Raw genomic sequence first — 133,913 nt, forward strand, 5'->3', positions numbered from 1 at the left:
ACTAGGTTTCGTAAACAAGCCTTACAATCTTTAATTAATATTATCAATTTTATTCGGATTACAATGTCAACAAGCGGGCAGATAAGTAATCAACTAAATTCTATTTCAAGAACTAGGATGAGAGACTATAGCCCGACTGACATACTCGTATCACGTATAGGCAGATTTTTAAATTACGGTGTTATGTAATAAGAAAAGCTTACTGTTTGCATTAACCATAATTTAACATTCTTAAAAGTAAAATCATCATCCTGTCAATAAGTAGATCGAGAATCAATCGACTGGTTCTGTTATTAATGAATGTCTTACGAGCGGCCGGTAATAGTGGTGGGCAATTGTGTAATTTTATTTTTATTATTCGGATTAAAATTGGTGGTGTATTTTTGACCGCAATGATAACTCACAGCCAGTAATAACAAAGAAGTAATCATATACTCGTACGCTATGTCAGACTATCCTGATTTTTACGTATCTGAGTTTTTCGGAAAAGCTATCGAAAGTTAGCTCTATTGTAACATTTATTAATTAGGGAAAAGATCGAATGTACAGTGGAACTTGAACTTCAACAACTATCATTTTTTTATAAAAAGTTAATTGAATGAGTTGATTAAATCATCCCTTTTATACAGTTACTGTATGTTATCACTTAACTATTCTAGCTAGTGCTTGAGTAAATGTAGAATCGCTTATGATCTGGAGGATACTAGCTAACTTGTTACGGTATGTAATTATAGTAACGACTAAATTGGATATTAATTAATTACCAAATTTGGTTCTTACTCATTATTATTAATCATAATTATCAATATGTTAATCGAAACAAGGGATCTTAAAGGATGAAACATTAAAACACCCATTATTCTGCTATATTACTATACCAAATCTTCTGATGTTTCTTTAAGGTAAATAATAAGTAAAGAATAACAACTACAGATTACAGACAGGCAATCAATGTACGAACGTATTAACAACCATCTAAAATTTATAGTACCGCATATTGGCTTCCAATTTAATGCAAGCATATAACATACGCAATGCACTTGCTTATTTCGCCCTGGTCAATAATTCATATGGAAATAAAATAGTTACGAATTCAAGTTGCCTCTGATATTCTTTGATCAGTACGTAACATCTATAATTGTACGTCTAACTGTCTATCCCAATAAATCATAATTTATGATTAAGCGTATAATTAATTAATACTGAATAATGATAAACCCGTTAACATTTTTGATATCTTTCTTGATTTTGTATTTGAAATCATTGATAATGGCATACGACGGATCGAAATAATTTGATAAAATGAATTTTTTTTACAATTTTGATACTACCTGTAGCATTTAGAATGTATTATTACTCACTAAAAGTCATAACTTGTATGACAACCATAAAGTTTTCACTTAGTTATTTTCTACTGGACATAAGCCTTCACATCGTGGATCCAAGATATAAAGAATCATGGTAATAAGTATTCAGTAACCTAATGATGGCTTGTAATATAGTTACTTATTACTGTACTAAGTTGTAGATTAATCAATCGCGACATAATAAATTGATTTCGACTCACATTGAAGCACGGAGTTGTCCTATGTAACGACATAAAATCGATATTTTTTCCGGGAATTGGGTAAATGCATTACAGCATAATGTATCTTAGATTCTTACATTTGATTGGTAAAAAACATTATGAAATATGTTAATTTCCAAGATTGGTCAGAATACTACTTTATCGCATGTCAAAAATATGATGACTAAATAACTTTAAACTTTTCACTTAGCCATTTTGTTTAGACTACTCGAATTCTGTGTCCCTCGTGATAAAGACTTATCCCAATTGGCGATAATAATAATTATTCACCCATATTCGATAATAACGACGAAAGGATGGGTTTAAATAACTGATTACTGTTGTTAATCGCATCATTATGCTTTCAAATTAGTTACGATTTATGTACTGGTAATCTTATCCAAACACAATTAAATTATACTTGTCTATCTATCTTATGGTCTCGTCATCATCATATAGACTGAAAATTGTCTTGATGATTCTAAAATAAAATGTTTGTGATTTAATTTAATTTATGATATGAAGATGACGTAACATCATTTTAACTATCATCATGCAACATGTAGATAGGTACAGTATTAGATATTTTGAATCAGTCCTTTTTCAATTACTTTAATTAATCTCTCATCACAATAACGTATTAGCCTCCAACCGTAGTATATCAGACCATCGAATGGTCTACTGACGTCAATGCATTTAATGCAAATTGCCAATAATTACCCAGGAAAAATTTTTAAAAGTAACGAATTTTCTTGAGAATTAACCTTAGCATTACGTATGTTTCTTAACCAAGTCTTAACTGAACCGAATATCATTAATAGCTTCAGGGATGAGGCAGTAAATAAAAGGTTGAAAGGATGAAAATACAGTTATTAGATAGATAGTTAATTTGGTAGAGCCTTGCCACCATTTTTATAAATTCATTGTTTTCATCGATGTAAAGGTCTAAGTCATAACAATTTGTGATAAATGAATATTGTTATTTCTTTTTGTCCCTGATGATATTATACCATCCTTCTACAGTAGTTCAATTGGACTGTGTTAGTGATTGGCTAATTATTGGCAAATGATTAAAACGCCACATTCTATAACAAATACTATATTCATATGACTACGCCTTCTTCATAAGTACGAGTAATACTGTAACTGTTGTATTTTTTGTCTACGTATATTGTTAGCGCAGTTCATACGTCTTACAGTATTTGAAAACTGGATAAAGATAGTGGAAATAATGGACTACCTGGAAATAGAATTACTGTACTCTGGGATGAAAGACTCTTGACTAATGTTCAAAAAATCCCAATTTAAGAGCAACTGATAAATGACCAGGAAGCAGTCATCATTACAACTTTCCTTTGGGAAAGAAAACTCTTTCTTGATTTACAGATCAACATCGTCAAACATAGAGTTACCGTTTCTATTACGATAGGCAATTTAAAAGTTAATTTATGTCCGGTCAAACAAAAATAATACGATAATAAGTTAATTCTTTAGCATTCATTGATGGATGATGTACAGAGTTTATAGATTATGCTATGTTGCACAGCAGTCTAACCGATGTTGAACCTACTCCTTAGTAATCCATTATTATCCTATTGTCCAGTATTCGTCTACTCTATTTAAGACTACAAAAAAAGATACTATTGGTAACAATTTAATACAAGTTAAGAATGAGATGATCACAACTGGAGAAGGTGGAAAAGTTGTTTCTATTGACTGTAGCTTTTGCCATTAGACAAACGATCATTTTAAATACACAAGGGGAGTCTCTCTTATTCTACCACGTTTGTTAATTTCTTCTTCATTTCAAAATAGACGATGAAATCATCATAAACATGATTTCTATCCCTGGCGCCATTATTCATAGACAAACAGTCGATCATCGCAACTGTTAAATGGTTAATAACAAAAAAATAATTCTTTTTTTGCCCCTTTTCTCTCTTATTTCTACATCATATTAAGTGTGTGAGTTAGGCTCTATAGTAATTTCCAATGTTAACCATAGGTTGTAATTAAGTTTTGTCAATTTCTATGCCATGGTAAAACAAATTAGTTGATCGCTCAGTAGCTGATATACTAGTAGGGTTATAAAAAATGCTCTCTATAATTTCGGTAGAGCCGATTGGAAATTGGTAATTAGTGATTATGTTATTTCCCTGCTGACTTCTAGCATAGTTAATTTAACGTGGAAAATTGGTTGTGATTATGCACATTAATTAATTATACAAGATCAATAAGAAGATGGATGATCCATTACTATAATTGACTATCAATTTTGATTATAATCATACACCTTTTTGAATCAATACTGGAAGTTACTAATCGTAACAGATCAAATAGTCATCTATTTTAAACTTTATATATAAATTTTCCTATTCCATTTGGGTTAATCAAGATTACGCGCGTTAGAAAATAACAAACCTGTGTCGGAATAGATGATGATAATCCTTGAACCGTTACGTGCTTAAAAAATTCGATTAATTACGATCTTTGCTGTTTTTTTTTAATGTCGTATTGCAAGCCCCAAGGTATCTTGTTTATTGATTAAACTATCAATGTTATAGCCACGATAACCACAAGATTAAGGAATAAAAGAATGAATTATTGTAGGTTCATGTTGATTTCCAACTTTTGATCGGCGTACCAATAAATACTGTATAATAATAAAAATATAGAAGAATCGATCAATTTACACCCTGTGATACAGGCTGTTTATAGCCAGCTTCAATAGTCTATTTTCCTGATCTAATCTAGTAAAAAGAGCCATTTCTTAATGAATTCATATCATTTTTTACGTCTAAGTAAATGGATGATCCAATTAGAAGTAGGCACTAAAATGATACGCTATCATGACTCAAGGTAGCTGTACTTGTTGTGTGGTCTATGCTAAGATCATGTTATCCTGACAATTTTACACGTACATAGTAAAACAAGAAGTCAATGGCGTTGTTGTATTCTAGTGTAAGGTAAAAAGTCACATCTTTATGAAGGGAATGCTAGCAAAGTTTAAAACTGACCAGAATTGAAATAAAAATCAACGGAGTTGAGTCGTTTCCCTGCTGAGTTAACAAGTCCTTCTTTACTCTTTAGACCCAAGTTCCTTGTCAAGTTGTAGACTATTATTTTACTATTGACTATGATCTTTTCTACTTTTTACGTGGATCATTATAATAGGTACTATGGGGATGATCAATATTATGGCTGTAAGTATTTGTAGTCATGTTCACGTTATAAATAGTCTACGTCTACATACAAGAGAGAAAATAAAAAAAAAAATAGGGTAAATCCTATTCTAAGTCGACTACGACTGAGTGTCATAGGACAGCGAAGATGGAGAAAGGCAGCGGTAGTACAATCATGATTCTATACCCCTAGAGTAAATTACTTGATGACGCAGATTATTTAACGTTGCTACTCATCCATGTCATCACAACTTACCTGCAATACCGAATCTATCGTTATGGAAAGAAAATCAAGCTAAGAGGAAGGGGAAAAAAAATAAGCAGCGCTAACCTAATAGGCCAAGTCAAGGTGACTGGATTTCAAGACTTTCCTTTGCAAATGGCTGTAAGTCAATGTTAGACTGTGAAAAAAAATATCTTGCCAAAGAAAAGTTGGAATAGGTCCAGTGAAAATTTGCTTGTTAATAGCTTTCCTTGTCGAATTATCAGTAGTACCGACTTTGGTAGTCTTTACGCGATGCTATCCACGGCCAAAATGTGTGAAAAAATTGCAAGTCGGCAAGCAACGCAAGACCCCTGTAATAAGACGACGAGCTAATGGTCAATTGCTAGCATCACAAGGCAATTTGGCTGGGTGGACGGTAAAACAGCTTACCAGTATGGTATGACGTAGGCGGTAGGTTGGAGTTTTGACGCCTGCAGGAGCGTAATGTCGATTTGCAGACGATCAAGGCAGCGCCCAATGTTGATATATTACATGCAATTAAATCCCTTCAATAGCTCTCACTTGCCAATAGAATAGCTTTTAGCTAATATAATATCACCAAGGGGAAAGATTACCGAAAAAAATTGGGTCTGAGTTGAATGGAAAGAATAGAAAAAAACTACTTGTATTGGGAGGCTGTTGTTACCATTGATTTTTTATTCTTTCCTTATTGCATTGGAAGACATGGGAATAAAAGGTGGATGAAACCTTTTATATCCTTGAACGGCACGGATAATAATCTTTCAATATCCTACTAGTATTGAATGATTGTATCCAACCTAATTTTCAATGGAAAGTAAGAATAATAATCAACGCAATTAACGATTATTATTCTTGATACATTTGTATGACTCAATTTTGAATAGGAGAAAAGAAAATAATAATTGACCGAGTCAAGATGAAGTCATCTTATGCGCTCTTGCCTATAACAACCATATCGTTATGAGTTTAATCAATTCTACGCTTTGATTAATAATATAATTTATCCTTTACAATATACCAGTTGGGCATGTATTATCATGGCTATGATTGCTCCATCATCAATTAGATCAACCTTTGAACTATTTTATAATTCGCTATTTCCCATTCCTCTCACCCCCTGCTGCAATCAACTTTCAATGAAATAATATTATGACGATTGCATCTTTTGCAAAAGTAGTCAACCAATAGAAGATATGGCCAGGCTATCATGTCCACAGGTTATATTGCCTTCAGCATGTTGCTCGACGGTTGAGCAATATCAGCTAAAAATGTTGTAAAATTGCTTTTAATTCATTCCATGATTGAATTCTGGGTATAGAATAGAATCATCCTTTCCAGTAATCCATGTTCTATTGAGACTAATGGAATCAATGGAGAGATGAAATAAATTCAATTTAATTTCATCATGAGTACTATTGTAGGCCAAATAAGTTATCCGATTCTCCACGCCATTTGTTAATTTAATTTAACTGCTTAACTATTGCCGCGTGTATCTTATCCATTTATTTACAGTGCATACGAAAGCACCGTCAAATGGAGGGGCGTTTATATAGGCAGTATTTGCAGAAATCCTTATGGCGTAAACCGTACCCGTACATACAGTATAGTAGATCAGCTTTTTATTCTATTTCCAGTTAATATCTTATAGAAAATAAAATCCTCTTTCCTTTACGATGAAGAAGAATGCGTTCGGGAATAATGACAATATGATATATTACATAAAATAAAATCATCTTTCATTTACTATGGAGAAGAACGCATCAACAGCCAAAAAGCTGAGCAATTTCCAATGGTAGTGAATGCAAATAGTGTCATATATCTGAATCTTAAACTTGGTTAATGTTAGTAGAGTTACATCGTTCATAAGCCGCTAAAATCAATTAGCGCGTTTATTAGAATTATTATTTAAATTTTAGAAAAGCAAAATAAGCAAGCAATGGCATCGGATGATTTAATTTTCATAGAAAAAACGTCTTTTTCGCATATACATACGCTACAGTAGTTGGAAGAAAGATAATTGATTGATTTAATTACTCATGTATGCATAATTTAAAGCTATGCTTCTCTATTTTGATATCCTATATTAAAAAGGCTCGAAAATTACTGGGAATGAAATTATGTAGATTAGAAGTAAACGTTTGCAATACTCCTGATAGGCCATAATCAGAGTGGAATATGCTAGGTTCAAGTTGATTAAATTATGCGCGTATGCTGTAGCTATCAGAATCCCGTAAGAAGAAACGCTAACATGAACAACAACTGCGGCAATCTCTTTATTTTATATGCCATGCTGGTATAGCTTAGGAATAAATAGAAAAATGTTAATGATGAAGTAACTTCATTTTCGAGAATCACTAAGGACTATGCATGTGCATTGCTCAATATCACTCAAAAGAAATCAAAATGATCTACACGTCTTTCCACTGAAGTCTATGAGATTCTAAAATTGATGCTATTCCGAGGCTACAAAAGTCTTTAAATCTATCGCGTAAATTGATCCAATCTTAGAACTTTATAAAGAAGATTCATTAATTGGCTACGCATATATGGTTCAAAGAAAAATTTAATATATTGCTCGTATTCCTTTAAAATTAATGTTGTTCAAAGGTTGCAAAAGTTTACAGGCCTAGAGGAGTCATTGCCTGCTTAAGGATATATCATTCAAAGAAAAATATAAGTTTATTTCTAGTGTTACTTTAAATTAATGTTGTTTTAAGGTTATAAAAGCCAACAAATCTATCGCGTGAAGCGATATTAATGATAAAACTTTAGAAAGAAGGGTCATTGCTTGCTTACGCGTATATCATCCGAAGGAAAACCTAATTTGTTTCTAGTGTTGCTTTAACATCTAATATTAAAAATCCCCAAAACTGTATATAAGAAAAAATATCTGTAAGAAGTAAATTTTACAAAACTAGGTCAGGGGATTCTCACTTAATTAATCTGAGGGGACACAAGCATAAAAAGAAAGCAGTAGACAAAAACGTCTTCTTCAGAGGATTCTACAGCGAAAGCTTTTGCAATCAATATAGGTATCAGATAGACCCTATGCTCGTAATTAGGAATTTTATAAAACAGAGTAATATCAGAAGGCAGAATTCCTACTGATAGTTGTTTTTGCGCGTTTAAATTAAAAAAAATAATGAAATAATTTCCATATTTACTGAAACTGTGCTGCAAAATAGATTTTTATTAAATAGAGGGAGCTCAGGACTTGAAATTAGCAGAAACTATTAACAGTACAATGTCAAATCATTAGCGATCTATAAAGCTTCTAAAAGTATGACTGAATAAAACCTAAAGTTGCAAGACTTTGGGAAATTCTGCACATTATGTACGCGAATTTTATCTACATAACAAGAGAACTGCCTTCAGTTTATTCTGGCCGCGGAATAGTCTACACTATACACCATACTGTAAAGATACAGGAATGTAGCACCTATGTACCCCAATAAATTGTTTTCATCCATTAAAAGACAAGCAAAACAGTTAATTTTAATTTGTATTTTTCACCGCCTTGATTGAGACGAATAACGAAATCAATTTGAATAAAGACCATCACGAATTAGATGAATTCTACTGGATTTTTATTGTGATGAAAAAATAAATTATTATGATGTACGTCATTTCCTCCTTGCAGGTGGTTGGCCAAATGATAGATCAACAATAAGCGTGCCTTTTCTCTTATTCATTTTTCTCCTTTACTGCCATTCAATATCCTATTTCAAAAGGCGATTTTTAATGCTATATAAGCGTAAGCTTTACACTCAATTGAATTGTATGTAGCATAATGAATTGGATTGAATAGCACGCTAGGATAGCTACATCTGGAGGCGACTGTCATCATAAGTAATAAAACGAATTGTGTTTATTCTACAGGCTTAAATTAAGTCTAGGTTAAGACGAATTATTCTATGGACAACCTTTTATAGGATGGCTATACGCCATTATACACCTGTAGATCGAGTAGACAAACAGTCAATAAACTTTAAATTGAGGACGTAGATTTATTGTTATACCCGGTGGTAGTTGAATGTACGAATGAACTATCAAACTTCTTCTACAATTCGTATAACCTACACGATATTTTTCCAAGCCCAGTCCCATCCCTGATGGGTATTAATGTTCTTATCTAAAATCCTCTATATTTGCCAAGATAGTCACTGCTTTAGTAGAGACATTGTAGACAGCAGTAGAACATAAATAAAAAAGTGAACTTGAATCTATTTTATTTTAATACCCAAGAAGAAAATACCTAGTAGAATGGACAGTTATAAGCAGGCATACAGCCAAGGATAACTAACGGTATCTGACAATTTAGTATCACTAGATTGTGAAGATCATTAATGTCGTGAATGACCTATGATAGCAATTAAATAATACTAAATAAAACTTGGCCCAAGATCAGCATGACTAATTTCGATTATCCGTGATAGTAGAACTTGAAAGCTTCTACGCTACCTGATCTTTTTTTCAAACTTCTTCTTCATGCTGGGACTCTTATAATATTATACCAATGTTGTAGATTACAAATTTACAGTATGATAACGACAATCTGAAAAAAGGAATTCGTGGGCGCTAAAAAATGAGTCTTAAGAGGTTTCTTTTCGATATCTTTTTGACTAATTTCGTCGACATGGTGGCTGCACATGACTTAGCTAGCCTACTCCAGTCTTAATCTTTAAAACTTGCATTCACAACTTCGAGCCAATAGCCTACATAATTCAATTGAATAGAACTTGATTGAAAAATACAAAATATGATATTTTAGAAGAAATTGGAAATATAATCGTAGCACTTTCCCCTTTAGAAAGAGTAAAATAACAGTGTTTTTAATCTGCTACCAATATCAATCACTAGCAGAGTATAATTTCTATTATATCTTGTTAATCCTCTTAGAGTTTGACGTAAAATAAAAAATTTTCCTATGGATTAATTTAAACATCACAGTATAGCTATGATCTAAGTAAGCAAATGGCATACACATATGCATGTATATACCCCATGCATGCGAAAAATAGTTCATTGGATGATTTTAAAATAACAAAATTTCTTTCTAAGGGTAAAATGTTATTGTATAAAGCAATATTGATTTTAATGAAAAAAATAAGTTTTAACTTTTAAAATTAATGATCTCATCAATTGTTATAATGAAAATTAATTACCCAAGTACCAACTATAGATAGTAATATTAACCTTTTCCAGAAGCACAGTAGTTGAAATAATAGATCATTTATTAATATATAAATGATAACTTAAAATCTTTTTCATAATCTTAGGCAGAGAATACACGATTGCCTCAAGTATGAATATATCCAAATTTTTAATAATTACAAGTATTACAGTATTAGTAACTGTAATCTAATGATCGTCAGTGTCACTAATCAACGGGGGAAAATTTTTTAGCGTAATTAATCCCTACGTCAATATTTCATGCAAATGATTATTTTTCTGCGATCATTTTAAATAAAAAAGTTATAAGCATAACTGATCATATCGTTAAGTGACTTTCATTAATCACGTAAGATATTCAGAGAATTTGCTACTGCTACTGCTGCTGGTAATACCTAAATAGAGACAAAGATGCATTTGCATATCTACTATTTATTTTAAAAATATGGAAGAGTGATTGATAGATCTCATAATATTTATCCAATCGTTATCATAAATGTCTTTGATATTACGTTAGAATTCATACGAATTTTCTCTAATTACAGTCATAGTTTATCCATTTAGTCCAATTTTGTAGTATCATTTTCTGCATGACTATTACATACGATTAGATATAAAAAATCGACATGTAGATACATGTGTTAAAATTGTACTCGCATAGTACTAATATGGTACGAGAGTTAATCCTTCGTATACTTCTGCATTTTGTGTACATATAGGATAATTAACAACGTTGAATTAGTACGCTAGCTCTTGACGTAGGATATTTGATGCTTCAAAAACCAAGATTGTCAATAATCCTTTGATTCATACCTTCGCCAATTATAAATTAAAGGTTTTCGCAATTCTAATGTTAAATAAAATTCTCCTCTTTAAAAATTATTATAACTCACGGTATTTAGATTGTTTAATTTTTCCTCGACTATGAAATTTTATCTATATCCATAGAATTTCTAATTATGTTTTCATAATGACTATCATCACCGAAAAGTTGGTCGGTGTTGATATAATTTCGTAAGTCAGCAATTATTTTATAGTTTACGACTGATTCAAATTGATAGAAAATTGGGCTAATATAGTATATTCAATTTGCTTGAAATTTGATATTTTCTCTCGTGGCAACTATCGTATGATATTCACGATTGTTATCAGTATTGTAGATATACAGGTAAATTCTAGTAATCAAAACCCTCAAAATCTAGATGGACTTTGTTCATTTTGCCCCTTGTCTATAGGGTTACTAATCCATAACACTCGTTGTAATAATTTTATAATACAGTAACTATGCAAAAATATTCTACTTCTTTTCGGCTGTTAATCGATTGAACTAAAGTATTCCATATATAATTCTTATGTAATTGAAATTTTTAAGCACTAATAATTTTTTGGTATTATTTTTTGTCGATAACTATTACTAGGCGATATACGAAATTTTTTCAAATCAATTTTTTATAATAATTGAACAGAAAATTCTATCCCTCTTCTGCTTTTAATTGACCAAAATCGGGATATTTTGTACAGGCTTTCATTAAAATAAGATATATTTTAATTATTACATTTGCTGTAAATACTTAGCTGTCCTTTAAATGTTATTCTAAAGCTTACCTGAATATTTCGTGAGATATATTAATTCTATTAGTATATTGATGTACGATCACTTCGTTAATGTAATGCTTCTATCAAGTGAAAGAGTAGCTACTAAATCTATGGATTTGAGTTTTCTTCCGTTAGGAATACAAATAGAAGAAGTTGACCAATGTATTATAGATATTAGTATCCGAAATTTTGAAATTATATTTATTTAACTCATACTTTCTTACTTTCCTCTTTAAAGGTATCATGTGATATTGTTATGCAATTAAAACCCGTTTAGATAATTAATTAAAGATTGACAGGAAAGTATACTTGTCCTTTATTCGAAGTAACGTTATGATGATTCGATTATCTATCAATTGAAAAATTTAGTTATAGATTGCATTTATAATTGCTATTTGCTAAAGATCAGCAGTAGCCCATTAATTTCATGATAGGAGTCTTAAAACAGTTTTTGGAGTCCTTGTGCTGTAAAACGGTGTCTTTAATTAATTTTTATATTATGAATGCGTACTGACACGCAATAATCAGTCCCCAAATTTATCCCTGATATCATTCAAGCTAGAGAAATTCGAACTGCATATACAAATTATAAATATTGCTGCATATGTATCAAGAGGTGATCAAATTTTTTATAATTATCCGCGAGTTAATGGACGTTCAATATTGTAAGTCTGCTCGATTCTTGTTCTATTTCCGACGCAAACAAGAAAACTGACTTTAAGATTTATATTATATATTACTATCGTCATTATATTTACTACACGGCAGCCTCCATTATTCCATTATTCATCCAACTAATCAACAATGATGTAATATTTGAAAGATATAGAACTGTATGATACTGTACTTCATATATTATTTATATTTGATACTTAGTAGTAATTTGGTCGTTATGAATAATTAAGAATAGAACTTATCGTTGTTCTGTCTACTAGTTGATAACAAAGTTTTGATGTGTTGCCGTCTGTATTATCTTCCTTGACATAACAATATGGAGCAAATATAAATCTTGTTACTGTAAATGACGATATTATATAAACCGATAGCATACAATCAGTACTTTCAGTAAGATGTTTTGTTAAATACATAATGATCAGGAACGATGTTTGCTCAGTTGTTTGGTCAGCATCTGTTCGAAAATTGTGGAGCCCAATACTATTCGATCATCAGGTAACTAACATCTTCAGCCATGCCCAACACTTTTATTATTCGGTTCTCATTTATTAAACTTGTCCTAAATATCGAAGTGTTTAATTCAAATTTTATTTCTAGTATCAATATAACAAATTTATACTGTATTGATGCTATTTAGATTAAATGTATCTTACATAGTAACTTGGTATATTTCATAAAGGGCTATAATCAACGTTTTATGACGCTGTAATAACTTTAGATTACCAGTAAGTACGAGTAGAATGTTATATTTAACGGAATAAAGTAACATTTTTTAAATAAAAATACAATTAAATTAGTTTTCGATTGATAATTATATTAATAATACAGAAGACCTAATTACAATTTTACTTGTCCTCGAACTTATTTGAAAAAGTCCTTAAGAGAAATTTTTTTCTTGAAAGAATGTATAAATTTAATTAATAAATTTAATTAATGTCTGTAATTATAATTAGAATAAACATACCACTTTACAGGCCTTTCAGTAAGTTACACTTTCCAGGAAATACAAATACAGTTTAGAGTTATATTTAAATTAGGCTATTGTCATCCAAATGCATTCCTTTTATCTAAAAATAAGACACCAATAAATCTATATAAAACTATTTCGTTGGCTTTGAGCCTAATTGTTCATTTCCAGTTCTTGCAACGTGAGTCACTTCTATTTCTAAGTAAGTATGCTTTAGTATCTGCATTCTGCTAACTCATCAATTATTTACTAAGTAATTAATTAATCGAAATTATAACTCTGTACGATATAAGTTACTAATAAGAAATTAGTAAAGAACAACTATGTGACGTAATATTTGTGTAACACGGACATAAAGTTTAAATATAGTTCGGAAATATTGGTCATATCAACAAGAAGAATTAATTACTGATTCTTGTTCTCAACAGAATACGATTAGGCGTAACAAGTCTCTATTAACAGAAGCAAGTTTAAACTTTTATAAACTTCTGACAAGAGATTTCATTCATCACTAAACAAATAGTCGTTCTTACTGAGATCAAATTTGTAGCCACTTGTTCACGGAATTTCCTATCACATAATTTCCACATAGTCGAGCTGTAATTATTTACTATCTGTAATTCATTTGGTTCAAAAGATTTATAATTATTCGATGAAAAATATAGTATACTCGCTTAGAAATGAAAGCATTAAAAACATTGATAAAAGCATATAAATGCCTCTTCAGCCCTACAAATTTAGCTTACCGTTATACGAACAAAAGTATTAGCTACATAAATTAAAATGAAAGTTTACAGCTGCAGGTAGTTTTGGATTTATGTTAAAATAATTCAATTAATCACAAATTTCAGCCATGGAATAATAAATAGAATCTCTGCCATCCTTTCAATTTGTGTTCAGAACGCACAATTTTTGCAAAAACTTCAAATTCATCGAATCTATTTATAAACTTAATTTCGGGAGTACTCAAAACTTGAAGCTAGTTTCTGTTTATTAATGTAAGCAATACTTAAATGTAGCGATGCTACAACGGTCCAGCTTAAAGATCCTTCTTAAGAACCAATCTTTAAAGCCAGTATTCTTTACTTTCCAAGTAACTAAGTTGCACAATTATACATTATATTACGCGCATGACAGATACGCTGACTGATATGTTTTAATATTGTAGAGAAAGAGCAAACTAATTTGTACACTCTGTTCAAATCCTGTAGTCTATACAATATCAACTAGAGTTAATTCTACTTTACTGCTTTAAGGATTATAAAATATTAATTGCTGAAATAACTGAAGGTGCCACATATTTATTGTAGCTATTTCTTTCAGAATAGAATTTCGGCTTATCTAAATAAAACGTGAAATACTTTTATAAAATGACCGCAATAATATTAATGTGTTACATGTTTCAAAATAGTAATGAGTAAAATGAGCGTTATTCTATCAGCTGGCGATAAAACTCATGTTAATTTTATTATTCGTTCGATTACAAGTACTGTAATAGTTTTCCGATGAAAATTGCGACTAATTTTTAACATTATGACTTGAAACGAACGCTGAGTTAATAATATAGTACGTTTTTACCAACATGATCAGATCCGTTCAATTACAAACAAACACAACATTACAAACAAGAGTGTTAAAATAGCCATAATAGGAGCAATTATAATTATAAGATAAAAAAATTCAAGTTAGTATAATATTAGAAACAACACATCTCTAAATAGATAGACATCATTAAGAAAAATTGTGATGATACCTCTTCAAAATAACTATATAAAGCTGATGCTGTCTATCACTGTACCAATAAAGTATTAGATGAATATTTAATATTTAATATCCCTTGGGAAAAAATTTAATGTGATTACGTACTTGCTTATTTAAGTAGGTTGAGAATATCATTCCTAAACAACACATACACTAAAAAATATTGCCTTTTTATGGCATTAGCAGAAGAAATGGCGAAGGTATCTATACCAGTTAAATATCTCTCCTATACTGATGGCCTCTTAACTCTATCATGTACTGTTGGTATTACGATTCTTAGACAAATAGTAATCAAGGTCTTATAGATATATCGCAACATTAGCAACATCATCAGTATTAATATAAAAAAACATGAAGATTAAAATAAATCTAAGTCTTAGAAACCAAAATCTAGAACAATTATCATTATGTATTCACTACATAAACTACTACTTTAAATTTCGTTAACCGTCATACATTAAAATACTGTGTTAACTAATAACATATTACCAGTTATGCTGTGTAATGACAAATAGATCATGTTATTGAGGCTAAATTTCTAATTTCCGCCGTAGCCACTTTTAGCTGACTGTTGGCGAGCATAACCGTCGTATTTTCTTCGTTCAACGTCAGTTCTAATTTCATCTACCAAATCTATGTCTACGTCCTCATGCTGAAATTCAATTTCTTCAGATAAAATTTCGCCCGCTGCACTATTTCGTAATTCTTGCTCATCCAGATCCATTTGTTGCCGTAACTTGGCTAACATTTGATCTCTATCACTACTGCTGCCTGTGATGACAGTTTGCTTTGTTTGTACGATGTGACCTTCAGCCGTTACTACAGTATCTTTACTTCTTTTCAGTTTTTCAATTTCTTCCAGAGGTAATCTTCGCGAGATTTTCTTCTTAATAACAATTTGACCGCCAGGTAATTGAGTCTTTTCGTATGTAACTCCACTTGCTACTTCTGATTCAAAATGCTCGATGACGTCTTCTCTTCCAATTCCAACCAGTGCAGATTCTAGTTTAACACCAGTGGCATCTCTACCTGATCTAACAGCCCATGTATGTAAAATATTCTGTGCAGCAGCTGTACTATTTGGTGAGCATTCTGCATCAATTGCTTTTATGTCTGATTCTTTTAACTGCAATTCCCTAGCTAACTGAGGCCAATCGTTACCGATCACTGCAGCCACGCTAGCAATATTACTCTGATCATCGTTTGACTCGCTATTACCGATACCATGCTCAGTAATTTCTTTAATAGCGACATCCATAGTTTCAGCAAAGACTCGATATTCATGGCTGATAGTTACATTACCTTCGGGTCCTTCTCCTTGTGGCAATACAACACCCAAAGTGCACAACATCTGCGATACTGTTCTCCCGTCAACTTTAGCATCACGCACAAAGGACATTAACCCTTTTGGTGGATCGCTGGGTGTAGTTACACGAACGCTACCATCTAATACGTTCTCGCGATAAGGTTTGAAATCCATTTGCCATGAAGCAGATTTGGCTTTGATAGGTAATAAATTTCCACTACATTGTATACTAACTCGGCTTCCATCAATGATTGGAACATTTTCCTTACTTGCAATTTGGACCATCCCTTCGTGAAAATCTAAACTATCATATAGACCATCATTGGTCATGCAGGCAATACGCATGCTAGCTTCTCCAGGCTGATAGGAGTTAGCAAAAATTGCTACATTAGCTAAGTAAGGGACGGCAGTTATCTTGCGGTATAATGTTGATCCTTTATCTTTCGCAGTCAAAGCTTGTCGGACTTGGATAATCCAATATCTGTTTTAATCAGGAAGATTAATTTCACAAGAGTTATTATTATTGAAATTTAGCATATACTAATCGTTAAATTTTGTTACAATAGAACATTTACAAATATAAAATATACAATAATATACATGCCAAAATAAATTTCAAATTTTTTACCAACTAATTCGTATTAATTATACCTACCGTGCAAATTGATTGGTACTAAAAGAAAGTATGCCATTTCCTTCATCAATAATTTCTGTTGAGTCAGTGATATCTTCCCATTGTGGTTGCTTATCGTAAGGGGTTATGCTTCTCAGTAAGCGGATAGGACTATTAGGATCTGCCTTAGGATGTAATACCAGATCGGGAAGAGTTATCGTTACAGCTTGCTTCAATCGAATTCGAGGCTCCAATGTCACCACTGGTGTTGCACCAGACACACTAGTTACTGATAAATCATCAGGATAAACCGGTAAGACCTGGATATAAGAATCACTTTCTTTATGAAAGCATCCTGGAGGAACATCAACTCTTACGAAGGGAACAAATGAAGAGAAAATTGCACCGCCATCGTTACTTATGTCAGCATCTTCACGACAAATGCGACTAATTACGGCAAAGTAAGAGGGGAGACTTTGTGTACTGATGGCAACGTAGTATTCATCGTCGTCGCTGTTTTCATCAATTGGCAACACTCTACAGGACTTACAATCACTCCAGCCGTCACCTCTTTCACTACTCATAACACAAATTTCTCGACTATAGCCTTCAATAGCGATATAATAAGGTATTTCGATGCTGACAGGCTTCGAAAAGTATGTACCTGCTGGACTAATTTCTAACACACGATTTGCCAAAGCTTCAGCGTCTTTTAAATTGGGTTGTATAGTTCGTCCACTATTACCCTTTTTCTCTAATAATCTGCATTCAATTTTAACCGGCGACTGAACTGAGTTTGGTGGTATTATAATTCTTATGCCAAAACGTGAGCTAATTAATGTACCCCCTTCAGGACCAACAACCGTACCTTGGTGAGGATTACTAACTTCATCAAATTCCACGTCAATACCTTCAGGTGGTGGTAAATTAGATACACTTTTATGTGAAGCAGTTTTCTGTGAAGCTTCCGCTTTCGCTTTTTCCGCAGCTAGCATTGCCGCTCTAGCAGCTGCTTCTTCCATATCTTGGTCTTCATCATCGATCAATCGATAATCATGAACAACATTTGTAGTAACGGTATTATAAGTTGTAACGCGACTAGCAGGTTTGAGTGCAGGTGTATCTTGACGTCGCCACATTTTACTATTTTCCGGAGTAGGGACAACAAAAGCTCGACCGGTTTCACCTGGTCCTGCGATCGAATCTCGTATCTTATTTTCAAACATCGAACGACGAGCCGAGAAATCTTGCTTTTCAGGAGATTCAGGAGTTTCATTAGTATAATTTTCCTCAGGTGGTGGTACTCGTCTTAAAGCAGCCATATCCATAACAATTTCATCTTCTTCAGGAGGAGGAGGCGGAGGAATAGGTGGTGCATCCTGCTCTTCCGGTAATTCCACTTCACTTATAACATCAACAGGTGGTGGTGGTATAGGAGGAGGAGATGCGTCATCACTAGGTCGAGGTGGTACCCGAGGTGGCGATTGATCCTTTCTACCTTTCTTTCTAAAGGAGAAAGTTTTCTTTAGACGTTTCCCGAAACTTGGCTTCTTAGTAATCTTAGTACCAGATGGATCCTCGGGAGGTTCTTCAGCTATTGCTCCTAACCTGCTTTCCATGACAGGTTTACTAGTCGAAGGTTGTATTGTATTTGTAGTAGGACGACTTGACGGCATAGATGTAGATTCAATGATATACACTATGGTGCCATCAGCTCTTTTCATCATTTTATACGGACCTGAGGTAGGCATTTTGGTCGTTTCTGTAATGTAGACCGTAGTTCCATCTTCTCTTTTTACTTCAGTAATACGATCTTCAGCTGCTGACTGAGGACGATATTGTTGCTCAGTTATATACACAATTGTACCATCTTCTCGTCTCATTGCACGGAATTTACCAACAGCAGGCATATACGTACTTTCAGTAATATATGCGACCGTACCGTCAGCCCTAGTAACCTTCTTGACTGGTGCAGGCATGTATGATTGTTCCCCGTAATATTCAACTGTACCATCTGAGCGTTTCATAGCTTTAAATGGACCTGACGGTGGTAGATACGTAAACTTCGATATATAAACTACTGAACCATCCGCACGTCTAACAGGTGCCATTCCTTTCGATGCTGGGTCCTGATTTGATGGTGGAAGATTCTCATCCAAGAAGACAATAACTCCATCATCTCGTCTCATAGCACGATACTTATCATCACTAGGGATATATGTAGTTTCACGAATATAGTATACACTGTTATCATCGCGAGTTACTGCTATTATTCGCGGTTCTGGAAGACGTTCATCAAGTTGTTGGCGGTAAATTACAGAACCATCCTCTAACTGAATGGTTTCATGAGGACCTTGAGGTTGATAATAGGTTTCTGAATATAGCATATTCTGACCACTGGGTAATTGAACTTCACGCACAACTTCTTCACCAAGATCATTAACCGGTACATAATTGACTTCAATAATATAAATAATTGTGCCATCTGGTCGTTTTGATTTACGATAGTTACCTTCAGGTGGTTTAAATGTTGTTTCGGTAATGAGTGTTAAACTACCATCACTATGGCGTACTTCGCGAGTTACAGCTTCACCAGCTACTTGATCTTCAGGTAAGTAAGTTACCTCGGTAATATAAACTACACTACCATCAGGTCTAGTTTCAGTTTTATATTCACCTTCTGGTGGCGGTGCAGTCGATTCGGTAATATAAGTAACACTACCGTCAGCATTAAGAACTTCACGGGTATAAACTGTTTCATAGCCATCATCATCGGGAGGCATATAAGTTGTTTCAACAATATAAACAACGGTACCATCAGCTCTTGTTAATACCTTATATTCACCAGATTCCGGTGGCTGACTCATCTCCGTTACTAGAGTTATGCTACCATCAGCATTTTTGACTTCTCGTGTATCACCACTAACAAAATCCATGGGCAGGTATAAAGTTTCAATGACATAAAGAACGGTACCATCCTCTAAGCGGACGGTACGATAATCGCCATGACTCGGTTTGATTGTCGTTTCCGTAATATACATTATACTACCATCAGCACGAACAAATTCTCTAGCATGCATTATTTCATTTTTGTCACGTCTCTGTCTCATGGATACATAGCGTTCACTCAAGCTAGTGTAGTATCTTTCCAGATTCGTTCGATGTAAATCACGCCAATCATTATCTTCTTCTGGATAATAAACGGATACATTGTCAGAAGCATTATCTTCATCATCTACCTTCAACACTTCCGGTCTTAAATTCATTTCCATAACAGCAGCACTACGCATTTGTGCCATTTGTTCATCGCTCATATATTCTTCCTCTGTATATTGTTGTAATATCCTAATACATTCTTCCTGGTTAGCAAAGTATGCAAGTTGTAAGGCCGTCAAATTACTAGCTGTTCGTAATTGACAATTTGCACTATATTCTCGTGCTAAAGCATCCACGATATTTGCGTGTCCTTGCTGAGCTGCCATATGAAGCGGTGTTAGACCGTCTTTAGTTTGATCATTAATGCCAGCACCACGGCAGATTAATAATATTGCAGTGGCAATATTACCGTAGTAACATGCAACATGTAGTGAAGTATATCCTGCTAATGTTACTGCATTGATTGGTGCTCCATAATCGAGTAATCTAGCTGCCATATTGACAAAGTCTTCTTGTGCTGCAAGATGAAGTGGAGTCATGCCATTCTTAGCTGGTATGCCAGTCTCTGCATCGTATTCAATCAATACTTTAACTATATTATCGTAGCCATATTGGGCTGCTAAATGGATAGGGGCAATTCCATTCTAAATCAAGATGTAATTAAGATTTGTATTACTTTCTGTAATCGTTATAAAATTTTGAATAAAATCATAGAAAAGAAAATATCAATTGTATAGAGAGCATCCTCTATCGTAATATTTTAGTATTTTATGGTATTAATATTTTTACCCTTGTTTGTTCATTCGGTAATGCCTTATGTTCTAAGAGTATCTTAACAATCTTCAAGTGTCCTCGTTTACAAGCAATATGCAAAGGTGTAAATCCATTCTAATTATAAGACAAGATATTCAAATGCTATAAGTACTGGTAATATATAAGAATAAAATTTTATATATTAATATTTTCAATCATTTGATTACTTTCACTCTGAGATAAGGGCTTGCGCCATGTCCTAAAAGCAACAACGCTATCTCGACACGATCATAATGTGCAGCGACATGTAGAGGAGTGATCCCGTTCTAAAAGATAAAATTTTTAAGATAAATTATACACCACTCTAGTAAACTATGACCAAAACTACTTTGACTGTTTAAAATTTAGAAAAGAATATCCAAGAAATTATAATTAATATAGATATAAAATGGTGTATAAAGACATAATGTATTTATCGTACTTTTCCTTCGGCATCTGGTGAAGCAAATTTTTTCAACAGCAGAGATACAATTTTTGTTCTACCATGTTTCGTAGCTGTGTGTAATGGCGTATAACCAACCTAAATATAATCATTTCATTGATAAAGAAGATTAACCTATTATATTACGTAGCAGATACAATCAAGATTATTGTATTCTTACTTTAATAAATATTTATTATGTGTGTGTTTATAGGTAATTGCAAACCTTTGTCGTTAAGCTAAGTGATGCACCATTTTGGAGTAGAACATCTACGACATGAATATGGCCTTCCTTACAGGCAATTTGAAGTGGTGTTTGGCATGACTATTTAAAATTTAATAATATAAAAAATATAAGAAATAAAATCGTATCCTATTTTGATACACTAACAAGTTTGTATAACAAAGGACTGTATCTTTTTACAATTACGGAAAATTCTATCAAAAAAAAATTCTTATACCTTTGTCATTGCATCTGCTTGCGCTCCAAAATCGATCAAGGTTTGAACCATTTCACCATGACCTAAATAGCTGATAATATGCAAGGGTGTAATTCCTTGCTAAATGATAAATAAACGAATAAGAAGTTAGTTTAATTGGTTATTATTGTCATTAATTAAAAAAAAAAGAAGGTGTTTCAATCGGAAATGTAATCAACATATTCGATTTTAATTAGTAATACAATTATTGTTTACGAATTGTAGATACGGTGTATATTTTAACCGACTGTAAAAATCTTACCCGAGCCTTTGCGTCGGCATTTGCCCCCATCTTGAGTAGATACTGAGCAATATCTTCGTGGCGAATACGTCCGGCAACATGCAATGCCGTTTCACCTTTCTAATATTGTTAAATACATATATAACAATAATTGGTCAGTTTAACATGTTAAAAAGTACGATAATAAACTTATCTCAATTCAAAAAATGACGAATTTCATTCATTATTTCTCACCCTGTCAACAGTATCAATTGATGCTCCTTTACGAACTAATAATTCAACTATATCATAATTGCTGAAAAAAGTTGCAACATGTAATGGGCTTAAACCAGCCTATGATAAAAATTTAATTATAAAAGCAAACCATTTAAATATTTATAAATTAAAAAAAAAAAATACTTTGTCTAGTAAAATTGATCTACGTATCAATTTAATAAGGGTATACCTGAGTTTGAGATTGTATTGATGAACCTCGATCTAATAATAGTTCTACAACTTCATATCGATTTTTCTTGCAAGCAACATGTAATGGAGTAAAACCATTCTATAATAAACAAACACAAATTATGTCTTCATATTGAATTTTGTATTAGGCACAGGGCAAGGTACACAATATCTTTTCTATAAATGCGATGGACAAATTGTATTTTTGAATTAATTACCAGAGATTTAGCATTTGCGTCGGCACTGCTGTCAAGGAGATAACGTGCAGCATCAACGTGACCATAATGAGCAGAAATATGTAACGCTGTAATATTATCCTATTCAATATATTAATAATAAAAAAAATAAGTTGAGTATCATATACGTATACTTACTTTACCCCTAATATACGTATATTATATTAAAGTACGTTAACTAGCGTAACATATCCTACTACTAATTCATTGTTCATATAGGCAAAACATTAGCAGTGATCAAAAATGAAATTACTACATACATTTGTTAATGTGTCAACATATGCGTTGAAAGCCAATAAAAGCTTAATAACACGGACATGATTATCTTGTGTTGCCATATGTAGAGGAGTCAATCCACTCTGAGAAAAAAAAAATTGAAAAAATATTTGATGTATTAGTTGTCAAAAGCATGTCTTGATACTAAAGTTTGACATTTATGTAAAGTAATGCATAGTATGTATAGTATAGTTGATGTTAAAGCCATCATATGCGATCACTTTGCTTACTTTGGATTTGTGCTCAACTAAGTCATTACGATCATGAAGTAGTTCACCCACAACTTCATCTTTACCAAATCTTGAAGCGGTGTGCAAAGGGATTAAGCCATCCTTAGTATGAGCTTCTTGATCAGCTTGATGATAGAGCAGGAGACGGACTAATTCGACAAAACCTTTATTGGCAGATACGTGCAACGGTGTGATATTATTCTATAAAAGTACAGTTGTGGCGTTAGTCATAGGCCTTTTATACCAGGTACAACTAATAGCAATGTATCTATCGCTACATCACTTTTAATTTCATTTTATTGAATGGTTACAAGTAGATTCAAGGTTATTTTTACTTACTGATGCAAAGATATTAACTCTAGCACCATATTCAATTAAAATTCTAGCTACGTCTGCACTACCATAATGGCAAGCAACGTGCAATGGGGTAAATTTATGCTAAAATTATGAAAAGAGAAATGTTCAAAAAAAGATATTTGCTTACAAAATTGGATATAAACTTGTATAATATAAATAAAATGAAGATGAAATAGGTGTAAGCGAGTCTATTACCTTGGCCATTCCTTCTATTTCAATATTTTCTTTCTGTAACAGAAACATGGCAGATTTTCCATCATTTCTGCGTGATATATCATGCAATAAGGAAAATCCTTCTTTAGTATCGTGTTCACGAAGAACTGCAACAACATCTTCATGGCCTTGTTGTAAAGCTACAGCAAGTGGAGTAAAGCCGTCCTAAATAATGAAATGATAAATTTTTAAAATTAATTTTCAGTGACTAAATAATAAATCAATTCATCCATTGGAAAGGTAAGCTAAACCTCGGTCGCTTTTCTCTGATTGGCACCATTTTCTAAAAGGAGTCTTACAACATCAAGATGGTTCTCTTGAGAGGCCATGTAAAGCGGAGTAAAGCCACTCTATAACCGGTAAAAAAAAAAAAAATATCATCAGAAATACTCCATCTGGTCGAATTTCGTATTTTCCTTTCGATTATCTACCGTAAATAAATTACATAAAACTAACTCGAGAGCTTGAATTGACTTCTGCACCCCTTTCCAATAACAATGTTGTCGTTTCATATTGGCCGGCTAGGGAAGCAATATGCAACGCCGTATTTCCTTTCTAAATTGCAAGTTGTAATAATATATGTCATTCAATAAGATTAATCGCTACAATGTGGTCATTTTAATGGTTACATTGGAAAAAGTATGAATGCCGCATGATGGCCAAAAGTATTACTTTAGTTTCAGCTTCAATATCTGCACCACGAAGCAATAACGTTTTGACAATTTCAGTATGACCTTCTTTCGCCGCTAAGTGTAAAGCATTCAATCCATTCTAGATAGTATAAAGTAAGGTTCATATTAGCCAATGTTCAAACTTGAATACTTTTCTAACATTTCTAGTCGATGTTGTTACTTACACTATTACATGTGTTAATAGGTATTCCATTGCTTAAGGCTTGAAGAACTTTGTCCTCTTCACCTGAGCGTGCAGCTCTAAGAAATGCTGCGCTGTTTTCCGACTACAAGTGATTGAACAACAGCTATTATTAGTACATTTTCGTTTCGCATGAGGTAAAATAAACAAAGATTAAACATCCTCAATATCCATCTCTATCATAGCTAATACAAGCATACATTACAATAAACTATGAATTAACTTTATCGATTGCGTCTTAATATCAGCTGTGTACTTCTACTCTACAGTATCATATTGTGGCATTATGTGGTCGGTCGTTGAGAAATGAGGATATGATTCTGAATCATGGTTTCTCTTGAACCAACGATTGTCAAGACAACATGGGTGTGTGTTGACTACTAAGCCTACGAGTTACGGCCTGCCTGATGCTGCTACATTAATAACGTGATTTATTCTTCGCTCAAGGTGTCCCCACCGACTCTTTCTGGAAAGAGCTTTCGTAAGCATTACCGAGATAGGAGTCCCAGGGACTCGTACTCTGCTATTGTTGAGGTCACGTGCACTATACCATGTCCACAATCAGCGTAACGCGCAAGCGTGACAGGATAGCGGAGTGGTCGCACTTACTGTACTGTACAAACACTAACAGTAGACTCAGAGTGTAGCGACTGGTGACAAGGAACGCTCTTCACTATCTACACTCTATAACACTCGCTCTTTTTTTGGGGGGGGGGGGGAACTCAGTCACAGTGTACAGTACGTTACGATAGCGTACTCAGATGTATAGCAATACTGTACAGTACAGCAGTAGCACCCATCAGCGTCTGCAGTGGCTGTAGTAACGCGAATGAAAAAATTCTTGGTGTTGCGACTGTTGCAACATTTCATAAAAATGATGATTGTAGAATAGTAGAATTCCAATTACTGGAGTACCCCCCCAACTGGCAATACAATCTGACAAATGATCTAAACCCAATTTATCCACGATATTTGCATAGCACAAACAAGATTGCAATTTACAACCAGAATTAAACCGATGCATTACAGTAAAGTAGTTCGCTACTGTACCAGGGTTCGATGCCATTTCATTTCATCATTGTTGTTGTGCTGCCGCAGTTTTACGCTCATGGTATGTGGTCGTACTGGAGTAGTAAAGTTGATGGAACTGCCAGATACCAGTATTAGCAAAACGAATTTAGCCATGTCTGTGGATATCATCATCATTTATTAAATATAGTACGTGTTTTAGACCTCCCTGAACCACTGCACTCATTTAGTCAAACTATAATAGTAAGCAGTCAATAGCATTTTTTCTTTCTATATTCAAGATCAAAGTTAAAACTGCGCTTTTTTACAGAAGTAAAGTGAATTGTAATCATTCGTCATAAATGCCCGAAAACGAAGAGGTATACGTCTATACTGTACGATAACATGGCATACACTATATCATATAACTAGTCGTAACTAGTAATAGTTCTACAATTTCAATTTTTCAAAAGTACTCGCCATCACCAAGATCAATTTTGGCTACCGCAGCTAAAACTTAATACTGTATGTTACCAATGTTAAGCCATAATTTTAGTTCCGGCTCCATGCAAAGTGCGATGTTATATCAACATACGTAGTTGGATCATTCATAAACAGTAAACAAAAACTCCCAAAGTACTGTTGCGGAATATAATGTGGACTGCAATTAAATTGTAACAATTACTGAATTGCTAACGTTTACGCTTAAGTAGCTCGCAATTTCTTACAAGCGCTGTTGTAAACTACCGTACTGTACTGTACAAATTTAAAATACGAACAGCGAATATGTTTGATTGCAAACAAGTATGACTGCATTCCTTACACCGACTGTTATTGCTTTTTCAGTTATCATTTAATTTACATACAGCACCGAGAATTGATTTCCGTGCTTTTGACATAAGATTGGATGGGGCCCCATCAACAGCTAACATTAGGAAGAGTACTAACAGCTTTCAAAAATATCAAGGTGTGTCTACATCAATAATATTTATTTACGATATGTGAATTTCAACAAAGTGAAATATGGGCATTTATCACAATGCAGTATTATCGATCTAAGCTGTGGCTGCTGTGTTCGATATTCCGTTTCATCGATCGAATCGGTTGGATTGTCACTCCTATAAATTGTTGGCAATTACAGTAAATCATAACCATGGACTACTTTTTCCAGTAGTCCACGAATAACTTTAGCATTAGTTAAATGATTCACAAGGAGATTTCTAAACTAATGGAGAAAATTGAAGGACGCTGCCTTAGTGGTGTCCGATGACTCAGGTGCTTAGGCGTGTCAACGGTGAGTCACGGTGCTATGTTGATGAGTCAAGTTCCGGTCATTTTTATGTAGGCCTTGGTCGTATCCATTTAAAGCTAGTTTGACGTATAGCCTAAAACCATATAGAACTTGGGCATAAAATTCCCATGGAAGATAGTAATAGGCATGGAGTAAAAGCGTACGGCGGTCAAACATAAAATATGTGAGTGTAAGTTCTCAAGCGTATTCGCTGTTAACACGAGCAGGTGGTGACTTGAAATATTCACATTGCCGTATGCACGGGATCGCTTTCCTATCAACTCCTCGCTACAGAGTTTAATTTTCAACAAATCAACATTAAATTATGACTTCAACTATCAATTCTAATCATTATAGCACTAAAAATGGGGAAAAATTGAAGTAATCAAAACGAATAAACAGCATGTTATCTTGACTCTTTACACCTTTCGGCGTCAGGGCGTTAGAGGAAATGCAAACTGTTGAAAAAATGAAAAGGAGTTAATCAAAGTCGGTAATGGTATTGGCCCTGGTACAGTAGTCTGGGTACTGGATGTAGTACAGTACTGAATTACTGAGTAGGCAATGGTATTGGCGTTCTTGCCTAACGCTGACAAGGCCCAGGAGAGCAGTGCAATTTTGCTTTCCATGACGCCTCCCATTAATTGCTGTTGAATTCTCTCCATCAGCTTATGGCGTGGCTGATCAATTACTTTTGCATAATTATGAAACGATTACGCGTCTCAGCTAGTCAGGGTACTGTACACGATTCTTATCATCTCCATGTCCAAATTAACGTTTGCGTGCACTTTATCGATGGCCATAAAAAAAAGTGACATCCCGATAGGTAGTACAGTAGACTCCGACTGTGATATGAAGTAAAATGCGATACGGTACCATCGATCACCAGTTTTAACTACTCTCGTCAGAAGCATTTTCCTTTTAAGCCATTTTAGCTTCACGTGGTATAGGATTGTCATTACTGTGATATTTGGCGCATAACAAGTAGCAGTATGATCCGATAGGAGATAAAAAATGACTCCAGCCAGATACGAGCGTCGAGTAAGATAGAGATAGAGTATTCTGGTAATCTTCAAGTTGTACTTTCCCCCCCAAAAAGTTGGTAGCAATTTTGTAATCTTGAACAGTGATGCAGTTGATTTAGCGCTAAAATTTCTCTATCTCAGTCAGGGGAATTGAACAGCTAGAAACCGCGTTTTACTCTTCTACAATAATGTGTTGTGTAAAATACAGTAGTTGGTATACCTTTTTAAAATACTTTCAAAAGAGAAATACGCTATATCGAATTGGGATCATTTTCATTGTGAACAAGAGGTTACAAGTCATCATTGAACATGTAGTCTGCATTGCATTTTCGGAATGCTACGCTATAATACAGCGTTGTGATATCGCATCCAATCACGTATGCAGTAGGAAAGCATCGAAGATCGTATGGATATTTTTTTATTTCTTTCATTTCCATGAAAACTATTGCGTGTCGCGTTCAAGCAGAATTGCATCTTGTTGTAAAACGGCATAAGCAATTGATATTGCTAACTCATCATTTTACTCGTATGCGAAAGAAGAATGTGATGTCCAGTCTGTGTGTCTGTGGTTGGGGTTTTGCCTCTTTCCAGAATTCATGGTGTCGTTTTCTGCACTGGTTGGAGACTGTACACCGCAGGCAGATATCTGCCTGTGGTGAATAAATACTACGTTACCGTTATATTATCATCATTTGTTGAATTGATGGCACTAAACTATTGCATAAGTATAACTTGAACGGTGATGATCTCAATCATCATCAGTAGTCAGGCAATTAGTAAGAGTTGAATTGCCATCCAGATTGGATAGGTTATGATTGGATTTTTGATCAGCGGAAAAAAAAAAAAATGAATTAACGTCCATCTACTAGACGGAACCATCAGACGATCGTTTTCCATTTTAATCTACAATTTAGATACGCTTCGATACGAATTACCTGTGTGGACATGATGCCGCCGATAAGTAGGCCAACGTCACAGAGTCGTTTGAAGTAGTCTTTGGCTAATCAAAGTGAATTTACAGGAGTCTTCTTTCAATGACTGCAAAGGAGTAAAAGCAATGAGTATTTTCAATTGAGATATACCGTAGTTTTAAATACTAATCGCTGGTGACTACCGTCACTACCTTGAGATCAAAATTGGGTGCTGCGCCGCCGCCAGCGAGGGAGTGTGTAGCGTTTAGCGTAGATTGACTGGCGTCTGCTTTTATTTTACAATTCAAATTGGATTTACAGTTCAACGCTTAAATCAATAATGCCGTGTTGGGGTTTTTTTTCCCCTAGTCAAGTCAGCGCTAGCGTTGGATACAGTAGCTTGTAGACTATTGTGCAGTATAGCGTAGGTGGAAAATGAGTGTATTTTCGACCTACACCCAGTTTACGGTGTTGAGTGCAGACTGGAGTCTGCGTCTGAATCAGTTTGTACTGTGCACTGTGCAGTACGGTACTGTACACGGACGACCATGATACAGTGTATAGTACTGTAGACTACAGTACACAAGGAAAAAGAAATCAAGCAGCAAGGTACCGCTTACTGTACACGACACGAGTACACCTGTGGAGCCAGCCTACTGTAGTGGACGCTATGCTACACACTCCGTTGTCGGACCGACAGTATGGCCAAGGTGGAAAATGACTTCTTTTTGACCTCGCCATGCTACACACTCCGTTTTGGACCGACAGTATAGCCAAGGTGGAAAATGACTTCTTTTTGACCACGCCATGCTACACACTCCGTGTTAAACCGGCGTATAGTACTGTACTGTACAGTACGGTAGAAAAAACCGTCTTTGGCGGTAAACAAGGCAAAAGACTGGACATTGTACTGTACACTGTACAGACCACGGTCTGAGCATACAGTACAGTACTGTACTGTACAACTGTACAGTACAATGCATCGTCTAGTACTGTAGAAATATCCGAACTCCGAATTTTACCCAATCCGAATCCGATTCATCAAATCTGTTTTGGATGGTTGGGAGAGAAATTTTGACATCATATTTGCAATTGGAAAATGGTGTTTCACCCAACTCGACAGTGTAAAAAATATCAGCGGCAGTACACTGTCAAGTTAACTTCATCCTTCGTCATACTGTACTATTGAGGAGACAACAGACTACCGACTCGGTGTAGTAAACGTCTAGATCCCCAAGGATTTTTTTTTTGGCGGGGGGGGAGAAAAATCATGACCACTTTCACCCGTAACCAGACATCCCTCTACAGTACTGTGGCTAAGAATAGCATGACTATATTTATCACCACTGGTGGTCTTGATAGTCTCATGGCAGAGTTGATCATGCAATCCATCTTGGTGATTGGATGTACTCTATCCATTCAGTAACAATGTATAAAAACGATTGGTTTACACAAGCGACTTGCGCCAGCGTCCAATATTCCTAATGATGGCATAGGCTTGGTCAACATTTCTTTTCTCACTCACCAATGACAAAAGCAATGTCATTATCCAACTGCTAATCCATGCACATACACGTCATTTGGACTAGAGAAAAATGAGGATAATTTCAAAAATTCATCATTTACAATCCTAGAAAAAAATTCCCATTGCTCCACCAACAATACTGAATAACGGCAAAAAAATGCCATTTTGCAAAGCAGCCATGTTTATCACTCAATGAATAATTGCATTGTTTCTATGTTCAACCTCTATTGTCCATTTCATTCTTGTCTTTCAAACGATATTATTGTAACAATGATAATGACTCATTACTAATGACTAATGAATGACGCATGAGGAATATCTAATAACCAACAAGCAATGAGGTTGGAAGGTGATAAAATGATCGGTTAAGTCATGGTGATAATGACCTTGCTTTTTATTGATTCAATATCGTTAAAACAACAACATACTATTATCAAATATTGCACATGGAAAATACTCTGATCATCTAAATATGAGCGTTGATCAGTATACAGTGATAGGTTAGAGTATATTTAAATAGCCCAATTTCCATCAATCAATAACAAAGCGGTGATGATGCAATGATTGACAGTCCACTATTTAATTACCGTATTTCCACTTTATTATACGAAAGTTCCTAGCCTTTGTACTACCATACTTTAAAGTAGACAACGATGCCCTTGAGCATCACCTAGTTCTTGTATCCTACTTTTCCCTTTGACGCGACGAAATCAATCGCTCTCTGATTATATTTCGCATCGTCACATACCTATCATATATTGTAATACTGATTATCTTGTAGAGTAGTCCATGAAGTTGGCTAAAATAAGTACCATTGAATACTGTATATATCGTAATCCCTTCATAATCCTTTTACAAATAGAATAAACTGGATAAGTTTGCCGCTAGTGAACATGCTTGTAGGATTAGTTAATTTACTTGACGGTCATATAAGGAATTAGTAATCTCTCCAAAATGATCTATCTATCTACAGATTGTTTCTATTTGCTAATCGTAATGACGACAATCTATCTTTATACATGTAATATCACAGCTATGCTAAGTAACTGAATAATCACCAGTAAAAGATGTAGATGAACACGCTGATAATAGAATGGGATTCATTAAATGCATTGCCAATAAAATGAGACAATATCTTTTATTTCATACAATTATCTTCAATGTCATTATCTTATTTTCAATATTTAAATATAGCTAAAGCTTGAAATTCATTCAGTAAGTATGGGCTTCTTCATCTAGCATATAGAAAAATACAAAAGTATCCCTATTTAAACAAATGGTAACAATCAAGAGTAGTTTTACTGAGATACACGTATAGTACTTTTAATGAATTATCTAGTAAAATTGTATTAAACTGACATTAACTTTTAATTGCTACCAATTTTACAATCGAAAGTACAAATTATATATCAAGATATTTACTACTTGCTGTATAGTGTGTTGGCGGGTTTAGTGCGACACAAAGCAAAAATCGAATATAGTCCTATTTACGAGGTAGTACACTCAAGGATACATAATTCTATTTTGGAATAGAAGCGATCAAAATTTAGATGACACGAAAGAACTCTGGGGCATGATACAAGTGCAACATAATATGCTATTAATTAATTACTAAAATAGATCGTTTCACTATCAATCGTCTTGACATCGTAAAGTGCATAATAGTATAACCACGTACAGTATTACGTATTCAATTCGTTGCAATAGAATCAGCAAAATTGTATGGTTAAGCTTTAATTTTCACCTTACTCTTAACTAATAACTGTTTAGCTATTTTGGCATGCCAATTTCGGTAGGTATAAAGATGTTAATCATTGGAAAATTGACAACGGAAATGACGTTAACATTAAGCATGAGAGCAGTTCATTCCTGAAATTGTGAAATATAAACAGTGGAATACTTTGACAATATTTAGATAGACAACTATTAATAGCATTTAAAGTAAGTGGCTGGCCTATTTTAATCCTCAAAAAGTTCATACATTAGTCGATCGAGCTTATACTTACTATAACTTTATATTACTAAATTAATTGGAATATCAAAATAATAGCATACTACAATAATAGCTGTAATCTGGTGAGAGAAACAAAATTAAAATTATTAAAATGCTAAGGTCTAAATTTATTTTGGAAAAAAATTGATAGCTTTGTTTGCCAGGCTACATATATCGGTGTTTGTCTTTAAAATTTCTCTTAACATTATATGCATTAAAGTTCCTTCGGAATAATAATGTAACTAAGTATAATATTTCTCTTTCTTTTATATTATTAGAAAACGTGGAAAGAGCTCATCTATGAATTATGTACATGTTATAAATTATTCAGTAACTCTAATATTGCGGAAGTTGTAGGCAAACTTCATTTTTTTTTAAAATTTAATCTGCCAATTTTATAATTAATGAATTCCACTAATACAGTCACAGCGAATTGATGATATTTTTCTCGTAATTTAGTTGGCTTCCGATAAAATTCGAACAACATTTTCATGACCTTGCTTTTGGGCAACATGTAGAGGAATAAATCTTCCAACCTAAAAGAAGTATGTTCGAAAGAGATCAATTTTTTAATATGCATACATAGTTATCAGCATCAATTTAATTTGCCATGGTTAAGTTAAAAATTAAGTGATTAAGCTTTTTGAGCACCGTTTTCGTGCGAATCAGTTAGTAACTATTGCGCTACTGGACTTGTTATAATTATATGCTCAAAGCGCAAATTATTTAAAACATTTAATAATGGGCTTTATTTTTACATTGTTATGAAACTAGTTTGTGTAACAAGGCCATTTCATCATCTTATGTAAGCAAATTATAGCTACACGCGTATTTACTAGCAATAAAATTTAGATTATTGGACGAAAATTTGTATGTACCCGTAAAGGTCTGCGATGATCGGCTCCGTGCTTTAACAATAACTTCACTATATCGACAAAATTTCCTTGAGCTGCTACATAAAGCGGAGTAAATCCTATCTATAACATGCAGTGGTAAGATAATACTAGATTATTACAAACAAATTTATCATCTGTTGTTATACAGATAGTTTACAAACATTTTTAAGACAGTAGTCAAATTAATAATTTTTATAGCTAACTGTAAAGCGTCTACTAGTTAGAAACTCTAATATCATTAACATGTTAAGGCAATACATCAGTAAGATGGGAACAAATTAGATGACGACTTACTGATGACATTGCATTAACATCTGCTCCTTTTTCAATTAAAGTCTTGGCACATTGAAATTGACCTTCTTTGCATGCATAATGTAAAGGAGTAAACCCTAACTGAAAATAAGAAATTTACCAAATAGAAGCACTTAATAAATAAAACGAATGGAATATGTTTATTTCTATTGATTTTGAGTTATAGCTAACCTTAGAGTTGATATTTAAGTTAGCACCACGATCGGCCAGGATTACAACGATATTATTGTATCCCATTGCAGCGGCTAAGTGTAGAGCACTTTGGTATTCCTAAAGAATTTATTCTAACTTTTAGTTTATTCTAATTAATATTAAAGTTAGATATGCATATCTTATAGAAGCAGTCATTTTAACATCCTAAATTAATTACAACTGCTACAAGCTAGACGTACATAGATCAAAATTTATTCACTGTATGATACATGCATTTATACTTTCGGAAATTGAGAATTTGGTAGTTAATATCTGAGTATCAGATATTATATTAACTAATTACTGTATTTTTTATCAATATGTGGCACAATAGATAAATTGTTAATATAATACTTCCAGTATATCTTAATTAACATTAATATATAGCTCACATGATTTTGAAAATCTATTAATTGACCACCATTTAGGTACTGTTGGATTTTTTCCTCGTTACCTATTCCGGCAGCATATAAAAATTCTAAACCTTGTAAATTCTGACAAATTAGAGAGATAAATGATTAATGTGCTAAAGATTAAAGAAATTATGTTTATTTGAATAAGAAGAATCGACTGTAAGCATATAATTAAACGAAAATCTATGATATAATTTAAATGACTTATTTCATATACTATTGCAAAAGTACTCAGGGAAAGTTGGAGTAAAAGTAAAATTTCAGGTGTACAAATAACATTCTTGTTCAGGTTTATTTTGAAACCTTAAATTGTTAATGTTGCAACTGAAAATTAGTCAATGCAACAAAATTAATAGTCAGTGATTACGATAATAAACTACTCATAGAGATTGATGTAGGAGTGCCATGTCATTAGTTGGTGGGTTATCGGTAATCGATCTCATTGGCAATCTTTCGATATCGGATTGCTACTGATTTATTTAATATGAAAATCAAAGCTCATAATTTGCATGGCTATCATAAAACTATAATCTCTTGTTATTCAAATTAACAAGAGATAAGGTTTAAATAAGTAAAGATGCTATTCGTATTCATAGCTTTTAAATGAAAAAAAGGACTTTGAACTTGGCGCTACGACCTATAGTAGTAACTGGTTGGGTTTTGTGTGACTGTTTAATAGTAAAAAGATTATCTAGTTCGAATTTCGACAATGTGTACTAGACTTATCCTATCTTATCTCTGATGTGATCTTTTAAGATAAATGATTTAAATACATTGAATAACTTGATATACTTGATTAAGAATAAAAAAGATCGATAATTAATTAACTGGTCATCATTATTACATGTCTTATTGCCTTACCGGTTGCATCATTATTTTTTGTTTTACGAGTATTTATTTAAATTCTTGACGATTGGAGAAAACTAGACTTTCACTTATCGCGTCTTCAGTAACGTTAATTCGAACCGTAACATTAATTAAATAACTTGAACGGTTACGAGTAAAACGGCATCAAAGTTTGAAGTGTTATACAGTATGTATTGCATTAGTAGTCTTTGACCGTCAAGTAACGGTTTATAAATTATTTCTAAGATTTAAAGTTATAGTAGATAAAGGCAAAAATGAATTAACATAAGAACAATAGGTAAATTACAGTAAAAGTGTTATCTTTACTATCCTAGTTGTTGATTTTGCTATTATTGCTATTAATTTTTTTAAAACAATGTCATTACAATTGATGAATATGCAAGCATATCGATGATGAATAACAGGTATGCATATTTCCTTGATATTCATGATATCAAGGATCAATAAGAACGGTTTATAGCTATCACGGTATGAATAAACTTAAATTTTTCCTTGATTAGCATCTATTCTTTATTTTTTTAAATACAGGCAAATGATGATGATCTGTATTTACTTTATTCATTGCTTAGCTGAGAAGATAAAATAGATATTAGCTTTAGCTGAAAGAGAATACGTGACTAGTATATTGACACTACGAAGGGCATTTTAACGACTGCTTCTATAATTCTTTTATATGACAAATTGAACTAAGCATTGAAAAGAGATGATTTGATGCATTGGCAGGATGCAAAAAGTGCCTTACTTTTTGTGTAGAATAGCTTAGAATATTGTATAAGCTACAAAGTCTGTTTCTAGTTTATTTGTAATGAAGCATGCTGTGTTAAAGGGCTCTGTAAATTGTTAGAAGTCGATTTATTATCCTTCTACAAATTAATACAAATGCGCTTCGTAAGAAAATAACCTTTTAACTGTACGGAACGTTGCCAATTATGTAAAATTCAAGTGATTAGCGAGATCAGCATATAAATTATTATGAGATGATATGGGTATTAGCAACTATATAACTACAATAATCGAGATATAAGTAGAAATCAACGGCATATTTACATCTTTTTGGAATAGGAAATATGCAAAGAGCAATGTTTAGACAATATCTTTTAAAACTTAGTTACAGTGCTACGCGTTATACTTTACAGCAACTTATATTTCGCTAAAGCAAACATGTATAGAATTGCGTGTTGGACTAGAAGGAAAAATTATTCATCGAATTGCCAATACGGTACCTACTGTATACCATAATGACCCAGATAACAAGGTCAACGTTATTTACTGTTGCCAGTAACAACAGCAAGACAGAATAAATTTCTTGGTTGTTTACAGTAAACCCAATTAGAGAAATAATATACGAATACTGTGATTTTATTTCCTTAGTCGTGTCATGTACTAAAAATCTTTAAAGATAGGCAATATAATAAAACACCCTATAACAATTCATTTAAGTACTTTTTCATCAGGTAATCAGTTCGATTTACCGTTACTCACTATAATACGATCAATCTGATTTACCATTATTCATTAATACATTATATGGTATCAACACAATTAGTATATTTCCGATTATAAATAATGCATTCTGTTTGTAATATAACAGTAGTAAAATTGGTATGGTCACATATCCATTTAAACAATAATACCTAAATTTTCGCAATTCAATGCAATGGAACTAAAAACAGCTGTTATACTCAGTATTATAAAGACAAAATTTCTCGATATTGATAGCTGCTTCGGTAAAAAAAGTGAAGGTATTGTGAACATTTAGAAATCATAAAATGGTTACCGCATTTAGTATTTAATGTTATAGCCTGATACTGTTAATTTTTATATTCTCCTTCTGCCTAGAATGATATATGTTACCTACGAAAGACAGATTTTATAACATTTTTCTTATATCCAGTCCAATTGTTTGACTTTTAAGGTACAATCATATACACCTTATTAATATTCAAAATTGTCCTATACCTGTTTTATAGTTAAATTGACTATATATACAGTACAGTACATGCATTAATAAATTTATTTAGAAAGTTCAACGGGTTGTTTTTTTTCTTTCGCAGTAGAAGGTAAATCTAATTAATGTAATAGGGGAATACTTTTAATTTTTAAGATGCGTTTAAAGTGTAGTCGGGTAACATTCTAAAACAATTAACAAACCGATTTCTAAAACTACTATACTTTGGCTAAGGGTTGTACCCTTTGAATCGCTTGTACGATATTCTCTATCCATAAATCATTTAAATTTATAACAATGTGCACCGTTAATGATATAGTATTGATTTGTACGAGATAGTTATAGCTCGGTAGTGTTAATATTTTCGGTTGCTAAATCCACCGATTCTTGTTCCGCTGACTCCGTTTTTGACACTTTTCCAATATCGTATAATGGATCGTAATGTGAAGTATGATCTACAGTCCAGTCAATCCATACTTTTCTCTTTTGCATCTCCTTAATCTTACTGCTAACTACATCCAAAGTCTGAGGGTAGGTGCCATTAATTTGTACGGAACCTTTTTATAGCAAATAAAGATCATGATAATTAACTTTTAACCTTGAGTTGATTTCGAATTCATTATACTACTATTGATTTCTGAAGCTCAATATATAAATAAGGCAAAATAGGCAATTGACAGTTATAAGAAGGTAATTGATAGTAGATAAGGATATCTCACACTATTTTTAGAGTTACTGTAGACCTGAGATTTTATTTTTATGAGATTTTAACCATCCTAATGATTTTTCTATCATAGTTGCTGCTTCTTCTTCTGATATACTGCCATCAATACGTCTAATCATAACAAGATCAACATTACTGATAGTACAAGCATGGAAGATACCTAACAAGTACCGACAGCTCAATGCAATTCGATGCAATCTGCTTATATGAGTTAATTTGAATCTTACAAGATGTCATTAGTGCTTCGAAATTCCAAGTATAAAACGATAGGGTGAATAGAGACGTTTATTAATCTATCCAGTGTAGCTTCATCAAATACGAATATAGCATGGACCTAAATAAGCACATTCGATGATAAACAAGGATTAATTCATCTAAATCTAGCTATTTTAAAAGCCTGATTAATGACTCGTAATTTGAAATAGTATCCTAGACCATACCTTGCTAGCTAATTTCATTAGGTTTTTAATGCTAGTACACCGAAAGAAATTTGGACGATCTTCATTATACTCAGCAATCATATTATTACGAAGAAGTTTGTTCATCTTATCTTGAGTGGCAAACAGTGTAACTAAAGTAGAATACAAGGATAGAATAATTTCTGGTAAGATTAACTAAGTACAAATAGTCTGTCTATCTTGAAAAGAGTATCTTAAATCAATGTATTAAATATGCTATAAGGAAATCAGTTACTTGCCTTGAGTACATCTTTGAAAACTGTCTCCATGTACCTTTAATAAACCATCTGAAAACATGTGGGCTAGTGGACCTAACAGCATCACCGGCCTTTGATAACAACCTGTAAATTATTTTACGGAATAAAGCAGCAAAATTTTAATATTTTAGTCAGAATCAAAGCAGAATCTTTCTACAATTAAAATATTATATTTCAGTACGCTCTGATAGTTTCAGTTTACGACTTACATTGTTGGCGAACTAGTCGAGTATAACATATTTTACTGGGTGGGGATAGGACTGATATTAAAAGAGAATTTAAAATGTTGTTCTTTACCTTTAATCCAATTTGTCAAATGCAAAACTTCATTTCGATGCTATTACTAATTGCTACTGTATCTACCTGAGTCTTTAACGGGTAATATTTCTTCGATTTTTAAATCATCTATTGTAGTCGATTTCTCGGGTGCTGAATTGCTTGACGATAGCAATTTTTTAGGTTTTAATGTTTTCTTCATTTTCCCCCAAATTTTGCTCTTGTTCTTGGCACTACCTCGAACTATTTTACTACTTTCAGTTGTTATAGACAAATCATCACCTTCTTCAATAGAGAAGCTAGACTGAATACTATCATCAGAGTTTTTTCTATTGGATCCATTAAGATCATTTGACTCGTGGGCATCAATCACAATTTCAATTTTCCCTACTTCAGTGCTTTGGAATATCAAAGGAAACTTGATCAGTTAATTACATGATATAATACATTTATGCAGCATAACTTGCTCCAATTTTCAGTGACTTATTTAGATTTTTTACTGTCTTATGAATTATTACCGTTGCATAGACAAATCTGTGCTACTTGGCACTAATGCAGGTTTACCATCGCCATTATCTATCTCAACAATGGATGCTTTCCAATATCCAAGTCTATTGCCAACAAATGTATCGATAATATGCAGTATTTGTTCTGCTTGAAAGCTTAGTTCCTTTGCTGTCTTAGCGGTGTAGCCTGATAGAGCTCTGTAAGGAATAAAAAGGCAGGGACTATGTAATCTTTGCTAGCGTATTGATTAAGCATCTTAATATAGTCTCTGGATACTCTTTTTACGAAAAAATTAAAGATGCCGGACTGTAACTACCTGACATATACGTCATCCCATGGCTTGTTTATTAACATGTTGCTGTAATCTAAAATAGATTTAAGAAAAATACACTTAGAACCTTTGATTGCATTATTGAGATATATTCTTTAAAATATCAGTGTTATGACCAACATTACTTTACTAACTAGTAGTTTTTGTAAACAGTTTTAAGTGTCTACGTAGTATCAACTAAGCATAAAAAAAAGAAGTGGATTCTAACTTGAATAATTTTGCACGACGGTAGCTAAAGGTGAATTTTCTCTCGAATTAAAAATAATTTCCATTTCTTCCCTTGTCGCACCCCTAGTGTTAATGCCTGCACACTAGAAATTAGCGGTAGAATAGTTCATGACATTAACTCAATCAGTACCAATTTGAGATCATCATCAATCTGCTTGTAGCTATAAATGATAATAAAAGAGTGCTTACTTCAATGATACGATCTCCTACAGCTATTCCAGCTAAGCTAGCTGATTTATCTACTTCTGTTACGAATAATCCAACTTTATTTCCACCATTAATGGTTATCTTAAAATGTTTTTCAATGACTACAAATCGACATTTACTATAGGAAAAAGAATTTGCATCAATAGGAGGAAGAGCTTATGATAAATGCTTATATGATGAAAACGATATTCAGATATTACCTACTGCAGAGACGATCTCCTGTTTGTTGGCGGACTATAGATTTAATTTTTATTTTGGGAGTTGAAATGAGACACAGTTTGTTAGTAAGTAGAAATGAAAATAATTACAACCAATATCTGGCAATTGCCAGATTAAAAAAAATACCTGTAATTTTAAGAAGGGAGGTAGTGTTGAGTAATGTGAATAAATCTTGGCGGGTGTATTTAATAATAGGAACTCCATTAATCTGTAATATAAATCATATTAATATTATTGAACTTCAACTTGTAATAGAAAGAATAATGAAAAGGTCTTATTTGAAATAGAATTCTGCTTGATATCTATCATTACTTACCATGAGCAATTTATCTCCACATAGAATACCTTGCTGCCAAGCTGCTGAACCAGCAGAAACACTTGATATGTAAACTAATCCATTATTTTGTGGCATTACTTGAAAGCCTGGAAAAATACTATTTGATTCCTTATCGATGTTATAAGTTCTTAGGTCCCCGTCACCGTAAATACTTGTAGAAAGGATAAATTTAAATGGACATTATTTTCGAGTATAGGCTACGGTAACTAAAGTATAGACGTGCATGTGTTTATTTATCTATATGCGGAAGCTTTAAAATAGGACTAGAAACGTAATTATTACACTGTATTAAATACAGATATATTAGAGAAATATTACTACTACAGGACTTACCCACTAAGAATACCAGCCTTAACACTATTTTCGAATCCAAGCATCGAAAGATTATTAGTATCGAATGCGTCAAAGAGATACTTTTGAAATTTACTTTTATCTTCCAGTTTTGCTATAAGTTGATTTGATATTTTTGATCTCTTAAATGTCGTACCATCTGATGTATGCGCTCTTTGGAGAGAACTGAAGTCATCATTAGATAGATTTTTCTGCAAATTGCCAGTTTCTGAAAGTTTAAATAATAACGTTTACTATTTTAAAGACTTCTTCTGGTACTAATACACTTATCTTGTAAACTTGCCTATAAAAGATAGTTGATATAGGAAAGGGAAATTATTCATTTTATAGCTATACCTGATAGCGATCGATGAACTTGTATAGATTCTACACGGATTTCTTCAGTAGATGTTGCAAATTCTGTCAAATATTGCTCGTCTGTAATTAAGCTACCATTGTTAGATAAATTTCCAGTACTGTTTGACCTTTGTGTGGTACCATCGATCTGTACAAGATTGGATTCAGATACGGCTCGATGTCGTCGATATTTACTCAATCTAATGCGACCAGACGCCGTTAATGAATTCGATTTTTTTCGATTCAATTTTGAGTTATCTGGAGCTAAATTTGTTTCTCCATTTTGGGCTGATAACTGGCTGGCCGAGACGATAGAATTTAGGGAATCTAATGATAAGTTTGACCCATAAATACCATGCGATACTGAATCTCCGCTATCGCTGTAAGATGAATATTGATCCACTAGTACGGTAATATTGTTTACAGCATAATTTTGTGTGTTGGTTGGCTATTAATTTAAGAAAGAAACCTCATTTTATGTTTCGTCATGATTATAGAGCATATAGTAATATTCAAACAGAACAATATAAGTCTAACCTTGGATTGATTTAGTTGAGTAATTTTTTTAGTTAAAGCCAGAGTTAAATGTTTTCTATTTTTTTTCAATAGTTTTTCAACTGATGATATGGACATATTATGTATTTTTTGCCCATTTATAGCTTTTAATTTATCTCCGACACTGAGGCCAAAGTTTTCTGCTTCGCTGTCTTTCTCAACTGATTTAATGATGTATTCACCTTCGACTGTAAAGCCTAAATCTGTAAATGGATATCCAATGGATTAATTGCAAAAATTTGCTTTGGGTTGGAAATAGTAATGGTATTTGATATTCAATTATGCAGTATAATATAAGTGCTACTATTTTAAGGCAATAAACAATGTTTCTCTATCTTATTTACTCGTATTTATGAAGGAATACTTTTCTTAATTTTTAATAGTAAAGATTTACGTTTAGCTGAGGGGCTATTCTATTAAAAGATCTTTATATTATAATTCAACTGACCTTTGGGAGCAATGAAAGAGATTTCTTCTTCGTAGTTAGTGACTTCCCACTTTTCATCAGGAACATCGGATGACTGTAATACACAATACAAGATTTAGCTATCATAACTGTAATCTTTAAAGATGTAAAATGATGAAATGTTAGCGGCGATTTTAAAGGCTGCTTAGCGACAATGATATTCTAGGTTTCAGTATTGAAATAGATATTTAAGGTTAATGCATTATTATTTTTACCTGCATACTATCACGACGATCATTATCATTGGAAGAAATCGATTCTTGTTTTATTATTTTCCTTTTGCCTTGATATCCTGAAGCTTCCATCGTTAACTGTTCTTTATCCGTCATATCGTAGATCGAGACTTGAATCGAAGCATCGCGTTTGCTAATGGAACAAAATTATGAAATTAATTTAACAATGATTAAAGATTATTTTTATTATTTAGATATCCAGTCATGACATTGAGTCATGTTTAAAATGTAACTATTAAAAGGAAATACTATAACTGTTGAGGGAATTAGTAGGTGGATTTATATTCTTATGATCAGAGTATTACTTTTAGTTTTAAAGTACATTTACGTGGAATTAGATCTAGGCAATCTAAAAACTGTCTAAATAAAAAGTATTAGAAAATATTAATTCAAATTTTATTGGATGTCAGCAGTTGGTTACCTTGGACTATGAACAGAATTTCTTTTCTCGCTTAACGATTTTAAAGTTTCATTTTGTGACTTTAGTATCGCATATTCTGATTGTATATTGAGTAAACGTGTAGTAGTCGTTTCCAACTCCCTTCGTAACATGGCGATTTCTTCTATACGATCATGATTGACTTTGTCCGTTGTGTGCATAGTATAATCGTTTCTTTGATTAAAGCTTGCAATATTATCGTCAAGGGTACGATTGCGATCATGGCTGTTGCTAAAATCTTCATTCCCTTGCTCTTCTTCTTGTCTTAAAGTGAAGATAGCATGTTTATAAATTCTATCATCCTGGTTAAATCTGCGGTTAAGATAATCTTCCTTGAAGTTGATGTTGTTAGTAGCACTAGACTGGAATTCTGGAAGTGAATGCCTTCTTCTGGTGTTGTTATATAGATGTTCTTCGTGCTCTTTTCCGTCATGTATGTCATGGTCATATGGAGTAGGTTGATTTGTTGAATTTAACCGGCGTGGTTTAACAATTCGGTAAATGCCATCAATGCGCTTTTCTGAAGTTCTACCCTGAGTGGATCTTTCACTATGCTGTTGTTGGCTACTATTGACGGCGTAGGGTAACTGATTTGATCCTCTTTTATATTCGTCTTGGCATAATTGTAAGCAATTTCTTAATTCAGAGATCATTGCATCCATGACTTGTGTGAAAGTAATGGAATTAAATCCATTTTGAATTTCGTCATTGAGTTCATTTAACATAGAGCGCACTTCTTCTAATGCTTGCTGAGAATGTGTACGTAATTTATGATGAGTTGTTGATGGTTTCATTTTATGACTTCCATACCATGATTGTGACCGTTGAACTTGATTATCGTATCTTCTCCCTCTTTTCTTGTTGCCACTATCATGATTATTACTATGACTGTGTTGATTGTCATCTTTGAGAGTAGAAGCCTGACTGGAGTTGCTAATATTTATTTTGCTATTTTTACTGCCATAGGGATATAAGTTTTTCGATATATTGGATAGATACCGATCAGGAATGTTTGCTAAGCTATCGCTATGGGCTTGTTTTATATCCTTAGGGTCGCTATTTGATCTTCGATGAGATTGTGTAGTTTCTTTGTCACCTTTATTTACTAGCCTATCAGGAGACTCTCTTAATGCCGCTGCCATAATTGAATCTTGGATGGGATAATCCTTGCTATCATGAATTGATAATTTTCGAATCTTTACTGATTAATACTAAAATATAAAGTAAAAATAAAATAGATCATAATGATATTGTTTTAATGCCGTTATCCTAATGGTTGTATACTTATCCATTATTTATTATTGTTTAACGGAAGTAGATAGATAGGCGCGTATTAATTTGTAAGAATTTATAACGAGCTAAAGTAGACATTGGTTTCCTGAATTTTTTATTAGAGTTTAGCAGACGTCATTTTGATTGTTTGATTAAATATGTATGTTCTAGATACTAGTCAAATTAGAATAAAATGTGTATTAGCGTGCACTTCTGTGAAACAATATTATGTTAAAACTTTTTATAAACGTGATGTCGTTATTGTCAAAGGATTAGAACATTTGTTGTGTTGATGACAAGTGTTATTGTATCGATTTCTACACTTATGGGCTAAAGCTTTATTTATCCCTTTCAGTCGTCCTGTCCTTTTATTGATTGCTACTTGTGATACATTGAGGAAAATGTTTGTTGTCCAACTTTTATTTAATTAATTGTGTGTAGTAAGGGATATATTATAACCAAGTTTCTTTCCTCCAATTCTTAATAGTACGTGTAATTGGAATTGATACGAATTATCCTAGTACGAAGTAAGTTATGAGTTTGATTTGAAAGGTATTTGTCAATAATATTAAGTGTAGCATTCATTCAAGGATGAATGGTATTAAGGAGTATATGCCACCTCTGCACCGCTAACGTTTAATGATTACTCTATACAAATAAGAATAGTAATGGTGCTCGCATCGATGTTACTGTTCTTGAAATCTCCTACAGTCTAGCCTGGACAAAATAATTAAAAGTAATTAATACACTGATATACGTGCATTGACCTTACTGTCAAAATTCTTCTCCTAGAAAGTGATTAGCATCAGTTTTTATTTGAAACAACAACATCGATAGCTAATATTAGATGGTGACATGTCAACGTGTAATACACGAGAGCGAGGTATGGTAGGCACCGTGTATACTTCGTCGAGTGATTTCCTGGCGATTACTCAATCTACATATTGCGAAGACAAAACTGTATTTGATTATATAATATCTGCTGATAGTACAATATAATAAATGAGTTAAACTTCGTTTACTGTAAATTATTATTGATTACATTTGCTATGATGATTTATACATGTAAAGTTATAATTAATAAATGATTTCGTTCTCTGCAAGACGATCGTATCGTGGTCATAAAAAGTAAAAAGTATTTTCTGATGGTTCCTTAGGATTGCGGATAACAAATTTGGTGATTTTTTTGTTGCATTAAAATCTTTTTATTGTAGATTATCATCATCATTTCAAGTTGAGCTCCAATTGCAGTCTATTCATTACTCAGAATTTATTTTGAATTTGTTGAGCTTGTGGCGTTCGTTGTATATTATTTTAATAGCGATTAATTAGAACAATATATTTTACAAATAATTAAAACGACTACTAATCTAATTTTAGGATGGGCACGGTATAAGATAAAAACTATGTGTGTAATATCTGTAACGGCAGTTAAACACAACATAAAATTGGGTGTGTAAGGAATAAGATGATAGTGATAAGATTTTTTCTACGTTAGAACCATGACTTAAGGTTAACTCAACAGGAAATGAAGTGAATGATTTTAACAATAAGGAATAAGTTTATTTTTTGTCCATAATTTGGGTACATTGAAGTTGTTATTTAAAATTAATTATACACTATGACAGTTGAACCAGGAATGGAGCATCTATGGGTCGTTCTATTATCAGTGGGGTGATAGGTAAAGTTTAAGGTTATACACTAGGTGTTATTACTCCATTATCCTCGTTGTTAGAGATTTGATGGCGGTGTTTTCCAAATAATTAAGCTATGGTTCGATCCGAATTTTATGGAATATTTACTGGTGAGTCAAAGGTAGACAGATATAACATGAACTTAACCGCATCCGATGAAAGGTAAAAAAAAAATGAATTAAAAGAACACAATATGTAGACCTACCGGATCTGGTGATAATACCTTGGATTAAAAATCTGTTTTATTGGCGTTGGAGGACACTTGCTTCAAAGCGAGAGGAATGATTTAACGCAGACAAAATGTTTCGTTCGATTGAACCTATTGAATTGTTGTAATGATCGAGTAAGAGGGGGAAAAATCACTACGGTGGTTACTGATTACAGTATTGTAGATAGACCATTTTAAAGTGAATCATTCCAGAGTGTACAAAATATCTAGTACTATTTACAGCTGGAAGCGATGGTGCTCAACGCGATTGGACGGAACAATTTAACTATGGTTGGTAAGATTTTAGCGATTTCAGATTACTCATGACATAATATTGTTGCATATTCTATTCTAGCAATGGCATGCTTTGTTATGCATTTAGTAGCATAAATTTACTACTAGACAATACAATCCTGCATGAAAAATGAGTCTCAGTATAATAGGTACCACTAAGGTAGACGACTTACCTTTGACCAAGGGACTCGGTTACTGTCGGTTAGAAAATTGATACTGTTTACTTGAACTGATCTAATTTTGTGCTTGATTACATTGAAGATGGAGGGATACTAAACCTTATTGTCCAGTTAAAACAATTCATTAAAGCAACAATAGCAATTCTTTCTATTAGCATGTGACTAAAGTCACTAAGTGTACATTTTATTCTTATAGCATTGAATATAATTCAAGCGACAAATAAATTGCGTAAACAGTCCAAGTGTAAAAATGCCTTATCATATTCACTGGACAATAACGGTTAGGATTAATTAATAATAACATTAGCGAAGTGAAAACATGCAGTAACGTGAAAGATAAAGGAGAGAGAGAATAATATCTTAGTTTAATGATATATAATAGAGTTAGAATTGAGTTTTGCTGACGATGAGAGAGGAAAAGCACCTTAAGTTTGAAAAGTGTGAAATTGAGAGAAAAGGTTTATTTATGATCCGTAATAGTGGATCGTACATCCGTCATCTTGATACACGCAAATTAGAGTCGAGGCTGACTGTTGCAGGTAGAAATGATGGTGAATCGTTGTAATAAAGAGGGAGGGATTATCCCATTTTTCTTCCATTTGTGTTTTAAATCATTTTATTATGATGACGATTGTTTTGCTACAATAATAAAATATTGGTATGACTAAATTATGCTCTCTGTATAGCATACACAGAAGAAGCCTTTTAAGTTGAGATTGTGTCAATAGGTTACAAATGTGTGTCACAATAGTAATGCCTAATAGCAGTCAGTTGTATTTTAAGCTTTCATTTTTTGATCGGCGAATTAACTCTCTTCTCTCGTCGTAGATGGTGATGATGTCGTCATCATGTGTAAGTCTATCATAAATTCATGAATGACTGCAATACACAGACGTCAAAGTCAAGAATCTTCTCGGACTAGATTGCTCATCTTTAATGGCAAAATAGTTGTTGCCGTTACAGCATTATTCGAGCATGACCTGATATGTCTTGATCATGGTACTATGTACAGTGCAATCGTTCGTTAATTTGTCTTATTTTTGTTGACTGTAAACATCATTATAAGAGTTTACCCATGCACGTAGTGTCCTTACTATACTATTATTATTCGATGGCATTCATAAGGCACACACACACTTCTGCAATTTGCAAAGAGCAAGACTGCCAATAATTATCTATACTAGGAATAGTCATGATTTGGTTTCAAAATGAAATTATGTTTGTAACTAATTCATTAATCCAAGATGAAATCTATGTGTGCATTGAAGACGCCTCTACTACTGTAATAGTTTATGATGAAAATGATCAAGCTTCCATTTCATCAGAAATGCCCTCATCCACTCTATCAACTATTCATTCCAGCATTGGCAATGTTAATACAGCAATGCGTGTTGCATTGATAGACATTGCTTTCCTGTTGAAAGAAGAACTTTTATTTATTATTTACTAGCAGGTCCTTTTTTCCACCTATATCCATACTTGAAAAAGTTGGACTGCTTTGCATAGCATTAGAAATAAACAGAATGCAATCCATAAATAGCGCATATACAATGTTGTAGAACAGGAGATCCAATATTCTCTCAGGTATGATTGGTTTCGGAAAATGGAATAGACTACGCGTACTGTATGTACAGTACATTGGACAGTAGGTCTCCAGTACCGTCGGGACTACCACGCTTTTGGATGTACAGTACTGTACTGTAGTGTACGCACAGTACTGTACAGTATACTGTAGTACAGTACTGTAAAGTAATGTCCAATTGTCCATTGCAATGTACAGTACATTGTACTGTCGACCAGATGAGATCAGAGGACGTTCAGTCAACAAGTCTCAAAGAAAGAAAAGATATGGGACCGAACTGGTTCGGTCCCATATGGTCCGTGTGTACGGTGGCCCACGGCCGGCCACACGTCAATCCATCATACCGTGCCGTACTAGAATCACGTGAGTGCAGTACAGTGTACAGTACTTTACACTACAGTATAAACACTGTACTGTACTGCTATACAGTACTACTCGATCAACTACAGTATGCTATACTGTATGGGACTACTGGATTTTAATGACTTGACTATAAAATACGGTACTGTACATACTGTACTGTATGGAGCAATCATAGCAAGGTTTTCAAGTCAAAATACTGAAGTCCTCTGTGGTCAGAGGAGTGCAGAAAATAAAATAGAGCCAAGAATTGTTTGGATATTTCAGCAGATTAGCAGGATCGCTTAAAGGTGAAAAAAGAATCAAGTAGCCAGAAATTTGACCTACATTAGACTATAATGGAGGCGAAGCAAGACCCGACTGCTCCTGATGAGACAAATAACAATTTAGAGGCTCTGTGTACTGATATGTTCACTAAAAGTACAAAGTATCTTCAAGGTGAACTAAATGGTAAGCGCAAAGTGTGATGTAGGATTACGTTGTAAAGTAATATGGGATAGGCATACAGGACAAGTACGCACGCAGAAATTTATAACGCCAATAAGTAATAAAAAGTCCAACAGAGTTGCTTTCCTTTTATGAATGGAGGATAAGGCGACCATTGCTATGGTATCAATCATGGACTTTGTGCCGACAGTATGAAGTACAAGCGTCTGATCGTATTTACAATTATCCACAGTTATGTACAGTGCTGTACAGTTGATCATTTCCGCGATGATTGTTGAACCAAAAGTATAAATGTTGTGGTATTATGTAAAATAGACTAAATATACAGTATTCGAAAGCATACATTACTCTCTTGTTGATTATTCCAAGCGATATATTAGCATACTGTTAACACTAGCGGATGTATTCGCTCTGTCTTGTTTACTCCTGCTATGTAGTCTCTTCCGATATCGTATACACGTGCAATTGTGCATGTATTCTAATTTTCTTATGATTGTTTATTTTTAGCTACTGTTGGCGAATACGAGTTGTTACACGATCTCAACGATGCTGCTGTCGTCAAATATAGTGATATGGCCACGCTGGTGGGCTCATTGAAAGATACAATGCAAGATGTGAATGAAAAATGTAAGTAGAATTGATGTAATAAAGTAACTGTCGTAAATATACATGATTATCTGAAGTAATACGTTGTTCATGATAGTTTATTTACCTACTGTAAGTCTACTTGCTGCAATTATTGTTGAAATATTGTATATAGCAGTATAGTATTACCTAATACTGAAATGAACTGTAGAGAAAAGATCATCAGTCTTATCCTGCAGGAGAGATTTGTATAAAAATAGGATCGTTTGGCTTGTAATTATGACGCTAAAATTTCATAAAAGAAGACTGGATTAAGTAACAGTGATATCAAGGAGAGCTAACTCTTTGCATATACCTATTGTAGATGTTAAACTGCTACCCTATCTGAAAAAGATCGACGAACTTGAGAAAAGTATTCAAAAATTAGAAACTGTGGCTAAGGATCTTGATAGTTATTCTAAAAGACTTGGTATGATGTCTATGAAACATTTGTAGTCTTACTCTCTGGTTATATATCAGTGCGTCTGCTTGACGCTAATCTAATACAATTATGATGTAATAAAACAATTGTAATATTATCATACAGTTATATCATGGGTGTAACTACTTCGTGTATATCTAATAGTACTAATTCTATTAATTTTTTGTGCAGAGATGAAATACAAGAAGTTGGTCAGAACGTAGCTGTAAAATGCAATAATATACTAAACTGTCTATCCTGTGTAGATCTTGAAAATTTATTTCTACATTTGAATTATTATCTCGGCGTACTCAAGAGATTTCTAGCAGTACAATTTATTCTAGTAATTGAATTGTAGGTACTACGTAAATGTATATACTAATACTCTTATATAGTAGTATTATGGTAATAGCATATAATTTTCGAATAATTTAGTTATGATTGAACTCCAAGCGAAGAATATATGTACGTTCTATTATTAAACAATAGCAGTTGTTGTAAATACGGTGTAATAGTATTAAATTCATTAATAAGTTATATCCATAATCGAAGGATGATATTGTATTCTATGGCTCAGACTTTGCCATTTATAAGAATTCATCGATTCTGCCATCAGAATTGGTCAATTAGTACTTATATTTTAGTATGATGTAAACATACAGCATTAATGATACTAATAGCAGCTTTTGTTCTTGGTGATTGCATTGCTTTTCCATTTGTATTTTTCCAATTCTAAGTTCAAGCGAACCTAATTCTCTGATAATTTCTCATTCGATTTACGAGTACCTTCCATATTTGCAGCAATGTTATGACTTACGCACATATCTCGTGTTTTATTAAAGAGCAGTATCTGAAAATGCAATGTATGAGTACTAATAAAAATGATTACTTAGCAATTGACCGTCTTTGCTTGTCTAGATTAATATATATGAATATACCCGACTGCGTTTCTGTTCAGTAGTTGGATTTGTAAAGCGTAGTCATCATTCGTGAAGTCCCTACAACTGTTTTACCTACGAGATGTACGGTATAGCATTGCAATGCATTGCTGGGAGGTATCTGTATGCCGTGTACACAAAAAAATGTCATTTTATCTCAGGCGTCCTCTCTCTATACAGGGATGAGGGATATGTGTAAGGACAACGCAAGTTAATAAAGAAATTTAAATTCAGAATATTACCGATTTGGGCATAGCGCAAGGCCCAGCTCCTAGTTAAAATCTAAATTTTTTGTCATGATTAAAGTTCATAGGATCGCTTTTACTCAACATTTATTTAGGCACTAACTAACTAATACAATTATATATTATTTCCCAAGCCTCCGTATAATCAATCTACAATACTGTATAAAATTGTAAAATTTCAAGACATAACCTTTCTTGAAACCCTGTAAACATCGATAATTAATTACCTTTTTGTATTGTTAGTGTAATTAATAACTGCATGTATAATGGGCATACACCTATCTCATTTTTATATTTGAACTGCAATTTGATGTCGTCATTATCATTCAAAGTTGCGTATTCCAATTTTGAACTTCGTATACAGTATCTAAGCATAAACTGTGCAAACTGGGCTTCATTATCGGTATACCGTACTATAAGTACCCTATCGATGATGAGTACTGCGTAGTCGATCTCTGCAAGATATTAAGAATTGTTCATCAAGATTAATTAATGTAGACTACGCGCCCATTGTATATCATGAAATGTTTAGCAGCTGGGGGCTGGACACTAGTTCATTATTATGCTAGTAGAACTTACGCTTGGTTTACTTGGTGTACTGTATGCGATCTGTATGTGCTCGTACTTGTCCTTTTTTAGTTGAACATACAGTCTACTATACGGTAGTGCACATTGTATACAATACAGCATAAGAGCCATTCCCTTACGAGGTTGGAGAGCAAGTTAACTAGGGGACTGCTGGCCTGGTTAGTAACACCCAGTTGTCTGTTTATAAAACTGATCAAAGTAAGCAGGAAGACTTCCGAAGATTGTCAAGGTATGTGTGAATGGAGGAAACTATGTCTTATTCAGCTCGTGTGTATTGCGTAGATATCCATATACAGTAATTTACTACAGTATTAGCTAGATTAAAGTTGCCTGCTGGCTGTGACTTTACTTGTTACCTTACTTTAAAAAGTTTAAAAAGTGTTTGTGTATATATATATTTTATTGTGTTGTCTATTGTACATACTAGACGATCAATTATATTATAATTTATATAAAACTTATGAGCTAGCGATTGAGTCAAAGCTTAGATTATTATTTTTTAGCGTACGCTCTTTACGCTGAGGTTTTGCTTTATGTGCTATTGCATGCAGTGATTGTGTCGATCGATCATTGCAAGTGCATCATACTATAAACATGCTTTCCTGTCAACGAGGATTATCATAGAAGGTTTAGCAATGAGCGCGCCATTTTTTTATCATCGAAATGGATGACATCATAATGACTTACTCGTACAAGAGCGTTTATTAACTTTATTCAGCCAGTCGGTTGATATCTTTTATAAGCTTTATTATTCCATTTCTTCGACGCTTTGAATTTCAGATTAATTTTAATTTCAGTGTACTTGTAAATTGTAATAAGGGCGTAAATAGTATACGTATACACGTATATATATATATGTTATATGTATATATCATATATACATACGACTATACAATATTTATATACAGCATAACATATATATAAGTACGTGGCATTACCTTATCATTCATGATGAAGGAGACATAAGGTGTGAATTGTAATTATTGCAGTCAATACATTCAATGTTAATATGCTCTATGTAGGTAGCATGTTTTGCAGTTATTTTTACTGTTTATAATTTAGAATGAGAATTAGTCTTGTTCAGTTATCTTATGCAAGTATGCATTGACCCTTTGGAGGGGAAAAAATTAAAAACTTTTCTCTTATTGATTCGCTACGGCTGTCAAGTTTGCCATACTGTACCATAGTCAGGAGTCACACTGCCGTGCAGCAGTGAGAATGGGACAAGACAAGTTTACTAGTTAGTTTATAGTAGGGAGTCTATAGAATAGACTCCATTATTAATGATCTGTCTAGGCTGCCAAAATGGAGAGTGAAAATTGTCATCAGGCTTCAGATCGGATAGCTCGCGCAATTTATCACGTATTGAAGTGATATCACTGAGACTAAGAGCTATGGGCAGAAGGCGTGCCTTTCTGACATTGAGCATCTTATGATTGTTGATTGTGTTTGATTTACCGTAGGTGGTAATATTGACCAGTCACACAAATTAGGCTATAACTGTTGGCTAGTAAAAGTGAGACTTGCTATAGAGATTAAAAGGAATGAAAGTGCTCTCATTTTAGTAGTCTATGGTATTAGTGTTACATTAAGAATGGTGTTTTTACTGTTATGATATACTATAGGGGATGATAAAGGAAGTTTTATATCATACGATTTTGTTTACTAATTAATTATCATAGTATGAGCGGGAGGATTTAGTATTTAATGTTACTATGATCCTAGTCAAGGCTTCGACAATCCTAGATATGAATTTAATGAATGCATGCCAAATGGATACATGGTAGTGATACGCTATTAATATGCAGAAGCATAAATGATCTACATTGTAACTGTAATAAATATAGTACGTACTGACTATTAATGAGTTGCAAAAATACCAAAAAAGTCGCGTAATGATAAAAATTAAATTGTATTAATTATAATAACAGAGACTTCTAAGCTTTTCTCTTAGAAGTCCTTAATTATGACGTATAAGAAAGCTTGTAGAAGGTAACTTTTCCTTGCTAAGTATGTGCAGTATCTACCAGCAAGTCATAATTAAACATGAATATTACTGTTAGCTTGAAAAATGGATTATAATTATACGGGTGACTAATTGACTCAATGAAACAGAAGTTATATCTTATTTCACAAATATTAATCAATTCACATGTCAACACGACTATCACATTTATATGGTAATCTTGCTATGCTTATACGTCGAAATACAGTATGACTGGAAATTGCTCTTAACTTTTAATAATTGCTATAGAACTTATTATACGATATATTAATTTGTAACTTATCATACCATCTTTCATAAATTTTTTTAACTATTGCTACGTTATTACCTCGACTCATGCATAAATCCAGACAAGTTACTCTTTGTATTCATATTTTATTCTAATGAACGTCATCAATAACATAGATCTCCAGTCAAAGAGTATTAATCTTTAGAATCGTAACGCCATAACTAGGACGTAATTGACTAAATTTTTGAGTCTGTAAGTGGATAGTCATTTCTGTAATTGAAAACCTATTCACCCATCTAAATAATCTTTAGGACGGTACAGTTACAATACTTATTTTATAGAATCTAGTTTTATGAGAAAATGGAGGATTCGTTGGATATACCTCTAACATTTTCTGCACTTTGCAACAACATATTTTTAAGCTATAATGGAATATGTAGGGCTAACGACACTAGCTTGCATGGAACCTGCGATTCTGGTATGAGTTATATGTCATTAAATTGCATGTACAGTATTGCAATACAGATACGAGATGATGACTGTGATCTTTCGGCAGATTATGTTCATCACAATTGAAAGAAATGACAAGAAAATAACTTAGTCAAAAAGTAGTCTCTATTGCAGTACGTGTGAGGAGAAAACTATGTAAGGTTATAGGGCGTATAACGACATAAAGTAGTCGAATAACTATAGTAAAGTAGAGTAGGTAAAGGATGTAAGCTTAAGGTGTAATTTGTAGAATTAACGGACGTGATAGATATATGAAGATAGCTTTTATAATGCAAGAAAGACAACAGGAGGGAATTATTTATAAAATATGAATGACTGATAAGAATATCTTCTCTATGTTAAGGTAGCTCTACCATATAATTCAACTAGAATATAAAGAGATTTCCACTGTATAAATTGTTAAATATAAATTGTACATATATGAAGTTATACTTCCATGTCGTGGACAACAACTTTTGCTAAGAATAAACTATATCGTATTTAGAAGCATACGTTACAATGACAAAACACGATCATAAAATCTTAGTAAGCATAGCATTGATACTTTTCCTTTAGCAAGATGTCTGGACGTGGTGGTAAAGCACGCAAGAAGCCTAGTTCTCGATCAGCTCGAGCTGGTTTACAATTTCCTGTGGGTAGAATGCATAGGCGATTGAAATCTTCTACGCATCATTTAAGAATTGGTTCTGGCGCACCTGTTTACTTGGCTGCTTGTATCGAATATTTAACTGCCGAAATTTTGGAACTAGCTGGCAATGCTGCTCGTGATAATAAGAAGTTACGTATTATTCCCAGGCATATCCAATTGGCTATAGGTAATGATGAAGAACTTCACAAGGTAAGAAAATTATGATTATATCATAATGGAGTGGTTGCTTTCCTGAAATGATGACCTATATAGAATTAGTAAATCAGTTACTATGATATACAAGATTAGAGACAGTATATATCACTGTGTAAGTCTTTGCCGTAAGTAGTATTGAAATGCCCGTATTATAAAGGAGTTTATTGCTTGATAAAGAACGTAACATCTTCCTTGATCGGACATAAACTCTGATGGAACATAGAAAAATTCTCTTGAATGCGCGAAGTTTAAGCTTACAACTATGCTTGTACGTGAAGTAGTTTTTTCTATAATTTCGCTTTACTTGTAATAAGACTTTACTTTGGAGACAATGAATCGGAACCAGACAAGATATTTTAGACTATAGTACTAGACAAATATCATTAATAACGGTACAATTTTTACCTACGGCATGGTACTATGTTCGAAAAGTTTCCGTGTAAACATTATTATACGATTTTATGGACATAAGTTGTTTATACACACTACTATAGACCATGGTACGTGCTTTCAATCCTTAATTGTTAGCTTAACTATGATCGTAGACAAATCTGCGAGATTAATGCTGAAACTTAAATGATGGTTTCAAATTGTCTTTTTTAATTTGCCCTTAACAGCTACTGAGCGACGTTACAATTGCATCCGGAGGTGTGTTACCTCACGTCCATACTGAACTTTTATCAAAAAAGGCGAAAGGAGGCGGCGCGTCTGTAGCAGCTGCTGCAGCTCCAAAAAAGAGCAAAGTCAGGGTATCAAGAGTTGGTAAAAGTACTCCTGCCAAATCGAACTTTTCTAAAAAGAGCGGTAGTTCTACAAAAGCGGTGAGATACTCTTATTTAACCTGTGTGTATACACATTATTTCCAAAGTTGTACATATTTTTTATATTATTGCCGACGATTGCTTCTTTTGTTTCGTCTATCAGTTATTTATTCTCCATTTTATGGATATCTATGTAGAGTAAAAATTCTGAGGTTACTATCCTATCAGAGAAACAACTCTTTCTTGGCCAGAAGGTGAGTTTAATGATTCTATGGCTATTCAGGTTAACACTATTGATAGCTACTGAAATAGTTATTAGTACGGTTTCAGCACAATACCTTATAATGTTATCGTAAGCTTTAAAATCTGGGCATATTTTAATTCTATAGTTTATTTAGATTGTCTGGCTAGTAACTTGACGATTATGTTTGATGCAATGTTTGTTTTCTCCATTTGTTTCGTTATATTATATCAGCTAATTGTTACGAAAGGTGATATTACGAAGATTTCTACTGATGGTATTGTCCATCCAACATCTTCTAACTTTAGCCATGCTGGAATGATAGGTAGAGAATGTTAGAGCTTGATACACGATTATGACTAGTTGCTACTAAATGAATCGAAGTCGATTGGGCTCTTGATGAGTTAACTCTGGACATTTAAACTGTAATAGGAGGAGCATTGAGTTCAGCTGGAGGGAAACAATATATGGATGGTGTTGCGAAAGTGGAGCAAGAGACAGGGAGTTTGCCTGTTGCTGGGGGTATATTAGCATGTATTTTAATTTACTTTAAAATGCTATTACTGTACATTAAACCTGAATTGCAATTTAGAATTTTTGAAATTATAGCACCAATTTATATATCTTTCGTATAATTTTTTAACTCTATTGTAGTTACTGGATCGCCTGCTGCCAACTTATCGGCACAGGAAGTGATACATGTCCATAGTCCTTCTTGGGGATCTACTGACTGTCAAGGTAACTTAGAAAAAGCTGTTCGTAATATCTTGGATTATGCAGATAAAAAAGGGATGAAATCAGTTGCTATTCCTTCTATCGGAAGCGGAAGGTGAGTAGATTCGACAATATAAATTTATAAATGAATCGCTTGCTTCATGAAGCTGAATGATTTATAACGTTTCTATGCATTTTAGTAACAATTTCCCGAAATTGACGGCAGCTCAAATCATCTTGAGATCCATTGCTAAATATTTCGTTGGTGTAATGTCTTCATCACTCAAAGAGGTCTATTTCGTTTTATGGGATGAAGAGAGTATTAATATTTACACCAGCGAGCTGAATAAACTAGATGTATCTGGCTAGATTTTTATCGCTTACGAAAGTAGCTACGCTACATTGGGTTGCATATTATCCTCAGCCATTAGCGTAGTTTCTGACTACTCTATACAGGAGCTCTAGTATTACGCTCATTAACGAGTTAGGGTTTGTTTTGACAATTGTTTGCCTGATTAAACTTAGCCTACATTTTCGTTTTTAAGGTTAAAGGGTCAGTATTAGTCGCTAAGATATGCTAGTGGCTTTTATAACGATAGTTGACTGATCAACAACATTTTAATATTTAGAGTGATAAAATCAATTATTAGAATTGTATATGGCTACAGCATTCAATAAATTTAATATTTAAACGATAAATCTTGATTCTATAAATTGAAATTGTACTCGAAAAGCATTATTATATAGTGAAATTATGGATAAATATCATTAAGATCATCATCAAAGTCGTATTTTGATCGAATATTTTAATTTAGATTGCTAGCAAGAACATTAAAGATTAGGAAGGTTGCTTCAACACCTTGCAGTATCAATATTGGATTTCGATCGTTCTCTTATTGAGATACTTGCATTGCTATTGGGGTTGGCAGTAATTTTGGCGATTTCTTTTGTGATTAGCATTCGATTGGAATTACTGGTATGAACGAAGAGATTAATACAGTACAACAAATGTAGATTTTGAGCTTCTATCTCAAGTCTGGAGGGATAGTTTACTTTATGTTGAGATAATGCACTTCCATTAGAGAAAGTTTAAATCTTCATTAAAAAAATCATTGAGAAAAGATTAAATCGCTAAGAATTTGATTTATACACCTATATTAGGGCTATTTGCCTATATACTGTTCAACATACATGTTCTAATTTATATATACGTACGGTGTATTTGTCCTTGGTATATATCAGTAGTCATGAAAATGTAGTGAGTAAGTATGAACTACTGATCTCTTTCTACTAACGTATTAGGGTTGGTGTTAGATCATTGATATCTATCTCTATTTCATTAGCGATTTCGATGAGTAGCCTTTTATTTTACTGTGGATGTGAAGTATCTAATCCGCTCATTGGCATTTAGAATATTGCAACGTAATTTTAAATTTTGTAGCATTTTAAATCTTAGGTGACAGTCAGCAGTTACTTCGTACTAGTATTAACAGAATATAGCGTAAGATCAGATTTGACTGGCACTTTCAATATAATCAAAGTCTCTCTGTTTATCTCCTAGTATGCGGTAGTACTGCCGTAGTAGTGGTTTATACTACATAATGAGGCTCTGGGGGCTATGATTAGACTAGACAAATATGAAAAATTTTGTCCTTTTTATCAAACACTTTCCCGACAGCTAAATTTCAAGATTAGTGTACTGTACTACTATCGATGGTGGGTATGAGATTGCAGTAGAGATTGGAGTATCTCAGGTAAACTGGCATTTACACTTTAAGTGGACGCCAAGAAGCTAATTAATAGTACTGATAGGCTTACATAAACGCTGCCTGAACGTTTTATAGATTCATTCTTATTCTTTTCATATATGCCACGTAATAAAATGATCATAGCAAGTAAAAATGATTATCTCAACTAGTATAAGTTATATGTATACCTATAACATATACTTTAATAAATTTAGTAGCTAAGGCTAATCAACGCTTGCATGATTCGTTTATAGCTTAAAAATATAAACAAGTAATAAGGTAATAAATACGATACAAACAACAATATAGATAAGGTAATCATTGGGTTCTGCCTGCTATAGTCACGTAATCAATTCCTTTTTAGTCTATAGCTTTGGCGAAAGTCGATTGAATTTGAACTAACTTTATCCGTTATCAAATTGTTAAAAGTCTATTTTGCTGTAATAGAAAGTTGAGTAAAATATGCTTTGGACTCATGCGACTGAAAAGCGCAATTCTGTACACTTTATGTTAAATGAATATTGCAAGGCACTATCATGCCACTGTCCTCATTAGAGGATACATGATTGTGAAATTAAATTTTAACATATTTGGATAGCCAATAATCAGATCACTGTTGTACAGTATGTAGAGAATACAATGGTGGTGATATCAGTGTTGATAGTGAAAAGGTATGTTTTCACCAATGAGAAGTCGTTGTAGCAAGTACTACTTGATTTATACGTTAATGATTGATATAGTTATTTTTCTGTTAATCTTAATGAGCTATAATGATTTTGGTGGTGAAAATTGATGCTTTGAGTGATGCTAACTATCGCTTTGTCTTAGCGACTAAAAGAGCTGATTAATTTGTAGTGTTATTCTATTTCCTGCAATAGTCACAGTAGATAAACTTTACCGAATAGTAATCGTATTATGCATTATCGATTATCAAAGTAAACAACTGCGGTAAGAAGATTTACCTACATTACTGGTTCTAATTGGTAATACATTGTAGCTATTAATGATTAGTATGTATTGTATTCGTACAGTATTATTAATCATCTCAGTACGATCTTACTGAACGCGTATTTATGCTGCGTTATTAATTAGCTGATTGTCAAGGTTAGTGGTTAGCAGTAATAATGTTAAAAGCTTATTCAGTTATTGAATACGTAAGTCAAACATTTTTATTACGTATCTTATCATACGACGCTATAATTTGGGGTAACTTTGCAAATATGAATTACAAAGCTACGAAACAAAATAAAAAAAAATGATACCGCAAGACAGTCCGAGAGCCTGAAAGGCCTCAAAATGAAATAAACCAAAAAAAAAGCGGGAGAAAAACTTCGTTGCCGTAGGTCTTATCGGCTGTAAGGGTGATAACCGGATGCTTGTGATCCAGTATATCCAGCGGCTCTGACTGGGCCATAACGGCTGCTAGAGTCTGTCAAAGTTGAAGATATTACAATATTTAAAATCAATTGTTTAATGGCGTTACAGTTGAGAAATATGCAATAGTACTAGTTAATATAATGCTCGCCTGGGTACGACGCAGATTCTCGTCCTCGTCCTGCACCACTAGCCACAGTACTATTAGGACTGCTAGTATTACCGTATTGAAAATCAGCAGAGCCATAATTTCCAGGATAAGCAGCTTGGTAGCCTACATAGGCAGCGGTGGTAGTATAACTAGGATAAGCAGCGTACGGATATCCTTGGTAGTAATTAGGGTAAGCTTGTTGGTACTGGGCATTAGGATAACCAGAATATTGAGCGCTTTTACCGCGGCTTGCTTGATCTTTTGGAGTGGCACGTTTGATTTCCACCTGCATATTTAGCAAAATAGGAAAAATGCCACTAATATTATTACGGACAAGAAAATGACACAGTACAATAGCAAGCATTTTATTGTTGTATCTCACGAACCTGGCGCCCAGAGACTACATGAAATTGCTTTTCACAAGCTTTATCTACAGCTTCTTCGGTATCAAAACTTAAAAAGCAAAAACCTACAAAATGTAAAAAAAGTTAGACAATCTAATCTACTGTTTATGCCAATCGAGTAAGATAGGTTCATACCGCGACGTTTCCTTGTAAGCTTATCAGTAACAAACTCAACATCCAAGATCTAATGTTATTGGAAATATATTAATGTTGTGTTGTGTACAATTAAATTGAATCGCATTTGCCTAGCGGTTAAGTTTATGTTTGCTTACATTTCCAAATTCGCTAAAAAATTCTTTTAAGCTACTTTCAGTATGTTCAGCACCTAAGCCACCAATAAATATCTTCTTAGTTCTATGTTGCCCCTAATGAAATAAAGCATATTTTATAATCCATGAAGAGATTATACCATGAATACTCCTCTAACTGTACTGGTAAGAAGTAGTTTAAAGCCGGTAAACATGTAAAATACGTGTAGTAAACAAGTCTTATCTTCCTACCTTAAGTTGTATTTGTTTATGAAGAGGTAAAGCACGTTTAGGATCAACCTGTATTAACAGTCAATGAATCAGAAATTGTTATGATAGCCGTATTAATCAATAATAGATTCTTCAGTCATCATTCACTACTGTGTACTTCTACGCGTATACGTACAGTTCTGTTATCCAACTGATGTGGGCCACTTTCGAGAACCTAAAGATGGAAAACAATTTTAAAGAAACACTGAGTATTATTAGTTAGGGGATCTCAGAAAGGACGCTCTGTGTTATCACCTTGTCAACGTCAGCAGGATTAGCGAAAGTCACGAATGCGAAACCCCTGTAATAATTTCGATTATGATACTCTTAATTGATTGTAGTCATGGGTCGATATTTAGTAAAATAACGATTCAAAATAAAAACTCCTATTCTATAACATGGACTTTACCTTGAACGGTGAGTTATTGGATCATTTTTAATTGTTGAGCTTACGATAGTACCAAATTTAGAAAAATACTTTTGTAATCCCTCTAACATAATTAATCAAAAGAGATTGATATCAATTTGGATGTCAACTTGTTGGAATAAACAAATCGCGATAAATTGAATGGCTTATCCGAATTTAAAATTCTAGCCGATAATAAAGATAAAAGAGATTTCAATTGCATTATACATTTTACCTTCAGTAGTTTCCCAATTTAAGCCGCCAATGAACATTTTGCTGTGAGATGAATTTATAGAGATTGAACAGAAAAGTCATTATTAGTACGGCGAAATGATGTACGTATTCTTATTTATGACTATGCATATGGTGGCATGATGCTACATTATGCAGGAAAGTGGCAAGATGCAAGTAGTGCTTAGATCTCATAACGCTACAGTATTCTTATTTGGCGGCTCTAGTCCTCATCCATGTCTTGATCAATTGTGCGTTAAATTTGATGTATCCATTAACGCTACATTCATACCGATCGTTGGTGATCATTTGCTATAGGTGAGTAGTTAGCAAGGTGTAGATGACTGTACTACACGCAACCAATGGGTTTCGTAATTTCTATCTTGAATACAATTATTATACTAATAAATAGACCTATTCTGTTGATTAAAGTGTTGTTGAATTTGATTACTACTTTCTGAAGGAAGGTAAAACGATATTGTCGAGTAGGATTACATTGTTTATAATTGGATGCCGTCTATTGATGTCGTTTGCACGTAACGCTTAGACCGTAGTAATGTTGAGTTTTCCATTAGTTAATGTAGACCTCTGTTGGTCGGTTGACTTGAAATGGATACAAATTATAACAGTGACTACAGCAACTGTACAATACATTTACTTTATTGATATTATCTATCGTTACATGTATAAGAGAGAGTTGTTGTAAAAAGGTCTAGACGTCTTTCTCTTTAACCCAGCAGATACGAGTATCATCCCATCATGTTATTGTGTCTATTTTTTTATAGGAACATTTTCTATTATGGCTCGATAAACGTATACTGTATGTTAAGTCGACACCACTTTCAATGTTCAAGATACAAGAATATGGTGAAAAGTTGTCAGTTTCAATCGTTTCATTAGGGACGTATGTGATGATTTGATCGTTAATTAAGAGAATACGCTATCACGAGTTCTCCATTGCGGCCGATGAGTGTCCGTTGAAAGTTTAATGGAAGTTTTTCAAGTTGGATTGTGATTTTGGGGTTTATTTTTTTTTTTATTTTTGACTGTAGTAAAAGTTAAACTATTAACGTGCTTCCTTTCTGATGAGATTTGAATACTGTAGAAAGATTTCGATTGGAGTATTTTGAACGACTTTGACCATGATTAAGTTTGCAGTTTGTACAAGGTGTCCAAGACGTCGATGGTTATTTTCAAGACTCATAGAAAGTCTATTACTACGATTGACGAATTTTTGATAGCATTACAGTCACTATTCGTCTTTCAATGCATCGTCAAGGAAATTTTACTTGTTGCAAAGGAAGCGATGAACGTTAACAAAAGGAATTCTGACTCTGGGAAGTAGACCAACAGTGGGAAATTTTTCTTCTTCTTCATAGTGATCGTCTACACCACTACAATAGGATTGTACCCTAGTACAGTATGGGATCATGCTATCGATCGTTGCAAGTCCGTTTTGCTTGATTGTATTATGGTCAAAGGATCGATTTTGGCTCATTTCTTGGCTATTCAAGGGTATCAAGCTATTAAGCTATGAAGAAAGTTTTTAGTCCTAACCGAAAGTACTACAACACTTGAAAGGTGATGGAAAAAAAAGAGGAGAGTTATCTAGGTTGAGCGTTCTCCATCTTGCTGACTACTGTAACGTCTGTATAGAAAAGAGTATCATCAAGGCGAAAGGGGGGGGGGAAAGAGGAAGCAAGTGTACAAGACTTGTAAACTCCATTTGCCACTGAAAGAAAATCCACTTAGATCCACACTAAAACTGTCAATAACAACACTCTCTACCATTACAAACTCTAGATATCTACCCTTCTTCGTTCTCAGCACCGTTCTTATTAGCGCCATTATCTGGTGACATGCTAGCAGGATCCGATGTCCCGGTATAAATTTCCGCTTCGGCCATCTTGTGTGATGATGTTGTAGCTACAGTACGTACGGTACCTGTCGTTGGGGTGAAGTGACAATTTCCACCGCGATGCTTGGCTGTACTGTACCCTGTGCGCAGGTCAACTGGTCACAACGGGTCAGCTTGAAGCAAGTCAAGCGTGTAGCGTCTACCGTCCCTTGACTCTACTGCTCTCTATGATAGCTAGTGTATGCGCTAGAATGGCAACGCAAGCAGCCACGGTTACAGTAGGTTGACGCCACAGCTATTGTTGGCTTCAAGGTACAGTGGGGTGAAAAAATGCCACTTCACCTCACCCTACGGTCGTACTACTCATTCACGACGACGCAGCTATTGTTGGCTTCAAGGTACAGTAGGGTGAAAACATGCCACTTCACCTCACCCTACGGTCGTACTACTCATTCAGGACGACACAGCTATTGTTGGCTTCAAGGTACAGTGGGGTGAAAACATGCCACTTCACCTCACCCTACGGTCGTACTACTCATTCAGGACGATACAGCTATTGTTCGCTTCAAGGTACAGTGGGGTGAAAAAATACCACTTCACCTCACCCTACGGTCATACTACTGATTCAAGACGCTATGGTTGATGGATGTACCCAGATGATGAGCAAGTTGTAAGCCAAACGAAGGAGAGAGTTTTTTCTCTTAGTAAATGCCTGCTCGCTGGGTGTAGTACGAGATACTCGATAGTACTGGATTACAGTGTACAGTACAGTAACTTGGCGTACTTTTAGGAATAGACTGTACTGTACACTGTACAGTGCAGCTTTTTGACACCACTGTACACTGTACACTCAGTACAGTAGTAGTAACACAAGAAAGTTTTTCAACATTTTCTACTGCTAGTACTGTATGGGGGGCGGCCCACAACCATGCAGTACTACGACCAGAAAATCCAGTGTATACTTAATGACAGTCCAAGGCAGCTAACAGTATGTTGCCATCATAGCCACTAGCGTCCACTCCAACGCAAGAGAAGGACTAGACAGTGGACACGGCCCAAAGCTGCTCCCAAAATAGGAAGGCTGACTTTTATGGGTAGTAGTCATTTTACAGTACGCTACGACTGGAACCTTGCGCCGTACTGCGCAAAATCAACCTGCTAGCGGAGTACGGTCGTAAGTACTGTACACAGTGCACAGTAAATGTACTGTACACTGTAGACTCTGCCAAGGACTACTAAAAAAGAAAGAGGCCGAGACCAGGATAGGAAAGGCTAGACCTGATTGTTGGCGATGCTAACAACGGCGAGGCTATTTGCTTTACTGGTCATTTCAAGTGTATCGCATATCTGTAACGGTACACTATACTGTCTACGTTGGACGTGCAAATTAGCTGCTATTAGCCCGCTAGCTTGGTTTTGTGCAGTATAGTATGCGGTTTCTTCGGTAGCGTGGAGTAGAATGAGGCAAAAAATGATAAGCCTGCATATTATTTTGCAATGTGGTCGTTTCTCTGTCCAGTCCTCTTTCTTTTTAGTAGTCCTGACGATACAGTTGCGTATGGCCTTCTAGATTAGGTAGTCGTGGTACAGTATATAGCGTACGCTTACCGATGGTCAGTATTGCCGACGATCGTCTCCTATCCCCCTTTGTCTTCTTTCCAGTAGTTCCTGATGATACTGTAGTCAGTTAGTTATAATATCAGGCGAGTTAACAAGCACAAGTACAGCACTGTACAGTACATAAAGTAAGGGTTAGGAAATAATCAAGTCCACCAGCCATTTTTTTTCCTAGGATGACGCCTGTACTGTACAGTGTACAGTGTACAGTGTACAGTACTGTATGTCCAATTCGACACGAAACCTTATAAAATACTGTACAGTACTCTACTGTACAGTGTACACTGTACAGTACAATACTATAAAAGACTGTACTCCCTAGTCAGTAGAATGTGAGTAATGAAATTTCATACTCAACGTGGTACAGCTCGCTCTTACTTAGTACCTTGGATAGCGCGACGACTGACTGAGCTGAGATTGTCCTTGATTCATTTTCGAGGACTTTTGAGTACTGTACTGTACACTGTACTACTGTACTGTAGTACTGTAGCATAGTAGCACACTGTCCATCGCCATTTTAATGTACCAGTGCTCCCCAAAATATCCAAAGCAGTTGTCGTACGTGACGTAAAAAATCAACTTACTCTATTAACACATCACCACACTCAATCACGACATCTCTTTTACACACAATGTCCGGTACTGTGCTTGTCCTGCGCTATGACTCGAGGTGAGTGTGAAGCCTCAAGTCAACCACACGACAGTACACTACAGTACAGTGTCAGTCACCACTTGACTCACTTGACAGGTGTACAGACTGTATACGGTATAGTACGCACACTCCATGCGCAGAGGCAGACGATATCGGTACCAAAATGGAAGGCAATAAAGATGAGGCTTCGCGTTGCCTATCTCTAGCAAAAAGAATGTTTCTCGAGGGAAACCTAGAGAAAGCTCTCAAATTTGCCAACAAGAGTAATCGTCTCTATCCGTCCAGGCCAGCTGCTGGTATAGTATATTATTTTTTTCCATATCAAATCATCTATTCTGCATACATTATTTCATTTTCTCAATTTTACCAATGCGGCTATCAAATACAAGGCAGTGAATGGAGCCAGTCAATACTGGACTCTACTCGTTTTCCAATACAGTAGCGTTCAACACGTTGATGGTATCTTTTACACCCATGATCATAGACATGACTACAGAATATACACATTAAAGTTAGTGTAATGGAATAGTCGCTACAGTCAAGCAATTCTATGCCAAATAAACGGTAGAAAAGTAGACAAATGCGAGGTGAAATGGCTGGCCACTACGCATTCGCTGTCGTCACTCTAGTTGTGTGTCAACCACGATGGATCATCACTAGGGTTGCGTAGAAACCGATTCTTCATCGATAGATTGGAAGAGTGATGAGGACGATAGTAGTCGTAATAGGAATATCAGCCCAAGGTGTAAGATACATTAATGGAATCAGCTTGGTGTTAGTGTGGATAGATACTGTTCTTTATGAACCGACAATCTACGTATTCTTACTTACTGTACAGTCTACTTAGAATGGCAATCATGGAAAGGAAATCACTTCGGCCATCTTATCGCTCGCTATCTATCCATGATGATTATTGTTAACAAACTACCATTGGATATTGGGTACATGACTGTACAAAGTGGATAATAGTATGATCCTTCTTCTTAATTGCTAATACTCTTACTCGATAGTCGGAGGAGACTATAGGCTATAGTTTTCGTCAATGCAAGATGATTAATTGAGTGTTGAGAAGGTGCTGTAGCATACGGTAAGATAAAGGTTGGAAAGGGCCGTTTTGTATGTTGTCGTCAACACGGATGACTATTACTTTGACTGTTAGTAAGGGGATTTGATCGTACTTTTAGATGTTGTAAAATTTAGATATGCTATATTGATCGCCAGGATAATAAATTTTGTATCAGTGTCATCCATAGCAATAACATTGATATGATAGATATATTACAATAGCCTAGTACTGTCTTCGAGTACTGTCGTGTATGTTGATGCTTGTTGTAAAGCTATCGAATTAATTATCATCATTGAGTAGTTAACCAGTAGCTGACATCTAGCCAGCCTAGCTTATAAAAATAATCATTTCTTACTGAAATTGTAAAACTACAACGATGATGGAAAACAGTCTGCAGTGCTCTGTTGTGGCAGTCCATCATTTTCATATCACATCGGTAGGATAGTTATACTGTACTAGGGACTTCTCTCTTGAAATGTCCCCGGTTATGCTTAGTAACCCTTTCAATAATCTTGGCCATTTGAAAATTAATAGTTGTACCACATCGGTTTCTTACTAATGGTATAGCTAATTAAATAAGATAAGAGGCTGATGCTTTATTAAGATACAGAAACTTGCAGTAAAGTGGAATATGTTATCGTACTCACTTCGTCTCTTACGCAATACATACTCTATCATACAAGGATGGTAATTGGAATGCGGGTAGTAATTCTCCGTATGTTAGATGACTCTACAGGTTTAAATGGTGACAGTATAAAATCAGTGATAAAGTTATAACTGAAATGGACGAAATACCAACTAAAAATGTCAAGGGATCCCATTTCTATCACTATCAAAGATAATAATTCGAGTGTCTGGTAATGAGAGGGATAACAATAAAGCTGCATCATTTCCAAACAGAGTTCGACATTGAAGTTTAGCCATTAAACTAATGAATGAGCATGTACTGTCCGAGTTACTATTTTATGATGCATTGTACGATGTTATAATGTGTGATTGATTACTTATTGAAAAGTCTATCTTATTGCTATAGCAAACGGTAGGAATGTAGTCAAGCATGGGTTCAAAATTTAGTTCCCCGCATAGTCAACTTGTTCAATAGTTGATGTATTGATATCCATCAAAAATAGATTCTATCCTGTTACGACACAGCATTATGTTTTAGTAAGTCGTATTGCCTATACCCTATTACGACATGTTGTCTTGATTTTGTCATTGATGCTTTAATTTTTAGAGTTATTACATGAAATTAATGAACGATCCAAAAGTGATGGCAGTAATAAGAAAGAAACTCCTGAAAATAATAATATTAGAAATAGGAAAGTAAGGACTAATCAAAGAGAAGATAACACAGCAGATAGTAATCAAAAGAAGAATTATACTCCAGAACAGCTAGATGCTGTCAAAAGGTTTTTGTTGCATAAATGATTACCAAATATTTATTATATATTAAATTCTAAAGTTAAATGCAATACTCTGATGACTAATAGACGACCTTGCTATCGGAGTATATCATCTAATTTAATATATGCAATATGCGTGATTTAGAGTTACGTATTAAATAATCTTGGCCTAATTTTTGTAATGTTGTGCGATAATCCTTTATACTACAGAATCAAAACTTGTAAAGATTATTATCAAATACTTGGCGTAGAGAAAGATGCTACCAAGGTTGATTTGAAGAAAGCATATAGAAAGGTAAACGCTGACAATGTGCAATCATGATCTAATAATCAGCTTAAAGTCTCGTTTATCTATTAGTTTTGAATTAAATTCAGTATACAGTAACTCGCTATCGTATATACCTGTAATCATACGTTGTTGGGCAAGAAAAGGAAATCTATAATGCTAGAAAAATGTCACATTCATGACGCATACGATTGTTCGTATTAACTTAATCGCGTTGTACCTCTTTAATACTACGTATATACCTGTAATCACACGTTGTTGGGCAAGAGAAGGAATTCTAATGCCAGAAAAATATCACATTCATGATGCATAAGATTGTTCACATTAACTTAATCGCGTTGTACCTCATTAGTACTACGTATAGATTGCTTTTATATAACACTCATATTTAAAAATCATCATCAGTTTTTAGTTAAAATACGATATGGTTGTAATTGAAAGCAATTTTTGATCACTTCATATAGTTGGCTCTACAACTACATCCTGATAAAAATGTGGCACCTGGTGCTTCAGAAGCTTTTAAAGGTATGACTTTAGCAATTTGCGTCGATTAAGCTATATGAAGTCTATTACCTATTGCGATACTACACCATTAGCTTAGTAGTCTACAGCTGATATTAAAGTCTAAAAGAATATGGTAACCTCAATCTTGTTATACGGTACTGCATTGTTTTGAAGTAGTTATCAAAGAGTTTTGCTGTTTTCGTTACCGGGCAGTATACTGTCAGTACAACTCTAGTATGGCTGATGATGTATTACCTTGAACTTTTGTGCAATGGCAAACTTTTAATAAACGACATCTTTTAATAGCTGTTAGTAATGCATTCGGAGTACTAAATGATGATCAGAAGAGGCGTCGTTATGATCAATTCGGAGAGGAAAAAGATGTTCCAACACAGCATTATCGTGAATATTATACTAATGATTTTGAATGTAAGTTTAATTGTATCATGAGGCATTGCGATAGTTTTGTAACTGATCGTTACATCTATATCTTACGGAGAAAATATTTTACTTTAATAATATTTTTTGGCTAATTTAGCTGATATTTCGCCAGAGGATTTATTTAATATGTTCTTCGGAGGTAGCTTTCCTTCAGGAGGTATGTTGTGCCCATTATACCGCTGTTGTTAATGCTTGTTAATTGCCATATGATTTCAAATAAAGATTTTTTTATGCGTAATGGTGTAATCTGACAATTAAGTAGCTGTAATTTTGTGCTTGACAAAGCTATACCTGTTGATACATTAAATATTTTAAAGTTTTAAACTAATGATACATCACTAAATTTGCCCCAATCATATAATTCTTGCCATGAAAGTGATGGGGTAATTAATAAAATTAAAAGTTAAAAATCTTGAATAATTGGGCACGTATGCTTCTCCATTTTAGGGCGTGTATATGTTCATAGGAATCATCGACGTAGTAGTCGCCCTAGATATCATCAGGAACAAGAAGAACCAGCTGTAAGTTCTGTTATTTACTGAAATAATTTATATTATATTAAATAGTCATTAATGGTATAGCAGCTTTGAAAGTATTTAGCTGTATCTTTGGTTTACGGTATATTATGTAATAATTTGGTGTATGATTTTTTCCTAAGAAGTGAATAAAATAACATTACGCATATTTCATTTTACGATGGTGCAACTTCGTACAACTAACACTTATTTTCGTATCTGGGGTTAGATGCCCTCATCACATGAATAAAAATTTGCGAGTAGTATACAATACATTGTACAGAATATTGTATTTATTTATATTCTATCGTTGGCTATGTACTGTACTGAGAGTAATTAGCGTTATGTTTGATGATTTCTGCTTGTATTTAGAGTAGTAACTTATTTGAAAGTGCGCGCGTTTCCGATAGTCGCCTATTTTCTAGAATTTACTTGCTAATCTCTTATTACTTTATTTTAAATTTTTTATGCAGACATTTAATTGGCTTCCAGCTTTGCAATTTGTGCCTATATTAATATTGTTTTTAATGGGCGTAATAAGCCCTTTACTAGTGGATCCATCTCCTTATAGTTTATCTCGTTCTTTGTAAGTTGACTAAATTTTCTGCAATGCCTCAATGTATTGCATTGTTCAATATAAGTTCTATTTTTTAATTTTGTTTTACATTTGAATGATACGATGACTTAACGCATTTGTAGGTATTATCCTCAGCAACGATCTACTGCTGATGGTGTTAGCTATTATGTTGCTAGTAATTTTGAACGTAAGTTCGATTCTGCCAAGATATACGAAATTGAAAATGATGTAAAAAGAGAGTACTTAGGACTGTTGCAAGAAAGATGCTGGCGGGATAAGCGACAACGTATGTTGTAATATGAAACAGTTAAACTGTTCATTTATTTATGTGCTTAGTAAATACTTACAGCTTTCATGTTAATTAGGGGAACTATTGATTCACCAAGCGAAGCTTTGGGGAGATGAGAAAAAAATAGAAGAATATAAGACAATGACTTTACGTTCTTGCAATGAATTGGAACGACTCGTGTCATAACAGACTCATTAATTAAGTTGTTGGACGCTGGAAATTATTACGTAGTAGCCTGTATCGCTGGTATCAAGTAATAAATGATAGCGTCGTAAAAGTTTTAACAGTACTCTTCTTATCCTTAATGTACGTATGATAGCGATTAGCTTTGAAGATATATTTGGTATCAACATTTTTAATCAACTTTATCGATCTTAATTTAAAATTTAGAATTCTAATAAACAACATGAATTTTTCATTGCAAATGTTTATCGATATATATGCAATTGCAATATAAAAATTTTCTATTTTACGATGCAGTTGTGTATCATAAAGGATCATAATGATATAACTGCATTACGGTTATCAAGTTACTCTGATTTTACATCTTCTTTGTCATATTGCAATGCCTTTCGGAGTTAGCTACGGTAAATTACCGACAGTGTAAATCACGCTATATCATATGTCCATGATATTTATTGCTGTACTGTCTAATACCTTTGTAATATTTCATACCCTGTGATATGAAAATCAGCTAGATGTATCTACCTAGTTATTGCTGTGCCACTTTTTTAGGAAAACTTGTTTTATTTAGATTGCATCTGTATAATTAATATATTGGTTTATTAATACGGCGTAACCGTAACCACCCTGACGGTCTAACATGTGTGGATTGGGAAACCATTGTTGAACGCTCGTTGTAAAATAGAAACTGATAACTCTTAATTGAAAATGACTTTGCATTATCTTGAATTATATAATCCGTTTGGTAATTAAAGGCCATGTACTACTGATTTGTGATACGCTAACACACTTAATTTTAAAATAGAATATTTATCGTTACAGTAAATTAAAGTCATCTTCAAATTAAGGCAAACTGTAATAAATACTTGTTATGAATATTATGAAATAGATATTATCAATAAACTGTAATTATTTACCGCCATTTTACGAGTATGTTAAATTTTTAATTAAGTTGAAGTTAGTAAGTTATATCGGTAAATTTGTAATCTAGTTAATGAATAGTATTGCGCTCTATCTGCGGCTACTTTATTCGATTCACCTGATTAGATCTTTGTACATTTCTAAATAATACTATATTATTTTTTGTGGTATAAAAAAATTTTTAACCATATAACACAGTTGTAGTTGCTATAGTTTAGAATTACTTCATGTAAAGTACTGATCAGTAGGAAAGGAATTATTACGGTATTAGCAGACTTGGATATTCGATATGACAATGATCGCCCAAATAATTTTAGTTATCACATTTACAAATGTGATCATTGTCATCAATATTTTAGCAGTTATAAGTTATCCAAAGACCATTCCGGTAGTTTGGCTTCGAACTCCCAGTCTGGTCCCTAAATTATGTTTAAGAATAGGGAGTATCATTTCCGGTTCTAGAAGGAATGGGCTATTTTGTATTACATTACTTACTTTATATTTTAAAGCATGTAACCATAAAACCATTTCTTCAGGTGTAGGATCTTTGTACGTTAATCGACATTCAACGCAGTCTTGATGGACATTATTCTCTAATGGGGATACCATCGGGGATTGATTTACATCTTCACTAGCTTGAATTTTTTCGGTAGTAATGTGTGATTCGGATTTATTATCTTGATGCTGTCTAACTTGACTAATATTTTCGCAATTTTGTGACGAGGATGAAGAGTTATCTTTGTCCAATTCATCTACGCTATCCAAGTTCTTAATTTCATCCACTTGTTTTGGAATCACATTGTCGTGTCGGTGAAACTGTAGTAATGTCAGAACAATCTGAAATAGAGGTATCCATTGCGAATGACCAAGAGTGATCACGTTGATTTACTTTACACATATTCTGTTAGCATTATCAGATTATTTTATTAGCTGTGCCTTACGCTATCAACATCTTTATCTATATGGCCAGCTTTGCCTTTGTTAGGACCCCAGGCTTCATGGTTATAAATTGGATCATTTACAATCGGGTAACCTAGCCATTGTAAATGTACACGGATTTGGTGCATTCGACCTGTAAGCGGAATACCTGTAATGAAAAATGTTAAAAGTGTTATACATATGTAGACTTTCAGAAGGTAAAGCGTACAACTATAAAAGATTGTTAACTAATATAACTTACACTTTACCAGACTGGTTTTACCATTGTAAGAAAGGCGTTGAAATATAGTTTGGCAGCTTTTACCTTTAGGACTTACACGACAAACTCCAAGTTTATGCGAAACTACATCAATCGGTTCTTTACAATCGATAGTTTCTCTATGGATGGAATGAATAACTGCCTTTAATATGATTAACTGCAATTATGTTTTTAATTATACAGTACATATACTAGTATAAACGTACGTTGGAAATTCTCCGTCGACTCGACAAACATACTGTTTTTCAATCTGCCTATCACGAACTTGCTTTTCTAATTCTTGAGCTTTCTGAAGTGTTCTTTTAGTAATTAATGTTTTCAATTAAGTTTTTATCGTATGTTAAACATTAATCTCTTGAAATTTTAATTGTTCTATAAATTACAAATTTACGACGAAATAGTGATACCTGGCGAATATTAATATTCCAGAAGTTAAACGGTCTAATCGATGAATGGCTGTATCCATGCAAATATGTCACACAAAGTAATAGGTTATCTTTAGTATTTAGCATGTCATTAAGTTAAATATCTGCATTCCTAAATAATAATACTAACTATGTAAATTTTGTAATCCGTAATCTCTAGCAAGCATGAATACCACCGAGTTATGTCGATAACGTCCACAAGGATGTACCTAATGACAGAAAGTTAATATGATAATTTAAGATATAAATTATTAATCGTGCAATATATCATCAATTATGACATGTTTAGCAGTGGTATCACATCGTTATAGGATGTATGTAACCTAGACGAATTAGCTGCCTAATCTAGTAATATTGTTAATTGGTTACAATTTTGTTTAAGAGTGATTTAGTTACTACAGGTTAAGAATATAAAAACTAAGTAAAAAGATTTCTTTCGCAAAATTATGATATCTGGCATTGTTTCGTTTACCGGTATAGATGCTGGCTTGTTAATTACAACAATGTCATCGTCCATTTTTATAATTTGTATTGGATTTGCTGTAACCGGTGGTTCATGTCTGTAATAGACAATTAGGCTAAGTCACTTAATGGAAAATAGGTACAATATATCTGAAGGTGCTGTTACATTTGAACTAAGTTCAATTTTTAAGATAGTTATAATAAAATTTATATTCTTTAGTACTATTAAGAAGATAACGGGACGTTGTAAATTGGAAAAAGTTGATCTAAAATTTGACATGATTTTATTAATTATATATTTATTTAGTTCATAATTAATTGTTAACTCGAAGGTGATGAGTTATGATTATTCTTTACTATGATGTAGAGAATGTCTGGACTTACAATAAAATCAAGAGCCTATTATCGGATAGAGACTTAGAGACACCGTTTTAATATTATTAAATTGCTTTTATAATTAAACTACAGATTTAAACGTTATAAGCTTTGAAATAAGATTTTAATTACCTATGGACCGTGTTACGAATAACATCATTATCTCGGACTATTGTATTTGCTGAGGGAATCTTGTTGTTAACTGTCATTGGATTAAAAGTTTATAAATTGCAGTGACCGACTCACATCTGAATAGATTATATACTTGTGTGAGATAAAAATGAGTTCCTTAGATTTTATTACTTATTCTTGGACGATACAATATAGCTAATAGCGCTTTCAAATAATTGCTACATTTCTAATATATTTAAAGATCGTAAATTACCACCTCAACGAATAAATTTCTTAAGTAAGACACTATTTAGATTAATAGAAGCGAACTTAAGTAATAAGGATAAGCACAATGTTTAAAATTCTATCATAAACTGACCTGTTATTTTCCCATTCTGTATTGCGTTTATCTAGGATTAGCGTGCAGGATAATATCCATATCAGTCATTAAATCGATTATGATACAATATAAGAAGTGATAAAAATTATAATTGACTGTGTCATTATCATCACTCTATATAGTAAATCATCAGTCTACTGTATACTATACATAGTATTCCACTGGGCTAGAGCTGAATTCATTTTTGAAAATGTCGATTAACTTCTTGCCAACCCATCGTCCCTTCGCGTGAGTTGTAAAAGTGAAATTGTAAGGTCTTATATGACGTAAACCTATAGTTAATGGATTATATTTGAGTATTTATTTAGTATTTAACAATATAATATACTGTACATAAATCGCTTTAATTTTCACGCAATTGTGAAATGGTACAAAAATGATCAAATTGTTTCCATTCAAGCTACAGTATCATTTTATAATCTACTAAAAATAAAGGCTATTATAATGTGAACGTATACAATTTGATTGTATCAAATTTGGCAGATGCTTGCTGACATTATATTCTTTGGTACTGTAATTACTATCAGTGTCTTACCATTTTCTATGTAATAATTGGTTTCTTGAAGGATTTCTTCCCCAAATCCCTTTTTCTTTTCTTTCGCAGCTGCTTTACGTTTTTTTCTGTCTTGCATTGGCTAAAAAATACGCAGATTAGAATAAATTACTACCATAATACTTAGTGATAGTTTAATTAATTGTAGGGTTATAGACTCGAGCTTAACCACTGTGTATGATGTTTATAAAAAAATTTTGAATAACATCGAATAGAAATAATATGATCAAATTGCCATATTACGATATCTTTCCATAATGAAAAGGTAGTGTATGAATATTGTGATCTTACTAGAATCTCTTGCAATGATTGTTATATTCTAGGTCATGTACTTATTCGTTTCTAAACGAATACCATTAAAAGGATTGATTTTAGCTAGGAAATACCTGGCTTGTTTCTGGATCGATAGATCTTTTACACGTAGAATCAGCCATTTTAGCAGTAAATATACTGGTAGCTAAGTTTGCCCTGTTATTCGTAGTCAATGCCAATGCAAGATTACGTAATGATAGATAGCCAACAGCCAGGGTTAGTAATGGTGATTGTGAATAAATTCTTGACGGGGGTATCCTTCCAAGCTCGGTTAGGCTACGATATCTGATTGAAAATTTTCTTTAGTAAAGTGTACAGAAGACAGAGTGGAAACTAACCGACAACTGGAAACATGTTTACATTCCAACAGCCATATTCAATTCTACACAGCACATTTTATCAGATTGCCAGGTGCAACTTAATTAAATGGATTAGCTCCATGTTTATACATCATCGATAATGTCGATATTATTTACATGCTCTACGTAGCAGTTAGTCAGTTACAATATTCTTCATTTTTATGCAGTATATCTATCCGATTACAGTACAACTGATTGAATAGTTTGTAGTATAGTTTATCTTTGCTGAGGTTAGTGTCGATGCTCTACGTTGCAGTTGGTCAGTTACAACATTCTTCATTTTTACGCAGTATATCTATCAGATTACAGTACAAGGCATAACTGATTGAATAGCTTGTAGTTTAGTTTTATCTTTGCTGAGGTTAGTGTTGATGCTCTACGTTGTAGTTAGTCAGTTGCAACATTCTTCATTTTTACGCAGTATATCTATCAGATTACAGTACAAGGCATAACTGATTGAATAGTTTGTAGTTTAGTTTTATCTTTGCTGAGGTTAGTGTCGTTGCTCTACGTTGTAGTTAGTCAGTTACAACATTCTTTATTTTTACGCAGTATATCTATCAGATTACAGTACACAGCACAACTGATTGAATAGTTTGTAGTATAGTTTATCTTTGCTGAGGTTAGTGTCGTTGCTCTACGTTGTAGTTAGTCAGTTACAACATTCTTTATTTTTACGCAGTATATCTATCAAATTACAGCACAACTGATTGAATAGTTTGTAGTATAGTTTATCTTTGCTGAGGTTAGTGTCGATGCTCTACGTTGCAGTTAGTCAGTTGCAACATTCTTCATTTTTACGCAGTATATCTATCAAATTACAGCACAACTGATTGAATAGTTTGTAGTATAGTTTATCTTTGCTGAGGTTAGTGTCGATGCTCTACGTTGCAGTTGGTCAGTTACAACATTCTTCATTTTTACGCAGTATATCTATCAGATTACAGTACAAGGCATAACTGATTGAATAGTTTGTAGTATAGTTTATCTTTGCTGAAGTTAGTGTCGATGCTCTACGTTGCAGTTGGTCAGTTGCAACATTCTTCATTTTTACGCAGTATATCTATCAAATTACAGTACAGTACAACTGATTGAATAGTTTGTAGTATAGTTTATCTTTGCTGAGGTTAGTGCCGATGCTCTACGTTGTAGTTAATCAGTTACAACACTCTTCATTTTTAGTAGTTCATCTATTAGATTACGAGGCACAACTAATTTAAGTTCATAGTTTGTGGTTTAGTTTATTGAATCTTTTGCTGAGGTTAGTATACGCGTATATTAACGTCTACAGTTTTATATCGTACAGAAGTAGAATATTTAATTTTATGCAATGCCAGTACAGCGGATTTCAATTTATTCACTTTTATATCTTACCTCGATTTGGCTTGAGATATTGCTGAAGTAAGAGCATTGTAAGGGATGAGAGGATTGATTATATTATAATGATATACGCGCAATTAATATGTGAGCACTGAGCAGTTGCTCGAGCTGGTAGTCATGGTTCCAATACAAACTCGGTATTGCACTATCGACTACCGAAGGTGAAAGACAGCATTTCCGGGTAACATAGCGATGAGTATATCATGTATCGTGGAGCATGTTCAGGCCTATACAGTACATTATATGGAGATTGCTCTAGGAAGGCAAAAGTGCGGTTATTAAGCACAGAAGTGTGCAGTAAAAGCTGTGCAGCAGTACAGCTGGAATGCAGCGTGTGCTCAGCTTAAAATAGATCACAACCATAATGAATTCATGAATTGATTGATTTTATTATGAAGCTTAATCAGGACATGTTAGTCATTTTGCATTTGCATAAGCATATAGAAAGAATGCTTGTAGTCATTTCGACATATCGATTCCCTTGCATTTTGGTTATCTCTTGATCGGTAATATCAACTGTACATTGACTTCTGGCCTAGATGCCAGCATGATGCAAATCAGCTTACTGTATGGCAATTGTACATCACGATAGCAATGGTACTTAAGTTGCTGTTAAAGTTCAATTCTGCAGCGTTGAGCTCCAAAGGATGATAAATTGCTGCACAAAATAATGACTTTACTAGCCACCTACTTTCATCTAATCGTAGCGGATACTATCTACAGTCTTGATATGATCACATACAAAAAAAAGGAAAAAATAGGATTGATTTTGTAGATGTGAGCCTTGAGCATCTTATGTACTGTAAAACAATGCAGCTCAAAAACAGTAGAGTATGGCAGCTAGAAAGAATGAAACATTGAAGTTTCATTGCTGAGCCCTTACTCAATTCTAGAAGATCCAAGCATGAGATCGCATGCAAAGCACATGAGTGCTGCTATAGAAGTTAAAAGAAGTGACTTCTACATCAACGACAAGCCCTACTCGGGCTTCTTCTATTTCACCATTAGCCCTTTCTCCATCTTGGATGGATTCCCCACAGACCTCCTCATGCCTCTTGGGAAGGAATGCGCAAGCGCAATTCTTTCTTGCATCAGCCACCTTTCATTCTCATGATTCAGCGGAGGTTGGCGTTGTCTTGCCGCTCCATTTCATTTTGGATCCCTTTTGGATCGCGTTCATTGGCAATTTCTCGATCTTTATCCTACAGCAGATTAATTTATTCTGCACCAACTTGTTCTTTTCTACATTGGAGAGCATTTTCAACTTGCTATAGAAGCCATAACAAGATGGACCCTAATTTGACATCAGAGCAAATCAGGCAAATGTTTATCGACTTTTTCGTCGAGAAATACAATCACTTGTTTGTACCGTCTTCATCGACGGTGCCACATGATGATCCAACGTTGTTATTTGCTAATGCTGGAATGAATCAAGTAAGTTGGATAGCGAGTATTGAATAGTATAGAGAAGAAACAGTGAGCACATTGGATCAATTTCACCGCATCCAGGCGTTATGATTAGCTTTCCATTGCTTCTACGCATACTGTATCGTATCAATCAATGACTGCCACGCAAATACGGTACTGTCATTAATTATTATTATAATTGGACAACTGCCTCTATCACTGGGCTATTAGTTTAGGCACCATTGGATCAGCTTTACTACAAATAAATCAATCAATCATGATGGAATAGTAGCGATTCATATTGACAATACTTTCGTGAGTTGCTATTATTTAACATACTCCTCAATGATTTATGGTAGTTGGCGGTAATAGAAGAATTTTCAGACGCTACTTCGCGTGTGTATCTTTTTGCCTTGATAGGGTTCATTACTGCCGGTTGTCTTGCAGTAGTAGCAATAATAATTACAATCAATTATTTATTATAGGATATTTCCCTTGGAGCCTAGTAGATATACATTATATACAGCTTTATTGATAATTGTTTTTAATATCGTTTGTTATGTGAGTCAATTTGTATGTACCAAAGTAAGCTTAACAATCGTATTATACAAATAATTGGTGAATAAGTTTAATGTAGCTGATCGACATAGAACTAGATACGTTTAATGAGCACGTAGATGGATAAGAACTCAATCCATCAATTAACTTATCCATTCCAATGGCAGATAAAATGTATAATTGTAGTGTAATATTATAGAACATATGTGTATGACATACAGTATACGCTCCTACACCAAAATCGAAATATATATTCTCTCTAGATATGCATATAGTTCCCCGACCACGTATAAAACTGGATGCAACTCTGACGCGAATTTCATAGAAACGTTGACTGTCGATATATGCCTTGCTAGAGTCATGCCTATCCTTTAAAACTGCCATACTCGTCGCTCATTTACTTAAGATGACATCTGAATTCATGTTGATATGATCATACTGTATTTCTACACTTTAGCCTGTAGGAGAACAGCTTACAGCTTAGAATTGATAGAAGATTATACTCGTGGTTATGCCGTCTAATTTTGTCATTAGTTCACTACTGTATTACAGCGGTATATCAGCTTGATTTCAGTCGCACAGTCAGACATTCAGCATAAATATAATTTGAGTACAAATTTGATATTCCGAAAATTACAGTATTATTATGATGGCAATGACAATAATGTTAGTAAATTATCCGTTACAACGTTAAATTAGTTTATTTGTTTTTATGTACGCATACATCACCGTTATAAGTTAGCTATAAATAGTTGTGGATTATAGACAAATGTAAAATTCGGGTAAGACATCAGGATACACTAAATGCAGTTAGGATAATATGGAATATCGCCCTTGATACTTTGAATCACGCGTATTTTTAAAATTTGTAAATGATGCTTGTTAAAGAGTATTAACAGTTAATACTATTTATGCCATTCTTGCTATAGTTTAAACCTATCTACCTTGGAACTGTTGATCCTAAAAGCGAAATGGCAACATATCGAAGAGTGGTTAATAGTCAAAAATGTATTCGAGCTGGCGGTAAACACAATGACTTAGATGATGTTGGCAAAGATACATATCATCATACATTCTTTGAAATGCTCGGTAATTGGTCGTTTGGTGACTTTTTTAAGGTATATCAATGCTGATCATGACTATTTTTGCCTATGAAGTACAGTAACTATTATAGCCATATGTAACATTACGTGCAGTATACTATCAGTGTGGTAGATTGACTATCCTAAATGAGTGGTGTATTAGAAATATCTTATGTAAACAACTAGTATAAATGTATTTCTTTATTTTTGAATTGTAGAAAGAAAGTATTGATTGGGCTTGGGAACTTCTCGTCGATGTTTACAAGATGCCTGCCGAACGGATGTATGTAACCTATTTTGGTGGGGATGAAAAATCCGGATTACAACCTGATTATGAAACGAAAAATATTTGGTTAGCTAAAGGGTAAGAAATTGGTATTTCCTTTATATCGAGCAATCTATTAAATTATAGTTGTATTACAGCCTTTTTTACTGCCATTATTAGTATTGCACCAGAGCGTGTGCTACCTTTCGGATTACAGGATAACTTTTGGGAGATGGGTGACACTGGCCCGTGTGGACCTTGTACGGAAATACATTACGATAGGATAGGTGGTCGAGATGCCGCTTACCTTGTTAATATGGATGATCCTGAAGTGCTAGAAGTGTGGAATTTAGTATTCACTCAATTTAATAGGTACAATTTTGCTAATAAGATATTCTCCTGGATTAGGAAAGAAATTGGCGTAATATTAATATAAATACTGTTAATTATGGAAAACATAATTGTGTAATAATACTTTAAATTAGGGAAGCCGATAAATCCTTGCGTCCATTGCCTAGAAAGTATGTAGATACTGGCGCTGGTTTAGAACGTGTGACTTCAGTCATTCAAGGGGTCATGTCAAACTACGATACAGATTTATTTAAACCATTGTTTGACAAAATACGTTCTGTAAGTTTACTATACGCAATTGCTGGTCTGCATGTCAACGATAATGAATGAGTGTATTTATGTCACGGATGTTGATGTTATCATTTTAGCTAACCGGTGCAAGAGAATATCGAGGCCTTCTTGGTGATGCAGATGTAGATGGAATAGATATGGCGTATAGGGTACTCGCAGACCATGCTAGAACCCTAACAATTGCTATCTCAGATGGTGGCAAACCAGATTCCACTGGTCGCGGGTTTGTACTACAACTTGCTTAGCCAGATATCCTACAGAATAGAATAGAATCTATGATTTACAAGATGCTATTGCAGGAATTAATTTTTAACTTTCCTCTTGATTAAAGATATGTCCTACGTCGAATCTTGCGAAGAGCTGTTAGATATGCTACGGAAAAATTGGATGCGAAACCAGGAATGTTTGCACAACTAGTCAATGTTGCTGTCGAAAAGCTTGTAAGTTGATGCATACGTAGTATGTGTCCCTATTTAATTCGTTATTCTTACAGCTTAACAAGTTACGATTAACTGCTTGAAATGATTTATTACAGGGTGGTGCGTTTCCTGAAGTCACTAAAGATCCACAAATGGTAAATTTGTTGATTATTTTGATATTGTCAATCGTACTCACATCGTGAGTATACCTTGAATAGAGAATATCAACGTAGAAGTTATATAATTATTTTAGGTTATAGATATTATCAATGAGGAAGAAGCCCAATTCTTGAAAACGTTATCACGTGGGCGTCGTATGTTTGAGAGAGAAGTATTAAAAGCTAAAGATGGCGTATTACCAGGTTGAATATATTTCTATCGTATGCTATTTAAATAATACGGTCTACCCTCGGCTCAAGATACAAATACTTTATATTTAGGTTTTGTTGCTTGGCGATTGTACGATACTTATGGTTTCCCTGTTGATCTCACTCATATCATGGCTGAAGAGAAAGGCCTATCAATAGACATGGATGGGTACGAAAAAGCGAAGCAAGATTCACAGGTAATACAGTATTCATGACAAGAGAATAACAATAAGTGTTCTTGGCTATTCGATAATTGCAACATGTACATTTTAAATAAGGAATTATCTCGAGGAAAAGATACTGGCGTTGATGATACCGTTGCTTTGGGTATTCATGCAATCAAAGATCTCGAAGACTTGGCAATTCCATTAACGGATACTTCTCCTAAATATAATTACGAATCCGATGGGAATGGTGGTTATAGTAAGCTTTATTTTATACAAGCTTTTAGGATATGATATTAATATTACGTTATTTGTCAACATAAATATTTTGCGATATTTATTTATTCTAGCCATTCATGGTATAGCCGCTAAAATTTCTGCTTTGAGATATGAAAAGTCATTTGTTAATGAAGTCTTAACTGGCAGCCGTTGCGGAATTATATTGGATAAATCTTGCTTTTATGCAGAACAAGGTGGTCAGATCTATGACTTGGGTTTCATTGTAAATTCGGATGATGAGGTTGGTAATATAATTTTGATATTGCTATTATCGCATTGATATTTGATCTGATGTTTTAATTATTTATTTCGCCTTCCAGGATACTGAGTTTAAAGTTACCGATGTGCAAATTATGGGAGGTTATGTTCTTCATGTCGGTATAACTGAAGGCACCTTCAAAGTTGGAGATACAGTACAATTGCAAGTCGATTCGGTATTATGAGCTTCTTAAAATTGATCTATACTTTGTTGACCTTCAATACTCGAATTAATTTTATTTCAATATAATTAAATATGATTTTGTATAGGAGAGACGTAGGACAGTAATGAATAATCATACAGCAACACATATTTTAAACTTTGCTCTGCGAGAGCAGCTGGGTGAGGCCGATCAACGTGGTTCTCTTGTGGCTCCTGACAGGTTAAGATTTGATTTCACTGCAAAGGTTAGTTCAGTATCTCTTCGATTTATCTTAGTACGTTTTATCATTGATGTTACTTATCGCGTTGCCAATACTACTAGGGAGCAATGACAACGCAGCAAATTAAGGCAACGGAAGAGATCGTCGGAAACATTATTGAGCAAAAACAGCAAGTCTTTGCAAAAGATGCAACACTAGCTAAAGCAAGCGCTATCCAAGGTTTAAGACAAGTTTTTGCGGAGGTGAGAGAATCATTCGATTTGTTTTCACTGTATGTAAAAATGTTTCCTATACGTCTATTTTTGAATTATGAATTGTGCGATTGAAGTTTTGGTCCATATTTTTTTATTATATTTATTAGACATACCCAGATCCGGTACGTATAGTTTCTGTCGGAGTTTCTGTTGATGATCTACTAGAGGATCCTACTGGCCCTTCAGGCTTAAAGACTTCTGTAGAATTTTGCGGTGGAACGTAAGTAACCTGATTAGCTTTCCTGCTAATAAACTGATTAATGTAAAAAAATCCTGTATGTTTTGTGTGTAGTCATTTAAAAAATAGCGGCGATATGGAAGCTTTCGTTATTTCTTCTGAAGAACCGATAGCAAAGGGCATTAGAAGAATAATCGCGTTAACTGGTAGTGATGCCAAAAAGGTACTCACGCAGAATGCAAAGTTTCACTTCTAATTTGATTTAATTTTAGAGAAATAGCACCCTTAATATTTTAAATATTATCGTTGGTTAGGCAAAAGCTCGAGGTATTCAATTAGATAAGAAAGTAACGAAATTACAGGAGAGTTTATCTGAGTTAATGAAGCTAGGTCGTGCAGATCAGACCAGTCTAAAAGCTAAGAAGCGCCAAATAACTGAATTAAATGACGTGCGTATTATTTATTTAAATTTTATTTATTTATGAGATAGTACTACTTTCTTGTTAGACCTAATTATGTCGATACTTCTTTTTCATAATTAAAAAATAGTCTATAGCAGCTGTAACTTTGCAGCAGTGGAGGAAAGATGAGCTGAGAGAAACTTTGAAAAAAGTTAAAAAGACAATTATCGATATTGAAAAAGCCGCTGACTCGAAGCGCTCGCAAGAGGTAAATTTGCAGATACTCTAAGTGTACTTGTGAAGAAATTATAACAGAGACTTGATGCTATTTCAATTTCATATTGTGTGTTAACTTACTATTAGGTTGTAGAAAAGGCTAAAGAAATAGCATCTCAGTCAAAAGATCTATCCGCAGTAGTGGAAGTTTTGGAAGCTGGATTATCATCTAAGGTCGAAATTTGAAGCGTTTGTTGATTTGGTGTCCAAAAATTTGGATGTGTTATTTAATTGAAGCCTTTTATCTTACTTGTTGTAGGTTTTGGATAGCGCATTGAAACAATTTCATTCTATTGCTCCCAATACCGCTGCAATGTTATTTTCGGTTGACAGCGAGGGCCGTAGAGTTACTTGTTTATGCCAAGTTCCAGAGGTTGGTAAACTTTGGAATGCTGTATTGATTGGTTTTCTAACATTTTACGGCGCTGTAATGAATATTTCCTCAAATATTGACTAAATAGGCTATAATGAAGAAAGGTTTAAGTGCCTCTGATTGGGTCAAGTCAGTTATGAATGTGTTGGAAGGTAAAGGCGGAGGAAAACCGACATCAGCTCAGGGCTCTGGTACAAATGTTGCTGGCCTAAATAACGCTCTAAACTTGGCTAAAGAATTTGCTAAGATGAAACTTGACTCATGAGTATTGATTTTTTAGTTCAATAAGAATGCTTTAGTATACCAATTCTCTTAACTACGATATCATCACTACGGGCAATGCAATGGAGTGCATTCATACGAATACGTATGTTGTGAAACGGCTTTTAAATATGTTTCACGGTATTTATTTGGGAGTTTTCGGTTGGTTTCACCCACTTACGAATTAATTAAAATAACATGCAAAATCCCAATATCCATATAAATACCTCTTTAAACGTATATGCATATCGTTGGTATATTTTAGATTGTCATTCTATTTTACATTTGGTATTTGTAGTAATTATTTGTTATAAAGTAGGTCTTGATTAGATATTTGTGTGATAGTTGTAAATTGGTACTGTATGTCAATAAAACAAGATTTTGACTACCTAGTGTGATCTGGTAGACTGATACTGCATGCAACACTTTCTATGATATCTCGATGGCGATGACAACTGTGACTGTAGGAAGGATGACTGAGCGAGGAGATTAACTGATGAATTGTAATTCTGCAATTAGCAGTAACTAAGTAAAAATAAAAGTTGATTTGAAGCAGTGGGGACTGCCGTCAGCAATATCATACGATAAATGATGGAAAATGTTGACAGGATGAATGAGCCATACGACTGAGTGTCGTACTTTTCTAGTCCGAAACCTGGTGCACGGACTAAAGTTACAGTAGAGACACTTAGAGTAGAGTAGAGTAGAGTACTGTAGAGTACTCTACTCTACTGTACTCTGTACAGTAAAGTGCTACAGTGTCAACTGCCGTTGGCCCACTGTACACTGTAGGACAAACCTACAGTGTACAGTACACAAAAACTGCCGATGCAGTGTCGCCATTCCTTCATAATGTACTGTAGTTCCTGGCCGTCATACTGTACTATACTGCAGTCACAGGCTTTCGTTGTCAGTGTTGATCAGGGTCAATCTCAGCCTTAAAGGGCAACTCATCTGATAGTTACTGTTCAATCGCACAGAGAATCTATACGCTTGTGGTACGAAATGGCGGGTGATACCGTAGTAGGTAAGAGATTTCATGACAACGATATCGTCTTGATATTTTTACAGATATAGGTAAACTTTCGATTGAAATTGTAACTCAATTTTAATTGGCATTTATCTATAAAGTGCCGCGTAATTTTCGCCTATTGGAAGAACTAGAAGAAGGCCAGAAGGGTAACAGTGATGGCACCATCAGTTGGGGTCTGGAGGAAGATGATGACATGACTATGTCGAGGTGGACTGGCACCATCATCGGTCCGCAAAGGGTAAGTGACGTATTTAGAAAGAAAATAGATTTTGTCATGGCGGTCAGCTTATTGAATTGCCTAAAGCCAGTAAATAAAGAGATAGAGATTGAAGTAAGACTACACTGTATCATGTCGAACTTTTCCAACTGTTCGCCGAATCTGTTGAGTACCAGTCACATTGTCTAATGAAGGCAAAGGTAATACGCCAAGACGGTACGGCTTGCTTCTCACTACAGACAACTTATGTAAATAAATTACTATACTAGTGCACTCTGCATATTACTGTACTCTGTAATGCGACAAAGGGCTAAGTCAGAATGGCTGTACGGCTATCTCTTTTTCTACTACGTGGCAGGCTGTAAGATTACGTTGGTTTATTAAACACACTATAATTATCATGGTATTTTAACCGAATAGCATGATTGCTTTTCTAATACACTTTTCGATGAGGGTTACTATCTTGATCCATTTCCGATTGATTAATACGGTATAATACGTATGTCGCACGCCTTTGAGCTACTACATCTCATCACTGACTACTTGTGATACCATAGTACCATGAGTTGTCCCTTTCTAGTACACATTTATAGGAATAGGGTTGTTACTTTGGTCAGTTTTTACTTTATATTCTTTCTGATTGATTGAATGCTGCGTGTCATTTCGTTGAGGGGATTTTTTAGGGGTACCTGAAACTACTCTGTCTATTGTATCGTACAGTAGAGTACAGTACACGCTACAGTATCAACTAACTGGACAGTACTGTTGTAGCCATCATGCATGGATGCATTGCTACCATACGGTATTGCACTCGAGTGGGCTTTTATATGGATTGGCATTGGACGTATGGCCATGGTTTGGTACCTGTAATGCAGTACTATACTCTATTCATACTACGCCATACTGAAAGTGCTAATAATTTCGCCATTCATCAATCCACTTGCAACGGATTAATTCACTTTTTCCTTTCTTATTTCAATCATTTATTCAGACTGTCTATGAGAACAGAATATATAATACAAGACTGACGTGTGGCCCAAATTATCCAGAAGAACCGCCGACGATACGTTTTTGTACTAGAATAAATATGAGTGTTGTCAATTCTTCCACTGGAGAGGTAAGAAGATTGATGTACTGTAAAAGTCTCTGACGGTAAATACTTGAAAAATATGATCTTTCTGATTTTAAATAAAAATTAAAGTAAATCTTTTCCACATTAAAGCACTTATTTACTGTCATGGAAGATGACAATATAGCAATTTTACAGTTGCTTTTCTCATCAGTCAGGAAAAAACTACTTTCTGTAAAACGGTATACTATAGTACGTGCCTCAAAATGATTAATTATCAATAATTATTTTATTGGCATCAGCTGATGCGTACGACTAGTTTTTGTGTGTGTCTCTATTCATAGAAATATACTGTTATTTAATAAAGCTTGTAGGATGTGAATATTTAGCAGTAACATGACCTTTGATAATCACGCTTAATTATGATTACTAACCGCTAAATGGAGAGTACATTCTCTATAGGAGATTTACAATCATTTTAGTTAATGTTGTTAACAGGATGTTGTGGCTTAACTCATATCTAAATTACATGAGACATGTACTTGCTCAATTCATTTGTTAGAAAGATCGGTACTATTTCCTTTTAATTTGTTTGTTTGCTATGACATAAAGATCAATTAATTATATACGATAGGTTTTACGTTCGAAAATGCCGGTTCTAGCTCGATGGCAGCGAAATTATACAATCAAGGCGTTATTAACCGAATTACGCAGGTGAAGATATTTATATTCAGTTTATACTTTGTGCTATGTTGATACTCTGCGTTTTAGTCTCCCGTCACCCCTGGAAATGCTATTGCATGATTATTCATCCTATTGTGTAGCAGTGTGTGAACCAGTCTCAATGTTAAGTATATCACTAGTTTCCTACTATTACCATTCATCAATGCGATATGTATATTGCATAAAAGTATGCTACATGTTTGTTAACTAGAGAATTCTCACACTGCTATTTCTCACTTGTATACCCTAGTTGGCGTGAACTTACGGGTAGTCTTGACATAGTTTGATGGATCGAATCCTATGCATAGGATGCTACATTAATTGGCTTTAAATAATTTAGCACAACCAAAATTGATATAAAACAATACAAGTATTAAGTTAAGTAGTAAGGGTGATTTATTTTTACAATGTGATTCACTTTCATATGATTAGTTTGTTCGATCTTAACCGATTTCAGAAGATCAATTGATAGTATTAATAAGGGTAGTATTACTGCCAGTATGACTAATGCGTATCGATATGGTTTGTAGAATTATGCTTTAGAAATGTAGTGCTCAATTCCCAAATTTAAATTTTAATATGATAACCTGGAGTATTTTCGGGATTGGCTACTAAGCAATATAAAGTCAAATTTTGATAGCATTTATGAAAATTATTGAGAATTGAAATTGGTTCTTAAGCCTCAAGCCCTTAATCTTTATGTTTTAGACTTATGTCAGCAAAAGAAAATGCCAAGGTAGCCCAGCCACCAGAAAGTTCAACTTACTAAGTGTGTATGCTGTAGTTGACTTCATTAGAAATCAATTTCGTAATTGCGATACAGTAATGTCTTACAATGGCTACTATGATAATACCATAGTAAGATAAGATAGGGAAAGTAAATTAGTCATTTGTTATTATATTGTGGTACATTGTATATTTATAGTAGTCGATAGTATGAAAAAATGTTAATCTGCCCTTGGTTTACGAATTATCCTTTAAGTATTGTAATTCTTTTAATGATTGTCACGGTAATATCACTTTTGACTCTATCTTGCAACAGTTGTTATTGAGGTGTAATACTATGTAGTCGCCTTATGTGTAAAAATCTTGCTTCCAATCTCGGTAAGGTACAGCGATACTGTATTACGCATGTACAAGTAGGTCATTTTATAGAGACAATAACAGCATGTGTTGCTACGTCCATATATAAATATATATATTATATATATATTTACACATATATATTTTTCATCCTTAGTTCTACATCCAGACTCTGGTCTATTTTAGAAAGTAACGTAAAATGAAAAAAATTGTGTAAACATCTTAACTTGAGTTGCTATAAGTTAGTTGTACAACACTCTTCTGTTCTAAACTAGTTCAATTTTATTGTAAAGGTAACGTACTAAATAAAATTTTACTGATCGTTTAAGAAGTTGGATAACTTTATTAGAATTGACTGTATCTGTCGATATTAGTCGTATCATGCTTGAAGGATGACGGATAGAGCGATATGCCATGCTATTTCGAGTCGTGTTGACATTATAGAGTGAATATGTAATGAAAGGTTCAATTTTACTCGGTCCAACTGTTAGTGATGGTGTTTTTACTACTGCTATATAATCTAGCATACACAGTAAGACAGATTGAACAGAGAATGATTTTACTGTACTCGCAAAACGTATAAAGTGTAAAATGGTAAATGGAAAATTAACAGGATATTGGTCACGACAATTTAACTGTAATTGATGTAGTATTATAAAACTTGCGAAATTGTAATTTGTACAGTATTTGACAACGAAGTCTGCATGCTTGAACTTTCTGTGAATGAATAATTGGACATTTAAATGATGATAAAGCACGGAAGCTTCATTATTGTTCAGTAAATAAATCGTATATTTTTCGATAGTATAGTCTGTATAGTGTACAGTCTACAGTACGTATTATGACACATCTATGAGGAATAGCGTTCGCAAGTACAGCAGCGTCTTTTCAGACTAGTACAAATGTAATAAATTGACCATTTATCAAGAATCCAATGGTGATGGTGCGCAGACGAAAGAATTACAATTATTACATTAGCAATTAACTGATGATATACAGTACAATACAGTAATTAGTAACTCAATCCAAAAATACCAGACCGGCGTCTAGTAAAATCAATGATTATTGTATTTTTCTCCGGTAAATTCTGGAGAATTGCTAACAATCCAAGTAACTTTTTCTTAAACGCAAACAACGACATGGAGGCATTCTAGAAGAAGAAGGTAGGTTAGAATGTTGGTACAGTGGTAGTATGTGGTGACAACAGAAACTATCGCGTGATGTTTGTTCTTACATACAGCACACCGCTGATACGCATGTAATGTGATCGCGTCGAAGAATCGAATTGTACCATAGTTTACAGCTAATACACTGTACTGTAGTAAGTGTATACGCGGTGCTGTAATTCTCTCAGTCTCTTCTCAAAAGCCGTCAGAAAACGTGTGGGAGAGACCACGCAGGTGCCAATGAAACTGCACTGCCTCTGGCCCTCTGCACTTCATTTATTATTATTTATTTTCATTATTTTGTACAGTACACAGTAGTGGCATGAGAAAACGAAAACTAAAAATACTGTACTGTACTATGGAATGTAACAACTCTTAATAATCAGTATTTGCTTATTAAGATCACTGGTTGATGCTTTTCAAAGTGACAAAATACAGTACAGTACTGTACTGTACACAGTGTACAGACTTACAACTGTACAGTGTACAGTACTGTACTGTAGAATCTTCAAAGTTGTACAGTACTGTGGTGTACTGTACGCGTATTGACGTATGCGATTGTAAGCTGTTTACTGTGTGCTGCACTACGTATTCACTGCGCTATTGAAACAAAAAGCAGTAGCTAAAGGCAGGAAATTTTAAAAATTGGTTAGAAATATAGTATACGCTATATTAAGAGTCAGCGATATACAGTAATGTACTGTATGGTCCATGAAGTATAGCGAGGGAGGAATCGACTATTCCAATAGTGAACCGTCTTCTGAAGAGAAAATACAGTAGTGTACAATACAGTACTGTCAATTTTAAGAGTTCAAAAAGTCCCTGCTGTACAGTACTGTACTGTACTGGACATACTGTAGTTTCGTAGCATGTTTTCGGGCGTCAACGATTAAACGATTGTTCAAAGGGCGAGCAATCTGATTGGTCAAACTAAAGTCACCACATTCCCCTTTCATTCATATTCGAGACTTTAGGCGGTCCACTAGTCATCATCATGAACTACGATAATTTCAGGTAATTGTACTGTATTGTATTTTTTCTATTGTACTGTACTGTACTGTATGACTAGCACAGGTGATTCTCATTTGTGTTCTGATTCTGCGCAGTTCGTCGACCTGTGTCGATTACGGTCAAGATTACGTAATTATTGTACTGTATGTACTGTACTGGACTGTACACTGTACTCTCATACGATTTCATAGCAAAGCTTGCAGTGTACAGTACTGTAGAAGTCCATGGCAACGCGCGGTCACGCACTCACGGTGGTTTGTAGTATCTTTGTACTGCTACTAACGCAACTGTGGGTCACACACAAAAAGAAAGTGTCCACTGATGATACTAGAGTGTACTGTAGACGCACAACTGGGTGGCGTGTTCCGGCTAGTACAGTGCAAAAATATACCGTGTATTTCACTGTCACTCGTATTGATAAACGGCGGCAGTTCAGACATCTCATCTGTTTATACCTTGCACACTTGCTTTATACAGCGCAGTGTTCATGTGCTTTCAATGTAGCAATCTTCTTGTCGCATGATGGCATTTATAAAAGAGATCAGGAATGGTACAAGTAATGGCACTAGTAATGGCACTAGTAATGGCACTAGCAATGGCACTAGTAATGGCACTAGTAATGGTACCACTAGCAATGGTACAAGTAAGAAGCACAAGAACAACGTTCATCTTGGAACAAAATTGACAGTGGAGCAAGTTGCGTTACACAATCGAGCGGAGGATGCTTGGGTTATAGTTCAAAATCGGGTTTACGACATAACCAAATTTCTTGATGTACATCCAGGTGGAGCTGAAATTATATTAGATTATTTGGGTGAAGATATCACAGAGGTATTAGCTTCTACCGATTTTCATCATCATAGTCGCGCTGCCTACGAATTACTAAGCGATTATTACCTTGGCACAGTCGAAGGAGCCAATATCAACGAAAATGTAAGTGCCATTCGTTTTTCAGTATTTTTGCCTGTAGCAATGTACTGTAGCGATTGATTTCCAGGAGTGACGCTGATGGCTTGACATCAATCCGTCTCACTTTTTTATTTTCTTAACCTTCCTTTTTACTCGATTACGAAATAGAGCAAAAACGGTAGCTCCGTACTGCGTTGAAGATGGCAACTCACTGAGCTAACCGTGCTAATCTATAAATACGTAATAATAATAATAATTTAAACGTATGCGTGGTATGAAAGTTGAGTAAAAGTAGGAAATGATGACTGGAATGTTAAGCCATGAAAGCTACTGTACTATACAGTCATTCTCGTCCTTTCTACGGTATAGCACAGGACAGCACTGTATACTTCCAGTATGACGTAGTCATAACCGCACGCTGTTTAGTGTTTATATAGAGCACTACACGCCCGTGTCAACCGTATGAACGACACAGCGATGACCTCGTGATCATGAGTACGGTAATAAGGAGTGCACTAGACAGGCCGAATCATGTCGTAAACGATTAAACACTGGCGTTATTAAACACTAGAGGCAAATGTTAAAATCGATGTACAAAACTTGGTTTAACATACAACTGTACCTCGAAAGTTATTGTACAATACAAATTATACAGTGCGTAATTTCATTCAATGCTATCTGCATTCGCAAAATATCCGTCTAGCAATAATAGCATAGGCTATTACAAAGTCGTGTTTATTGCAGGGTCATTAAAAGGTCATGAACTACTAGAAATTTTGACCAAGGTTATAATTTCTAGTAGATTATGGCAAGTTGTAGCAGGGACTTTTCCATAATCGCTGGTTGTGCGGTTTTAAAAATTAAAGTTAGCTCTTTTTTTATGCCACACTGGCTTATACTAGTTCAATTTAGGCTAACACATACCGTACCTGCTAGGTTATTCCTTGTGCCACACACATCATTGTTGCATAATTTTTCATTTTACAATGGAGATTAAAGGTTATCGTTGGAAATCACAAAGTGTAGCGTTGTACGAGTAATTACTCTAACTGACTTTTTTTGAATATAATAATTGACGCTAGAAGCCTAGAATTGATGCGAATTGGACTTGATTCTGAGCTATATTGTTATGCAACATACACATTGAATAATACTGCACTTTCAGACAAGGTTGTGATGAGAATGAAAGGATGTATAGCGCTGTAGTAACTTGCTTTTACGTATGAGTTGTTGAGTACTGTACTGTAGTCATGTACCAGGATCATTTACGCCAAGATATTCTACATTTCTAAATGTATTAAAAGGAGAAAAGTAATTTTATCCAAGCCTTTATTAAAAGTTTGAATTTGTAACCCTAATGCAGGATCATCCTTTGCCCCAAAATGGCATGATTTTTTATTGATTAATCTGAAGTGTAAATACGTATTCAAATCCAGTCACGTCTCACACATAAATTTTTTAATATGAATCTTTCAACTATATTGAAATTTCTAATTGATTATGCTATGTTCGTTTTAAACATGAGCTGCCAAACAACGGTTTGCTAAATCATAGTGAATAATGAATATTTATAGTAGTAAATCGCTACTGCCATTGTAGTTTGCTCTTAAGAAAGAATTTTTTACAATCAGTACAGTATAACAGTGGTTTGGGAAGGACAGTGGATTGTGACCCGTGAGTGAAAAGCTCGTAGAGTTACCAGGGACTAGTAAAAGAAAATGCAGTTACGTTAAGTTAAATACGGGCATTTTGCAATATGATCGATTATGTAGTATACATTATAATAAGGTAAGTATAGTTATTATTACAGCTATTGTGGTTGTATGATATATGTAGTGTTGAACGTCTTAATTAACACCACAGATTCAATCGCCCCTATGTTGATCCTTTGAACAATTACTGATTACACCGGTGATAGCATATACTGTATTCGTATAGTTGTGTATTGAATTTTTTTTTGAACGAGACAGTAACCGTAAATCTTTTCTACACTCGACTGTTGCACATCTAGTATACGATAGGAAAGGGAAAGCACGTACTGCGTTATTTTACTGTTAGTATTTACAGGCTACGTTTAAGGTGTAATTTCGCGTTATCGATAGTTCAAAGATGTTTAGATTCTTACCGGCTCGCCGGCTACGAATTCTAACTTACGCGTATCAAAGCAACGCTAGTCTGTACGTTACTTTAATTATTACTGTACTAATCGTCTACCAGTACTAAAAAATACGTTCAAGATCTATTATCGCTACTGATAGCGATAATAGATAATTGTCCTATTGCAACCATACAGTTGCTGATGATAGTTAATATTACTGAATAATCGAATTGGGAATAATAATAAATAATAAAGTAATAATTACAACCGCCGTACTGTTTGTTCAATGGGCTGTACGGACTGTTGGATGTCACGTTTACAGAAATAGCTGTTGTAAATCACTGCTATTATCCTAGCGGAACTCTCAACAGTACTGCACTGTAGTATAGCGTTATACTGAAGGGACTGTCGGTGAATGCTAATCTTGTAGTCACTTTTTCATTAATAAGGTACAGAGAGAAATATACAATGCAGACTGCATTGTGTTCCGTCCAGTACTGAACTCACGATCCGACTGAAAAGTTAGACTCAATTTCAAAAATTTATATCGGGAGTTGTCTTAAAGTCAATCGGATTTATCTTGCTATACTGTACTGTATATACAAATATCGATTTGTAAATTATCGAGACACATTTCAGTGTTATGTCATGATCAGTACACTTGTAATGTGTTTCTACTATGCTCGAAGTAAAATTGATTTACACCGTTCAAATTTACTTGGAGAATGAATTCAATAAATAAAACTTATACTATAGTCCAGTACTGTACTTAGAATTATCAAACGTCCGGAGATTGGGAACGATTCGTGGCTATCCCCTTAAATAATTATAATTAATACGAGTACATGTAGTATGATCGGATTAATTAAATCATATGCATATAATATATACTCCGTGCGAATGTTAAATACTGTATAAAGTTAAAGTACTACAAGTACCGCACAGTATGCGTAGTATCAGTTCGAGAAATTAATCCCTTTAAAAAGTTTTACATATTGAAGGTCAATTTCGATGACATCAGATGCAATGTCAAATTTGGATTCGAATGATATATAACTTTCATGCAAACGTTTTAGTCTAACAAGTAATATTAATAGGATTTTTCATTTTTTTATTATAAGGAATACAATTACTACTATTGCAGTACAGTATATCGAAGGGTGTGGCATCAATAGTAAAATACTGTATAGTGTACTGTACTGTACATTACGTTAGTCGCTCTTTACAGTTAGTAACATTACCGAAAAACAGAATCAGTACTTTGTACCCTTTACATATGCATTGCTAATTAATTCTATACTAGCACTATATATAATACGTAATAGTGGATGATCTTCAATTAACTATAAAATGTTATTAAACCCTTATGATAGGATGATCTCGCCGAGCAGCACACTTTCGATTTCAAGGGATACCGTGAAGGGGTAAGTGAGACGTCGACTATGACGCTTTATTTCAAATTTTAAAGATGTAAAATTGTAACATGATGCGAAGCGAATTCCCGGTACAGTACTTTCATGAATTTTTAAAAATTTTTATAATGTAGTGATCTTTGATTGAAGATAGTTTCAAATATCTCATATTCCAATACCAGCTATTAGAGATCTTCGTATGCGCGTTTGATGTGATCAACAGTTAAAAAATGATTGATGAAGTAGATTTTATTTTTACAAACTTTTTGTATCTTACTGTTGCTATAAGAATGTATCCTGTTGTGGTTAATATAGATAAAATATATCGATTAATAGGTTATAGTAATCATCGCAAAAATTAATAAAGCAAATGTAAAGACTTTTAATATAATTATAATTTACGTAGGATTTGGTTGATTGGAGCAAACCCATATTCCCTCAAGTTGGGAAGTTAGGAAAGCAATATCAAGACTGGGTGCATAGTCCTGTTGACAAGAAGTTGCGACTATTTCCATACGACCTTTTTGAAATCTGTTCCTATTGCCCTTGGTATACGGTGCCCATGGTCTGGCTACCGATTGCGTCTTATATTGCTCATACCTCACTTACCGGCATCTACAGCATGGACTACTTTCATACGTTAACAAATGATCAGTGGGGTTTTGTAGGAGCCCTTTTGATCTTGGGCATATTTGCATGGACACTCATGGAATATCTTTTGCATAGATTCTTATTTCATGCTATTCCGCCGGCGGATTCACCAGTACTCATCAGTTTGCATTTTCTCATGCATGGGCAGCATCATAAGGTTTGTTGGCCATCCTCTATAACATTTATTAAATTAATAGAGACGAATGATAAAGTAGCGACTAATATAATGCTGTATCTGTGAGTTGATATTGTTCTTTAATTCTAATGTATAACCTTTGTATAACTTAACAGGTTCCTTTTGATCCAGGACGTTTGGTATTTCCGCCTGTTCCGGCTGCAATCTTAGTATCGCCAGTGTATCTAACAGTTTCGTTGACTGGAAATATTGGTCGGCTAATATTTGCCGGTGGATTGTTAGGATACGTTGCATATGATTGCATTCACTACTATTTGCATCATGGATCACCAGGTCAAGGTACATATTTGAAAGGTCTCAAGACTTATCATGTGGTGCACCATTTTGTACAACAGGATAAAGGTATGTTTAGCTAGATATATTCTGACTCTCTCTCTATATTAATTGTTGCATTTGACTATCAGGTAATGTTCCTAATTTCATACCTCTTTATATCCACTCAGGTTTTGGGATTTCTTCTAAATTTTGGGATATTCCTTTTAATACCTTACCACCAAGAGCATGAGAGACATAGCTATATTCAGCTGTACGTACTGCTGATTTTTACATAAACTTCGTTTACAGTAGATATAAAATAACATGGCAACTTTAATGTGCTATTATTGTATTAATATTGGAAAGTTATGTTAGCGCTAAATCATAAGGTTTCAGTTAAATTATATAATTATCTACAGTGCATTAGTTTTTTAATTTAATATAGGTTATTACTTCATCTACATGTAGGATGGTAGCATGATATTTAATGTAAATTCATAATTTTAAGACACTTTTGATTGATTAAAATTCTTGCAATCTTTAGTATCCGTCTTGAAAATGACTAACTTATAGTATATTCCTAGCGAGTGATAATACGAATATTTTTATCTGTGTCATTTCATAGCAAGCATCAAGCCTAAATGAGTTAAAATATGTAGTTCTGTATACATAATAGTAAAGGAGACGTAACCGGTTTACTCATCTGACAATTATGGTATACAATTTAGTTGAACTTTACCTCGTTGTGTTTGAAAATTTTAGGTCAACAATAACATATGTGATAGCTAATTATTTTCGACGTAGTTTACATTTGACTACAGGAAAGGATATTTAGTTCTGTATTATTGAAGGCGCGGGTACAGGGTGTTAAAAGAATATCTTCTAGCTGTTTCGCTGACGTAGCGTTAAATAAAGTAATCTAATAATATATAATAGGACATCAATTTGGTAATGTTGTGGCTTACTTGTGTACGTTAATCATATCCATGGTAATCTATTCCTTAAAGCCAAATCTGAAATGAGTTTCTTTTACCTACTTGATACCAATTGTACCCATCAATGACTTGAATTGTTCTCTATTTATCTACACCATACCAGTATTCTTGTAATTTGTTCTTAATTAGAAACGTTATGGAAATCCTTTAATTCATAGTTTACTTCCTGACTCTACCAATGGCTCAGTCTGTAGCATGACGACTTGTACACATGTTATGCAACAAGCAGAAAATATCCACATTGGTAAACGTGCTCGTACTATGCATGACGAATAGCAGAATTACGACTTACGAGTACTGTACAGTCAGTTAAGTACCCATTACTCATTCCGTGAAAGTAAATGCAATTGAATTTTCCGATCGTCCTTTTCTTGTAAGTTATACAACTTTATTATTGGTTTTAGGTTGAAGTACAGTTTTCCTATAGGTTGTGGTCGAAGTAGTGATTGAGATCCACAAATACTATATGACTGAACGTCTATCTCGAGATCTTGATTACTAATTGTTTACAGAAAGTAATAAAACCCTGATTTTGTTACTTTCTCGTTCCGATACCTTGTACCAGCAAGCATACAACTTACGGAGTCTGTAAAATTGCGTAAAATTTTTTCATCAGACATTATGTGCACGGTACACGTATATAAGACATTGATTGATACTTTCCCTGTAGCAGTAAGTTGTACAAGAAAGATTACAGCAATAGCAATCTTACTGTTATCTTTCTTAGATGATCCAATACATGGTCATTGTACATTACTTTTCAGCAATGCTCAGTGCCGAGATGCAGTACAGTTGAAACGTTTTACGTCTTGCAAGTTAATGTCGATGTCGTCCTATGTAAGCGTATACTACACTTTATATTCGAGTTCTACTATAGTACTTTGCATGGCAATAACATCAGCCATTTTCTATTTGAAAATACACTTTTTAAACATCATGTCAATGTACAGTATTTAGAATCGATGTTGTCACCCCGTCTTCACCCACAGTCCCTGTTGCCAAGTCAATGTACGTTTGTACAATGTGCACCAGTCACACAAGGTCTTTTTTTAGTAGTCTATGTCTATGGTCATGATCATGTTACCTGATGCAGAAATGTGAAGAGAAACTGCATGCAAAATCAGACTCATAGTACTGTCCATAGAGAAAGTCAGGAATTTACGAAAACATCACCTACACAGAGGTCATTTTTTAGTAGTCCATGTCTATGGTCATGATCATGTTACCTGATGCAGAAATGTGAAGAGAAACTGCATGCAAAATCAGACTCATAGTACTGTCCATAGAGAAAGTCAGGAATTTACGAAAACATCAACTACACAGAAGGTCATTTTTTAGTAGTCCATGTCTATGGTCATGATCATGTTACCTGGTGCAGAAATGTGAAGAGAAACTGCATGCAAAATCAGACTCATAGTACTGTCCATAGAGAAAAAAATCAATAATTTAGGTGATACTTGAGTCAATTCCCGCAAAAAAATCCATGGTAGTGTCAGCGACTATCAGGGACTACTGAGTGAGTACACGACTCTCGTCCCTGACCTTGTTTTGCATCGGAGTCCAGTGCCACTCGGAACTCCGACTGTAGGGTACAGTACTTAGTACTGTACAGTTGGATTTCAAAGCGAATCGGAAGGGAGTTGCAAAACACTGACGTACAGTACAGTACAGTACAGTACAGTACAGTACACAGTACTGTACTTTACAGTGTACAGTACTGTACGTCTGTCCTTGCCTTAACCGTGCCGTACAGTACCGTACTGGTACTAGATGGCTACCAAGTTTCTGCAACGCCTACAACACGTGATCTTTGCACGACGTCGCATCGTCAAGCTGTAGCAAAGCACCGGTCAGACTCGAGTGGATTAACCTCCAGGTCCTCTTGCGTGGAAATTTGGGCTTAAAATTAGGATAAATCCTTCAAGATTTCAATTTTGCAGCCAAGTTTCTGCATAAAATACTTTAGTGCAAGAAAATTTTTGATTGTGATTATATCGTCGTCTATAGAAGATTGGACGAGTAAAACTGTAGTATTATAATATCGAATTGTACCTATCGGAGTTGTTGGATATCCACATATAAATCCAGGTGTCCAAATGGCCAGTGACAATGATAGTGATGATGGTGCGGAGGTAAGAAACAATGTCCAGTAGAAGAAAATGAACATATCCAGTTTGCTTCTTCCTACAATGTTCTCTTGCTTGCTATATAGCAAAACAAGGATACTACAGTTAATAGAAACGACACTTCTGCTTGTAAAATTGACGATAATACGCACTACTAAATGCCACTATAATGCAAGGAATACTGTCGATTGTGCAATGTATGGATGGATGCTTTATTAATTATACTATTTCCTTATCCTATCAGATGTTGAGAGTGTACTCCATAACTGATTGCTAGATAAACTACTGTGAATGCAATATGATTGATCAAGCACGCGCGCAAGATGCCGACGTTAAGTCACATTTTGATGTGCTTTTTCACCTATGATAAATCCAACTTACCAGTCGTAGAGATTGACTACATACAGCATAGCATGGCTGAGTCAAGGCCTACTGTAGACCATACAGATAAACCACAGTGCTATGATTAAGAAGATAGAATGGTACAGCACTGTATTTGCGGCTTTATTGGAGATAGGACAACGTCAATAGACTTTATCGATAAATTGCTATCGAAATCAACTTTATCTTGTTACTGTACAGTACCACGAGAGAGCCGACCAGAGACTGGACAACGCATTCATTTATTAATTACTGATTGCATATTCTACTATATACAGCATATACAAACTTCACGTATGACAAAGTATCAAGTATACTACCGGATAGGATGACGATTTGCAAAGTTACAGGCATATTAATTAAATTATAGAAATTACAATTTGTGATGCTTACTTCTAATCATACTGTATCAGCATGTACTCGAGTAATGGTCGGTAATGAGATGTTTAGAGAGCTCAGTGATAGTCTATCTCGTCGTATAGCAACTGAAGCAAATACTTGACGCTTTTATACTTTTGCATAATACTGTACTGTGTAACTACAATTTTAAGTGCCATACAGATACTATGGAAAGATATTGATGCTACGCTTGCTTTGAGATTATGTATTACTTGGTGAATATATCGACCATAGGTTAACTGTGGCTTAAGTTAATTTCTAGATTATTAAAATTACATTCAGCACGTATAGGCTGATATCGGGTATATACCTGTAGTAGTCTGAAATCAAGAGCAGCACTTCTTAACTTATTTTTTTCTTGAATTGAGCTTAATCGACAGTACATCCGCAAGGTTGCTGCAATATAAAGAAGAGCTAGACTATAGTTGCATCGCTTCAGTCTAGAATTCGATATATCATGATATTATAAAGTTATAAATTAAAATTGGAAGAAAAAGTAGACTCTTTGATCTTATAATCCTAGCTTGACTGTGACTCCGTACCCCTTTGTCGATACGACACCATGCGAATCTATTATGCAAATTTGAGTAGTGTATGAATCAATTAAGTAATTAACCAAGTAAGATTGTAAGACAGCGGCGAAAGTGTTGATAGATAGCTTCATATTGACCAGAATTGCAGCTAGTATTTGCGTTAAACAATATGTAAACATTATTCTTTTGCTAAGATGGTTTATCTGGAAGCCCACACCTTATACGTTAATTTGGCTACTTTACTACAAATCCCTTGTAGCATAGGACATAAGTGTACAAGTAGCACCTGTAATTTAAACTTAGGTGAAATGATATTGTAATTGTTATTATTAATGTTAATCTACATTATAGACGAAAAGATCGAGAAGGAAAGCAGATTTCGCAGATAACTTCGTCTTCCAAGTTGATGATGAAGACACCGGTAACTCAGCTGGTTGGGATTTTGAGAATGTTTTGACATTTATTAAAAGAAAAGATGATTTGGTAATATATTTATAGATAAGTAGGTATTGTTAATACTAGACTTTCAGTACTGTACTGCCATTGAAATGAAGCAAAATAAGTATTACATTTAACTTCATATCACGTAAACAGGACTATTAGCAACCCATACGTTATTGTGTGCTTTAGAAGGAAGATAGATACCTAATAGTCATACCATTTTATTAATCTTATTGTAAATTAAAATATAAATAATAGATAACTCACTGCTGTAAATGCCCACAAATAAATAAATTCCATGTTTTGCAGGCCTCTTTTTCCACACTAAACCAAAAAATTTTTGAGAAAAGAAAGGAAAAGAGTCGACCTGTTGAGGTAAATCATATGTTAATGCTATATGCGTACAGTAAGTTCTTATTTTAACATTCACCTATAACAATTAATCACGAAGACATTATTAAATGAAGTATTGAAGTCCTTCTTGTTATATAACACGATAACTCTTTCTTCGTAGTCTACAATTAAATTATACTTTATATTGATCAGAACTCTATCTCCTTATTGTGTAGAATGAAGGAATTGATGATGAAAATGATCATGGTGCAAATTCGTCAAACGTTTCATTTCCTGGTATGATGTATAGCCTACATTTCGATATACTTCTATTAGTCTCGTTTCTTATAGAATACATTGCCACGGAATACTCTTTAATTTCTCTACTGCAACGATGATTACGTATAAAAAATTTTATAAGCTCGATTGTATAATAAAAAAATATCTTAATAAATTCGCCAATTACTGTCTCATCTAAAGATGACGGTACTGACGATGAGGCCTATGAGACCGATGAGAATGAGAAGGATCAGGAGAGTGAGGTAATTTGGTAACGCATAGTAGATTAATTGGAGATCACTTTAACAGAATACTTTGCTTAATTCTGTAAATTAACAGTAATAATGTATAATTTCGAAATAAAATACTAGAATGAAGAAAAGGATGCCTTTTTTGAAAAGCCTCCAGTACAGGATTTAACTAAAAGTTTTAGAGATATAAACTTATCTCGACCATTACTAAAGGTTTTGAAATCGATTTTCAGCGAAAGATTATTTAATACGTCACCTATGCCGCATTAATATTTTTACTATATTCTTAAAGGCAATTAGTACTTTAGGATTCGAACATCCGACGCCAATTCAGTCATCAACAATTCCTATAGCTCTACTTGGCAAGGATATTTGTGCATGTGCAGCAACTGGCACAGGTTTAGTTCGCTAAATTTACTGTTGACTAAATATTTTACGCGTGATTGAAATGTGACAAGATATTGGAAATTGAACCTTGATTAAAATTCTGGCATTGTTTACCTTGCAGGAAAGACTGCAGCGTTCATGCTTCCTATATTAGAAAGATTGATCTATAGACCTAAGAGAATTCCCGTGACTAGAGTTCTGGTACTGGTTCCGACGCGAGAATTGGCTATTCAGGTGTGTATTCAGTTTACCTATAGATTTTAAGTTACCATTTTGCCGTCAGGATTTGAATATACATTTTATCGTGTCCTTAGGTATTTTCCGTTGGAAAATCCTTATGTCAATACACAGACATAGAATTTTGCTTGGCAGCAGGTAAAAAATTTGGTGCATCGATCAGACTTACTGAATATTAATTACTACTATGAAAGTAGTTTCACATGCGTACTGTACTTGCGTTTACTTTGGATTGCTGATTTTATTACTGTAGGAGGGCTAGATATCGCTAGTCAAGAAGCTGCACTTCGACGAAATCCAGATATAGTCATAGCTACGCCAGGACGCTTAGTCGATCATTTACATAATACTCCGTCGTTCGACTTACAGGGTATTGAGATTCTTGTACTTGATGAAGCTGACAGGCAAGTAGATGTTTTAAGGAATTTAATAGCAAATCTCCTACGCGTATCTTAATCCCAAGATTTATAAGTAGATACGTGACATTATGAAATGCACTTAGTTCTTATTAAAATTTAATAATGCGTATACATTAGAATGCTAGACGAACACTTTAAAGATCAAATGGATGAACTGATTCGATTAAGCCCCAAAGGACGGCAAACGATGCTGTTTTCCGCAACCATGACAGACGAAGTAAACTGGCTTGCTATTTGCCATTATTATTAATGTTGCTAGAATAATAATACAAGAGTTAATATTTTACATTAACTGGGATTTCTCAATTTACTATTCTTTGAAACTAAAAGGTGGAAGAGCTGGCTACACTATCTCTCAACAAGCCCATTCGCTTATTTATAAATCGAAATACCGACGTTGCAAATAATCTACGTCAAGAATTTATTCGCATTAGGCCTGCAAGAGAGGATGATCGAGAAGCTATCATAGCCGGTTAATAAGTTTTAAGTTTTAGTTATAGATATTCAAAGTTATTACGTCTCTTCAGTTTTTGGGATAGCAGTATCGAGAATGGTTAGTAAATGCAATCATTTTTTCTTCCATCAATTATAGCTTTGTGTTATCGACAATTCAATGAACGTTGCCTAATTTTTATGCCAATGAAGTGGCAAGTACATCGACTAAGAATAGTCCTGGGATTATTGGGATTATCAGTTGATGAGCTGCATGGCAATCTAACTCAATTGCAACGCTTAGAGGCTTTTAACCGTTTTAAAAAGGGGGAAATTGGTATTTTAGTAGCTACTGATCTAGCTGCTCGTGGATTAGATATTGAAGGAGTTAGAACGGTAACAATATTTCTAAGGAATCAAAGATATTGTAGCATGTAAAGATTACTTAAAAGTCGAAAGTTTGAATTTATTAATATGAATGAATGTATAGAGCGTCAGTTACTTATACCATTCAGGCTAAAATCATCGTAGGAACTAGATTGGTTGATTCATTTCTTACCCTCTAGGTAATCAACTACAATATTCCAGCAACTACTAAGCAATATGTTCATAGGGTAGGTCGAACAGCAAGAGCGGGCCAGTTTGGAAGGTAAAATTCACGTTATCATTGATATTACGTATTCACCTTAAATCAAGCTTCTATAACTATATCAACTTATATTTAATACTCTTCAATATTGCAGATCAATCACCCTGGTGGTGGAAAAAGAGCGAAAATTACTTAAGACCATTGTAAAAAATTCAAAGACGGCTGTAAAAAGTCGAATTATCTCTCCTGGTTTGTTGAACTTATTATGCAATTAATAATATTTGCGTTCGGAAGATTCGAAGGAGATTAAGAATATTTCTTAATCAAATGCGTTTAATTAGAAATTATAACCAAGTATAAAAGAAAAATACAAAAAATACAGGCCGATATTAAAGATATTTTAAAAGCGGAAGAAGAGGAGAAAGCCGTAATATTTACTATTTAGAATGTCATTGTTAATTAGCTGCTTGTGAAGTAAAAATTATGCTAATATTTAGTTTAGAGTCTCTGAAATGGAAGTAAATAAAGCTAAGAATTTAATTATTCATGAAGAAGAAATACATAGTAGGCCAAAACGCACTTTCATTCAAGCTGAGAAACGTGACGGTAACATGATGTTCATGTAGAATTAATGCTTCTTATTTACTCGTATTAATAAAAAATTTCGTTGATTTTGTAATAATTTTGTAATTTTAACACGTGAAGAGCCAAAAAAGAAAAAGAAGAAAAACCCACAGATGAAGGTCAATTCTCAACATTTGTAACATTTTTTGTATAAATATCTAATGATTGGAATTTACTATAATCATCCGATTTCAAACTTAGTAAAGCTGTCCAATGTTGCTATTTCAACAGAACATGTCCTCAGATGAAGTAAAACTTCAGCAGTCTATGTATTATGATATACGTAATATGAAGAGAAACAAAAAAGGGAAAAGGCTTCGTACAGTTATTGAAGATAATGAAAAACCTGCTCAAAGTAATTATTTATAGTACTTCGTAAAATAGTATATTGGTTCCTATAACTACTATAGCGTATATTGTGTATCGTACATAGAAGATTAGCTATCAGGCGGATACAGCACATCACTTTGTGAATATACACTTAGAGAATTTATTAGTAAATGGAGATATACTGTAGTTTTACCAGATTAAGGTAGTCAACGAACGTAGTATCTATTATCGATTCGAGAGCTAAATGTACGTATTTAAATGGCTGTAGGTAAATACAATTTGACACATTGATGTCAATGTAGTCAAAGATGTGGCTAATTCTAATCTTTTTAATTTTTTCATTTCTCCTTGCATTAATATGTAGCTCATAAAAAGAAAACGACCAAAGCTTTGAAGACATTTGATAAAGAATTGACCAATACTAGCAAGAAGGCATTAAAGGAATTTCGAAAAGGGTAGGTTTTTACTGTATAGAGCGTAACATTGATCGTTGCTAACTAAGATTTTTTCTGTACTCTTAATTTTAATATAATAGTGCTGTCATGGATACAAAAAAGAGGAGTAACGGAAAATTTAAATCAAAGAAACGGTAAACAAATCATAAACCTTACTTACTGTGTTGCTAGAATGTTTTGTAATAATGCTAATTACTGAAACTAATTTTCTGATAATATATCGTAAATAAAAAGATTACATGCAATTGACGCTATTGCTATTTCACATTATTTCATAGGTATAAAAGACGTTAGAAATTAAAGCACTCTTGTATTGGATTTAGATCTGTAATAAAAATAAATATTGCCATGCTGCATAATTGCTTGTCTATAAATAGTATTTATTTGATCTCATAGTTTTATGGATACAGCAATTTGTATCTTTTTATCCGACGGCCATAGATGTCATAGTTACAAGCATAAAGATAATTTTAGTCTAACACTGTATATAGTATTGATGGCAAGAAATTTCAGTAATCAGTGAATCATCCGGAACTACTGTACTTGATGACTCACGAAAGCATTGATTGATCACCCATTGAAGAAATAAGTACAATTCACATTATTATGACATCTTAGATACTTATTTAAAGCTGAGCTAGTACGATACGTAAATTATCTATCGATCGACTGAAGCTGATGCTTTTATCTCTAATTTACTGGCAATATAAGAATCTAGAGAATATAGCGATTGTTGTAACGCGGTAAACTAGCGAATTTTTTTATCAAACGGCGAGGGTTGTTCGATGACTGAAAATTTAAGCCCTCTATCATTTAGCTTTTTTATAATATTTGTTTTGCGAAAGGCTGCACCCGGTGTAAAGACGCCACCACTATGAATAATGCAATACAGAATAAGTTTAATCCTCTATAAAGTCCATAGTAAAAGGAAGAATATAAGCTGATACTTACGTGCTGGGTAGCAAATCTCTTTCCTCTAAAATCGCAATTGCTGCTTGTACCATACAAATAGGGGTTGTGACATAGCCGGGTTCTGGAATATTTAATTAAAATATATCTGTTACTAGCACGATCATAATATTGTACGCGAATGATTACAACTGAATGTTTAAATTCGTATGTTGATTTACGAATTCACAAGTTCTAACCTGGTCCTGAGACTTTAGTTACAAAACGCGTGTCTGGTGTTGCACCTTCAGAGCTAAAATTGATTCCGAAATAATTATAAATAGTTAACAAAAGGTGGTCTGATCATTTTAAAATTACAGTATTAGAAGACCTTTTATTTTTATCCTTAAATCCATAACCATAAAATGTTAATGAAAATGTCGTTCCGTCGATCTATTTTATTACAATAAAATCGGTAAGTATGAAGGGTAAAATTGATAGATTGGGATAGAATTATCCGCGCAATAATAATGAGACAACCTTGTTTATGCATAACGTAGTTAATGCAATTAGAACGAGTATAGTATACCGTACCTGTTTCTGTGATGGTCCTCCACGCCGAAAGATACCATTAGAGAAAAGGCCAGGAAACTAATTTGCAGAGTTTATTGTATCAATAGCACAAAAGGAAAATACATTCTATAATTACCAACCAGTAGCTAGACAAATATAGCTTGTGTGAAATCAGGCTATGAATACCAACCGTTAATAACAGGTAACGACCGAATTTATATCCGCTCAGTATGGAGAACAAGAAACCGTAGAAGAGGAATTTATATAAACCAAGCGTAGAGGCGATAGCAATACTGTGCATGCACTGAAACTGTAGGTACATGTACATAATACAAGATTAGAGGATTCATATTGCATTATCCTAATTAAGCTAGTTAATTTTACAAATAAAATATAAACAAAGACATATCTGTAAAGCAAGAAACTAAACGATAGATTGCTGCCATATTGTTCTTTCCACTTACAGGTAGCTCATTTTCTTCTCTATAAAAGTAGCGGAGAGTTCGTTGCACCTATCGGTTTTCAACACATCTTTGATTATTCTTATATTAAACAAGAGTAGCATTTACACGCCCATGCACGTGAAAATTAGGTATCATAGTAGGTTATTATTTTAAGGTTAATTGAGTTATGCAATTTATGCTATGAATTTTCAGCGTGTGTGATTGGGCTTATGCATTAGCGCAAGTTGTTTAAATAACTCACTACTGAGCGATCAGAGCCCATGAATGGAATTCCATAACCATGCGTTTCTTCGGACTTGAAATAGTTACCCCTGAGAAAATATCCATAATGTATTAATTGATTACAAAAATGTCGAAATCTTTTATGATGCGGCATACTTGAAGATTACAAAATTAATAATTTAATACAAATCACCTTCGTACAACAGATTTTGCAGTTTTGGGTAATTTTACCGCGTTAGCTTCTTTTCGCATTTTTCTTAATTTGTTAGCATCAGAAAATCCATGGACAGCAGACTCCCATGTCGCAAAATTTACGGCAGTGCCCTTTTAGATATCAATTAATTATGAAAGTTACTAGGTGATTAAAAAGCAATTAAGGACCATAATTTACTCAACTATAATTCTATTGAAAATTATCTATCAACAGTATTTGACAGTTGACAGGCGGTAATACATAGCTATAAAAATTTCACTATATCGTTAAATATCCAGTACATTATGTCGAATCTATAGTTAGTAAATAGTACAGTAGAGTACTATATTTGATGTAATTGAGATTCATTTATCATTATTTCTTTACCGCTGGTCCGGAATTAAGATTTATATAGCAGTCAACTACACCTAATTGTCCTATAATAGAAAAAAGATAAAAAAATTGAAACGTAAAATATAACGTTTGCCAGTGCTACATTTATTAATTTGATTAGGACTCTAATAGTTAAGACTTGCATACTATTTACTGCTATGTACGAAAGGATTGTAGATGCCATCATATACGGTACTCTTTCGTTTGTACAGATACTTTTAAAATTGGCATGGTAATATAGTATTTTCAGATTGTTATTTCGTTACGTGAGTATTCATTTATTGATTTAATTTATTAAAAATAAAGCATGAATTATTATATTATGATTGAATAATTAATCATTTTTTGAACTGTTGGTATTACATACCAGGAAAGCTATCTCTTGTAAAGGTAACACCCAGGTCGGCAGGTATGGAATCTGCTCCGCAACTACCAACTACGTATGTGTTAGCATCTTTTGCTTTATTATGATATTTCAATTCCATTTCTTCTAAGAACTAAGGAATAATATTTATGAGAATACAGTATATTATCGCAATCAGTTTAATGCAGACATTCAAGATAGATTAGATTTGTTTAACATTTGATCCAAAGTATAGAACGCACCTTAGGCTCGCCAGATATATCGACGTGATCGCAACCTTGCTCTACCGCATTTCTGACAACTGCTTCACCGTAGAATCGATACTAAAATAATTTATAAAAGTATAATATTTAGGTGCAACTATGGAAGGCGATAGTAGACTCTACATTATAACGATTTAAAGGAGTCTTAGTTGTCTACTTGTCTAATTTCACTACATGTCAACTAACTTAATATCTATACGGTAATATTGCATTATGACATTCTAGCACAAGTGCTATAAGGTTTATAATGATTTTAGGGATCTTATAATATACACGTATGTCTGCAAACAACAGGCTATTCTATAGTGCATTGCACCTTTGCATCAACTACTGTAGCTAAAAGTAGTATTAATAATTTTCTGGTTGGAAAGATCTTAGTCACATGGAAAATGATTGCAGTAAAATAATAATAATAATAATAATAATTATGCCTAATACTGATATGTAGCATAATTAGTTTCGCTATGTTGGAATTAGTTTGTACGAAAATGGTATCTTCAGATATTCTACACTATGCTGTACGATATGAATGACTGTAATACGGTATAATTAATCATTACTAATGTTTTAATGATGGTATTACCGGGCCAACGCAGTTAAGGACAATTTTGGTCATACTGCACATTTCTCGGATTGAATTTTCATCCTTGGAATCAGCCTTGATAATTTCAATATCCTGAAGGTTGATACCTGCATAGCATAGAGAGTAGAAAGGAACCAAGCCGTTAAAACGCTTGCAATAATAATGGAGCGTAAGGTGGACAAGCATGTCGTAGTTGTAATACTGTCATTTGTAAGCATTTAATGAAGATATTTATTCAAAGTAGGGTAGAGCTTTGAGACAGGTATAATAATTTATTAACAGCCCATGTATTAGTATAAAACGTATTCTTAAGCGACTATCAAACTGCATACGAAAAGTGCGATACTATGAGATGACATCTTGTGGAGCCATAGCAACTAATGGTCTACATTGATCGATTTTTTTAATTATATCAGTTCTCCACTACCAAGTGATATCAGTACTGAACAGTACAGCTCCGGTTGGCAACAAACAAATATTCGATTCGAAATCTTCTTCAATATACATACAGTAGTTACAACATAAGGACCCCCTTCAAAGCTGGATGTAAATTGGCAAGAGGAGAGGGTTTCAAAGAGTTACCAAGCGTTAACCTACAGCAGAGAGGCTTGTTGATGTCAAAATGCCTGCATATTCTACAGTACTAGCCAGTATTGTGTTACCAATGTACAGCATACTGCAGACTGGCGAGTCTGATTCGCAATATTATCTCAATGCATATGACTGATTTCAATCGGCTATAACATGACTCTAAAGTACTGTATGTAGAAGATATAAAATCCTACAATTCATCAAGACAGCATTTTATAACCTGTTATCTTGGCGATTTCATCAACGACTTGCTGTAATTTCGATCGATTTCTGCCGGCAACAGCCCATTTTATAGGTCGATTTTTGTTGGTATTTTGCACTAATGCCAATTCTTTCACAACGTATTGGCCCGTGAAACCAGAAGCGCCATAGATAATCATATCATATTTTCGATCTGAAGCCATTTTCTTAAATTATGTGGGATCCTTGCGAGCTTTCAATTGCAAAACAGACAAATTTGCTGCAGTAGCCGAGAAGAATTGTTGCTAAAGGAGGTCAAAGCCCAAATGGGTTGATGACCCCCGCAGACTTTTTTAGACCGTTATAGACTATGATATCGAGTCTGATAGAAAATACTGTCGATTAAGCACTTAATTCAGTCATCCTACTATTCCTTAGAAAGCTGACCTGCTTACAGATAGGCGGGTGGACAGACCTAGAAAGGAGCTTTTTTCCCAGGCCTAACATAGATTGAGCCTAATTAATGCTCAACAAGCCCAGAAGAGGAGCTTGAAAATCGATATTAATTAGGATGATCGATTTAAATTATCTTCATAGCATAAAGTGACACAATTTAGATCTACTTTTGCTTTCAATATTGCGAATAATCGAAATTTATAGTGACTACACGTATTCTTGACATTGAAATTTATAAGTGGTATGCAAACTATAACATGCAGTTGGTCAGACTTTCTATACTGATTGCTGTGAAAAGTTGATCTCATAATTTCCTATGTAGCATTATATTGCATAGGTAAGTATTACAAAATAATAAATTGCGCCATAATTGGATGACATAATATTAATAACAATTTTGCTACGTATCGTGGTCAAGGATGAAAGGAATATGAGCGCTTTTTAGGAACGTAATAATTTCTATACTAACATACTCAAAAAACAACTGTTGTCATTGACGCATATTTTGTGCAAATTTTATAGTGTAGAATAGTGTTTATCATGGTCACTTAGGGAAATTGCGACGATCTACGGATTTTATAATCCACTGAGAGCATTTTCTCGTACCACTATGATTTAACTGAAGGTGGAGGTCAAATAGAGTAATTAAGCAATAGATGATAAGTATGCATTATATAGCATATCTTTCAAGCACCAAATCATACGTCGGCACACTGTTATGTACGGCATAACGTTATTGATTTAGTTAATTAAGCATCAAAGTCCTATTTAACTCATTGCTAGATAAATAAATACACGTCGTTTATATGCTATCTCGAAATCCACATTAGTCTGCATAATACCATGTTAGGCTACAATGTTGCATCTTAATATGGCAGTAGTACTATGTATTAATTATGTGTATATATATATATATATATGTATACGTATACGCATATGGATATACGTTGTCCACTTACAGAAGTTATACCATGATTACTGTACACAACGACTTATTAATTTCATATAGACGCATGTAGATTTTAATAAGGTATTTTACGACACACATTTCTATTTCTGGTCTAATCGTAGTAGAAATTCTGAATTAAACAGAATTTTGATACGAAACAAAACCGGCTAACAGTCAATTTAAACTAATCGTTCGTAGTGCGTATGGGTGTCTACTCATTATTTTATAAATATATTCTAACTGATTTTGTAGTGATAGATATCTGTATGCTAATACGTATATGATACAATGCTATAAATTTTACTACTGAGTGCGTAGCCAACAATATCACGTTATGTAGTTAATTTTTAAATGCAAGGCAATGACCAGATTCTTCATTTACATCTCTTTATTATGTTATCGAAAACGATTATTTGTTTCTTGATACTGTAGTATGGAAAAAAAGGAATTAGGGTAACATTATGTGGTATATTAGTTTTCGTAATGAAAATTGAATCGATTTTCAAGATGAGGGCATGAAAGACATGATTTCTTATTAAGTTTCCTTCTTGCCAACTTTCAATTTCATCCGTCATTGTTTCTATCTTTTTAGGCAGCCTTTGAGAACGATGCTGGATTATTCTAATTGAACGATATAAGACTTTGAATGATGTAGTCGAACTGGGAATATCAAGATAGGTTGTACATTAATATAAGCATTTTTATTTTTTGAATCTCTCTGGTTCGATCTTGTACTACGAGCGCCAAATTTCATTACAGCTACCGTTTGAAAACGCAAGAAAGTTTGCCTGAGTGTTACTTATAGACAGTAGGCACATATTGATCTGCAGTAACAAGGAGATTAAGTATACAAAAATCGATGAGTAAAGTGACATGCAGATCATTCGCATACAAGTTGTTTTGTTCAAGTTTATACACCCATAACAGAAGTTCATTTCGTTGCACACGTAATCATGTATATTCCTGGCCTTGTAGGCGCAAAAGGCTGATTACTGTTTATTATTATTATAATTGTCAATTAAATCCCTAATTATATCCAAATTTTTGGGTTAAAAAAATGATCCGACATTAGACCCCAATCACAGTACTCTAAATTGATGCTAATAAAGAATTGTTATGGATTGATTATCATAAATTTCCATGAATGCTGTTGGTTCGATCAAGGATTGTTTTCCCAGTTTTAAATCTTTAATATATTGTGCATACTTTGATAATCGTGACCTGTCCATTGGTCGCTTCGTTTATTTTTGGTAGGTTTGAATAAACATAATATAGGTAATTTAGGGATGGTCTATTTCATCATTAGAAAATGAAGTTTTAATCTGATTCATCATCACCATTTAGATGTATCTATTAAATTATCAGTATTCAATTCATGACCTGAGTAATGTGATATCGTAGGCTAAGGGATTAGAAAGAGAGCTGAAATGTGTCGATTATTTAGTCGGTAGAATTTAATTTTAATCTAAATGTATGAACTTGATAGAGTATCTATGATTCTACTACATCTCTCCAAGGTAAGCACGTACGACTTGCACAGCATCACTGAGTCATCTTATCATAACAAAAACTTGTTACCATCAACTTGCATTTATAGTGGTACCCGAATTCAAGATCAGCTATCATGTTGGTCATTATATGATTGAAAATGTTTATTGTAATGATGATGTTGTACTATTTGTTTCTATTCGGGATTTTTATAAGTAATTTTAAGGAGAAACCTTCAAGTCGTATTCTGATGAAAGGTATGTTTATTTGGATGACGCATTCCCCCTGTATTACGGCTTGTATCAAGATGGCTCAAATTGTACATTACCATGTGTTATAACTGCTAATTGATTTAGGAGTTGTGGATGTTGGTTTATCATTAACCGATGTGTAGAGTAGTTAGCGTTTTCAATCTACATCCATTCTTTTTCTTACCCAATCTACTTTGTATTTTATAGTGACAGAATATTGTTATGGCATTGTCTACTGTCATATATTGAACATTGTACAATAAAGAGTAGAGTAACAAAACAGTAGTAGTCAGTGTATCAGGGCAGTGGAACACACCATTGGAGCGAAGAAAGCGCCATGGATTGATTGTTTACAGTGCTAGAAGTAAAAGAGATTGATTGCGATCATTCATGAATCCATTTCTTTTACTTTGATATCTTGATCTTTTTGGGGAGGGGGGCATGGGAGCTGATGGGAACAGGGTAATGGATAGGGTTATCCGGAGTAATATTGGGGCCCAATGGATTGATTTTGCGATATCTTGATCTTTTGGGGGGCATCGGAGCTGATGGGAACAGGGTAATGGATAGGGTTAATTTCCGGAGCAAAATTGGGGCCCAATCGATTGATTTTCCGATCCGGAGCAAACTTGGAGCCCAATCGATTGATTTTCCGATCCGGAGCGAATTTGGAGCCCAATCGATTGATTTTCCGTTCCGGAGCAAATTTGGGGCCCAATCGATTGATTTTCCGTTCTGGTGCAAATTTGGGGCCCAATCGATTGATTTTCCGATCCGGAGCAAATTTGGAGCCCAATCGATTAATTTTCCGTTCTGGAGCAAATTTGGGGCCCAATCAATTGATTTTCCGATCCGGAGCAAATTTGGGACCCAATCGATTGATTTTCCGATCTGGAGCAAATTTGGGGCCCAATGGATTGATTTTCCGATATGATGGGTGGTATTAACATTGTTAACCAGATATTTTATGCGTTGGGTTGCGACTGGTACCGAGAATGGGCTTTCAATGGATGACGTTCAATCAGTCCATTATTATGGTTGTTGATTTTCTTGACACTCAGTACATCTGCGAAATGATCGACGGGTAATCATCCTATCCCTTCTATGATGATGATGATTCTTTCCGCTGTTTTCTTCTTTCCATTGACGATGCCATCATGAATCCATCTTGTAAATAATTAGACAATTTGTTGTCAACAATTGACGTCAGCGGCCGGTACCTCTCCATCCCATCGCCGTTGTCTTGGACTACAATATTGGGTGCGATCAAGTGGGACAGTGGATTGTACTGTACACTGTACTGTAAGATGGTTGGTACAGTACCAAGTCGAAGACGACCGTTGTGTACTGTACTGGAAGGCATGAGTAATCACTGTTGTCGTGGCCAGTAGCAGACGATACCAGTCTAGAAAAGGTCTTGAAAACTAAATTGCTACCAGAGTTTGGTAAACAAAGTCGGCAGCAAATTGAATCATTTTTCCTCCATTGGCTTCATTGGATACTGCCAAATTACAATCGCCCAAGCCTGCCTGCAAAAGGTAAATGATAATTCTACAGTGCATCTTGTTTCTTGAGGGATGCTTACTACCTGCTACATGAACCAGGAAAAGCATATTTAGAGGATCAAACGCCACGAGTTGTTAAAGGGGAAAAGGCATTGACGATCAAGCATTTGAAACTTGCTTATTCTTGTTGATATACGCGTAGTGTATCTGGATGACATGGAGTACAACAAGCTTGCCATGGAAGGAGTACAGTGAGCGATGAGTTGTTAAAGGGGAAAAGGCATTGACGATCGAGCGTTTGAAACTTGCTTATTCTTGTTGATATACGCGTAGTGTATCTGGATGACATGGAGTACAACAAGCTTGCCATGGAAGGAGTAGAGTGAGCTACAAAGTATTTCTTCCTCTATCCAATTCATTGGCTAGACTTGGTGGATAGCCTTGTAAGAGTGCAGGATAACCCTCACCATTGGACATCCATGACTTGAAGAAGAGTGAGAGAAAAACCCCACACATAAATACGACCAATGCAATCAACAATACAGTAGCAAAGGCATAATAACAACAAAAAGATGACTTGTCGCCGATAGTCATCGCCATACATTTGCCTCCTCAATATGGACTACATGATCTGCAAAATAGCATGGGTGCATTGAATGAATACTTGGTGCTCTAGTTCACTCCATTTAGCGCATAGTATGGATGCTACTTTACACATTCAATGCATGAATATTATTCTGACTACCCATGACATGCAAAGAAGAACACGTTGATGATAGAGAGATTTATTGTACCACAAGTAAAACACAAATAGTTCATCTTTAATGATATATTTCTTGATGTGCACTGTACAGTACTGTACAGTATAATATAGAAACTACGCCCCATGTCAAAAGGATCGCCGCGATTCGCTGCTACTTGTTCAAATTAGCGTTAATGAACTACAACTGTGATCGTTGCCAGTACTTCATTGAATTTCGCCCAATAGATTGGTTGTTCTCATTAGGTAGGCATCGCCTTACCTTTACCCCGACAACAACAATTACAACATGTTTTTCTATGCAAAACTCCTCAAACTCTTTAATCTTGCCGTTGAAGGAAATATCACTTTCTACTGTTAGATTAATGCGATAGTGCAAAGGAGACGAGACGACTTGCCCAAAATTTCATACTGTTGACTACAACACTTTAGAAAGTGCAATAGCACATTTGGTGCGTTGACAAGAATTTCTTCGTCAGCTCTTTATCTACCGGATACTGCACCAGACAGCAAAGAATCTTGTTTGTTTATCTTTAAAAAAAAAGAATGGACTGGACTGTTTGTAGAATGAACGTTGAACTCAGTATACGTAATAGAATAAAATGATCGTTTACATCTTTTCAACTAAGCAGCCTAATACTGTATTCGCTATACAGTATTCATGAAATGGGTAGTAACTGTTCTGATCAATTAAATTGCCCTATATGCTGTTTTATTTCCTAGTTAGAATACTTGACTAACAACGAGTAATTTTACATTTTTGACAACCAGCAATATTGCATTTTTACATTTGCACGATGTATTAAATTCGTGTTATTGGATCGCAAGTATAGTCTACTGTAAAGTTCAAAAATAAAAAATTGGGCCTTTTATCTCCAATACAGTATATAATATAGACTACGTATTGTACTACAGTATACTCTGTGGGAAACATTTCCAGAAGGAAAGCTATAAAACTCCTATATATTGCATTGTTAACGCAGTAATAATTAATAGTCACAATTACTTTGCCGTTAGCAGCAAACGATTAAGGTGTGATGCGATTGATTAACTTTAGGGTGAAAAGATGTAATACGTAATCAATAGCACCTTTATATACATAGCTTGTGAAAGATGATCTATTTCAACTAGCTAGCAATCAATAATAAAAATAGTTGCGTTGGAACCAATTCTACAGTGTTAGGTTAACAATTATTTCAACGGAAGAATCTCTCCCTGAATTTTGTTAGTATTAATGACAGCATCACATTGAAATATCTAACTAACGATACTGAATTTTGAATAGTGAAGCACTCAAAGTGCACAGCTAAATCATCCTAATGTCGCATTCTATCAGGCTAGTGTAAATTCTTTCCCGCAGTAGAAGACACATTTCCACGATCATTAGCTAGGCCATGATATCATGTCATGTCCAAACGTAAATTAAATTTTCACTAATCGAACTGTTGCTGTAATAATTTATAGGAAATGGTGAACCGATTCATCCTTTCCGCGTTCTTCTTACTCATATTGGGAGTTGCCTCAGTGTCGGCGATCGACAAATATGACAAGTAAGTTGACTTTCAGAAGATAGCTTGTGGTATATATGAATTCCATTGAATTTGTAATAGTGGTGTTAGTTAAAAACTACCTAGAATTTTCTTAGCATTTTACGGTATTATTATCTATGCCAGAGCATATCAGCAATATAACACACACTTTTTAATACACAATTCGATAGCAGTTAGAATAATAATTTATATTGTAACTCTTAATTTGATTCATGCAGTAACTGTTCATTGACTATACTTTTTGGACGTTATACTGTACAGTATATCATGCTCTTTCCAACGCGGGGGCTATTTAGTTTAGAAAATGCTTCTTTTAGGAGTTACGATCTCTTACTAACCAGTTACCTACTTGTATAATAGTGGCACCTATATTATCACTGCTCCAGCCATAATACGCCCTGGTCTTCCGACCATGATCAACGTAAACATTCTGAGAGCACCTCAAGCTGTAACAACTACGGCCAAGATCGTATCAAAAAATGGCACGATTATGTCCCAAAATAGTGACACATTCTATAAAGGTATGATTCTACAATGTGGCGTACGCGTATGCTATAAATCTTGGAGTTTGTCATAAATATATACAATTACTTCAGCCAAATTCGATGATGATTTCAGTTGAATGTTGTTATATTTCAATAAAATACCATCGATTGGACGAAAGAGTTTAATTTATTTATTACTTTGATAACCTACTGATGATTATATGACTGACTATAGACATTAGACATTTAACATTATTTTACCAATTTACTGTAAATAGATGCTACCGTAATTATTATTATATGAAAGTAAATGTACATTATACTCTAGCTATCATATAATTGAGATCAACCGTAGCTAAGTCATCGGTACTATCCGACATTTACTTCGATAATAAAATTTCTTTTCATTTCAATAGGTACACCAAAATCAATGACATTGCAGGTAAAATATAAATCATTCTACTAACAAATGTAATACTAGTGAGAGGGGGTGAGATTTACAAGCATTTCTTCAAATAGCTAAATTAATTAATTTTCAAAATGAATAGGTACCGAAAAACCTGAAAGATGACAATTATGTATTACTTGTCCAAAGCAGTGGGGGTTTAAGCTTTAGTCAAAACAAATCTATCAAAGTTAGTACTAAAACAAGCTCCCTATTTATTCAAACCGACAAAGCCATTTACAAGCCTGGGCAAACAAGTAAGATTAAATTTGCTGCAAAAATCAGTAACTTTCCCCTAAAATTTAATGTTCGGCCAAAAATCTTTAGCTATTGCTAACATTTTCTCGATTACATCATAGTACGTTTTCGTCTTATTTCCACCGATATGTACTTGAAGCCTAAACCAACTAATATGACCATTGAAATATTGGTAATAAGATTTTTTGTATTAAATGCAACTTAATCATTCGAGTGAATAGTGCATATGGGTAGTAATATATGTTTGATTTAAAATGTATTTCTATTAGGACCCTAATAAGTTCATTTTGACTAAATGGTCGAATTTACGAACAACGGATTTAGGTAAAACATGATAGGCCTAGATTCTAAACTCACCCTTTCTTAGTTAACGTAAGAACGCATTAATTCTGCTCTGCCTGTTAGGTATCTTGACAAAAGATTATCCTCTTGCGGATGAGCCACCTCTTGGCAAGTGGACTTTACGTATCGTAACCAAGGTAATAGCAAATAATTGGTTATAACACTAAGTATAATTCCTATTTATCTCATAGATGCATGAATGGATTGTATACGTTCATTATAAATTTTTAGGTAGTTTTTTATTCTTAGCATATACAATACCACTTAAAGTTGGCAGACTAGTAGACCTCACGCGACTAATCATTTTTGAATTACATTGAAATTTAGGATGATAAAGCGGAAAAAAGCTTTGAGATTAAAGAATATGGTATGCAATAAATATTACATTATCATGAATTGTAATCAGGAGAAAATATTGCTATTACCACTTCCGTAATGCAATAAGGCTTAAAAAATTGCTGATATTAATATGCTCCTTTTAGAATAGACAAAATATATGATTAGTAATACATATACTTTAAGAATTTTATTAACTTGTATTCTATTTTATTTTAAATTCTCTATAGTACTTCCAAGATTTAATACGAAGGTTACGTTGCCATCGTTTGGTTTGAATACCGATGACAAGCTTACGATATCCATCTCAGCAAAGTAAGCAGTTATTTATTAATTTCTATAGCGTTAGAAAAGTCGTATGAAATTCAACTAATTATTGTATCGCAGATATACCTATGGTATGCCGGTCAAAGGTGTAGCATATATTAAGTTGAACCCAAAATACTGGTATTCTAGAGGCTCAAAAATTCCTGAAATTAGAAAGGAAGAAAAGGTAATGACTTGCTATGCTGATAGAATTAATAATACGAATTTTCTATAATGAGAATTTATTAAAATTATGTTCAGATCGATGGGTATTTAAACATATCAGTTCCAACATCCGATATTAAATGGCATTTAAACAAAAATAAAGAACTAAATTACTTCAATTTACTGGTCAACGTCATCGTTATGGAAAAGTTAACGAGTATCAAGGAAAATGGAACCTCCAGCATGACTTATTATTCACGGCCTTATCGTGTTAATGTCGTGTCATCAACGTCTGCCTTTAGACCAGGAATGCCTTATCATGCTATGGTAAAACATCGTTAATTTTTTATCTTCAAGGTGACTGTGAGGTTCTAATAAATTTTGTTTTGTATACTTGTTTTCATTCATGTAGCTGGCAGTAGTTCAACCTGACGGTAAGGCCGTAGCTGCATCACTTTCCGATTATTTGACTGTACGGACAGAATACGGAAATGGTCATACTACTGTAAAGCAGCTACAGTCGAAATATGGTCTATACAAACTGAGTTGGAATATTCCTTCCAATGCAACCACGTTTTATTTTAATGTAATACTTGAAGTTGCTGTTAATGTATATCATGTTTTAATAAACATCATAAAAAATTACAATTATGATATTTCTTATAGGCATATTACGGCACTAAATCAAAGTATTCTTGGACTGCGTATCATTATCCATCGATGTGGCGAAGCAATAACAAAGAATATATTCAATTGGTAAATACTTCCAGTTCATTAAAGATTGGAAGCACAGCTACATTTGATGTTCTTTCAAGCAAGGGTATAAGTGGTGTGCGTTTAACGTTTGAAGTAAGCTGCTTAAATAATATTCAATTCAAACAATATTATAATTTGTGCTAATAATTTTTATTCGCGACTTCAGTTAACTAGAATGTTTCACCTTCCTTCTTCGTCATTAACTTAAATCGAGTCTTCAAAAATTTTATTGTTGTGTTGGTAGGTAACTTCCAGAGGAGCGATCGTGGCTAGCGGTAGCTTGGATACTACCGGCCAAAAAACTTCACTTTCTTTTACGGTAACCCAAAAAATGGCCCCAACAGCTAGGGTTCTAGCCTATTATATAGGCGATAATTACGAAGTGATAGGAGACAGTTATCAATTTCAAGTGGATGGTCTCTTTGAAAATAAGGTAATCATTTATTCATTGATTTTATAGTTTTGTTGAAATTATGCTGATTAACGATTTTAATTACAACTGACTATTGTTGATTATATCATAATACTGTATCCGAAATACAGGTTTCTCTTAACTTTGATAAATCTACTGAAGCACCAGGCAAAAATATCAAGCTTAAAGTAAAAGCATCACCATATTCCCATGTTGGCGTACTTGCTGTTGATCAGAGTGTTTTACTTATGAAAACTGGAAATGATTTGAGCGTCGCAGATGTACGACATTTTACTGTCTGATGTATTATATTTATAAGTCATGTATAACGATTCACTGAAATTTTAGCTGGTAAAATTCTGATATTTTTCTGTGATACTATAACATTAGGTAAAAAAAGAAATTCAAAGTTATGGTGGTAACAACTATTATCCGGATTATCCGATAGCATTTAAGCGATCCGTAGAATTTAAACGGACAGTTATGCCGGGCGGCGGATACTATTCCTCTAACAGTATGAAAGGAGCATTCAAAGTCAGTATTTATTGTTTGCTTTATTCACTGATTTAGATTGCATTCATGTTTAAGATATTTTTTTTTCCAAACCAGCAAGCTGGATTGGTCATATTGACAGACGCATTAGTATCTGGCAGCTCATATCCTCCAATGTATATGTTGGAGGATGGTGCCATGGCACCAAACGGTACTAATATAGTTCCTTATTCGTGTCTTTTTTATTTGTATTCCGTGGAATAAACTACTTGTAAATCTGCATAGTATGTTACACAGAAATGATTCACAATTTAATCCAAATGTTTACACCTTAATACCTTTCCTAGCTCAAGCAGGGAATGCTAACTTGGCAAATAAAGAAGAAGGTGGTGAGGTTGCTCAACCTTTGTACGTGCGAACTTTTTTTCCAGAAACCTGGCTCTGGTCGGATAAGAATGCAAGGTAATAATATTAAAAAGTTTAAATTATTACAACTTTTTTTAAAGATTTTGGCATTAAATAATGATGTATGAATTTAGTTATCATATCTTTGGAATCTGAAATCTTATTTATACTAATTGCAGCTCGTCTGGTGAGGTAGTAATCAATAGCCTGATGCCTGATACAATAACTTCATGGGTTGCAAGTGCATTCGCTGTTTCTAGTGCAACCGGGTTTGGCTTATCACCAACCCATGCTAAGGTTTGTAAGTTAAAATTTTAAACGTTTAGGTGGTATGGTACACTAATTTATAAATGTAATGATATATTAGGTTCGAGGTTTTCAGCCTTTCTTTGTGAATCTGAATCTGCCCTATTCTGTAATTCGTGGAGAGCATATGGCGCTGCAAGCAGTTGTATTCAATTATCTGTCTACGGATTTAGTTGTACGTAACATATATATGATGTCACTGTAACTGATCACTTTAAAAGATATTAACCTATTTCTAATCATTTGCTATATAAAGGTTACACTAGTTCTAGAGAGCTCCAGTAACTGGCAGAATATCGATCTAATAAACTCAAAAATTATAGGAAGTGGTTCACAACAATATCAGCTATTGGTAAAGGCAGGACAGGCTGCGAGTACCTATTTTCCAATAATGCCCATGACAATAGGAAGTATTCCGATTCTTGTAAAGGCTTCGTCGAATGTAGCTTCGGATGCAGTTGTACGACAGCTTCGAGTTGAGGTAACAAGGACGTTCTAGTAAAAGTTTAAATTTGGTATTAAATACGTAGTAGCGATGGTGACAAACCTAAGATATTAACGCTTACGAGTATAACCCTTATAGCCGGAAGGAATTAAACAGCACTACACGGAGAATTATATGATACAACTTAGTAACGGTGGTATGTTGAATAATTATAATAATCAGCTGCTTCGTAAAATTTGGGTTGTATTGTAATCGAGTCTACATAATGCTTTCTTGATGCCGTAGGTAGAGCAAGGCATACTTTTAAAGTTTCTTTACCTCCGCATCTGGTTAGTGGTTCTACCAGCGCGAAAGTTAATGTAATAGGTATGATTAATCATGATAATCTATCCCACCGTAAACATTGTTTACAGTATGGTGTAAATTTATTATCTTGAAAAGTGTTTCATGTTATAATTTTATCTTTATCACATTTTATTTCTTCATACCTAGGTGACTTAATGGGACCTAGCATTAGTAACCTGGATAGTTTACTTCAAATGCCATACGGGTGTGGTGAGCAAAATATGCTTGGTTTTGCTCCTGATATTTACATTAGTAAGTATTTGACTGCCACCAACCAAGCTACCTCGAGGATCCTAGATAAAGCCAAACGTTACATGACCAAAGGTGTGTAGCTTCAATCTAGTTATACCGTATATAAACTAATTCTGCTCTTGATATAAAGTGATTAATTACATTTGCATGAATTGATAGGTTATCAAAAAGAATTGACGTATCGTAGAAGCGCTGGTTCCTACAGTGCATTCGGAAATCGCGATAAAGCAGGAAGCATGTGGTATGCAATTGACTGTATATATGTATTACTTGATCGATATCTATACTTTCATTATTTTAAATTTATATTAAAGGTTAACAGCATTTGTTGTAAAGTGCTTTTCGCAAGCCAAACCTTTCATCTATATCGATCCTAAAGTAACACAACCAAGCATAGATTGGATAATTAAAAAGCAAAATTCGGATGGAACATTCCAAGAACCTGGTAGAGTCATCCATAAAGCAATGAAGGTATAATACAAAGCGTTTGAAAACATTTACGACCTGTGCTTGTGCCTAAAGTATTTTATGATGATAACAAATCGTTGTAAAAGTTATCATTTATGCTGATTGCAGGGTGGAGTCACAAATGATATTACGTTGGCAGCGTTTGTTTTAATTGCCATGCAAGAGAGCGGTGTTACCTCTTCGGTATTAACGTACAAGACAGATATATTTTAGGAGTACGTGCTAAGTGTTAAGCAATCATTTATATTTTAATTTACAGTCGGTCACAAGCGCAATAACTAAGACTCAACAATACTTGGAGGATAAGATTAGTACCATAAGTAGTAGTTATACAATGGCCATTGTTAATTATGCTTTAACACTAACACGTAGTACGGCTGCCAAAACAGCGTTTGCTAAATTAAAGCAAATGGCCATGACTAAAGGTATTGAACTATAGTAGTTTTTATTTTATCTGGTTGTTGGAGCAGTAATGAGCGCTCAAGTCCTATCTTGATCTCACGTAATAACATTTCGATATTTTTTAGATGGTGCCACTTATTGGAGCGCTGTTAAAGAAGCTGGTAAGCAAACTGGACGATGGTATCCACCATACGGTCAATCAAACTCTTTAAATATCGAAGCTACTAGCTATGCGTTGATGACTTACGTGCTAAATAAAGAACTAGCGGCAGCAGCTCCAATAGCAAAGTGGCTATCAATGCAAAGAAATAGTATGGGTGGATTCTCTTCAACTCAGGTACAGTATATGCTGTGGCACTAATTCGATGATATGAACTCTTTCAATTTTTCTATAAATATGTATTTGAACACCTTACGTGGAAAATAATTAATGCATGTAAAATTTCGTTTTATAGGATACCTGCGTAGCCCTTGAAGCTCTGTCACGGTATGCAGCTATGGTGTATGGGTCTGACTTAAATGCTGATATTTACATTCGGTCGACCAATAATACCAGCTTTTTGAAACACTTTAAAATAAACAACGCAAACGCCGTAGTTTTACAACAGACTGATGTAAGTAATATTAATGTCGTGAAGGTGCAAAAGCCACAGTGCAACATTTTATTATTAATGTCCTTTGATTAACTATTAATCCCGTTACTACAGGTTCCTGCCGGACAAGGAGATATAATGCTAGAAGCTAATGGTACTGGCATTGGCTTGGTGCAGGTATTTAGAAATTATTTTAATAAAGCTTTATAGTAGTTTTCTGTTATTCTTGAGGAATGTTATAACGCTTATTTTGACTGTCAATACAGTTGGGTGTTCAATACTACGTAGTCAAGGATCCTCTTGACCAATCGTTTGAAGTAGAAGTTACTGTACTTGACCACAGTACAACTGAAATTATTTATGTCAAATCATGTGGGAGGTAACCTTTTGCAAATATATTTTTGATAATATGACAAGAATATACATGACAGTTATTTCCTTTGGCATCATAGTAAAACCTTCTGAATACTTTTCGCTTGTGAATTTGTATCAAATTTAACCTTTTAAAATCTCTATATACCAACTTTTTCCAGATGGAATAGCGGCGGAACTTCAGGCATGGCAATAATGGAAATAGGCGTTCCATCTGGGTTTAGTGCTAATCAGAATAAATTGCGTGAGGTATGGCTGATTAATAGTCGGTATAGTCAGTAATCTTAACATAATGTGATCAGCCTTTTATTTAAAATGGTGAAATTTTTTATGTACTGTGCACGTCAGATCGTTAAATCGAATACCTTATCAATAAAAAGATACGAAATGTCAGGAAGTCACGTTGTTCTCTATTTCGATGAGGTACATAGCTTTAGTCATACTTTTATTGAATATTTGTAATTAACTGTTTATAAGACATTGTAATTATTGATTTAATTGATTTGAAGCTTACGAACAATAAAAAATGTGTCACGGTTATGATGGAACGAACAGTCCCGGTAGGCTTGTTGAAGCCTGTTCCGGTTAAAGTATTTGACTATTACGAGCCAGGTAGCAGATAGCACTGTAGCATCATTACTATTAGGAAATCGCTTTCAGTTGCAAAAATGCACTGGTTCCGCAATCTTTATTTATCTTTGCAATTAACTTGATTAACTGCTTTTTAACTTGTAAATAACATTTTTTTCTTTTGTTAAAGAAAAACAAGCATCAGCTTTCTACAAAGTCAGCAAATTAAGTACCGGAAGCCTCTGCAATGCTTGTTCGAGTTGTGTCGGATGCACTAGTGGTTCTGCGAAATCATCGTATAGTTTCGTATTGATTGCATTGATAACGTTACTTCTAGCTAATATGTATTAGTTACATGGTATACTACAGTACCATGTTAACGTTTCTACATATTCCTGATAGTCATAAGCTTATATATTAAGTATCCAGGAACTCTGTGTAATTCACTCGATCTATACTATGTTAAATCTATTTACTCATCAAGTGCTCTGGTAGCACTAAATAAATTTATTCTACTAATGTCTTACCATAACCTGCGTAAGTTACTAACTAATACCGAATTTAATCAAACTTGGGTAAATCATAACATAACTTCTTGCTCATTCATTATCAGTTGTTACGTACAAGTATTTCTAAATTTTAACGTAACTTCTTACTTGTTCACTATCAATTATTACGTATAGGTATATCTGATTCACTAATTATTGATAGCGTAGCATTTGAACTTTAATAAATTCAACTACGATACTCCTTTATTCGTTGATTGATCTTTATAGCCAGATCGTTCTTACTGAAGTTGACATGTTACCTGTCCTTCATTAAGTCAAAACTCTTACAACTAATCATCGTACTGATAATTCACTTCCTCATAAAATAAGCATTCTTCTTTGTAACAATGACTACAGCTTGTTCTTGTTACATACTGTATTAGTATTTATTCTGTATAAATAATACTTCACGTAATTACCGGAATAAATAAGACCGTCAGATTGCAGTCAATGCGTTACTTAATCACAAAGTGATTTCGCTATGATCAGTACAGTAGATTTTAGAACTACCGAAATTCGATGGAATGATTAAACTCCTTAATTAATCAATTACTATCAGTATTTTTATTTCGTACATTGCCATTATATATTAGAAGAAGTACCAGGAATCTTAGTTATATATTACCTGCATCATAGTTTAGCTATGGGTAATCTTTTAACGTACTGAATCACGTAAACTTGCGATAAAACAACATCAACGTTGTATATACAAATAGTAGGGGTATCGGAAAAGTATTTTACTTGACTATATATTTTGAAATCTAAAATGAAAATTGCAATAATTTAAGTTTATGATACACGCAAGATTACGGGGATTCTCAGTAAGAGTTAAGCAAAATTTCTCATCGAGTAGATCGTAAACTTTTCATAATTATAAAATTCATTAATGGGGACTTGAAGTTATGCATCCCTTGGAGTATCTTCTTCCTGGTAAAACTAGGCTGCTGATAAAGAGAGTAGGCTTTCTGATCTTGTAATCGTAAGCAACAAAGACAATTACGGAATAGATTCCTTCTTCCTTGCTGTTTTTTATACGTAATTACAGCATCATATGGAACGATTAAGGTGCGAAATAATAAGATAACTCAATCTTTTATGAGTATTTTCAAAACAGTGACGTGATAAATTAAATCTTTGAATAAAATTACTTTCTGCTACCTACTAATCCTTATATATCCATATTTTACAAAACGATCAAGAGGAAATCACAGCTAATATTTTTTCTGTCATTAGCTGGAAAAAATATCCATATTACTAACGGAGCAATATGATTCAGTAACTAATGCAGAAGTATAAACCGTTCGGGAACAATTTAAAGTTGTGCAATATGGACGGCTTTTATAACTAGTGTAAGAAATAATCTTTTATTATTAAAGTTTTGACATCGAGGCTAATAGTAAGTCCTTTATAGTATTTTTTTTGTTTAGAATCATCCCCTAAGATCAAAACGAAGTTGAATTTGATTATTAAGCGATCTTTTCGTAGCCGTTTGTACAAGTAGCGGAATGTTCAAACAGCGCTTTTGTATTTCTCGTTAATCGCACTGTAAATTATTAAACGAGAACTAATAATTACGACATAATTTTTTTGGAAAGCAATCTAAATGTAAATACACATGTATTAAAAATATTATTAATACTTCAAGTTGATCTCATAGTATTAAAATTTTCTTTGAGAAAATAGTGGTACAGCGCCCCTTATAAACAACTGTTTCCTATGGTAGTATTCAATTTTGTTGCTGATTCTTTCGCAATTTACTCTTTGATCATCGAAGAAGAAAATGAATCTAACTGCTTTATTTTCAAATGGTTTAGATCCCTGGTGTTCATGTTATCGCTTTCATAACACAAACGGAGTTGGGATGGTGAGCAATTTATTGTAAATTGAACTTAGATTACGCTATTCGTTACCTTGTGTTATAGTAGAGAGAATTGAGACAGGAAAAGAAATAGAACAGTAGCTTTAACATTTCAAAGATAGCTGTTTACGAGGATGTAGGTAGAATTTCTAAGTTGTCTTCGAAATAATGTCATTCGGGTGCATGTTGAGACGGAAATTAAAGTGCTGATTTAGTTTTAAATTATTTTGCACACTCTGCGGTAGTTTTAATAAGCTAACTATGGCTGCGTAGCTTATACGAAAATATGAGGGTAATTGTAAATGTTCTTTGCAATTAGAATAAGAAAATAGATTGACATTAGAAAAGAATTTACGTGGTTACCGCAGTTTTTCATGACACTTATATCTACCAGGAACTACAGTAGTAAGAAAAATCGTAATATTGGAACTCGTATTTAGTCGATATTTCATTGAAGCCCAAAGTACACCGTTAGTAAATAAGTAATATATTGTAATAGTAATAAATTTTTGGAGCAGTCTATTTGATTGCTATAATAATAGATAGGATTTAGATACAAACAATAAACTGGATACAATTATCTAACGCAAACCGAAATATAATTTTTCAGCAATCTTTGTTAAGCTAACTGTATCATTTACTTAAGAATAGATGTAATTGGAAATCTTCTTCGTAATGTTGATATCAGGATGTTAGAAAGAAATTAAGTTATCTGTAGTATCATTCATTATACTATACTAGTATGAAGATAGTAAGAAGCTACAGCTTTAGATAGAATACTGACATTCAATTGAACGAGTACTTTTTAATATTTTTAATAGCCATAAATGTAATGCATAACCCTATTAAAATCTACATATATGTAGTTAATGTGTGGTGGCATAGTCACGGTATAACTTATTAGACGTATATCCATAAATGCGTGTATACTTGTAGATAATTAATATACTGTACTGTATAGTGCTACCATCATATTAAGATGCTGCACTGTAACCTAACATAGTCTTATGCAGATTAATGTGTATTTAGAGATAGTATATGTAAGATGTACTTTATACAGCTACGAGTTAAATTATGAGTTAGATAGATAGTAATTTAATGCTTAACTAGTTTAATAGAGTTATGCTTATACATAGCTTGACCATTGATCGCTATTGAAAAAATACTTGTTTTTCTGATACTTGAATTGTAGAATCACGTATATCCTCACTATTACAAGGTGAAGTTATCCGGAGCTACCCTTTGCAGTGACTGTCAAGGTTGCAATTGCTTTCAAACTTGCGTGAGTCCTTACTAGCTAGCAAACTAAGACATAACTGTTAGATTGGGCGCTAACTAGGCTGAAATAACAGCCGCTGGCGATTGGTTACAGTCAACTTTTGCTGTACAGAATTTGTTGCTACCATTAGTATTACAATTACCCGTAAACCCATACTTTGGCCTTTACCAGTTTACAAGCAAGAATAAATCGTTCGAACGGGCAACATTTAGACAGAGAAAAGACCTGTTGATACCTTTATTGATGGTTTAATCTAAATTATGAATTAATTTACAACCTAAACTTTAAGCAGACTTGACCCAGAAATAAATTCTGACTAAGTTTATGAGAATAAAACATTGTCTAACCACTCTAGAAATCGATTTCTATAATAAATAGATTAAGACATTCAATCTTTCTTTGTCAGCAGTAATCTAGTAACTTTCCTTTTCGTTTCATTTTGTAAATCTTTGTCAACAATATCCATTACAAAGTCTAATAAAATAGCAGATATAACTAAGTAGTACAGAATGTTATAGCTTTATAACGAACAAGCTGTGACCTGAAAAAATGCAGTGTTGTCGCTATCATAATTATGATGCATTATTATATGTACAAGTACATAATTTAATTTAGAAGTTTCTATAGAGCTTTTACATTGAAAAAAACAGGAAAGAAATTACGTGCTAAATTTATTATTTATACAAGATTTTATATTTTATAAATTTAATAAGGATGAAATGGGATATAACAATGCTGTAGGATGCTTTTCTGCTGGATACTGTATCAGGCTAATGCTTGAAAAAAGTTCTGATTATAAATTGGACTCTGATAATGTCTCGTTGATATGCACTGTAATCATAAACTAATAAAATGGGCTAACTGAAGAAAGAAAGACTCGATACTGTTAATTGCTCATCTTGTTTTTAGTATTTTAAGTTGATCTATATGATAAATATATATTTCTCCTCTGAGTGAGAGCTAGAAAGTTGAGTGAAAATAAGAGACAAGTTCCGTCTGTTATACAGAATGATTTTAAATTGACATCTTCTCCACGATTGTTGATCTAACTATAAATTAATTTTAGCTTAGATATACAAGCACGCTATTTACTTAAAAGGCAACTGAGTATGATCACATCCCAGCCACCCTCGCTTGAAACGAGTGGCGCGGGGGTATTTCTACTAACTGTTAGATGACTCTGATTATGGGTTGATTTCAATAGGTCAGTATAAGATTCTTACAGTATTTTTTACCTCAAGATTTCTTCATGTAAAACGAATAGCTCTAAGGTAGTCATTTCTGCAGAGTACTGATTATTAAAATAGTATTCGTTATATCGCTAAGGGTGGCCACTGGGCCTTTCAATTTTAATTTCATGTAATATTCTGATGAAAATTGAATAAACATAGAATCTTTATAGAGTTTTCTACACAGCCATTTTGATTGTTAAATTTTCTGATAACGGTTGCTATCGATAGAGCAAGCGATCCTTAGACACATTATAATGATTGGTTTAGAATTGATCACCGTACATTAGTTATCATAATGTGCATTGGACTATTAACTAATCTTAATATAGCATTTCATCCGTGAATGTATTATTGAAAAGTAGTATTCTACAAGCATAGCTATGAATATAGTAGTGCCTGGCTATTACCGGGATAAAAATAATGTCGAATGGTAACACTATTTGTTAATTATGAACAAATAAGTACATTATCGTAAACCGTCAGTAAAGCGACGGGAGTTTGTACTAGTATAGTATTAATTATAATTGATGAAATCTAGATATGTCATAGTATTAGTACTACGTCAAGCAGATGTGTCAATATATTTATATCTACTCTATCTAATTATTTAGTATTCGATACTTGTCTACATTGCTATTCTTACTTGCTAAATAGATAGAAATAAAAGAATTTTATAAAGATAGTGTTCTTAAATTCTCAGTTAATCTAATTGTATATATATATACTAAAAATCAGATACTTTTAAGGGTTTTTAAATATAAGGGTATAAAAGGGATGCGTATGAAATTACGCATATGATACTTCAAGAATGTGCTAGAATCAGCTGAATATTTATCTGAAAGTGAGAAAAATGAGTCTGAACAGACTTGAATGGCAAATTGAAGAAGTATGCAGCCAACTGCAAAATCTAACCAAAGACTTGCAGTAAAGTGAACTGCCTTGAAATATTGAGGGCAATACTACAGGTAAAGTGAGTTAAGAAAAAGAATCGATACGAATTTGAATCTTCGAATTCCATAATAGCGGGATTTAAGAAAGAATAAATCTAGCTAATAGTGCGAAAGGTACAAGTTTGTTGTAGGTGATAATATGAGGAAAAGTTCATAAATAGTTCATTAGCCATCAGTTCTACGGTCTGCCCACTAAAGTAACATCAATTCTAGTAGCTAAAGCCATCTTGTAAATAGGATTACAATTTCTACTGACGCTTTAAAGATAAGAATCTAGCTAATTTCTTCTATTGAGTAAAATGATCACAGCCTTATTTATTCACGCTCAACCGGCACAAGATTAGAATTGCAGATTATGAATGATACACTATACTTAAATTACATTAGATTTATTACTAAAGCATCGTTTGGTATTGGTATTTATCTTATAAATAGTAGAACAGTAATCATAGTATCAAATGGCAGGAACCAAACCTCTTTCTTACGGTATCGCTTTTAATACCATGATTTCATCAAATATTAGGATAGTAAGTTAGTAGCTGTTATACCAAAAGGAACCGTACGCGTATAAAATTTCTTTCATATTCTAATATGATTGTAGCCTTGTCTATACTTACGGCGGAAGATTACATCTGTAGAATATTAGGATAAATATTCTTTATTGTTAAAGTATTGAGATAATACCGAGATGATGTGAAACCAGGATATAAAAGTAAGTCTTGTCAACAGCTAAAAGTATAATGTCAGATTTTATGATGAAAGTAGTAAGGCTTTAGAGTCCTTAACATTGCTCAGAGCATTTATAACATTTCTACTAATCGTACAATGATCAACTTGGATCTTTGTCTACTAAGGGACCTTAGATAGATCTTCTGCAGTTAAGAAAATTTATTAAACTAGTATACGCCTAGAAGTCATGGTGTTTTAGTGATGAAATCAAGCAGAAAGGAATGAGTTCCTTAAAATAGATAATTTATTTTTACTAATGTACATAACACATCAATATCCTGGAAATACGTTCTACGGTAACGTAACTGACGTAAAATGAGTGCAATAAATATTATTAGAATATCTGATATTTACTTGGATATTTCTATAAGCTTGACTTCTATAACCTATCACCGCTGAGGATTTCTGATGTTGATTACTTATTACGCTATTCGATATATACGAGCAATCGTTTACTATTTTGAACATGATGAATCAAGTTCAGATTTACATACTATAGCATATATGCTACTAAAGCTAGAAACGGAATTTCCTAGGCTATCTATGGAATGAACTACGAAAATTGCAGATTTAAATTAAGCTTCTCTAATGATAATACTGCGTGAAGGTTAGATCAGTGTATGTAGCTCTATGGAACTTTATTACGTCTGCATCGGAATATCCATATGGTCATGCGTTAGTATCTACATGCATTTATAGAAACTATGCCTATACGCAGTATAATATGCACTATGCATTGTGTTCTTATATTCATACCATAAAATAGATCTTTGCCTAGAATGCGCTATTTTTATGTGGTAGTGGATATTACGAAGTTCTATCTAGCTATGTTGATTAAATAAAAAATTTCTGGTGCAAATTAATCATTCAATTTAATTGGT

General features: G+C 34.0%; 14 protein-coding genes across 14 annotated transcripts; 8 read left to right on the top strand and 6 right to left on the bottom strand.

Annotated features, from left to right (window-relative positions):
- Positions 1 to 15,705: 15,705 nt before the first annotated feature.
- TRIADDRAFT_24276 (uncharacterized protein) lies at positions 15,706 to 18,081 on the bottom strand (the record flags this gene model as incomplete). Its single annotated transcript, XM_002112044.1, has 2 exons — positions 15,706 to 16,954; positions 17,129 to 18,081. The coding sequence occupies 2 exons, from the start codon at positions 18,079 to 18,081 to the stop codon at positions 15,706 to 15,708; spliced, it is 2,202 nt and encodes a 733-aa protein (XP_002112080.1).
- Positions 18,082 to 33,033: 14,952 nt separating this feature from the next.
- On the bottom strand, positions 33,034 to 34,023 carry TRIADDRAFT_55756 (uncharacterized protein; the record flags this gene model as incomplete). The annotated part of the gene is made up of 4 exons (XM_002112045.1): positions 33,034 to 33,114; positions 33,457 to 33,555; positions 33,769 to 33,867; positions 33,958 to 34,023. The coding sequence occupies 4 exons, from the start codon at positions 34,021 to 34,023 to the stop codon at positions 33,034 to 33,036; spliced, it is 345 nt and encodes a 114-aa protein (XP_002112081.1).
- Positions 34,024 to 37,545: 3,522 nt separating this feature from the next.
- Positions 37,546 to 44,272, bottom strand: TRIADDRAFT_55757 (uncharacterized protein; the record flags this gene model as incomplete). Its single annotated transcript, XM_002112046.1, has 18 exons — positions 37,546 to 37,763; positions 37,950 to 38,041; positions 38,158 to 38,264; positions 38,662 to 38,729; positions 38,855 to 38,905; positions 39,009 to 39,319; positions 39,440 to 39,625; positions 39,745 to 39,793; positions 39,968 to 40,070; positions 40,177 to 40,295; positions 40,540 to 40,621; positions 40,730 to 40,901; positions 41,084 to 41,309; positions 41,438 to 41,885; positions 41,975 to 42,195; positions 42,441 to 42,513; positions 42,674 to 42,824; positions 43,113 to 44,272. The coding sequence occupies 18 exons, from the start codon at positions 44,270 to 44,272 to the stop codon at positions 37,546 to 37,548; spliced, it is 3,837 nt and encodes a 1,278-aa protein (XP_002112082.1).
- Positions 44,273 to 49,057: 4,785 nt separating this feature from the next.
- Positions 49,058 to 50,246, top strand: TRIADDRAFT_55758 (uncharacterized protein; the record flags this gene model as incomplete). The annotated part of the gene is made up of 3 exons (XM_002111545.1): positions 49,058 to 49,169; positions 49,674 to 49,793; positions 50,116 to 50,246. 3 exons carry the CDS (start codon positions 49,058 to 49,060, stop codon positions 50,244 to 50,246), a joined length of 363 nt encoding a protein of 120 aa, XP_002111581.1.
- Positions 50,247 to 55,285: 5,039 nt separating this feature from the next.
- TRIADDRAFT_50221 (uncharacterized protein) lies at positions 55,286 to 57,655 on the top strand (the record flags this gene model as incomplete). The annotated part of the gene is made up of 8 exons (XM_002111546.1): positions 55,286 to 55,564; positions 56,188 to 56,391; positions 56,439 to 56,440; positions 56,531 to 56,585; positions 56,807 to 56,897; positions 57,005 to 57,094; positions 57,227 to 57,401; positions 57,487 to 57,655. The coding sequence occupies 8 exons, from the start codon at positions 55,286 to 55,288 to the stop codon at positions 57,653 to 57,655; spliced, it is 1,065 nt and encodes a 354-aa protein (XP_002111582.1).
- Positions 57,656 to 60,274: 2,619 nt separating this feature from the next.
- TRIADDRAFT_63876 (uncharacterized protein) lies at positions 60,275 to 64,024 on the bottom strand (the record flags this gene model as incomplete). Its single annotated transcript, XM_002112047.1, has 12 exons — positions 60,275 to 60,463; positions 60,632 to 60,845; positions 60,946 to 61,028; positions 61,099 to 61,147; positions 61,236 to 61,328; positions 61,464 to 61,511; positions 61,618 to 61,656; positions 61,737 to 61,782; positions 61,891 to 61,972; positions 62,123 to 62,163; positions 63,408 to 63,530; positions 63,930 to 64,024. The coding sequence occupies 12 exons, from the start codon at positions 64,022 to 64,024 to the stop codon at positions 60,381 to 60,383; spliced, it is 996 nt and encodes a 331-aa protein (XP_002112083.1). The 3' UTR covers positions 60,275 to 60,380.
- Positions 64,025 to 66,408: 2,384 nt separating this feature from the next.
- TRIADDRAFT_55761 (uncharacterized protein) lies at positions 66,409 to 71,512 on the top strand (the record flags this gene model as incomplete). The annotated part of the gene is made up of 10 exons (XM_002111547.1): positions 66,409 to 66,541; positions 68,546 to 68,720; positions 68,925 to 69,009; positions 69,465 to 69,525; positions 69,811 to 69,933; positions 70,043 to 70,102; positions 70,393 to 70,466; positions 70,934 to 71,046; positions 71,160 to 71,323; positions 71,403 to 71,512. 10 exons carry the CDS (start codon positions 66,409 to 66,411, stop codon positions 71,510 to 71,512), a joined length of 1,098 nt encoding a protein of 365 aa, XP_002111583.1.
- Positions 71,513 to 72,798: 1,286 nt separating this feature from the next.
- TRIADDRAFT_1807 (uncharacterized protein) lies at positions 72,799 to 75,982 on the bottom strand (the record flags this gene model as incomplete). Its single annotated transcript, XM_002112048.1, has 12 exons — positions 72,799 to 72,849; positions 72,926 to 73,267; positions 73,372 to 73,517; positions 73,611 to 73,747; positions 73,835 to 73,927; positions 74,036 to 74,084; positions 74,184 to 74,262; positions 74,526 to 74,613; positions 75,023 to 75,092; positions 75,381 to 75,411; positions 75,552 to 75,673; positions 75,937 to 75,982. Coding segments are annotated over 12 exons (1,254 nt in total), but the record flags the coding sequence as incomplete, so codon positions are not given.
- Positions 75,983 to 79,292: 3,310 nt separating this feature from the next.
- TRIADDRAFT_23916 (uncharacterized protein) lies at positions 79,293 to 85,578 on the top strand (the record flags this gene model as incomplete). Its single annotated transcript, XM_002111548.1, has 22 exons — positions 79,293 to 79,439; positions 80,900 to 81,088; positions 81,271 to 81,416; positions 81,498 to 81,689; positions 81,803 to 81,947; positions 82,037 to 82,182; positions 82,291 to 82,399; positions 82,495 to 82,533; positions 82,632 to 82,740; positions 82,819 to 82,943; positions 83,025 to 83,169; positions 83,261 to 83,430; positions 83,510 to 83,623; positions 83,718 to 83,855; positions 83,933 to 84,073; positions 84,193 to 84,305; positions 84,378 to 84,486; positions 84,608 to 84,712; positions 84,813 to 84,932; positions 85,028 to 85,114; positions 85,200 to 85,313; positions 85,402 to 85,578. 22 exons carry the CDS (start codon positions 79,293 to 79,295, stop codon positions 85,576 to 85,578), a joined length of 2,880 nt encoding a protein of 959 aa, XP_002111584.1.
- Positions 85,579 to 86,579: 1,001 nt separating this feature from the next.
- TRIADDRAFT_63282 (expressed hypothetical protein) lies at positions 86,580 to 89,678 on the top strand (the record flags this gene model as incomplete). The annotated part of the gene is made up of 5 exons (XM_002111549.1): positions 86,580 to 86,601; positions 86,706 to 86,845; positions 87,816 to 87,941; positions 88,528 to 88,607; positions 89,325 to 89,678. 5 exons carry the CDS (start codon positions 86,580 to 86,582, stop codon positions 89,383 to 89,385), a joined length of 429 nt encoding a protein of 142 aa, XP_002111585.1. The 3' UTR covers positions 89,386 to 89,678.
- Positions 89,679 to 92,398: 2,720 nt separating this feature from the next.
- Positions 92,399 to 97,748, top strand: TRIADDRAFT_37592 (expressed hypothetical protein; the record flags this gene model as incomplete). Its single annotated transcript, XM_002111550.1, has 5 exons — positions 92,399 to 92,822; positions 94,360 to 94,445; positions 96,702 to 97,103; positions 97,238 to 97,484; positions 97,586 to 97,748. 5 exons carry the CDS (start codon positions 92,399 to 92,401, stop codon positions 97,645 to 97,647), a joined length of 1,221 nt encoding a protein of 406 aa, XP_002111586.1. The 3' UTR covers positions 97,648 to 97,748.
- A 5,510-nt stretch (positions 97,749 to 103,258) lies between these two features.
- Positions 103,259 to 105,825, top strand: TRIADDRAFT_23405 (uncharacterized protein; the record flags this gene model as incomplete). Its single annotated transcript, XM_002111551.1, has 13 exons — positions 103,259 to 103,348; positions 103,428 to 103,533; positions 103,644 to 103,756; positions 103,837 to 103,897; positions 104,013 to 104,167; positions 104,235 to 104,238; positions 104,304 to 104,395; positions 104,509 to 104,650; positions 104,771 to 105,006; positions 105,177 to 105,259; positions 105,354 to 105,448; positions 105,541 to 105,626; positions 105,697 to 105,825. Coding segments are annotated over 13 exons (1,392 nt in total), but the record flags the coding sequence as incomplete, so codon positions are not given.
- A 1,531-nt stretch (positions 105,826 to 107,356) lies between these two features.
- TRIADDRAFT_63283 (uncharacterized protein) lies at positions 107,357 to 111,546 on the bottom strand (the record flags this gene model as incomplete). The annotated part of the gene is made up of 14 exons (XM_002112049.1): positions 107,357 to 107,480; positions 107,560 to 107,641; positions 107,757 to 107,809; positions 107,888 to 107,949; positions 108,091 to 108,147; positions 108,260 to 108,379; positions 108,534 to 108,581; positions 108,775 to 108,844; positions 108,949 to 109,079; positions 109,336 to 109,385; positions 109,709 to 109,838; positions 109,948 to 110,028; positions 110,552 to 110,658; positions 111,363 to 111,546. The coding sequence occupies 14 exons, from the start codon at positions 111,544 to 111,546 to the stop codon at positions 107,357 to 107,359; spliced, it is 1,299 nt and encodes a 432-aa protein (XP_002112085.1).
- A 6,652-nt stretch (positions 111,547 to 118,198) lies between these two features.
- Positions 118,199 to 126,787, top strand: TRIADDRAFT_55768 (uncharacterized protein; the record flags this gene model as incomplete). The annotated part of the gene is made up of 34 exons (XM_002111552.1): positions 118,199 to 118,281; positions 118,642 to 118,802; positions 119,183 to 119,208; positions 119,315 to 119,468; positions 119,875 to 119,948; positions 120,139 to 120,178; positions 120,378 to 120,462; positions 120,535 to 120,640; positions 120,715 to 120,945; positions 121,031 to 121,090; positions 121,285 to 121,467; positions 121,619 to 121,807; positions 121,918 to 122,067; positions 122,177 to 122,320; positions 122,396 to 122,489; positions 122,626 to 122,740; positions 122,863 to 122,980; positions 123,051 to 123,164; positions 123,246 to 123,470; positions 123,573 to 123,630; positions 123,720 to 123,800; positions 123,927 to 124,103; positions 124,191 to 124,272; positions 124,346 to 124,502; positions 124,608 to 124,682; positions 124,759 to 124,924; positions 125,027 to 125,238; positions 125,357 to 125,515; positions 125,609 to 125,671; positions 125,761 to 125,873; positions 126,028 to 126,115; positions 126,215 to 126,289; positions 126,376 to 126,478; positions 126,627 to 126,787. 34 exons carry the CDS (start codon positions 118,199 to 118,201, stop codon positions 126,785 to 126,787), a joined length of 4,122 nt encoding a protein of 1,373 aa, XP_002111588.1.
- Positions 126,788 to 133,913: the final 7,126 nt, after the last annotated feature.

The sequence above is a fragment of the Trichoplax adhaerens genome, genomic scaffold (assembly GCF_000150275.1).
Source record: "Trichoplax adhaerens TRIADscaffold_4 genomic scaffold, whole genome shotgun sequence".
Lineage (NCBI taxonomy): Eukaryota > Metazoa > Placozoa > Uniplacotomia > Trichoplacea > Trichoplacidae > Trichoplax > Trichoplax adhaerens.